The sequence below is a fragment of the Gopherus flavomarginatus genome, chromosome 3, assembly GCF_025201925.1.
Source record: "Gopherus flavomarginatus isolate rGopFla2 chromosome 3, rGopFla2.mat.asm, whole genome shotgun sequence".
NCBI lineage: Eukaryota > Metazoa > Chordata > Testudines > Testudinidae > Gopherus > Gopherus flavomarginatus.
In genome coordinates this window covers 70,894,266-71,003,930 of record NC_066619.1, presented here as the reverse complement: position 1 = coordinate 71,003,930, position 109,665 = coordinate 70,894,266, and the positions used below count along the sequence as shown (strand labels likewise).

The following is a 109,665-nucleotide window of genomic DNA, read 5'->3' as shown; positions in this document are numbered from 1 at the left end:
TGCCCAGCTTCAGACGTTGAAGAGATTCTCAAAAGGAAAGTGCTTAGCACTTTTGGGAAATCAGGCCTTTTAAGATATCAAATTTGGCACTCAAATGCCTTCACTGACTTCAGTGAGACTATTCTTGTGAGTAAAATTAAGCATGTGTGTGTCTGAAACATTGGGGTCTGATGGATAGGTGTCAAATCACAAAGCACCCTTTCATGGCATCCTGCTTTCAGTTCCCTGTAATGACTCAGTCTCAGGCCAGAATGCTAAAACAAGATTCCTCTTTTGTGGGGCTTATTTTATTTCCATAACAAGGACTTTTTCAGGCCCCACCCTTCTCCTTCATTCAGGAGCACTCTACCCTACTTCTTGCAGTCTGGGTTGATTCAGTCTTGCTACAGCCTTAAACTGGCTTCTCTCCAAACTGTCCCCTTACGTAGTTTAGTCCCTTTCCTCTCTGGGCTGAGAGAGGTGAGCACTACTTTCCCTGGTGGCCTCTCCCCTGTCATGAGAGAGGAGACTCCCTCCTTCCCAGGGCTTTTCTCCATTGGCTGGAAGAGAGGGGAGCCTTGCCCTCCACCCTCTCGTACAAGGCTCCTCATCCCACTCCTTAAAAAAACAGTACATTGAGTTGTAACTATTTCCTCAGGACCATCTTCCTCCCCCACCCCTGAGAAACTTGCCTCTGTCCTTCGCTAGGTCTTGTCTCCTCCGTAAATCCGAGCAACCTTAGAGGAATTCACCATGGTACAGAGGTTGACTGACCCCTAGCCCCTCCTACCTATAAAAAGGGGGGATAGTCACACTTTTACTGACCTTACTAATGATTTTACCATAATATTTTAGCTTTTAGATTTCTTTACTTTTCTTTTTAAAATAAAGATTTAAAGTTGACATAGCTGACTAATTAAGATGCACTGCATTGCTGATTATATATAACATAAAGCTTGCTCTCTAGACTGATATGTGCTTACAGTTTTAAGTAAGCTGTATTTTTCACTTTCTTTGTAGTTATTTAAAGATGGATATTTTCCTGTAGTATGACCTGCTGCTCATGGTTTCCAGCCAAAATTTAGTTTATATGCTCTGAAGAGTGCTAAGTACACTGAGTCATGGTGTATGTATCTGTTAAATCATAAAATCATAGCACTTCTGGCTAGCACAGCTAATGTAACCCCAGAAAATCCTTTATTGAAATCAAAGTTTAACTGGTGCTTAATACATGCAGTGTGTCTATTGTGTACAGACACTTAAAACCTGAAAAATAAGCAAACAAAACATTCTCCCTGCGAGTTTGTCTTTTCTTATTTGCAGACACTGACTGGGTTTCTTTCTTATGTAAAACTATTCATTATTTAGTCTTTATTATATTATTTAGAGCACAAGCAAAGAATACTGTTTTATTTATTTGACTCAGGGGGATCACTGTGTAAAAACTCCTCTGAGAAGAGGCTGTGTTATTTAACATGGGCTCCCTCTGCTGGTCCTGCAGCAAAATGTCACAGAGCATCATGGGCCATCTTTTTAAAACGTGGAGGTAACACAAAAGCCCATACTTACCTGTGCAAACAGGTATTTCCACAGACAGTCAATATTCATGCATTTTTTTCAACTGCACCCATTGGATCCAACTCTAGAAAACAGGCATTATAGTTTTCATACAAAGGCTTGCTTGTTTGACATTACTGCAGTGACGAAGTGGTGGATTTAAAAATTACAACAGTGTACTTACAATCTGGTGGGAAATCTCTGGATTCTATCCATTTTAAGGTAGGATTCCTACAGCCCAGTCACTCTTCCAAAACAACCCCAATGAGGATGGGGGACAATATGGCCCACCTCTGACAATGACATGCTGTCACTAGTTTAACAAGGGCTTCCACAAACAATATACCCCCCTAGCCTGAGAGTCCAGTAGGGAAGGGAGTGCTATACAGAGAAGGGATGATGGATGAGTAAAGCTGTTCATTTGTTTTCTCATTTAAACAAAAACATTTTCTTCTCCCTGTAACCAAGGAGGGAGGCACATCACTTTGATGCCAACAAGTTCCTTCTAGAAGACTGCAATTGCTCTTCAGAGAATTTATGAGCTCTAGGGATAAATCCTTTCCAGTAGCGATAATTTAGCCAGATTCACAGAAAGAGGGAACTGCACCAGAGGCAGAACCATCATTGCAGCAGCCCTCCTCTGTGGGAGCTCCCTGCTGGGTAGTCCATGCATGGTGAGGCTGAGGACCAAGCAGGGTGGGTTGAAGATGAGGATGAGGAAGGACTGGAGGATCCGTTCTATGCTGATCTTCCTGTAGTCCCACACCCTGCCCCCCAATACTATGGTGGAGGCCACATTTGGAGCCACAGAAGCTACTCCTGGTTCAGGCTGTGATAGCTCTGCAGAGTCGCCCCACAGAGGCTGCTATATGGCCTATGGGGAAAATTCCTCCTGCCACATCTATCTAGTGCCTGGCTGGCTACTAGGCTCAGGATTAGGCCCTAAGGACCCAGGTCGTGATTCAACATAACAGTTAAGCACATGCTTAAAAAATTCCATTGATGTTCCGTTGACTTCAGTGGGACCTATGCACATTTGTGTTCTGCTAAGAAGAGATGCACTTAAGCAGGTGCTGAATGCTTTGGTGAATCAGAACCTGAGCCTTGATTCCAATAAAGTCAATAGGAAAACTCATTGCCTTCAACAGAAACAGGCTGCAGCTCTAAGCCTAGCTGCCTATATTAAGATACAAAAAACAAATTGCAGTCTACACATTTTTAGTCTGAGACAAAGCAATTTTGATTTATAGTGGGAGGGAAAAAACCTCTTCTAAAGCCAGCAGTACCATCACCTTATGTGCTTTGAATATAAAAACAGCTAAATATACATTTTCTTGAAAAACTTGGAAGCCAAGTATAACAGAAAGCCCTCCAAGGCTCTATTTGTATGTTCTAATTTTCAGCCTTTGTTTGCTAAATTCTAGAGAAGTGGATCTTAAAATGGAAATGTTGTAAGACCCCTAAATCAGACAGACTTCACAGGAACTGTCATAAATAAGGCAGCGAGCAAAGACTCACAGAGACTGGCTCTGCAATCTCCTAGATTGTTTGCTAGATAGTCCCCATGACCAAATATTATTCAGTGCAGAACAGAACTAATAAATGAAATACATTTTAAATAATTGAATATAGAAGCAAGAATAGTTCAAATATTTGAAGAACAGGCAGGTTGGATTTTTCCATGTAAAAAAATCCCTTTGCAAATGGAAAGCATGCTCTGGAGTGGTCACTTCTATTTATTATTGGAAATGGAGTCCTGTGGGATGATGAGGAATTTGTTGCAATATGTTCAAAACATAAGTGGGGAGGGGGAATCACTTTTCTACTGTTCTGATCACAAACAACGGTGATGTGATATATTGTTCTGGAAATAGTGGCTACCCTTTAATATAAAGGTCATTGTTCTAGGGAGGAAGTGGATACAAACAGAAGGAAATTGAAAAGGCTGGAGGAATGGCCCACTATAAGCTATGAAAAGCTATTTCAGGGCCCTGCCCAGTTACCAGCCCACTGGATCTCCTCAGGCTACAAAGCAGATCAAAGAATGGGACCTCAAAGAATGGGACCTCAAAGACTGAGGAGCACCCCAAAGATTCCAAGGGAGGAGGCGTCACTGGGCAAATGGATATGCATTGGTGGCCATTAGGCACCAGGCGAAGAGCCCCTGTCCTGACAGTGGGACTGATGCTAATCTCAGTATTGACGGTGATCCAAGGATGGTCTCTGGTGCCTATAGGGTGATGACGAAGGGGAGAACAACCCCAACTTGGATCTTGAGGAGTCCTAAAGAGTCTCCAGTGAGAATGAGGGAGCCAGCCCCGATGAGGCGAACAATCAGACTCATTGGAGGCCCAACACGGGGATGTCATGAGTGCCAAAGAGGAACAGGGAATTGGCACTAGCAGTATCAAATGAGATACACTCCCACCTGGTACTAGGGAAGGCACCAATGCCAAGGACAATACCAAACTCAACAACAGGTCCTGTTGCCAGGGCATTGACTGTGCCAATGGGCACACCTTCACTGAGGGGTGTTTGGTACTGAGCATGGTGTTTTCTGCCTCAGTTCCACAACCTGGGACATGGGCAATGTGAGCTGTGGTGCCAATGGACCCGGAAGCTCTGCGACACAGCCAGAAGGTGAGAGGGGCATAACGAAAGATGAGGTGGTAGAAACTACAGAACCAGAAAACTCATGAGCTAGTGCAGAGTCAGGCACTGAGAGGCAAAGCAGGTCTGAAACTGCCTGATATGCCACCAGCATGGAGACAGTCGGCGCTGGTGCTAAGGTCATCAGTTCTGAACTCACGGCCAGAACCGGAGGCAATAGTACAGACTCTTGCTGATCTCTGTGTAGTAGTTGGGAGTGTTTAGACAGACCGATGGCATCCCACATACCAAGAGTTCAGTGCCAGTTAACACTCCTCATAGAAGATGCAGAAGAGTCTTCCCAAGCCCTAGGGTGGCCCTGATTAGTCTTATGGGACCTCTTCCTCACCACACCAGAGGCAGGAGAATGACTCCTCTTCCTCTTGGAGGAAACAGTAGGATCTGAACATGGAGTGGCATCAGTTGCTGATTCCAAAGATGACTACCAATCAGGTGAGGGCCTCAGTGCTCATGGTTTTCCCTAGAAGGTACTGCTTCAGCCGTAAAAGTCTCTCACTGCAAGCTTTGCTGACAGCTATTGGACTTGGTTTCTTCGCTGGCATCTGTTTAGCCTAGTGTGTCACATTATGGCATTTGGAACCTACTTGGATAGTGTTGCCATGAGGCCATGTGATCAACAGCTGCCAACACAAGTGACAAAAACACATATGCTAGACTGGTGTCAATCAACTCTACTTATGTTTCCATCAATTCCTGGAACAGAAATGCCTGGCAACTGTAGTTGATATGGGTCTTGAGGATAAGCTCAGTCTGAAACCATCTAGTTCATTGGAATAGGAATTGTTTCAGAAAGGATTATGAGTCAATTATTTGGACTGTCTTGGGAGGCTAAGTGCTAGAATTGTTTCATGAAAGCTACTTGAAACTGTTCTATTCCAGCAAGAGATTCAGGGGCACTACATAACAGGCTGCCATAGAGCAGAACGTAACTCTTTGGTGCCAATGCAATGAATATGTGCTGAGTGTAATGCTTTTTCATAATTTGCTGCTTTGTTTTACTCACTCCTTGAACACCACCTTGGATAACAACAATGCTTTGCACCCATATAGCGCTTTTCATCCAAACACTGAAAAACACTTTAGAAAAGGTAGGTATTGGTATTCCTGCTGTACTGATGAGGAAACTGAAACCCAGATTAATGATTTGTCCATGGTAGAGATGGAAACAAAATCTATGTCTCCTGGTTTCCAGTCTGCAAACACCACCAGCAAATGTGCAGAAAGCTCTAACAAATAGTAAGCTCACCACCCACATCCTCCCATATCATTGCCTTTCACCATTGAGGAGGTAAATAAGGCCTTCTTACTCATGAAAGTCAGGAAATCTGCAAGACCTGATGGTATATTATTTCCTAAACACCTTGGAGCCCAGGTATAGTAATAGCTGGTCACACAATTCTCCACTATCCATTCCTCCTGGCTTGTCCCAAGGACCTGGCACAAGGCTTTGGTCATTGCCATTGCCAAGTGTGGGAAGCCAACCAGTAATGCTTCATCATACTGGCCCACATGACTTACGTGCACACTGTACAAGCTCGTGGAGAGAATATTATTGGAAAGGATTATGCCATTTATAGAAGCAATGTTACCGAATGAACAAGCAGGTTTCTGACCAGGCCACAGCTGTACCAACCATATAAGCCTTAACAACAGACACTGAAGCAGAATTCCAGTGAAAAGTCAAGACTGGAGAAGGTTTCTAAGGCTTATCTTCTGCCTATGACATCATATGGAGGAATGGCCTCCTGAAAGACAGTAAAATTACCTCATGCAATGCAACAGTAAAATTCTTCTGAAAAATCCTGACCAATTGTAGGTTTAATGTTTTCCTGGGTGGCCAGGTCAACAGACCACACACTCTCAAAGATGGCTTACCGCAAGGATCTCTCTTAGCCCTGATCCTGTTTAATATTTGTACCAGTGACCTTCCTCAAACATCATCACAGAAATTTTCTATGCTGCTGACATTGCTCTGACTACATAGGCATAGGATCTACTGACTATAGAACAAATTCTAGCCAAGGACTTTAGAACCATGGAAGAGCATTTCTTATATTGGCAGCTAAAACCAAACCCCAGTAAGATTGTTGTCTCAGCATTTCATTGAAACAATGAAAAGGCTAGGGCAGAACTGCTTGTGAATTTTTGTGGCTAGCAGACATGATCCTACCCCAAATAATCTTGTTGTGACATTAGACTGAAGCCTCACATACCACAACCGCCCACCACCCAAAAATATCCATGATAAAATAAGTGTGTGTAAATCTCATCCAGAAACTGCCAAGAATGACCTGGGGAGCCAATGCAAAAAACTTTATGGACCTCATTTCTGGCCCATGTCTTCTATTCTACTGCAGAATACTGCTCATCAATCTGGACACAGCTCCCATACAACACATATTGATTTTCAATTTAACACAGTCATGCGGATCATTGCAGGCACAATAAATCATCTTCACGGCCATGGCTTCCCATACTGGTACACATCTATCCATCCCAAATTCAACATGACATGAGAATCCTTTGGGAATTTGTTTGTATTCTAGAGAACAAGGATCTTTCAGTATATGAAGACCTAAATAATATACCAAGATTCCAACTCAAATCCAGAAAACCTTTTTGGCTTGTAGTATAAAGACCACAGAGACTGAGGGTTCTCCCTTTGAGATCAATTGTGAGTAAGATGGAAGGATCAAGGACCAAGGACCTTATCAAGGATCCAACTGAAGAATACAGTGGCTTTTCACTCTCTTGGAAAATATGGTTCACTTTGGACTGCATCCACACATAGGCAGATGGACCTACGTCCTGCATAAATGGTGACTGAGACATAATCCTATTTGACTGCAGAAATGGACTTCAGACTCTGGAGCTCCTTGCCAACCAATGTCCAAATGATCATATCCTGGTTGTATTTCTTCCATCCACTCCATGTCACCTGAAGCAATAAATTGGATCGCCAACCTAGATGTGGACATCTAACGTTGCTGTTTTTAAGTTGGAAGAAGAAAGATAAAGATGGTAACTAGAAAATATTGCTTTCCAGATAAAGTTTGCTGTGGCATGTAATAAAATTCCATAGTCATAACTACCATTTAGTATGAATGTATGATTTATACCCCAATTCTGGCCTTGGACTCCTTCCCTTTGAAACATTCTGTGAATCCCTGGCTAGTGCAGAGATCCTTAACAAAACTGTTCCCGATGGCTTAACTGAGAGCTGTCCTTAGGCTACTGTGATGGGATCTATCAGGCCGTGTCCCCTGCCAGAGGCATTAGCACCCTGATAGCCCAGTCTGAGTGTGCTACCAACAAGACAGGCCTGGAAGGACCAGGAGGCTAGTCAAGAAGGCTTGTCCGCTGCTTCTCAGAGGTGGGGGAAGACTACAGCAGAGAAGGAGCACTTCTGTGCTAGCCCAGAAACCCAAGGCTGGGTCAGGGCCAGATCTTCAAGTGCTGCAACTAAGTGCTTGCATTGGAGTTTTTGTTTCTCTTCTTAAAGGGTCAGACAGCTAAGTTTCTGCATTTTTAATCTGTAACTTAACTGTTAAGAGGCTGAAACTGAATTTATGGCACAAGCAATCCTGCTCCAAGCAGGTGGCCTAAAGCTTGCTGACTAAAATAAGGAATGCTTGAGGTACCATGCTTGGTTCTACAGTGGAACTACAGAGCAGCACGACCTGCCACAGCTACTCTAAGTAACTCTGGAAATTGATTCAGCCCCCAATCATGCTGAGGATTAGGGGAGAGCAGCTCAGTTGGACCCAGAGATCTGGCTCCAGGTTTGGAGAAAGTGACACACAGAGCTATCTTCCCTATCACAAACAAAAACACCTTCCCCTTTAGAAAACATCTCAAATAGTGACCATAGCTAGTAGATTCCAATTTAAGGTCCTTAAAATGACAATTTTTTTTTTCTGAGAAGCGGAGAAACTTAAAAATTTGCATAGTTGTCTACCATTTTCACATGCACGTGGAGCAGAGAGCTTGATCCAAAGGTATTTTTCACTAGTTTTTCTAATGACAGCTTCCAAATACCATTTCTCTAGTTAAAACTTCACAGCATGGGTGTACAAAGGGCAGAGATTCACAGGACTCATCTTTAGCAATCATATAGAGAACTGAAATGCAGCATGAATGAAGAAACTGCAAGTCCATTACATGCTGTAGATCAGAGTTAGATCAGGGACTTGAATCTCAGAGCTGGAGCTAAAATTGGGGAAGGCAGATGGGGGTCCTTTCATTCACTAAATATTAATATTTATTGATTTTTGACCAAATGTTATTTGCCAATCTAAAATAAATAAATAAATAAATAAATAAATAAAAAGTAATATATCTTATTTAGATTCAAAAGAAATAAATAGTAAAGATTATCAATTGGACTGTCAGTTAGTCAAATTAAAAAAAAAGCCTAATATTAATCAGGAACCTTAAATTCTGACCAGTCAAATCATATCTGGTCAGTGTAAAATATGAATATTTGTGTGGTTAAATAACCAGCCACCCTTAAAAGAACAAATTATAAAAGTGAAATAGAGCACATGTAATTTCAGCATCTTTGGGTTTGCATAGTTTCTGCAATGACAAGAATCCTATCTAATTTATATATATGCTGCATTAGGTCTATAGTGCTTGGATTTTAACAACTGATATGCATTGTTTTCATATCTATGTTGGTGAGAACACCATTATTAAAAGATACCAACTCACTAGACATTTTCTAGTTCATTGGTAACGAAATTCAGAGGTAATAGGCAGACCCTTGTAAATTCTCAGATACTCACTTTTTATCTGCGGACACAGACATCTGCAGACCAGTTTTGCAGATCATGGATCGGATGTGGATACAAATTTTGTGTCTAGACCCCTGCAAATCTGTGGATATCTGCGGATATCTGTATCCGTGGATGTGGATATCTGAGGATCACGGATTGGATGCGGATACAAATTTTGTATCTGTGCAGGTCTCTAGTAATATGATACTAGCTTTAAAACTGAGTGACAGACAAATTACTGATTCTCATAAGGTGTAAAATATCCTATTAAAAACAACAAAACATTCATACTGTATTTAAAATAGAAGATATAATAAATATTGTAACCTCTCAGCAGTTATATTTAACAAAGTAGCAAAACAAAAGGTCAGACTATGTGCTTCTTGCAAAGCACAACATAGGGGCAGGGAGGGCAAAGGTGACTGTGTTAACTTTGAACATCTGAAGTTATGGGCTGATCCAGGACCAACAAAGCCTCCTGGTGCTCTCCAATGTACCACAGCTGTGGGCAGTTGCCAGTGGGATGCTCTGCAGCCCAGTAGAGGCAGAGCACTCAGTCAATCTCCACCCAGGCCTATGACACAACCACTCCTAGCTTAGCCACTCTCTCAACATGCTCTCAGCCCCATTCTGATGGGGGAAATTCCCTTACACAGAAGATTACCCAGTGGTGCCCTCTGTCTCTTCTAGACTGTTGGAGCAACATGAAGTGACTGGGACAGAATCTTGTCCAAAATATTTGCATTACTGCTCACTGAAGGGAGCCAAGTACTGTGAGACACTAACATATTCCCTTCAATATGGCAAACCAGAGCCTTTTGGGCTTGATCCCGTAAGGTGCTGAACAATTGTCAGTGAGTGGTTTATTAAGCAAATGTGGCCTCCTTTTCTGTTTGCTAATTATCTTCAAACAGCAGTTTTTATGAATTAGTTGTCCTTTTGCAACTGTTTAATAAATGGTTTGTCTGCAAACTAATTGTTGTTTGTTCACAGTTTGCAGCTTGTGCTGTGTAACTGGACATATTTTCCACTGCCTAACTGGGTTAATTCTCAAACCCACATATGGTTTCCAAGGGGTTTGTCTAGAGTTTGGGGTCCTGTTTTAACTCAAGTTAATTGACTGCCAGTTAACTGGAGTTAACTAACATGAATAAACATTTGTTCCAGGACACAAATGTTTGTGGTTTACCCTAGCACAACTCTGAAAAATCATGGCCCCCCTTAATATACCTCAAGGTGGGCACCCAGAATATGGTGTCACCCCAAAATCACTAGTCACTTCCTAAAGAGTGGCCGTCTATATTTCGGTTAAAGCAGTAACTTTCCATGACAACCCCAATCACATTATGCTGCCCTCTAAAATGTCACCAGAACTAGAGTAATCAGGCTGAAATTTCATGTGCCTTTTCTCAGCTCAAGGTAACATTTTATAGCAGTGTTGAAGGAAATAAGGGAAAGGAAACTATTTGTGAGATATATTATCTCAGAAGCAGAGATTGCTTTCACTTCTAAACTATTATATATTTGGCTCATCACAGCACAAAACTGGCCAAACTTAGAAATTGCTCTGTTGATGTGTGGGGGCATTTATGAAGACTGGTACTTTTGATTTACTGTGAGGGATTGGGGTGCTTAATTAGTTATTAGTGGCTGATATATACATCCTGTAGTCCACTGAGTTTAGAACCCATATGATGGCTTATCAGGTCCTAAAGAAATGCACAGCAGTCTGATGTGGGATTCCTGATGTCACGCATATGTATCTTGGAATGCCTGCACAGGAGCTGACATGTCAACACCAGATCATAAACCCATCTTGCCACCCCAGAAATGAATTTTAAAAAGATCTAGTCTTGTCCATAAGGATACCTTTGCTTCCTCAAACTGTATTTTCCTCTCTCTCTCTCTCACATACACACACACAGGGAACATTAAGTTTGCAAAGTCAAGCACTCAAAAGTTAATAGATGCTGGAATTTAGCCCGTTGGTGTATGATGCACTTTTCAATTATATGATCGTATACTAGTCAAGAATCTTGGGTTCCAGTTGAGGCTCTAGAGGGGAGTTTGTTCTTGGAAACTGCTGAAATGCTTTGGCTGAAACTTTAAGAATCCTGCCAGAGGCAGACACACAGCATGGAAAATTTCAGTCCAAATGATTAAAGTTTCACAGATGTAAACAACTGAAAACCATGATGTTATAATGGAAAGTGTCTGACAGCCTTAAAAAGAGGTGGTAGAATAATAGAATATCAGGGTTGGAAGGGACCTCAGGAGATCATCTAGTCCAATCCCCTGCTCAAAACAGGACCGATTCCCAGATTTTTGCCCCAGATCCCAAAATGGGCCCCTCAAGGACTGAGTTCATAACGCTGGGTTTAGCAGGCTAATGCTCAAGTCACTGAGCTATCCCTGTGTATAATAAACATTCTGAAAAAGCCAGACCATTAGCAAAAGCACATCTTGTAATGTTTACTCCTCTTCTCTCCCCACAACTATTCATTATCCCTTCTTGTGTGATGTTAATATAAGGTTAATCCTACATCCAACTGAAGTCAAAGAGAGTTTTGCCATTAACTTCTATAGGGGCAGAATTAAGACCTTGGATTGTAAATTTTCCGGGGCAGGGACTTTTTCTTGTTATTTATGCATAATCCTGTGAGCTGCTGAAAGCCTCTTAGAAGTGCTGAGACTGTCCTCAATTCCTATTGCAGCACAGTAAGGGGCCCTTTGCCTGTAGTAGAAATAACAGAACGCAATCTCACTTGAGTCAAAACAGGCCCTAAATGTTTGACTGGTCATGCAATTAAGACCGTGAGTAATGCCAACATGGTACTATTTATGTTTTCCCTGAATAAATACAGTAACACTGCTTGTGTGGGTGAAGGGAGAAGGCTTTTCTGAAGATTGCTTAGTATGTCAGATGGACAGCAGGAGAAGATTTGGGGAATTATTGGAAACTCATGGATAAAATGACTGAATGGCTTTCATTACAAAAGTACTAGCATTCCAATTCTGGAATCAGACTAATTTGGAAGCAGAATGAAAAGGTAAGTAGGTGCCCAGTTAAACAATGGAGAAAACATCCACACCACCTGATCATGAAGGTAGTGTTAGCTAGATGTTAGAGCAAGGAACTTAGAGTTAGGATTCCATAGTTCTATTCCTGACCCCACCCCTGAATTACTGAAACTCACACAAGTCATTTAACCCCTCTGTGTAATCTAATAACGCTTTAGTCCACCTGTGTGAGGCTAAAATTTAGTCGGTTTGTAAAGTGCTTTGAAATCTTCGGGTGAAAGGTACTATATACAGTAAGTGGCAATTACTACTAATACTATTGAGTGGGCACTGCTAAGATTTAGAATTAGCTCATCACAACTTGGTCACTAACTGAATAACAACAGGAAGAGTGTGCATCTGTTTCTTGGGTCAGTCCCAAAGCAGGCAGATTAGAGGTAGACAGTCCCTCAGCATAATCGTTACAGTTTGAATTCTGGAGTCACCATCATAGTTTGTCACTCCAAAAACCACAGCCAAGACCTGTGTTGTCACTTGTCCCAAATATTTCCTCGGAGTACAGGATATCAATGGCTCTCCACATCCACATTTGAGATCAGTTTTGAACTTCCACTTAGTCACATTGTCACCTGTCTTTGCTACCTCCCCTCTCGCTCAATTTAGGGTACACCAGTGTATTCATTCGAGGTCAGGATCTGGGAGGAGTTGTTCTGAAGGAACCAAGCTCCCCAAGACCAGCAGCATTTCCTGTAAATTTTATCCCTCTGTAGCCTTTTACAGCAGTATTTTGGGGTAAGAGATTTTCAGAGGCAAAGCTCTTTCTGAACTTCAGACTCATAGGTGGTGTCTGAAATAGCTTGTTAGTTGAGCTGAGTAAGGATATTGGGCAGTAACTCTTTTCAGAGTTAAGGTCTTTATGTGGTCTGCGTAGTGCAACTACTTTGGCCAGTCTCCACAGCCTGGGTATCTGCATTGTCTCTGTGCAAGAGTTAAAGTCATCAAAAAGCCATTTCTGCATGCTCATCAAGTGTAGTAATAGTTCGTCAGCTATACTATTGAGTCCAGCTGTCTTTCCATATTACAGGGTTTTCATGGCTACTGTCAGCTCCTTAATGTTGAGCTGCTCATTGAGGGACTTTGATGTCTCTGAGGAGTGAGCAAAGTTCCTTCTTGACTTGTTTCATTCTATGCTTTGTGGGCTGTTTTGCCATTTCGGATGAATAGGCATGCAACTAGGTTGGGAGAAACTGCAATGATGTGCTTTGCTTGTTGTTCTTCAGGGTTCAGCTTGCAAATGACGGTCCACACTTTTTTGCCCTTCTGGCATAGATTTGTTGTTTCAATCAACTCCCTCCCATGGCAGCACCACTCGTATTCCCCCTCTCTCTAGCATTTCCTCAAGAATAGTGATTTCTTCACTGAAGGGATCCAGGTCAAAGATTTCTGATTGTTATCTCTTCTATTGTTGGTTTGTCTGCTCTGAAAGCCAAAGTACATAGAAGGTATGTCTACATTGCAATTAGACATCTGTGGCTGGCCCATGCCAGCTGACATGGGCTCACATTGTGGTTTAATGGAGATATAGACTTCCAGGCTCAGGCTGCAGCCTGAGCTCTGGGATCATCCCACCTCGCAGGTCTTAGAACCCAGGCTCCAGCCTGAGCCTGAATGTCTACACCTGCAATTAAACAGCCCTTTAGCCTAAGTTCTGCAAGCCTGAGTTAGCTGGCACAGGCCAGACTCAGGTTTTTAATTACAGTGTAGACATGTGTCATAAACAGATAGCTAAGGGTTAATGTCTCTTTTACCTGAAGCACCTGACCAGAGGACCAATCAGGAAACCAGATTTTTTCAACTTTGGGTGGAGGGAATTTTGTGTCTGAGTCTTTGTCTGTCTGCCTGCTTTCTCTGAGCTTTGGAGAAGTAGTTTCTGCTTTCTAATCTTCTGTTTCTAAGTGTAAGGACAAAGAGATCAGATAGTAAGTTATATGGTTTCTTTTCTTTGGTATTTGCATGAATATAAGTGCTGGAGTGCTTTGATTTGTATTCTTTTTGAATAAGGCTGTTTATTCATATTTCTTTTAAGCAATTAACCCTGTATTTTGTCACCTTAATACAGAGAGACCATTTGTATGTATTTTTCTTTCTTTTTTATATAAAGTTTTCTTTACTGGGAAATTTCTGGGAAATTGAGTCTGTACTCACCAGGGAATTGGTGGGAGGAAGAAATCAGGGGGAGATCTGTGTGTGTTGGATTTGCTAGCCTGATTTTGCATTCCCTCTGGGTGAAGAGGAAAGTGCTTTTGTTTCCAGGACTGGGAACGGAGAGGGGGAGTCACTCTGTTTGGATTCACAGAGCTTGTGTCTGTGTATCTCTCCAGGAGCACCTGGAGGGGGGAAGGGAAAAAGGATTATTTCCCTTTGTTGTGAGACTCAAGGGATTTGGGTCTTGGGGTCCCCAGGGAAGGTTTTTCAGGGGGACCAGAGTGCCCCAAAACACTCTAATTTTTTGGGTGGTGGCAGCAAGTACCAGGTCCAAGCTGGTAACTAAGCTTGGAGGTTTTCATGCTAACCCCCATATTTTGGACGCTAAGGTCCAAATCTGGGACTAAAGTTATGACAACATGCCCATAGTGTCTGCAGCAGTTGCTGTTTGGCTACAGGGCTGTACCACATCCCAGTTTAGGGTTTTCACCATTTCAACTTGTGTATGGTCACGAGGTTAAGGGGCCATTACAGTTGGTGAAGCAGCAATGGGAGGGGTTTACGCCTTCTCCAGGAACTAACATTCTGGACTTTGTAAGCAACCTACAAAGCACCCTCCAACACTCTTTAGCCCTTGCTAGAGAGAACCTAAAGGATGCTCAGGAAGAGCAAAAGGCCTGGTATGACAGACATGCCAGAGAACGTTCCTTCAAGGTAGGAGACCAGGTTATGGTCTTGAAGGCGCAACAGGCCCATAAGATGGAAGCATCATGGGAAGGGCCATTCATGGTCCAAGAGCGCCTGGGAACTGTAAACTACCTCATAGCATTTCCCAATTCCTCACTAAAGCCTAAAGTGTACCATGTTAATTCTCTCAAGCCTTTCTATTCCAGAGACTTACAGGTTTGTCAGTTTACAGTCCAGGGAGATGAGGCTGAGTGGCCTGACGGTGTCTACTACAACGGGAAAAGAGACGGTGGCGTGGAAGAGGTGAACCTCTCAACCACCCTGGAACGTCTGCAGCGGCTACAAATCAAGGAGCTGTGCACTAGCTTCGCCCCATTGTTCTCAGCCACCCCAGAACGGACTGAACGGGCATACCACTCCATTGATACAGGTAATGCTCACCCAATCAGAACCCCACCCTACCGGGTGTCTCCTCATGCCCAAGCTGCTATAGAACGGGAGATCCAGAACATGCTACAGATGGGTATAATCCGCTCATCTACCAGTGCATGGGCATCTCCAGTGGTTCTGGTACCCAAACCAGATGGGGAAATACGCTTTTGCGTGGACTACCGTAAGCTAAATGCGGTAACTCGTCCGGACAACTATCCAATGCCACACACCGATGAGCTATTGGAGAAGTTGGGACGTGCCCAGTTCATCTCTACAATAGACTTAACCAAGGGGTACTGGCAAGTACCGCTAGATGAACCTGCCAAGAGGTCAGCATTCGTCACCCATGCGGGAGTGTATGAATTCAATGTCCTTCCTTTCGGGCTTCGAAATGCACCCGCCACCTTCCAGAGGCTGGTAGATGGTCTACTAGCTAGACTGGGAAAATTTGCAGTTGCCTACCTCAATGATGTGGCCATTTTTTCAGACTCCTGGCCCGAACACCTACTACACCTGGAAAAGGTCTTTGAGCGCATCAGGCAGGCTGGACTAACTGTTAAGGCCAAAAAGTGTCAAATAGGCCAAAACAGAGTGACTTACCTGGGGCACCAGGTGGGTTGAGGAACCATAAACCCCCTACAGGCCAAGGTGGATGCTATCCAAAAGTGGCCTGTCCCAAGGTCAAAGAAACAGGTCCAATCCTTCTTAGGCTTGGCCGGATACTACAGGCGATTTGTACCACACTACAGCCAAATCGCTGCCCCACTGACCGACCTGACCAAAAAGACCCAGCCAAATGCAGTTAAGTGGACTGATGAGTGTCAAGAGGCCTTTACCCAACTTAAGGCAACGCTCACGTCTGACCCTGTACTCAGGGCCCCGGACTTTGACAAGCCATTCCTAGTAACCACGGATGCATCTGAGCGTGGTATAGGAGCAGTGCTCATGCAGGAAGCAACAGATCACAACTTCCATCCTGTCGTGTTTCTCAGCAAAAAACTGTCTGAGAGGGAAAGTCACTGATCAGTCAGTGAAAAGGAATGCTATGCCATTGTGTACGCCCTGGAAAAGCTACGCCCATATGTTTGGGGACGGCGGTTCCAACTACAAACTGACCATGCTGCACTAAAGTGGCTTCATACTGCCAAGGGGAACAACAAGATACTTCTTCGTTGGAGTTTAGCTCTCCAAGATTTTGATTTTGAAATTCAACACATCACAGGAGCTTCTAACAAAGTTGCTGATGCACTCTCCTGTGAGAGTTTCCCAGAATTCAGTAGTTAAAAAGTGTCCTTAAAATGTAGAAGTCTGTTAGTTATATACTTAGTAGTATATGTAAAGGTGCATGTGTTGTAGTAATCTGTTTATTTTAAAGTTCTAGAAGGAAATCGCCGCCAGTGAGCTTCCCCACTGTCTGCAATTTGGGGGGCGTGTCATAAACAGATAGCTAAGGGTTAATGTCTCTTTCACCTGAAGCACCTGACCAGAGGATCAATCAGGAAACCAGATTTTTTCAACTTTGGGTGGAGGGAATTTTGTGTCTGAGTCTTTGTCTGTCTGCCTGCTTTCTCTGAGCTTTGGAGAAGTAGTTTCTGCTTTCTAATCTTCTGTTTCTAAGTGTAAGGACAAAGAGATCAGATAGTAAGTTATATGGTTTCTTTTCTTTGGTATTTGCATGAATATAAGTGCTGGAGTGCTTTGATTTGTATTCTTTTTGAATAAGGCTGTTTATTCATATTTCTTTTAAGCAATTAACCCTGTATTTTGTCACCTTAATACAGAGAGACCATTTGTATGTATTTTTCTTTCTTTTTTATATAAAGTTTTCTTTACTGGGAAATTTCTGGGAAATTGAGTCTGTACTCACCAGGGAATTGGTGGGAGGAAGAAATCAGGGGGAGATCTGTGTGTGTTGGATTTGCTAGCCTGATTTTGCATTCCCTCTGGGTGAAGAGGAAAGTGCTTTTGTTTCCAGGACTGGGAACGGAGAGGGGGAGTCACTCTGTTTGGATTCACAGAGCTTGTGTCTGTGTCTCTCTCCAGGAGCACCTGGAGGGGGGAAGGGAAAAAGGATTATTTCCCTTTGTTGTGAGACTCAAGGGATTTGGGTCTTGGGGTCCCCAGGGAAGGTTTTCAGGGGGACCAGAGTGCCCCAAAACACTCTAATTTTTTGGGTGGTGGCAGCAAGTACCAGGTCCAAGCTGGTAACTAAGCTTGGAGGTTTTCATGCTAACCCCCATATTTTGGACGCTAAGGTCCAAATCTGGGACTAAAGTTATGACAACATGCCCATAGTGTCTGATATCCTCTACGGCAATGGTTCTCAATCAGGGATCCGGGGCCCATAAGCAGGTTTTAGAGGGTCCACCAAAAGAAAAAAGCAAGCAGGGTCAGCGTTAGGCTCACTGGGGCCCAGGGCAGAAAGCCGAATCCCGAGCTGCACTCCTTGGGGCTGAAGCTGAAGCCCTTCCTTCTTGGGCTGAAGCCAAAGCCTGAGCAACTAAGCTTTGCGGGAGCCCTCTGTGGCACGAGGCCCTGGATAACTGCTCCGCTTGGTACCCCAGCTTTTAATCTACTGAAAAACAGTTGTTGTGGCACAGGTGGACCGTGGAATTTTTAATAGCATGTTGCGGTAGGGCCACAGAAAGAAAAAGGTTGAGAACCCCTGCTCTAAGGATGCACTTTTCGGCAGTCTTTCCTACCAAGGAGACAAATTCTCCACCGTGCTTGTGTGTTGGAGTAATATTACCTTTGGATTAGATGAATCCATATGTAATCCTAGGAAGGCCTTTCTGAAATTGAATCTTGGCAGACACAGTGCTTTCCTGAGTGGTACTGCAGCCTCTTTTGTCACTTGCACTGGTCTATGCTGCGATTACTGTCATGACCTCCCTTTTGGAGTTGCCTGCATTATCAGGGTCACAACAGCTAGGTTGGGATTATACCTCTTATTCCATCATGAGTTTTGGAAGATACATTAATCCCTGAAGTCATAAAACAAGATCAAGTTGTTTGTTGTGGCCTACTTCTCAGCTTCTTCCCCCTTGTTGTCATTGTTGGGGTATCCCCAAATGGTGTTGTGACTGAAGTTGCCTATGCTAAGACATGGATTTTTGGCAGAGGAAAGTTGGTGGCTATGGAAACTGGTCACCTTGTGTTTTGCAAACAGAAACTACTCCAATTTTATTGAGTTCAACCATGGTAAGAGACTGCATTTCTAGGGTAATTAAAGGGCTAATTGAACAAATAAAATTTTCTTTATTCCCCAATATTACTCATAGCAAGCACTTTCTCTTTTGTTTAAAGGAAGAAACATACCTAAACAATGTAAGAATAAAGTTCTGCTTAAAAGAAGGAACATAGATTAGAAAGTGCTGAGATGACCAGATGTGACTATAATGTTTTATTCATCCTTTGTGATTACTGGCAACAATAAATGGAAGCAGAGATGGGAATACAGTGAAAGAAATGTTCTTATTGAAAGAGTAATGGAAGGAATAATTGGAACCTCATTAATTAATACTAACAAACCTTATGCTCTTTTGATGTTAGGAAGATCATGATTATAACTCGGAGGAAGATCTGAAGATAAGTACTTGTTTTTCCAAAAGGGATTTAAGATCTTAGTAATGGGGTTCACAGTGATGAGGAAAGGAGAGAAACTCAATAGTTCTAGCAACTGTCAGAACATAAAAGGTTTATAATTTACCGTATTGAGAATAGCTTTTCAGTTACAGATTTATGGAAAACTTTATCTGTGATCACCTTCTCTTTATTTTGATAAATAGATTAGAAAAAGGTCTATGAAAGAATATGATTACCCCTCCCTTCACTCTTCATTCATTCTGATTTTTGTAAAACCTATCATTGCATGCATCAATCATATAGGGTTATTTTAATAGAATCATAGGACTGGAAAGGACCTTGAGAGCTCATCTAGTCCAATTCCCCGCACTCATGGCAGAACTAAATATTATCTAGAACAGGGGTCGGCAACCTTTCAGAAGCGGTGTGCCGAGTCTTCATTTATTCACTCTAATTTAAGGTTTTGCGTGCAGGTAATACATTTTAACGTTTTTAGAAGGTCTTTTTCTATAAGTCTATAATATATAACTAAACTATTGTTGTATATAAAGTAAATAAGCTTTTTAAAATGTTTAAGAAGCTTCATTTAAAATTAAATTAAAATGCAGAGGCCCCAGGTCCGGCGGCCAGGACGTAGGCAACGTGCCACTGAAAATCAGCTTGTGTGCCACCTTCGGCAAGTGTGCCATAGGTTGCCTATGCCTGTTCTAGAAGATCAATAAAGATGGTAATGTTGCTAAGAATACTATCAGTCTCCCCATCTCTTTAATCTAATTGAGGTTGATTAACTCACTTCCCCCCCCATTGCACGTAAGTGAAACAGCTGTTCTTTCTGAATTTAATTCTGAATTATTAGTTAAGATTCTAGGGGCTTCATACAGCAGTCTTGTCTTCATCAGATTACCAAGTTGCTTTTGTTTAAAATGATAGGGAGTTTCCAAATCACTTTAAAAGTAGCATATTAGTATATTAAGCAAAGCAGTAGAGAATTCCCACACATTATAAGAAAAACACATTCTTCTAATCCCTATTAGTAGGGTATCTTGGAATACAGAAAAGATCTTCTCTCTTCAGTGGTTAGAGATCCTGTTCAGATCTTTCTTAGCAACAGAATTTTATCATTTTAATTTACTGTTCATACAGACTGTCAGTTATTAAAAGCAAAGTCATTCAAAACTGTAGTAATTGTGAAATGTTCCCCAATACAATTAGAGGTTAACTCAATCCTTTTTGAATTCCTATGCCATAGAAGTCTCCATGTTGAGGACACATCTGACCCCTCAGATGCACTTTTATTCACCCTCATTTCTTTGTTTGACCTACAGCCCTGATATAACTCCCACTCACTAAAAGGGCTGTTCACCTGACTTAGTCTTTGCCAAGTATTGCTTTTCCTCTGATTCCTATGTTGTTGAGATCCCGCTCTTCTACTACCACCTGGTGACTTTCGACATAGTTCACTAGCCACCCCACTCCCCCGACATGCCATGTCATTCAGTCCATCAATGCAAATGACTTTTCAACTGCACTGAGCCCTGTCCTTCCCCTTCTTCCATTAGTATGTTGTGATTCTCTCCAAGCTTCATTCTCCTCCATCCTTGACTACTTTATCCCTCCCCTTCATCACAAGGTTTGCCTGCCAAACCCATGTTCTGGCTTACACCCAACACCCACTTCTCCACCCTGCTCTTGCACTGCGGAGCATCTTTGATGCAACTCCTGTGATCAGGCTGATTTCCTCCACTACAATTTGTTTGCTTTTCCTTCAATTCTGCTATCTTCCAAGCTAAACAATAACATTTCTCTAACTTAACTGAATCCCATGTCCTCAGTCCCAGCACCTTTGTCTCACTACTCAAACACGCCCCTCCTCTGTCTCCACTTCTCTCTGTGCCTAGGATCTTGCTGATTTCTTCCAAGAGAAAAAATTGAGAAAATGTGACATGATCTTCCCTCTCCCCTTAGCCTGCCTTCCCATTCCCCTTCCCCTCCTACAATGCTTATCTCCTTCTGTCACAGGTAAAGGTTTCTCAGTTGCTCTCCTCCTTTAACCCCTTCATTTGCCTCATGACTCCATCCCATCTCCTGTTCACCCTCATGCCCCCTTACTTTTCCCCTTAACCTCTCTCCTCACAATACAAGCATTGTCTCGTCTCTTCTGTCCTAAAACAACCTTTGACTTCACTTGCCACTCTACCTATCACCTTCTCCCTTTCATCTTTAAGCTCACTGAACATGCTGTTTACAATCACTGCCTGCAGTTCCTCTCCAGTTCCATCCTGGATCCTTTCCAATATGATTTCTGTCTCTCACTCTCCACTGAAACTACTTTTGCCAAAGTTTCTAATGACCTCTTCCTAGCTAAAGCTCAGAACCAGTACTCCATCCTCATCCTCCTTGACCTGTCAGTCACTTTGGACTATGCTGTTTTCTTGAAATCTTGTTCTCTCTTGGCTTTCATGAATCTGTGCTCTTCTGATTTTCCTCCTACCTCCCTATTCACTATTTCAGCATGTCCTTTGGAGGATCCTCCTCATCACTCTCTCCAACTTTCTGTAGGAGTTCCATAAAGCTCCATTTTTGTTCTTCTCTTTCCCTCTACACCTTAGTCTCATTCACAAACACAAAATCAATTACACGAACTCACAGATCTACCTCTACTGCAAGTTTGTCTCCTGCTGTCCACACAAAAATTTCAATTTGTCTCTGACATGCCTTTGCAGATATTTAGCCATCACCTCAAACTCAACATGGCTAAAACAGAGCTCTTAGGCTTTTCCCACAAGCTCTTTGCCTCCACCTTTCTCTGTCCACCATCCTGCCTTATTAAGGCCTATTACCTGGGCATCATTTTTGATGTGGACTTTTCTCAATACGAAATTAATATGGCACACATTAAATAGATTTAAAGCTTTCCGACAGGCCTCACAATGTACTTGTAAAGGGGAAGTCATCATTTAGCAAGTGTGTTTCTGTGATACTTACATTTTTAATCAATAACCGGGAAGGAAACAAAATCATTAATGATAGTTTACCTACCAATTTCTGTGTCATCTGTAATCAGCTGAACACGGTGTCCCAATGCGAACAGGGGCTGCTAACAGGGAGTTTCACAAGGGAGTTCTCCAGGTGAAGGAGCAGCAAATACAGCATCTGTGGGGTAAGTGACTTTCTGTAGTGTGTTTGTTTGTGTTTGGGGGTTACTTGCTGTGTGCTGAGCTTATGTTTGTCAGTCTGTTTGTTTGAAGGACCGAGTGCTGTGGCTGGCAGTTGGAGACTGTGAGCTTCAAAGGAAGGTTTGAAAGCTAGAAGCCTCTGGTAATTGGCTGAGACTTAATCAGTGGGCGGGGCATTCACTCAGGCCAGGGCTTTATAAAGCCGTGCACAAGTGACCAGGGAGCTCTGTGACCAGGGGCTGCTAACAGGGAGTTTCGCAAGGGAGTTTGGCAGGGGAGTGGGAAGGGAGCAGGGGTCCCTTGTCATTCCTATCCATGCCCCTTTAAAACCTATAAAACAAACTACATTCAAAACCTTTATCTTTAAACCACCCTTTCAGTAACTAGGAGACAATGCAGGCAGAAGCCTAGCAGCAGAGTGGGGGCTATCCAGTTTATTGCACTGAGTGTAGCATGTATGATTACCAGCCCTGTGGGCAGGTGGCGTATGTGTGCAGTCAGTGCAAGGAGCTCCTGGCCCTCAGAGACCACGTACAGGCTTTGGAGGCCAGGGTGGCGGAACTGGAGGAGCTAAGAGAGGCAGAAAGGTATGTTGATGAGGCTTTCCGGGATACTCTAGAAGTGTCCCACCTCTGATCAGACAGCCCCTGCATTGCTGAGGAGGAAGAAAGGCCCAGGGAAGTAGAGCAGTCAATGGGAGCAGAGGGAAACCTTCCCATAGTTGGGACCCTCCTTCCAGATGGTGCTGGAGTTGCCTCTCACACTGAGGTTACCTCCCCGGGGGAGGAAACTCCAGTTTCTAGGAAAAGGCAGGTCTTAGTAATGGGAGATTCGACCATTAGAAACGTAGATAGCTGGGTTTGTGATGACCGGGAGAACGGTATGGTGACTTGCCTGCTTGGTGTGAAGGCTGCGGATCTCTCGAGGCATCCGACAGACTTATGTGTAGTGCTGGGGAGGAGCCGGTGGTCGTGGTACATGTAGTTACCAATGACATAGGGAAGGGTAGGAGAGATGTCCTGGAAGCCAAACTTAGGTGCTAGGGAAGAGACTGAAATCCAGGACCTCTATGGTGGCATTTTCAGAAATGCTCCCAGTTCTACGTGCAGGACCAGGTAGGCAGGCAGAGCTTCAGAGTCTCAATGCGTGGATGAGACGATGCTGTAGAGAGGAGGGGTTTACGTTCATTAGGAACTGGGGAAACTTTTGGGATGGGCTCCACCTAAACCAAAGTGGAACCAGACTGCTGGCACTAAACATTAAAAAGGTTGTAGAGTAGTTTTTAACTAGGAGATGGGGGAAAGCCAACTGCTGCAGAGGAGCATGTGGATCGGACACAGACTTCTCTTAGTGGAGCGTCTGATGATAGAGAATATCTAGGTTATAATCAGGAGCAGAGGATGGAAGAGGACAATGTAAGGGCCAGATCAGATGATAAACAGTCACATAAAAAAGAATCTGGCACATCAGAAAAGGGCAGACAAATAAACAGGGACAAGTTTTTAAAGTGCCTGTACATAAATGCTAGAAGTCTAAATAATAAGATGGATGAACTAGAGTGCCTTGTGATAAAGGAAGATATTGATATAATAGGCATCACAGAAACCTGGTGGACTGAGAGCAATTAGTGGGACACTATCATTCCGGGGTACAAAATATATCGGAAGGACAGAACAGGTCATGCAGTGGGAGGAGTGGCACTATACGTGAAAGAAAATGTAGATTCAAATGAAGTAAAAATCTTAAGCGAATCCACATGTTCCATAGAATCGCTATGGATAGAAATGTCATGCTCTAATAAAAATATAACATTAGGGATCTATTATCGACCACCTGACCAGGACAGTAATAGTGATGATGAAATGCTAAGGGAAATTAGAGAAGCTATCAAAATTAAGAACCCAATAATAGTGGGGGATTTCAATTATCCCCATATTGACTCGGAACATTTCACTTCAGGACAAAATGCAAAGATAAAATTTCTTGATACTTTAAATGACTGCTTCATGGAGCAGCTGGTACAGGAACCCACAAGGGGAGAGGCAACTCTAGATTTAATTCTGAGTGGAGCGCAGGAGCTGGTCCAAGAGGTAACTATAGCAGGACCGCTTGCAAATAGTGACCATAATATAACAACATTTAACATCCCTGTGGTGGGAAGAACACCTCAACAGCCCAACACTGTGGCATTTAATTTCAAAAGGGGGAACTATACAAAAATGAGGAGGTTAGTTAAACAAAAGTTAAAAAGTACAGCGACTAAAGTATCAGAGGGGTAGTCGTGTTATTCTGGATCTGTAAAAGCAGCAACGAATCCTGTGGCATCTGACGAAGTGGGTATTCACCCACGAAAGCTCATGCTCCAAAACGTCTGTTAGTCTATAAGGTGCCACAGGATTCAGTGACTAAAGTGAAATCCCTGCAAGCTGCATGGGTGCTTTTTAAAGACACCATAATAGAGGCCCAACTTCAATGTATACCCCAAATTAAGAAACATTGTAAAAGAACTAAAAAAGAGCCACCATGGCTTAACAACCATGTAAAAAGCAGTGAGAGATAAAAAGACTTCCTTTAAAAACTGGAAGTCAAATCCTAGTGAGGCAAATAGAAAGGAGCATAAACACTGCCAAATTAAGTGCAAGAGCGTAATAAGAAAAGCCAGAGGAGTTTGAAGAACGGTTAGCCAAATACTCCAAAAGTAATAACAAAATGCTTTTTAAGCACATCAGAAGCAAGAAGCCTGCTAAACAACCAGTGGGGCCCCTTGACGATCGAGATACAAAAGGAGCGCTTAAAGACGATAAAGTCATTGCAGAGAAACTAAATGGATTCTTTGCTTCAGTCTTCACAGCTGAGGATGTTAGGGAGATTCCCAAACCTGAGCTGGCTTTTGTAGGTGACAAATCTGAGGAACTGTCCCAGACTGAAGTGTCACTAGAGGAGGTTTTGGAATTAATTGATAAACTCAACATTAACAAGTCACCGGGACCAGATGGCATTCACCCAAGAGTGCTGAAAGAACTCAAATGTCAAGTTGCGGAACTATTAACTAAGGTTTGTAACCTGTCCTTTAAATCGGCTTTGGTACCCAATGACTGGAAGTTAGCTAATGTAACACCAATATTTAAAAAGGGCTCTAGAGGTGATCCCGGCAATTACAGACCGGTAAGTCTAACGTCGGTACCGGGCAAATTAGTCGAAACAATAGTTAAGAATAAAATTGTCAGATACATAGAAAAACAAACTGTTGAGCAATAGTCAACATGGTTTCTGTAAAGGAAAATCGTGTCTTACTAATCTATTAGAGTTCTTTGAAGGGGTCAACAAACATGCGGACAAGGGGGATCCAGTGGATATAGTGTACTTAGATTTCCAGAAAGCCTTTGACAAGGTCCCTCACCAAAGGCTCTTATGTAAATTAAGCTGTCATGGGATAAAAGGGAAGGTCCTTTCATGGATTGAGAACTGGTTAAAAGACAGGGAACAAAGGGTAGGAATTAATGGTAAATTCTCAGAATGGAGAGGGGTAACTAGTGGTGTTCCCCAAGGGTCAGTCCTAGGACCAATCCTATTCAATTTATTCATAAATGATCTGGAGAAAGGGGTAAACAGTGAGGTGGAAAAGTTTGCAGATGATACTAAACTGCTCAAGATAGTTAAGACCAAAGCAAACTGTGAAGAACTTCAAAAAGATCTCACAAAATTAAGTGATTGGGCAACAAAATGGCAAATTAAATTTAATGTGGATTAATGTAAAGTAATGCACATTGGAAAAAATAACTGCAACTATACACACAATATGATGAGGGCTAATTCAGCTACAAGTCAGGAAAAAGATCTTGGAGTCATCGTGGATAGTTCTCTGAAGATGTCCGTGCAGTGTGCAGAGGCGGTCAAAAAAGCAAACAGGATGTTAGGAATCATTAAAAAGGGGATAGAGAATAAGACTGAGTATATTATTGCTCTTATACAAATCCATGGTATGCCCACATCTTGAATACTGTGTACAGATGTGGTCTCCTCAGCTCAAAAAAGATATTCAAGCACTAGAAAAGGTTCAGAAAAGGGCAACTAAAATGATTAGGGGTTTGGAGAGGGTCCCATATGAGGAAAGAGGCTAGGTCTCTTCAGCTTGGAAAAGGAGACTAAGGGGGGATATAATAGAGGTATATAAAATCATGAGTGATGTGGAGAAAGTGGATAAGGAAAAGTTATTTACGTACTCCCATAATACAAGAACTAGGGGTCACCAAATGAAATTAATAGGCAGCAGGTTTAAAACAAATAAAAGGAAGTTCTTCTTCACACAGCGCACAGTCGACTTGTGGAACTCCTTGCCTGAGGAGGTTGTGAAGGCTAGGACTGTAACAGCGTTTAAAAGGGAACTGCATAAATTCATGGTGGTGAAGTCCATAAATGGCTATTAGCCAAGATGGGTAAAGAATGGTGTCCCTAGCCTCTGTTCGTCAGAGGATGGAGATGGACGGCAGGAGAGAGATCACTTGATCATTGCCCGTTAGGTTCACTCCCTCTGGGGCACCTGGCATTGGCCACTGTTGGTAGACAGATACTGGGTTAGATGGACCTTTGGTCTGACCCAGTACGGCCATTATTACGTTAATGTGATGCTGTGGTCAAAAGGGCTAATGTGATTTGAGGAATAAGGCACTTCTAGGGTCGTTGTAGGATGGAAGGTCTCTTTCCAAAAAGACAAAACAGAAGATCAGCAGTTCATAGAGTTGAAATGCTAATCAGGAAGGGGAAGGAGACCGAATGAGGAGCAATTGGGCCAAACATACTTTTCTTCATTGCTATTTAAAGATTAATTGTTTCAATCAGATTCAGTTAGAAAAGGATTGCACATAATAAGGTTTCTATACCAAGCCCACAAATGTGTCCACAATTAAGTCTCCTCACGCTTAGTAACAAGAAAGGCCTTTGGTTTCTAGCTTACGTTTCTAGCTAACTTTGAAGTACTGAAATTTTTGCTAGATCATCATAAATAAAGTTCCCTCTACTGTTAGTTATTTGACATATAACCTTACACTGCTGCAACATTACTAGGCTTAGATATGAGTTGGGTGACTTAACTGAATTGTGTTAAGTACGCAAAAGCCTAACTATGGAGTTCAAGTGTAATTCTACTTAATCTTTTTTGAAGTACAGTTTAAGTTCCTGCTGTATAATCTTATTTATCTCTAGACATATCCTACCAACTATTTCTAGACATTTCAAAGTAACCAAGCACATATTTTAAGATGAAAAACAGAACTAGCATAACTAAAAACTGGGGCTAATCTTGCCACTTGCTGAACTCCTATTTGCCAACAACATTAAAGCAAGCTGAGGACGTTCATTGTATTTCAGGAGGTACTCCACACCTTGCAGGATTACTTACACCAAGAGCCCATGTCTATATCAGAATATATGGCCAGATTTCAATTATAAATACGAAATTTAAAAGAATACTTGAAAAAAAAATCAGTTCCTCTTTCAGGCAAGATTTTATGTTTCTTTAACAGTTGGGCAGAACAAAATGCAGTGCATGGAATTCAGCTCCCGTGCTGCTTTTCACATTTAGAGTTCATTACCTGTCGCACAGGAAATACCAAAATCTGGTCATGGCCCATAAAAAGCCTCTTTCACCATGGGTTTTTAGTAAAAGTTGGCAATTACTGTTACACGTGTACATTTTTAAGTGAAATTCACCCGGATACCAGTGCAGAGGTCAGACAATTTTTTTTTAAAAATCTCAAATAAGAGCAGCCATATTCCTTCAAATATCTCCTGACAGCCAGTTTATTTTGCAGAGGGTATACCTTCTGAAGTATGAACACTACACCCTCTGCTGGCTGAAGGAAGGGATGCTTTGACATTTGGCAGCATTTTAGGTCACTGCCTCCAGTATAATAAGAACATAGAGGAGAAAAATATCAGTTGAATTTTGTAAAATATTCACATTTGTTTTTCAACTCATTTTTGCAAGCTTGCTATAGCTACACACACACGCACATACAACTTCCCGCCGCCCACATATACACACACTCTGAAAATTTAATGCAGAGCTTGCATAAGGTAGCATAGCGCACTTTGATAAATAAGCATGAGTTTTTCTAGAACAGGTTACTTAAAAAGAAAACAATGAAACTGAGGTCTGTGATATACTGGAATGAAAAGTTATGCACTTATGGCAATTAACCAGTTTAGTTCTGTTTCATTCTTATGGTGTCATATGGTATATACCCAAGATTAGAATTTTGGCACAGAAATTTTGCGTAAACTTCACAGCAGAGAGGTGAGGAAAAAATTCATGGTAAGGTCAGGGGGTACTGAAAGGTGAGGCCTGGTATTGGGGACTGGAGGGGTGTTGGAGAGTGAGCTCACACTCACCCGAAAGCAGTGGCTCCTGTCCTGCACGGCTGGTCCCAGCTCCGGGCATTGCGACCTGGTGCATGGGATTGCAATGCCACTCAGGTTTAGCTCATGTGTCCCTCCACACATGGAGATAGAGGGATGGATGGGCCAAATCTGAGTGGTGCTGCACCCTCACACTCAGGTCACAACACTATTCTGTTTCATGGATTTTATTCAAATTCACAATTTCTTGACCTCCATGACAAAATCATAGCCCTAGGTGGGCACCAGCCCCTTCTAATCAGAATTTTTTCTAAACTACATATACACACCAGCTACTTAGTGAGACAATGTTTCTACCTATAGTGCATGAAACAGAATGAATTAACTAACTTGTCCAACAGCAAAGCATTCTTCGGCTTCTAGAAGTATTCTGAACCAGCAGCAGTTGAAAAGACCCTTATAAAATTCAAGATCCTCTTGGAAAGAAAAACCAAGATATCTTTTTTTACTGAGAGTAATATTCATTTGCACAGGAACATTCAGTGCTGCTAAGAATGAACATCAATCTGAATGCTTTTATCCCCCATTATCACTAATGGAGTCTCACAAAATTTCAAGATAATAAACTTGATACACGCAAATGATCAATTTTTTTTACATTCTATGTTTGATATTACAGCTGGCAATCTTTGCTTAAGTAAAAAGGATTTAAATAAAAAGAACAATTTACAAGAGTGTGAAAACAAACTAGTTTCTTCAAATTGGATTTAGCAAGTCACGACAATGACAATTGGGCTTCAAAGAGCTGTGCAGTTTCTGTATCACTATTTTACCTCTCTGTTAACAAAGCAATAGCTTTTTTTAAGCTCCAGCATAAGTCTCTCTCTCACACACACACACACACACACACACACACACACACAGTATTTTCTATACAGAGACTGGCAGGTTTATTGCTTTCTCAGTCAATTTGTTGCCCCATCATATGTTTTTGGTCACGATAATATAGCTTTGCTACGCTATATTTGTCCTTAATGTTTATTCATTTTTAAAAAGAATTTACACTGCCTCCAGTAGTCATTCAATGGGGCACTTTACATTTTAAAATTCTGTACGTTTAAATTTTGACAATGAAATTTAAATGAGCTAAAAAAAAGTTAAATATTTAATTCTGTATTATTTAACCAAGACATACAAAGGTGTATTGTTGGAATCAGAAACTTATCTGCAATGTTAAAAGTACCATCAATGTGAGAGGATTTTTATCCAACATTAGCATTCTTAAATAGGAACAAAGGCACATTATAACAAAGCACTTTTCATATAATTTAACACACACAGACTTTGATTGAAGAGAGTCTGTAAATGGGTCCAGGTTTCCTCTAGTTGGGTTGACACGTTGGCTATTTCTTCCAGCAAGACTGGCTCTGAAGAAAGGATTTTAAGGTGCAACTGAAATGAAGACAAGTAGTTAATTATTTAAATTCAAATGATCACACCTTTTTGGGGTGGGGGGGCGGGAATCAACTTTTCTATTCACCCCACATCTTCCCTTGAGTGATGCCCCAAGTAAAGCAAGTAATATTATTTTCTTTTAAGAAAGACAACATTACATTGAATTTATTTTGTCAGATCCCTTTTACCATCAGTTATTCTACTACTACTATATATGTATTAACTAGGAGAAGGCAGCAAATTTTCTCAAACAATGCCAAACCAGATATACGAATGAAAAGATATGCCCATTGCAAACTCCCATCTTTTTCCCAGGGAGTAGTTCTGCTTTTCCTCAAAATCCTGCATCACAGCCAGTCTCCCTCTGGCACAGACAGGCTGGATGCAAGACTCTGAAGCCAACCAGCATTGTTTATTGAAATGACCCTTTACTGACTAATGCAAGAAGAATGATGCCAGGCTCCTCTTATCTGGGGCGGAGCATAGTGATTTCACACAGTTAGCACATGTTGACCTGGAGCAAGGGACAGAGCTCAGAAACACTTTAATCCCATGCAGGGAAGCATACTGCACCGCTACTATATTATAGCCCAATGGTCCCCAACGTGGTGCCTGTGGGTGCCATGGCACCCGCCAGGGCATTTGCGTGTGCCCGCATAGTATCCAGCAGGGGAAAGAAGCCACGGCCCTGCGCCTGCTGGGGACAGAGAACTAATGCTGCAAACACAGTGTTCTCTGTTCCCGGCAGGTGCGGGGCCTGCCTAGTGCCCAGGAGGGGAGAGAAGCTGCGGCCCCATGCCTGCAAGGGACAGAGAACTCTGGGGCTGCAGGCGCCGGTGTTCTCGGTCCCCGGCAGGTGCGGGACCCGCCTAGTGTCCAGCAGAGGAGACAATCTGTGGCCCCGCGCCTGCTGGGGACAGAGTACTCCGGGGCTGCAGGCACCAGTGTTCTCTTTCCTCACGGCTTTTCTCCGGCTTCTCTCTTAAATCATATTTAATATTACATAATGTATGAATTTTTTTGTATTATTTAATGTACAAATACAAAATAAGTCTTGAAAAATTGTTGGTGCCCGCCACACTTCTGAAAACATGAATGTGCTACAGGCCACAAAAAGGTTGGGGACCACTGCTATAGCCCATGCAGTAGTCATAGTTATATAGTAAGTAAACAAAGGAGTAAGGAATGGATAGCAGAAACACAAGAGACTGATCGCCTAGCCCTTTAAGGGTAGTTTAAGCAGTTAGCGTAAGTATAAGGCCTTATAGCCTGAGGAGGAGGAGTTGCTCAATAAGTTAACATACATAAGTAAATTAACAGTGACCTTACATCACAAGATGGCCCAAGGCTTTGTTTATTGTTTTGTAATAATCACAACTGTTGCAAACGACTGAAGATGCTGGTTTACACCAGCTGGTGATATTTTTATTTAGGGACATCAACAGATATCTGACCACAAGAACAGCATATATGTCAATTCATTTACCCTGGTAATAAACTTGAGGTAAGAGAATTAATTAGCTATGGGAGAATGGCACCACAGTATTAGTAGGGCAAGAAATTACAAATGAGGAAGAGGGGGCTGAAATCCCTACTGAATATGCATTAGGGATAGTGGTTTCAGTATAACAACATTAGAAAAGCTGTATCCCAGCCTATATGCCTGTGGTGATATGCCAGGATGATCACCACTAGTGATAGTTGTCATCTTCCTGCTCACCACGATCACCAACACTTCAGATTGTTTTGCAAGAGATGGTATAAGTATATGGATGCTTAGCTCATTCTGTGTTGTCTTTGCCATGCTGGTTTACAATATTTGTGACTTTGCTAACTATTATAAATACAGTGTGATTTCCTAAGTCTGAGTGTTGCAACTGTACACACTGGGGCTCCCAACTGAACAGTAATTCTGCTAATACGGGGCCTGATCTTGGGACAAGAACCTACCAAATTTCAGAGTGCTAACTGGAGAAACTAAATCAGTAATGTAATCAATATACAATCAACACACCAAGCAACAGTACCACTGGCCCAGCTGTTCACTTTTCTTTACATAGTTAAATTTATCAGTCATACTGAGCTTGGAATTTCTGTTCTGCCTAAATTCTACAATATATTAGTCTATCTCCCCCCCGGACTCTAAATAAAGTACATGTTTATATTTCTCTTTCCTAACTAATTTTAAATAGCTCCATCTCCCTTAAATTTTATTCTCTGCAAGATTACTAAACAGCCTCACTTAAATGGACACTCTCACAGGTGTGTGAATCTAAAGACAAAATTTTAAAAAGTTGCAACTGTAATTCCTTTCCTACACTATAGTACAATAAAAAGTCTCTCAACTAGCAGAATCTACACATTCTATCATTATTAGAAAACAACTTTAAGAACCATTTTACTAAAAAGCCACTCCTGTTTAAAGAGTGCCTGTTGCCATGATAAAGTACGACAACTTGGTTATCTTCACACCTCCTGGAGTACATTCATTGTTAGTTCACTGGTGCTTAAATCACAGTTTCTCAAAATCAGCAGGCTAAGATGCAAGCTGAAAACTATAACTCCAGGGTGAAAAGAACAAATGCAATCAAATGTTTATCCTCACAAAAATATAGGTAACAGTTACTTAACTACATTTTAAGTAACTGTTGGTTAAGAAAAGCACTAAGTCATATTCGAATGGCAAACTGGAAAAAAACCACAATGATCATAGGCAATGAATCACGTTCAAATGATTTTTTTTTTTAAACTGCTAGCATTGTCTTTGCCATCATCTCTACTTTTTCATTTAAGTTGTTAAGACTACGGTCATATAGGGTTATCATATTAGTCAATAGATACAGTAAATCATTTTGGTAAACCTGAATCCATCACCATAGAAGATAAATTCTTCAAAGCAGGTCTGTTTTTTGTTGGGCAGATTTTATCTATTTTACAGAGCCATGTACCATTATGGTATAAGAAGTAGCAGCAGTAGTAACAATAATTGTATCAAAACATATACAGTTACCTTTAAAAACAATGCAAGATATGCCTGGGCCAGCTCAAAGTCACGTTTTGTGTTCAACATTGTCCCAATCAGTCTCAAAAAGCTTTTCATCACCTCTACAGAGCCGCCAGCATCTGGAGCCAAGCCTCTTAGCTCTATCTCAATACTAGATGGTCCCATTTCCTTTAGAATATTAAGTGGAGATTTATCTGCATTAAAGCATTAAAAAAGAAACAGTTAAACATTTGCAATGAAGTGATATAGAAACGCTCAATATGAAAAAAAATAATTTCAAAATCTTTGAACAACTATTTGGTGGCATTCTGGATGAGTCTCTTAGCTTGCTGGGTTTTCTTCTTTTTGGTTTCTTCGGAATGCCATCTCTGTCTGCAATTACTATTCCATCACATATTGAGAGGAAGTAGTATCTGAATCTCATCACCAGTAGTATGGGTTTGGCTCGCCCTAAGAACTACTTATACTATCTTCATGAACATTTTTTATGCCTTCTGACTTTGGTGCCTTCAAAGTGTTGTACAGCTTATCATTAACAACTTAGTCTTACCATTAACCACCAGCTTATCATTAACCACTGATTAACCATTAATTCTTGGCATAAGAAAAAAGGCAAACTGCCACTTTCAAGCTGTTAATATAATATATACCAAGACACGTGAGTTGAATAGCACTTTGGTTGAGGTAAGCCTTTATTTAAGTAAGTAAAACATGCAAGTTATAATGCTTTTTCAACAGTTATTACTTTTGCTAGTGATAAAATTACAAAGTGGCCATCTTTCTGTCACCATGCTGGGGGAAATTAAAGTGTTTTTTCTCTTCATTACTCTTCTTACCCACTATTGCCAAATACTACAATCCTACTTGATTTTTGCTACCTCTATTTATGCTTCTTTTGAAACTCGGAAGTAAAAGCTGATGACAAGATCAACTTCTAATGCAGCTGTTCATAAATTAGTGATCTTAAATTCTCTTTGTATTCTGTTAGAGTTTGAGTTTCTGAAGTTACTGAGAAGAGACCACAACTTTCACTATATTGTTTGTTAAAACACTTTACAATCTAGAGTATTATAGTAGCTACATATGAAGCAAGAACCACAAAGCTAATTTTTATTTGTAAAAAAAAAAAAAATCACATTAATATAGTGCTGGTAAAATGCAGCATCTAATTTCTAGAGATATTCTTAAACAAAAAAAGCATACAAATATGCAACGTATTTATAGAGTTAATATTCAGAGAATACTTGTAATTGTTCAAAAAGTCTTTACATTTATCTATACAGCAGCTTTGAAAAGATCCAATAAAGGGCTGTGTATTGAGCTACTAAATGCACTGCATAAAAATGTATATCAGTTTGTAACAGCTGATTATAGCAGTTCTTGTATACAAAATAGGATATAAAAAGTACCTCATTTTATCAATCTCTCTCATGTTCTATCACCAACTAGCACTATGGCAGGGAACGTTAAACCAAAAAGTGTCAGTCACCAAATGATAGAATATGCTACATAAAATGTACCTACCAACACCAGAGGAAGGAAAAAAAAGATGGATACATGTTGAGTCTACTAATTCTGATAGTTCCTTTAAACTAAAATCCTCAAATTTTCTTAAAGCAGTAAGAAATAACCAGGCTGGGTGATAATGACCTTGGTAGAGGGGTGTGAGGAAATAGCCCTCTCCAAACCATTCCCATCCCCACCACCCAGTTGCACTGGGCCTGATTCCTTAGTCACTCCATATACAAAATTCTCTTTGAAATCTATGGAAATTCCACAAGCAAAGTGGCTGGAGGATGAAGCTCAGTACTTGGCTGGAGACAGTTTTCTGTAGAAACTGACTGACAGGACAGCAGCACCTCTGTTTTCATACTGACAGCTTTATCATTGCAACAGAAAAATACAAACGTGTTAAGTGAAAAATCAAGTTTGCAAACTATTTTAGAATGCAGTAAAATGGCATGGACTAAAAACGTGACAATTTCTTCATGCTTGAGATTTACTCCAGAACTTGATGTTGAGTTCTTTTTGCTGAACTTGGTCTTAAAAGGTGCATAGTTTATTTAAAAATGCAAAGGGATTTCTTTTGTTTCACTCTTCCACAATTCAAAACTACTGAAAATTTTTCACTCAAAACTTAAAAAAATAGCTTAGGACAGACAAAGCACAAAAAATAATCCAAAATGTGGAAGCTGAGAACGTGTAAAAACAGGAGAAAGTGTTACAATGGAAACCGCTCTGCAACCCTATCAGGAACAGCTTTACTTTAAATTGCCAGTCTATGTTGTCTGCAAATTTCATTTATACCCAGAGTCAAATCTGAGATTCACACTCAAACAAAGGAGAATGTCAGAATAAGCTGGTTCACCTCAGAAACCTTATTTGAAGGGTTTAAGAAGCAACAGAAGAAATCTTAGCAAAGCTGGCTTGCAAACAAGTCTCTAATGACAATCTACTGATGTTCCAGTTCTGTGCTTTTTAATTAACGGTTGCTTCTAAAATCCTATTTTAAAGTGGCTCTGCAGAGGCACCATTTAAACAAACGAATCCACCAAGTACATGAATCTCTACGGGTGATTCAAAGCATTTACATTTCAAACTGCACCACGTGTTAAGTTACCCAAAGGATTATTTTTTTTACAAACAATTATTTCTGTTTAAGCCTTATGTTTAAATCATCAGGAAGATCACAAGTCTTAAATTGTCTGAAATATGGTGAGCAGGCCATTCACAATAAAAGTTAATAAAAAGGTATTGCTAAGATAGTTCTAAAGAATCACCAGCTTAAAAGCATCAGATGTGCAGACATTACATTAAGCATTTACTGCCTGCCTCGTAGACCAGTGTTAGATCATCATAAGTTTCACGGTATCGCAGCATATTATCTTTAAGAAGTCAATCTCATTCTCACATGTAGTGGTTATATTTTATTTAAATTTTTAACTTAACACTGTTTGCCTAGTGCCGCTGTCTTTGCAAATATATGCTAGACCTCTTTTCCATGACTACTAATTCGTCATCAGAACTCAAACATTCATTCCCAATATTAATAGTGCGTTACACTTGATTGAAATTTCACACATTGACTTACACTCATTACTGCTCAAGGCTTCTTCAAGTTGAATGTAGAAATCAGATTTTTGTGCCAATACTCCAAGGTTTACTACCTTTGACTAAACAAAACAAAAAAGGTCACACACATCACTTGGAGCATATACCAATATACAATGTGTACTTTCACATCCTACGAAGATATTTTTCATGAATAGGACAAAACATTTGAGGAATCTGGATATGAATGCATTAAACATAAACAGTTGGCGCTGGACTTTTAAAGTATGCCTGGGATATGCAGGGGGAAAAAAAACATACAAAAATATTTAAAACAACACTATTCAGTTTTTATCTTTACCTGCTGTTCATCATTTTCTTCCTTAGCAGCAGCATATCGTGGTATGAGGCCAGGAACTGTTGGGATGAAGAATGGAGCTGATTTGGGAACTTTCGGTGGCTCTCTTGGTTTATTCCTTTTCTGTTTAAATATTTGAATTAAAATCATCAGGTTTATCATTTAAGTTTTTGATTTTACAGATTTAAAAAAAGAAATCCTTATTGGGAAGATAATCAGGACTGTTAGAAAAACCCAAACTCTTCTATATTTTGCAAATGTTTTATTGATTAACATTAGGAAGACTTGAGAGTACATCTACAAAACTGTCCCAGGCATTATGAAATGCATTACATATTTTCCAGATGAAAAATCCTAAAGTAATATTGAAGACAGAGGGAGGGTCTTTTGGACAAGCTCTTCTATGCCTGACGCAGCACATGGGGGGCATGTAAAGCTGTCTTTTTGCCACTTTCCATTCCCCTCCCTTCCAGATACTGGTCTGGTGACACAACGTAGAGCAGATTCATAGGGGGGTTTAAGCTGGTCTGACAGGAAAGTGACCTCAAAGAGGCCAGTGTAGTGCCCATAGTGGCTGAGGTGGTGATGCAAGAGTCATTATGCAATTCCTATACAACCCAAGGAGTCCCACCACTTCAGAGGAGTCCTAAGGCAACTGGTTAAGTCAGATGTCTGTCTTGCGCTACCAGAACTGTCCAAAGGAGGTGGGATAGGACCACAAGATCTGACCCAGAAGCCACAATAATAAAGCTTTTCAGTATGAGGTGTGCATGTAATATTACCTTGATAACATCAAGATTGAGGAGGTTTTTCCATCTTGATTCAGATAGTGATGACAAGGTCACTAGCTGCCCTTCCAATTGCTCTGGTGAACTATAGTCAATCATTTCATCACTTGTTTCTTCATCTCCTGTGATGTCCACATCTTTCAGAGGCAAATTTCATTTATAAACACATGTAAACCAAAACAAGTGGTATCAGCACTGACGTAGGATGTTAACATGGAAATATATTTGAGTTATAGAGATCATTTTAAATGCTTTATATTAAATAAAATTTAATATTTCAACAATGACAAAACATTATTGGTAACCTAGAATCAGGGAAACTTGAAAAGATTAAAAAAATTGTTCAGTTACCAGTTTGACCAAATTGAATTTGAGATCAACTTTATTTTGATCTAATGCAGCTAATTTGACAGTTTTTTCTAGTTTCATGACTACTATTAAAATTTTGACAGGATGAACAAAAGTATTTGATGTTACTGCCTGCATAATATATTAAAATAACAAAAGTGACTGGTTAGCACAGTTACATGGGTCTTTCAGAGTAGCTGTTGATAATCCAAATATATATTATGGCAGCAAACTAATTTATAATCTCTGTGTGTGGAAAAGCAGACGGGGCAACCGAGAGAAGGGAAAGGGAAATGTTTACTAGTTATGGGACTCTACTAATAATCTTTAGACTCTAGTCACCTACTGAAGTGTGTACAATATTTATAGAATTGCTCATAGACAAATATGCATACAGTTACATACATGAAAGGAAAGATGGTCTTATGATTAATGCACTCTAAGGAGATCTGGGTTCTGTCCCTATGTCTGTCTCAGTCTCCCTGTGTGACTGAGCAAGTCATGTGTTCCAGAAGCAGGAACTAATTTTAGTGACTAACAGTGTGTTAAATTTAAAAAACAGTAATTTCCCCAGAGATGGTAGAAAAAGAGTCCTTATTTTAATTATAAGCAAATTTTTCCTGTTACATGAATTTCTTCGTGGTTGAAAATACTGAATTGTACACTGAGAAAATTAAACATCTGCTATTTGAGGTTCATTACACAACTAGGAATAAGCCTCTTTCATCCCATAATTACCTTGGGTAGGGCAAGTTCCAGGAAGCATTATTACAGAAGGCTCATAATCTGCTGGAAGTGGCCGTAAAGAGACAAGCGAATACAAGGAACAGTTAGACCTGAATAATGGGGACAGATGACATATTAGAATTTTTTTCAGACAAACATGGACAATTATTTTTAACAGTGTTTTTTAAATTTCTGATACTACTGTGGTATGACACATCACTGACTCCCTTTCTCAAAGTTAGATTCACTCATCTCTACAAAAACTAACCCAAAAAGTTTTCTGTAAAATATTGGCACAGGTGAAAAATAACTTCCATGCTTTTAAACAATCATGCTGCAAAAGCACATTTCAAGAATAACAAGCCATTACTACAAATGGCATTATTTCTACCATGTAAATTGCAGCATATTTTAAATTTCTCATTCCCTAGAATGTGTGTTTATTACGTTGAGTGGAGGACAAGAGCTGGGATTTCTGGCTCTGACTTAAGTGTCACTTCACTTAATCTTTGCAGTTTATCTCTAAAAAGTTAGACTTACCCACCTGAAGAGACTGTTTTTAGGCTTAATGTTTGTAAAGTGCTTTACATTTACACTGCTTGCACAAGGATTTCCCATATTATGGTTAATTATTATTAGCATCATCATCATCAAATAGCAATTATTCCCCCAATTTCTATGACCAGCAGAAATATGTTTGAGGGAAGCTTGTGACAAATAAAGCCTAATCTATACTTAAGATGTTTTACTGGCATAGTCATGATGATTAAAATACAGTTTTTTGCTAACCTAGCTATACTGGCAAAAGCCCTAGTGTACACACAGCTACACCTACAAAATTAAGTCCATTTGAATGGTTTAGCTTAATTCACTCTAGGACATGGTATAAGCTATAATTATCAAAAGGACCTTTTTGCTGGTATATACTGAATCTGCACCAGGAGAGTTTGCCAGTACTGTTATATTGGCAGTTTTTAAAGCAATCTAAAAACACTGAGGAAGTCTATCACCACCCCTATTTCTGCCCATATTGCTCCAAACAACCCAATCAATGCTGTCTCCCTAGTCCCTCCGTCAAGTCTTGTCCCCAGTCAATCCTGTCACTCCCAGATCTCCCATCAATTCTGCTCTCACATCTGTTCTGCCCTCTTCAGCCTCTCTCATCTGGTCCTCCTACAACTCCTCCATTTCCACACTCTCCTCCTCCCAGGTGTGGTGGGGGACGGGTTGCATCAGGGCCCCCTCACTCCCTTCCTGGGGTGCTGCAAGGAAGGGAGAAAGGAAGGAAGGAAGAAGCAAAGAAGCCTTCCATTGGAGGGGACAGGGAAGGAGGGACTGGTACCATCCTGAGCTGCTAGGCTTTCTGCTCCTCTTTCTCCTCCTGAGATTAAGCAGTACTGAGGAGAAATTTTTAAAAAGGAAAATATCAGCTGACTGTTAGGAAAGTGTCTAGAACATGAGATATTTAATGGTAGAACTGTCCCCCTAAGAATGGAAGCCTTTTGAGACTTTTGAACTGGAGAAGACAAAACAATGAAGAATATACTGAAAGGAACAATTCTTAATTTGCAGTAGAAGGATAGACTTTAAGAGGCCTTTTTCCATCTCCAATTTCCATAATTCTATGCCCAAATAGGTATATTTCTGAATACTTTTTAAAATGTATTATATACTCACCATAGATAAATTCCAAGATCATCTACATGTGATGAAGCTAGAAAGTCTCCAGTAGGAGACATAGAAATGCTGATAGCTGCTGAGTCTAACAAAAAACAATCTATGAGGCTATGAAAACAAACAAAACAAAAAGGATTATATAAAGGGCAATGAATTCATTTTCTTAACTTTATGTTGTGAAACAGATGTGATTTTCACATTTGCACTTAGATTATGGAAGCATACATACAAACCAGATTTTTTCAAATAATCCAATAAATGATGTATTTTAGCAGGTGGATGACTAATCTTTATTGCTTTAAGTCATCTCTTTTTTGAGGCAGTATAATAAAGTTTTAAGTGCCCCCTACACACAGTTTTACATATTTTGTGGAAGTCAAGAAACCATTTCTCCACAGCCAATTCCACAGATTTACTACTAAATTGGTTTTTAGGGGCAAGAAAGTACATTTTATATTTTCAGTTAGATCTATATAGATACACTATGTTTTTGGGCTCTCATCTTGTTTTCACTTCCCCATGCTCCCACCAATGGACTGCCACTGATTGTTAGCTTGTGCCATCTTACACGGCATAAAAAAAACAAAAAACCTGTTAGCATCTCCCAACTGAATATTAAAATCAGCACAGCATCCTCAATTGTACTTGAATTCTCTCATTTTTCTCCTATTATAACTTAGAGGAAAATTAAATGTTTAGGGTTTTTTGTAATAGATTTTTTAAAAACCTCAACTACAACTGTTATTTTGACAATAATGAAGAGGAAAATAGAAATAAACTAAATAGGCAATATCAGTTTAATTTAATAGCACATCAGCCTATAATAAACTCATTATACAGTTTTAATTGGTCATACTAACACGTGTCTCCCAGGACTAATATTTTTGATCCTACATAAGTTACACATGATCAGGCCCTAACATTGTACACACCACTTTCCACAACCTTTCCTGAAATTCAAAATCTGCACAGTATGGCAAGAAACTCCCTGCTAAGCAAGTAATTTGAAGTTATTATTTTAATGAGCATTTCTTCATATGCAAAGACACTTTGAAATAAAGAATTGTTTACTCTATATGTGTAGGAGAGACAGTGCTTAGTAAATGAATCAGCGTAGTAGTGAACAAAACCATTTACTGTAGAATTCCTGGTTCATTTACTGCAGTAATTGGAAGATGTGAAGTGAATGAAACGGGTCTGCAGGAAGAGAAAGGATGATTTTGGTTAAGGCTTAATTATACTTGGAGAAAAAGGTTCATTCCCTGGCTCTGCAACACATGTCCTCTATGATGCTATGCAAGTCACTTAAACCAAAGTTTTTACATGTGGCCACTGTTTCTCTATTTTCTAAATGTCCAACTTGAGTCACCTACTGTAAGATTTTCACAAGTGTAGGTGGTCACACCTGGACCAAGATATCAGTGGGAGCTACAGATGCTTAGGATGGGGGGAAGAAGAGAGAGATGAAGGTGGGAGAGATACCAGAGGACTGGCAGAATGCAAATATATTGCCACTGTATAAAAAGGGCAATAAGAGCAATCCGAGGAATTACAAAACCAGTCATCTTAACTTCAGTACCGAGAAAGATAGTGCAGCAAATAATCAAGCAGTCAATTTGTAGACACTTAGAAGATGCTATGGTGACAAGTAAACAGTCAATATGGATTTGTCAGGAACAAATCATGTCAAACCATTCCTTTAACAGGGTAACAAGGCTTGTGGATCTGGAGAAGCGGTAGATGTGGTATATCTTGACTTTATTAAGGCTTTTGGTACGGTCTCACATTACCTTCTCATAAACTAGGGAAATACAGCCTAGATGGAGTTATTATAAAGGTGGGTGCATAACTGGTTGGAAAAAACTGTTCCCACAGAGTAGTTATCAGGGCTCACAGCCAAGCTGGAAGGGCATATCGAGTGGAACCCGGCAGTGATTGGTCCTGGGACTGGTTCTGTTCAATATCTTCATAAATGATTTAGATAATGGCACAGAGTATACACTTAAAATTTGTGGAAGATACCACACTGAGAGGGGTTTTAAGTGCTTTGTAGGATAAGATTAAAATTCAAAATGATCTTGACAAACTGGAGAAATGGCCTGAAGTAAATAGGATGAAATTCAATAAGGACAAATGCAAAGTACTCCACTTAGGAAAGAACAATCAATTGCACACATACCAAATAGGAAATGATTACTCAGGTAGGAGTACTGCAGAAGGGGGCCAGAGGGTTATAGTGAATCATATGCTAAATATAAGTCAACAGTGTAACACTGTTGGAAAAAAAGCAAACATCATTCTGGGATGTATTAGCAGGAATGTTGTAAGCAAGACATGAGAAGTCATTCTTCTACTCTATTCTGCACTGATAAGGCCTCAAATAGAGTAGTGTCTCCGGTTCTGGGTGCCACATTTCATGACAGATCTGGACAAATAAGAGAAAGTCCAGAAGAGAGCAAAAAAAAAAAAAAAGGAAAAAAGAAAGTGATTAAATGTCTAGACTGGAAAAAAAATGGGTTTGTTTAGTCTGGAAAAGGGAAGACTGAGAGGACAGTATAATAGTTTTCAAGTGCATAAAAGGCTGTTACAAAGGAGGAGGGTGAAAAATTGTTCTCCTTAATGTTTGAGGACAGGACAAAAAGCAATGGGCTTAAAGAGCAAGGGAGGTTTAAGTTGGACACTAAGAAAAAAAACTTTCTGTCAGAATAGATAAGCACCAAAAAAACATTGCCTAGGGAGGTTGTGGAATATCGGTCATTGGAGGTTTTTAAGAATATGTTAGACCCGTGATTCTCAACTAGGGTTATGCATACCCCTGGGGGTATGCAGAAGTTTTCCAGGGGATACATCAACTCATTTAGATATTTGCCTAGTTTTACAACAGGCTACATAAAAAGCACTAGCCAAAGTCAGTACAAACTAAAATTTCATACAATGACTTGTTTATACTAATCTACATAATATACACTGAAATGTACATACAACATTTATATTCCAATTGATTTATTTTATAATTATATGGTAGAAATGAGAAAGTCAGCAATTTTTCAGTAATAGTGTGCTGTGACACTTTTGTCTTTTTATGTCTGATTTTGTAAGCAAGTAGTTTTTAAGTGAGGTGAAACTTGGGGCATGCAAGACAAAAATCATACTCCTGAAAGGGGTACAATAGTCTGGAAAGGTTGAGAGCCACTGAGTTAGACAAACACCTGTCAGGAACGGTCTGGTTATTACTCAGTGCTGCCTTGAGTGCAGAAGACTGAACTAGGTGACTTATTAAAGTCCCTTACAGTCCTACACTTCTGAGAGTCTAGAACATGCTTGTATTGTGAGGGGAAGAGCCAAAAAAGGGAAGCGATCAGAGTGGGTATGAGGGAGATCAGGAGATGTAACAGGGCCACTGGGGCAAGTGGAGGGAAACTTCTCCATCTGTGACAGAGGAGAAAGATGAGAGGAGTTGTAGGAAGGGGAAGTCACCTCGTGTTGTATTTTGTCAAATTTTCTCTTGGAAGAAACCAGAGCAATCCTGGGTGGAGAGAGAGAAGTGGGCATATGGGGAGCAGAGGGTTTGAGCAGTGAGCCAAAAGTAACAAAAAGGCATGAGAGATTGTGGGTGTGAGATTTAATTAAGTTGTGGTAGTAGAGTTGTTTAGCAAAGAAGATGGCAGAACTGAAAGAGGAGAGAAATCTGTAATGTAGGAAGTCAGCCAGGTCATGGGATTTCCAACAGAGCTGCTCAGCAGCACAAGAGCAGAAGCATAGCAGTGAATGTGGGCAGTGAGCAAAAGAAGCCATAAAACCACTGTCTCTTACCAGGAGAGAATCCATAAGCACTCAAAAAGGAAATGTAAGTATGATGAGTTAGGCTGGGAGGGGCAGAAGGATGTGTTAGTGCATACTGAGATCACCAGGAAAAAGTTCAATGCTAGAAAGAGTTAAAAAAAGATAACCCATATTATGAGTACAGGGCATGTAAATTAACATTAATTTGTCTGTCCAAACTACACTGAGTATGAAGAGAAATTTGCATACAGTTACAACAATTAAATTACATACAATCAAGCACAGATGGATCATCTATTTCTGTGAAATTTAAGGAGACCATTTAATCATCATTCAGATTTCAGCAGTATTTATACACAACATGCTCAATGAGTGGATAGCAGAGTGCACACTAAAAACAGATGCATCATAACTTGTAAAAGATTGATGTTTTTGAATCAAACAACATCTACGATTTTCCTTAAATAAAGCTTCAAAATTAGCAGTTGTTTTTGTATGTGTACAATAGCTCATATTCCTAACCATACTAAGGGAAAGCAAGACTTGCAGTTGAATTTTTAATGAGCATCACTGCTCTATTTCAGTATTTCCTTCTGCCTGTATAAGAGCAAAACCATCGCTCTAAATTCCAAGCAAGTTAAATTACCTTAATTTTTTTCAGACAGAATGTCATGTCATTTCGATTCCATATCAACAAGAATTTTGCTAGAGTTATTTTGTTGTCTTCCTATCTCCATTATAAAATATAATAGCATCTATGTACCACAGTGACAGATGCAAATGTTAAACAAGCTAAACACTCAAGGCAAGTGCAGTGACTGTCTTAGATTGCCTTTAAAAACTTTATCATATGCTTTTCCAAGTCATTTCTTTAACAAGAAATGAAATCAACATTAAGAATCTGTAATAGTTTTGAGAGAAGTTCTAAATTTAATTCATCCATTAATCTTTTCGTCTCTAACTTGAGGCATGACTTTTAACAATCTATTGACCAATCTTTCTGCGATACAACTCACATCATGTATTTTAAATGAAAGTAAATAATTTTCAGTTTTAATACTGTCATAGCAACAAAACAATGCAAATCTTCAGCTGGTTCCCAATTGTTCACAGGCTTCTCTAACTTACACTAAAGGTATGTCTACACAGCAAAGAAAAACCTGTAGCTGGCCCGACTTGGGCTCAAGGAGCTTGGGACATGGGGCTGTTTCACTGCTGTCTACACTTTGGACTCAGGTTGCAGCCGGCAGTCTAGGACCTTGCGGGGTGACACCGTTCCAGAACTTGGACTGCAGCCCAAGCCCAGAAGTCTACACAGCAATGAAACAGCTCCATAGTCTGAGCCCTGTGAGCACAAGTCAGGCCAGCCACGGGTTTTTCTTTGCTATGTAGACATGCCCTAAGGTATCAGCCCAGATCAGGAAAGCACGAAGGGGGTCTGAAGTCCCCTCTGTGTACATCTTTCCCACCTCCTGAATTATTCTGTGTACTTCTCAGCCAAAACTGAACATTCAGGGCAGAATATTCATTTTTGAGCAGAGCAGAAATTTTCGGGAAGTTTATAAGCAAGTAGAAATGGAAAACTAAAGATGATTTGCAATCTTAACGTAGTGTTTGATACTACAGACATGGTAACAGACAGTCATTTTATGCTTTTGAATTTACGAAGTGTTTTGAATTGACATGAAGAAACCTTATGTTCTGCTTTCCTGAATGGTATGTGGTTTTATCATCAAAGTAAAATTGACCTTCTAACCTTTTAAATTGTACATGTGCTTGAAAGTAAAAAACCAAGAAGTCTTATTGTTCACAATTTCAATGTCAGGCTTCAAACACTGCCTATACTATAATTATATAATTTTCTACTATAAATTCCCATTTACAAGAGCTTCATAAAATGGCTATAAAAATTACAAATGCTAGACAAAACAAGTCAGTTTTAAATACTAATGTTCAACAAATATCAACTTTTTAAATTAGTGTATGTTTATGGGACATCGTCAATGCATCAAGCCTTTTTTGTGGTTTAATGCATGGAATTCATATGCAAATAAGAGCTCTCTGCTACAGTACTTATATTGACTTACCATCCAGACGGGAGGTCCCAAGTCTTAATGGTGCAATCCATTGATGCAGTTATTAGCCAACGGCCATCGGGACTGAAAGTCTAATAATAATAAATCTAAATGAGTATTTTAGAGCACACATCCTTCTTTAGTTCATAAGAGAAGATTGCATTGATAGTTTCATCCCAGTCCTAGGCAAACATTTCTCCACACAACAAAACTGATAGTCTCTGATCACAGGTTACCTAAGGCTAGAAAAGCAAGGGTGTAGCAGGATACCGTATAAGTGCAGTGACCCATATTATATTTGTAGGCCCTCGCTTTTGTGCGCACAGACATTCACCACAAAATGTAAAAGAAAAAAAAATATAAAAACAAAGACGTCAACATCAGAGATGTACTCATCTCTTGGTATTTGGAATAAATTAGTAAAAGAATATAAATCCTGACAGCATTTTGAAAACAAATATCTAATTCACATCAGCATGTCACTTTTTAGTGCTGTATAATAAACAAATATAACTATGTTACGATAGATGCTTAAAACTACTGTTTATACTTCTGGTTTGTAGGGAATCTCTTCTGCCATTATAGACTCTGAAGAGATAGGACAGTTACCTGTTCCGTAACTGGCGTTCGAGATGTGTTGCTCATGTCTATTCCACAGTAGGTGTGCATGCTCGCCACATGCACCGGTGCCAGAAGTTTTTCCCTTAGCAGTACCTGTACTGAGGGAGCACCACGGTGATCCCTGGAGAGGCGCCTATATATCGTGCTATAAAGGGGACCGCGTGCTCCCTCCACCCTGGTTTCCTTCTTGCCGGACAATTCCGACAGTGGGGAAGGAGGGCGGGGTGTGGAATAGACATGAGCAACATCTTGAAGAATGCCAGTTACGGAACAGGTAACTGTCTTTTCTTCTTTGAGTGATTGCTCATGTGTATTCCACAATAGATGATTCCAAGCTATACCTGTTGGAGGTGAGTAGGAGTTCACAACAGCCTGGGAAGGAGTACTGCCCTACCAAACCCGGCGTCATCCCCAGTTTGAGAGACGATCGCATAATGTGAAGTGAATGTGTGAATTGAGGCCCAAGGGGCCGCCCTACAAATGTCTTGGATAGGGACATGGGCCACGTAGGCAGCTGATGAGGCCTGAACCCTGGTAGAGTGTACCCTAATGACTGGTGGTGGGGGAACCCCTGCCAGATCATAGCACGTGCAAATACATGAGGTAATCCAGGGGGAAAGATGTTGGGTGGAGATAGGTTGCCCCTTCACCCGCTCAGCTGAGGCAACAAAAAGCTGTGAGGATTTCCGGAATGGTTTGGTCCGATCCAGGTAAAAGGCCAGCACTCTACGTATATCGAGCGTGTGGAGGCGGCGTTCCTCATTGAAGGAATGGGGCTTAGGACAGAGCAGAGGGAGAAACATGCTCTGATTCATATGGAAGGCGGAGACCACCTTCGGGAGGAATACCAGCTGTGGGCGAAGCTGGACTTTATCCCTGTGGAAGACTGTATAGAGGGGATTCCTAAGTCAAGGCCCTGAGTTCCGAGACACGGCGGGCTGACATGATTGCCACAAAAAAGGCTACCTTCCATGAGATGTGAGACCGGGAACATGTGGCCAGAGGTTCAAAGGGAGGACCTGTGAGGTGGGACAAAACCAGGTTCAGATCTCACTGTGGCACAGGAGGTCTCGCGTATGGGAATGAGCAGTCAAGGCCCCTAAGGAAACAGGAGGTCAGAGTGGGAGAAGCCCTTGCACTGGCGGGTTGAAGGCCGATATAGCCACCAGGTGTACCCTGACAGAGGAGGGTGCCAGTCCTTGGGTCCTAAGGGACAGGAGGTAGTCCAGGATAAGCTTAAGAGGCATGGAGGAAGGGGAAACTCTCCGCTCACTCACCCACTTGGAGAACCTGGACCACGTGTGGCGTGTGGACTGTTTCCTACATTCCAGGAGGACCTGCCTTACCTGCTCCGAACATCTGCCTTCCTCATCTAGCCACGGAGCAACCACGCTGTCAGGTGGAGCGTGGCTAGGTTGGGATAGAGGAGGCAGCCCCTATCCTGGAAGAATAGGTCCAGGTGAAGCGGCAATGTCCTCTGGGGGAGGGGGTGTCTGGCGAGTTGCAAAGAAGTCGATCTGGGGAACTCTCCACTCTCGGAAAGGCTGGTGAGCGACCTCCAAGTGGAGCAACCACTTGTACCAGGGGAGAAAACCCTGCTGGGGCGATCCGCTGAGGCCCCCTTTGGCCTTCGGGATCAGGAAGTACTGGGAGTAGAACCCCTTACCCTGGAATTCTACTGGTACTCTTCCCACTGCCCCCAGGTGTAGTAGACGGTCCACCTCCTGCCCTAGGAGGTGGGTATGCTCCAAGTCCCCGGGGCCTACAGGGGAGGGCGGGTGGTTTGGAGGGGGTGAGGTGAACTGCAACCTGTAGCCCTGGGAAATGGCGCTGAGGACCCACTGGTCCAATGTGATACGGGACCACGCCATACAGAAGGCAAACAGTTATAGAACACAAACTTTATTAATTGGGGGGGAGGGGGTCTCCCTGGCAACTGGCCTGGTGCCTCCCTGTAAATAGTCAAAACCACTCTCTTTCCCTGCCTCTTGCCTTTAGAAGGCCCAGGCTGCAGGGCAGAGTGGGACTACAGCTGAGACCGGCATTTCTGGTCTCTCAGTCTCTTATATAGGGGCTAGTATCTGCTCCTCGCAGGCTAAGCTGCTGGTTGTGGTTTGGCCTTGTCCTTAACTGGAGGGACATAGAGGCCCAATGTCTGCAGGGTGGTGTGGGAATCCTTCATCCTACATAGCCTGACATCCATCTGGTCCAGGAAGAGCGCCTTCCCATCAAACGGGAGGTCCTGCACAAGGGACTGGGCCTCCGTCGACAGGCCAGAGAGGAGGAGCCACGACGCCCTGCGCATGGAGATTGCCGAAGCCATCGAGCAGGTTGCCGTGTCGGCTGCATCCGACGCCGCTTGCAGGGCTGGTTTTGCCGCTGCCACCCCCTCTTCTACTAGCACCTTAAAGTCCTTCCTGTCACGGTCTGGGAGAAGAGGCTCAAACTTAGACAGGGAGTCCCATAGGTTAAAGTCATACCTGCTCATTAAGGCCTGGTGGTTGGCTACCCTGAGCTGGAAACTTGCCAAAGAATAAATCTTTCTACCAAAAGGAGTCCAGTCGTCTGGCATCCTTACTCTTGGGGGTAGGTGTGGGTTGGCCCTGAGGCTCTCTGTGGTTTATCGACTCTACCACAAGTGAGTTAGGTGTCGGGTGAGAATAGAGGTACTCATGGTCCTTGGTGGGCACAAAGTACTTCCTTTCAGCCTTCTTGGAGACTGGGGCCAAGGAGGTGGGAGTTTGCCACAGGGTGTTGGAAAAGTTGGGTACACCCTGGTGCAGGGGCACAGCCATGTGGCCCGGTGTCAAGCGGGACAACATGTTAAAGAGGGAATTGGAGGGTCCCTCCATTTCCTTGGCCTGCAGCTGAAGGCTGGAAGCCACTCGCTTTAGCAGGTCTTGGTGTGCCTTAAAATCCTCCTGAGGGATTGGTGGTGGAGGCGCCGTTATGGTGTCATCCAGTACCACGGAAAGAGCCAGCACGGAGCCGTGGACCTCGGGGAATCTCGAGCACAAAGTCTAGTTGAGCGGGAACTGGAATAAGAACGACGTCTATCCCATCGAGACCGGCTGCGGTAGTTCCATCGTGAAGAGAAATGTTCCTGGTGTCTCTCTTGAGGCTGATGCTCCCTGGCAGGCAGCACAGCGGGTCCCCGAGACTCCCGTCCAGGTGGTGATCGGGATGGTCTGGTCAGCGTCGAGAGAGGGCATGAGCTGCCGGACAACTGATCGCTGCGTGCTGAACGGTGTAGGGAGCAGTCCTCGGAGTGGGAACTGCGACCCGCAAGAGAGGTTCGATGGACTCCTATTGGGGGTTTGCCCTGGGACTGGGGATCTGCCACTGATTGCGCGCCTGGAACCAGGAGACTCAATGTCTTTTGCGGCCTGCATTGCCTCTGTCATCGACAGCATCCGTACTGGTGGAGATGTGTGCGCGGACGGCGCCGGGCTGCTCCGCTCAACATGAGCCGGAGGCCTTGAATCCGGGGGGGGACTGTGGGTTGCCCGATGCGGAACCAGCCTCCCCTCTTTCCTTGTCTTGGCACTGCTGTGAGGTAGGGCCCTTTTCCAACTTATTGAAGGGAGAACAGTACTGGCTAGTAAAGGGTGCCTCACTATGTACCCAGTGGCGGGAGCCAAGTCCACCCGGTGCACCGGGCTTGGGGCCAACACTGATTACATGAGGAGAGCAAGGAGTCTAACGTCTCTCTCCTTCTTGGTCCGCGGCTTGAATAACCTGCAGATGTTACGACGTTTGCTGAGTGAGTCTCACCCAAGCAGCGGAGACACTCAGTGTGCGGGTCACTCCCAGGCAGAGAACAGCGACAGAAGTCGCACGACTTGAAGTCTGGGGCACAGGGCATGCCCTGAGCCCACTCTAACAACTGAAATAACAATTCCACAAATGGTACCACTAAGGATGAGTAGAAAGGCTGCAGCAGGGCTGGAGCACAAAGTTTGACTACCTTCACTGGCGGCAAGAAGGAACTGAGGGTGGAGGGAGCACATGGTCCCCCTTATAGCGCAGTACAGAGGTGTCACTCTAGAGGTCGCAGTGACACCCCCCCAGTATGGGTACTGCTAAGGGAAAAACTTCCGGCACCTGTGCACGTGGCGAGCAAGCACACCTACTGTGGAATACACATGAGCAATCACTCAAAGGATAGTTTCCCAATTGCTGCCCTCAGTAACACTCGTGTGGCCTCAAATATCTGTTATGTTACTTCTAACTTTTCATTTGATTAAGAACAAAAAATAAGGTTTCAGACACATTCATTTTTTAAACTATCTGTCCTTTGGTAATAAAATTACAATAAAACTCCAAGTCTGTACTGGTGAGCTAAAATTTCTATATTTACTATTTGAACATTAAAATGCTCAATCAGCAAACTATATTAATTCTTAAGAGGACATATACACATGTATGGTTGCAGTTTCCAAAGGGGCACCCTGAATTTTTTGACTTATGCAGCTGAACACAAGAAGGGATCCAACTTAAAATGCACATTTGTATTTTATTATCTGTTATATACAGACAACAAATCTATCACCCTCAAATTGAATTTACTTTTGTTGCAGATCATGAGCACACAAATATGTACAGTATATACATTTACCATGTCATTAATCTGGCTGTGGTGTCCTGAGAACTTCCTGACGATCCTTCTTGTTTCTGTATCCAGAACGCTAATCCCAAAGTCATCTGAGGCAATTCCCAGAATACCACTGGAAAGAATTATAGTACATATTGGCAGTTAATATTCAGAGATAAAACAGACAAGCATATCTCAATATTACCTGACAAAACTTTATGTTCTACTGAAATTTCCTAAGCAAGACAAATTTCCAGGCCTTCTGCAATATAAAAAGCTCCTTGAAGGACTAATAGTCATTTCTGTCTTAAAATGTTAGGAAATTAAAGACATTTTTGTCGTGGTCTTTTATTAGAGGCTTAGACTTTAAGATTACAACAAAACAATCAAAGCTGTAATTGAAATAGTTTTAGATTCTCACCTGTCTCTGTGAAGCAGCATTGCACTTGGAGAAGAAGAGAGATTTGCAGAGTAAACTAGGCCCATGGTCTTGAACTTCCAGAATTTAATTAATCCTTCACTTCCAGCTGTGATAGTCAACTGGTTTAATCCATCCACTGCTACCCCTCTAATGGCACCTTCATGTGCTTTAATCCAAAAGAAAAAAATAAATTACATTTCAGGGCTTTACACCTGTCTTAGGTACCAACATAGTGCCAATTACTGAGGCACCTAGGTTCCTTCAGAGCTAAAGACAGATTTAAACAAGAGGAAGGTATCGGACAAACAATAGTAAAGCCCCTTGATACTATTACTTGAATATTTTCAGTTTATATACTTAATCAGTGCTTTCCATCAGTGGACAGGCCACTTCTGTTTAACTGATTAAGGCACAGATAACTAAGCATTAGTGTGACAGTGACATATTATATAGATACACAAACGCACACACACAGAGAACAAGATTAAGATGGCAATTCAAAAGGTTTTAACTGAACAATTTTTCATGTTGACACAAAGTAGAATACTAGCCTTCATTATTTGTTTGAAAATCCTGATTCTGAATTTGCAGTTTAGGGTTTCTGAATTGCTTTCAATTACTTTACCTTCCTATTCTGCCACTAAGAAGACACTGAAATTTTGAGACATTGAATTACATATATTCCTGAAGTAGGTTTTCCTGTTCTGAAAATTGGTAAATCCATATGTAAATATAGAATATATGGCAATAATCAGCAACAAACAATATAAGCAGGAAGGCACTAAGACGTCATTAACTTTTAGAGAGGAAAAGCCTTAAAAGGCTAGCAGCTTTTCTATCCCCAGCCTGGAACTTCAAGTATTACCAAAAACATGTTAACTGTCTTATGCCTCTCTTGGGGGACAGAGAAACCACTGGTTAGCTCATTCCCCAGCCTCCACTAACATCTTAGTTAAAACCCAGATGCCAAAGTTGAGGGCCCCAAATCTAACCTAAAAGTAACTTGCTCCCACCACCACATCTCACTGAAACATGTCTGTTCTGTATTTGGATCAGAAGTCAGTTGTCTGAAACAAAGGTGCAACACAGCTGAAGTCACAACTTTTCGAGAAAGCAATTCAACAGCAAACCCAAAGAACTAGGCTGGGTTACAAATCTGCAGGCATGCATGCTATCCCTACATTCTTTGAAGCAGGGAGCATACTGACATGTACAAGAATTTGGTGTTCTGCTACAGAAGAAGAACAGAGCTGGTCATGGGGGATATGATGTGCATGGCCACAAGCCTAATCAAAGCCAGAGTTTTATACTCAACACCCTTGAAAACCAACAAGTTTATATTACTTAAAATTAAATAGATGCCAAGTCCACAACTATCCACAGTAGCAGGAGTGCCGTTGTCCTTCACCCAGAAAGAAGACAACTGTAGAGTAATCACAACCACCTGTTGCTTCAATAGCAAGATTCCTGCATTCCACCCAGAAACTACAATAAAAATGTCTTTCGATTTGCAGCTATTCTTAGGGTGTAATTAAAAAAAGTTCACCTTTTTCTTTTCCATAATGTCCTCGGTGAATGCCAGACTGCATGTTGTATAAATCCACATGTCCTGTTGAAAGCCCAATTACAGCGAAGTTTCCACATGTACTAATGTCAACTACCTTTGAAGGGAGAAAAAAAAAAAAAAAAAGAGACATGAACGTAAGCACATAGCTCATTGGCAAAGAAAAAATGTTTAATTGTAGATATGCTTGTCTATCTACAGCAGTTACAAAGCATCTCCTATTGAGAAAGGAAAATCTTCAAAATCTCTGTATTGCAATTCTCTTGTGGTTTTAAACATTAACAACATAAATGATGGTTTACCTTCTCCCGCACAGAAAGGAAAGCTATATTTGCTTTCTTTAGAGAAGTTATGATAAAAATAAGAACATGGCAGAAAGAATATGCAATGAAGATGAGAGTACACAAACAAACAAGTCAGTGAAATTCTCATAGCCACCTAACTAATTGTAAAACAACATTTATCATCAGTCACATGCATCTTAATGCCGGATATGATATGATCAGTGTAACCTAAAATACCAAATCTATATGATTAGCCCTTCATTGCACAAAAGGACATGTGAGGGAAGTTAACTTCAAAGTCTGCTGCCACCGTACTTTGGTGCTAGAAATGGAGTAACAGTATCTGAAAACAATCAACTATGATGCATGGAGAAAAGAGATGAGAGTTTACATTTTAGATCTTTCAACTCAGAGCTTAAGAAGGAAGAGACATCACAAAGAAGGGTCTGGATACATGTGTGTGAACAGAAACAATCCAAGACCCACAATTCAGTCTAATAGTTATACCCACTGTACCACCACCAAATTCCATATAGTCAGCTAGTTATTTTCCTATATTGGATAACTTGTAAACTTCCTGATGTACCACTGATTACCCCCTTCAATATATACAAAGAATTCTCTTGTCTAAATTATCCATGTCTAAAGAAGCCTAATATAGCCGCTTAGCAATATATTTACTTACTCAGTTGGAAAAGATTTCACACTCATTTGTACTAAGCACTCTGTATTTTGGTTGCTATTCTTGATGATAGAACTATTATATGCATTTACCTCAAACTACCATCAATTCCTGTTACCAAATGGAAAAGAACTAACTGTGGGCAGAGATCAGTGATATTGCGTAAGAGAAAACAAAACAGAAAATAAAAAATGTATTCTGAACTAAGTTTAGGGAAGTCATTATAGAAGGAGTAGCAGCAAAGTCTATGTTTAGATTGCCTTTTTCCATTATAAAGGATTAAGACCTTTTCTTTGACACCCCCTCACACTTCCATAGTTTGCAGTAGACCTTTGAAATTCAGCAGGGAGAATGCCCTTAACTAGAGAAGGGCCTTTTCTTTGTCCCCTGAAATTCCACTCAGATGTAGCGATGATATAAATTGTTTTAAGAAAGTCACCATTTTCCTTCTTTCACTTGGGTTCCTCAGGCAATGGTTTTGGCAGGAAGCCAACATTTATTGTGCAGTTTCTAAGGCTGGTTTATGCTTCTCCCCAACACCCACCACACTGGAACATCTGGGAGCTACCAAAGTAGCGGAGGCAAGAGGAGTAAGGACGGGGGCCCCACTTCTACTCCCCAACCACACTTTTCTCTGGACCAGGCACACAACAGGAGCCTCACTTTCCCTCCTCTGGGGGCACCACATAGTGAAGAAGCTTCCCCAACTCCTATCGGTTCAGACTAGACTAGAGAGCACTGAGAAGTGCTCCCTCCAACCAGACTTAGTACATGTACTTATTCAGTGCATAGGTTGAATACCAAGGAGGCAGAATTAAGGTTACATGTGCAATCCCAAATATGGCATTTCCCAACTTTTGAGTGATAGACTTTGCGCCCTTAACATTCTTTTAATGTACTTTTTTTGCATGCAACTTAGAAATATACAGTAACTCCTCACTTAAAGTCATCCCGGTTAATGTTGTTTCATTGTTAGGTTGCTGAACAATTAGGGAACACGCTCATTTAAAGTTGTACGATGCTCCCTTCTAACGTCGTTTGGCATCCGCCTGCTTTGTCCACTGCTTGCAGGAAGAGCAGCCCGTTGCAGCTAGCTGGGGGGGGGGGGGGGAGGAAAGAGGGGGTTGGAACCAGGGTGGACCGGCAGCCCCCTTATCAGCTCCCTGCTTCCCTAAGTTCCCTGTGCTGCAGCTGCCCAGCAGGCTAGCTATCGGCAGTTCAGCTGTCCCTGTCCCCCACTGCCATGTGCTGCTCCTGCCCTCCGCCTTGGAGCTGCTCCCAGAGACTCCTGCTTGCTCTGCAGGGGGGGAAGGGGGAGGGGGCTAATGTCAGGGTGTTCCCCTCCCCCCTGCTCCTGCACCCCACTTACCCCTCCTCTATTTCGAGCAGGGAGGGGACACAGACAGAGAGAGAGAGAGAGAGAGAGAGAGAGAGCACGAGCGAGCTTCGGGCAGCATCTGTTGTCTCAACTTCCTGATCCACTTAAAAAGACAATGCACTTAAGAGTGGGTCAGTTTACTTAAAAGGGGCAGTGTGCATCTCTCTCTCCCACACAAAAGTGCATGTCTGTCTCTGTCTGCTATGCTGTCTCCCCACCCTCGTGTTCGTGTTGCCTTGTGTGAGAGGTCACATTAACAACGTGTTAACTCTTGAAGGCTCAGCCCACTGCTAATTCATCATTTAGCAGCAAGGCATTCCCTGGGAAATATCCCTCCCTCTTCCACCCTCTCACTTCACCACCTCAACCAAGCTTCACAATCATCATAGCTGTGAACAGTATTAAATTGTTTGTTTGTTTAAAACATATACTGTGTGTATATATCTATAGAATATATAGTTTTTTGTCTGGTGAAAAAATTTCCCTGGAACCTAACCCCCCTCCCATTTACATTAATTTTTATGGGGAAATTGGATTCACTTAACATTGTTTCGCTTAAAAGTCCCATTTTTCAGGAACAACGACATTAAGTGAGGAGATACTGTACCTATCATTTTCAAAAGGTGTTAATCTTGAGAAAATATTGCTTAAAATACCCTTACAAAACTGTCATGACAGTTTACCAGCCCAGGCACAAAATCTTCTCTCCCACCATAAACAAAGATGAAAGTGAGAGGAACAAAGGTACACCCTGACTATTCAAATGTCTATGGAGTAGCTACAAATCTTCAAATAATTGGAGCTCATAAAAAAAAATTGTTTTCTTCCCCCACATATTTCTGATTCAGGAGACTATTTTAGATGACTTGGAGTTGCAAGATAAGTAAGACTGAAATAGTCAGCATTTACTTTATTATTTTATTCACTTATAAAAAAAATATTAACCCCAATGTAGTTGATAAGCCTTGCAAAATTCTACTTATTTAGATCTTTACCAAATGCTTCTAGGTTTTAAGTATTCAGTTTCTGTACAACTGGATAGCAAATTAGCAGCTATGCCACAATACTGAAGAAATATTATTACCCCAAAACCAAACTTACTGTTGCATATACATCAAGAGGCTTGTTTTTGCTGAATGCTTTTGGTTTCAGTTTATGGGCTCCCATGGAAGTTTTCTGATAGTTCCAGGTTGTACAAGTTATATAACCTTGATGGCAAGCAATGATCCCATCCCAGTCATTCTGACGTGCTATCTCTGTAATACAATCCAAATTGTTACTCTAGAAACTGACATTCTGAAGTAAGAGTAATTCTTACATTACAATTTATAAAATTAGTTCCAAAAGCCATTATGTAACAAAGCCATTGCAATTTTATGTTTTCGTTAACTAGTCAAAAGGCCATAGTGTTAAAAAAAAAAAAAAAAAAAAAGCTAAACATTGCTAAAAAAAATTTAAAAAATATTTTTGGAGATTTTAATAAACCAGAACCACATAGGGAAGCTACAATCTAGATTTGTGAGCATTCTGTACACCAACGGGCATACATTTTAAAAGTTATCAAAACATATTTTGCATTTAAAACAGATTTATTAAACAAAAGGAAGTATCTGTTGTATTTAAGTAATTGAACTGACTGTTTCTGATCACTACATCCTTCAAGATTTTAGAAAAGACGGTTACTCACCTTTGTAACTGTTGTTCTTCGAGATGTGTTGCTCATATCCATTCCAGTTAGGTGTGCGCACCGCGCGTGCACATTCGTCGGAAGACTTTTTACCCTAGCAACTCCAGTGGGCCGGCAGGTCGCCCCCTAGAGTGGCGCCGCCATGGCGCTCGATATATACCCCTGCCGGCCCACTCGCTCCTCAGTTCCTTCTTGCCGGCTACTCCGACAGTGGGGAAGGAGGGCAGGTGTGGAATGGATATGAGCAACACATCTCGAAGAACAACAGTTACAAAGGTGAGTAACCGTCTTTTCTTCTTCGAGTGATTGCTCATATCCATTCCAGTTAGGTGAATCCCAAGCCTTACCTAGGCGGTGGGGTCGGAGTGAGAAGCCGCGGCATGAAGCACTGCAGAGCCGAAGGCTGCGTCATCTCTGGACTGCTGGACCAGGGCGTAATGGGAAGCGAAGGTGTGGACGGAGGACCAGGTCACCGCCCTACAGATCTCCTGGATGGGCATGCGGGCAAGGAAAGCCATCGATGATGCTTGTGCCTGGTGGAGTGTGCAGTCACATGGCCCGTAGGGGTGTGAGCCAAGTCATAAAAGGTCCTGATACAGGATGTTACCCAGGAGGATATCCTCTGTGAGGAAATGGGAAGCCCTTTGATTCGGTCCGCTACTGCCACGAAGAGCTGGGGGGATTTGCGGAACGGTTTGGTCCTTTCCACATAAAATGCGAGTGCCCGATGGACATCAAGCAAGTGGAGTTGTTGCTCCCTGTGGGACGAATGGGGCTTTGGGAAAAAGACGGGGAGAAAGCTCTCCTGGTTGATATGAAAGGCTGAGACCACCTTGGGGAGAAAGGCAGGGTGTGGCCTCAGCTGCACCTTGTCTTTATGGAAGACCGTATACGGGGGATCTACCGTGAGGGCTCGGAGTTCTGACACCTGTCTGGCTGAGGTGATGGCCACCAGGAAAGCAGTCTTCCAGGAGAGATAGAGCAGGGAGCAAGTCGCTAACGGCTCAAATGGAGGGCCCATGAGCCGAGTCAGAACCAGGTTGAGATCCCAGGTAGGGGCAGGGGGTCGAACCTGGGGGTAGAGACGTTCTAGACCTTTCAGAAATCTAGTCACCGTAGGGTGAGAGAAAACCGAACGGCCGTCTCCTCCCGGATGAAAGGTGGAGATAGCCGCCAGATGAACTCGAAGGGATGATATCGCCAGGCCCTGCTGCTTGAGGGACCAGATGTAATCGAGAATACTGGAGATAGAAACCTCCACAGGGAGGGAACCCCTCTCCGTGCACCAACAGGAGAAACGCTTCCACTTGGCCGAGTATGTCGCTCTAGTGGAAGGTTTCCTGCTGCCCAGTAGTACCTGATGTACAGGGGTAGAGCACCGTAGTTCCGACCTGGTCAGCCACTCAGGAGCCACGCAGTGAGGTGTAGAGACTGGAGGTCCGGGTGACAGAGGTTGCCGTGGTCCTGGGTGATCAGGTCCAGATAAAGGGGCAGGGGGACTGGGTCGGCCAGAGACAGGTCCAGCAACATCGGATACCAATGCTGTCTGGGCCACGCTGGAGCTATCATAATCAAGCGGGCCCTGTCCCTGCACACCTTCAGAAGGACCTTGTGGACAAGCGGAAACGGAGCGAACGCATAGAGCAGGTATGTCGTCCACGGGATAAGGAAGGCATCCACTACCGACCCTGGTTCCCGCCCTTGAAAAGAGCGGAACATCTGGCATTTCCTGTTCCCCCTGGATGCGAAGAGGTCCAGCCGGGGACAACCCCACCTCTGGAAGAGTAAGAGGGCGACGCCCGGGCGAAGGGACCATTCGTGCAAAAGGAAGGATCTGCTCAGTCGGTCTGCCAGTGTGTTCCATACTCCGGGGAGAAAGGAAGCCATGAGGTGAATGGAGTGGGCTATACAAAAGTCCCAGAGCCGCATCGCCTCCTGGCATAGGGGAGAGGCTCTCGTGCCGCCCTGCTTGTTGATATAGTACATGGTCGTCGTGTTGTCGGTGAATACCAAGAGACAGTGATCTTGAAGCTCATGGGAGAACGCTTGGCAAGCAAGACGGACCGCTCTCAACTCCCGTATGTTGATGTGGAGGGCCACTTCCTGAGAGGACCACTGGCCCTGCGTCCTCAGGGTTCCGAGGTGGTCCCCCCAGCCCAGGTCGGAGGCATCCGTTGTTAGAGATACTGAGGGTTGGGGCGGATGAAATGGGAGCGCCGCACACACTACGGATTGGTCTAGCCACCACCGGAGGGATTCCAATACCTCCTGGGGGATGGTGATAACCGCGTCCAGCAGATGCCTGGCCGGACAGTATTGTGTGATAAGCCAAGACTGGAGGGGCCTCATGCGAAGCAGCACATAACCCGTAACAAAGGTGCAGGCCACCATGTGGCCTAAGAGGGTTAGGCACATCCTTATAGAGGTCAAGGGGGCCGTCTGTAGGCGCCGAATGATGGCCGACAGCGACTGGAACCTGGGCAGTGGCAGAACGGCCCTGGCCAAGGTGGAGTCCAGAATGGCCCCGATGAACTCTATCCTCTGCGTGGGGAGCAGAGTGGACTTGTCCACGTTGATAACGAGGCCCAAAGCTCCAAAGAGTCTGCTGATCTTGCAAACGTGGTTGCGGACCTGCGACTCTGACGTGCCTCGAATCAGCCAGTCATTGAGGTAGGGGAATACGTGTATGCGACTGCATCAAAGATATACGACGACAACTGCCATGCATTTCGTGAATACCCTCGGGGCCGTGGAGAGGCCAAACGGGAGGACCGCAAATTGATAATGGTGGCGGTCGACCACGAACCGAAGGAAGCGTCCGTGCTGTGGAAAAATGGCTATATGAAAATAAGCGTTCTGCATGTCGAGGGCGATGTACCAGTCTCCAGGATCCAGAGATGGGATAATGGTCCCCAGGGATACCATGCGGAATTTCAACTTCACCATATGTATGTTGAGTTCCCGCAGGTCGAGGATAGGTCTGAGACCTCCCTTGGCCTTGGGGATCAGAAAGTAGTGGGAATAAAACCCCTTGCCCTTCTCGTTCTCTGGAACCGCCTCTATGGCTCCTTTGTCGAGGAGCGTCCGCACCTCCTGAAGGAGGAATTGCTCGTGAGAGGGGTCCCTGAAGAGGGACAAGGGTGGGGGGCAGGAGGGAGGGTGTGAAATAAATTGCAGACGGTATCCCGTTTGCACAGTGCGTAAGACCCAACGGTCGGAAGTTATTTGGGTCCACGCCGGGAGGAAGAACGAAAGGCAGTTGGAAAACGGGGGGACGGATCCGTAGGGGAAACTGGTACAGTGTCCTCGGGCGCACCTTCAAAATGAAGGCTTTGGGCCAGGTGGGGCTTTAGAGGAGCCCTGATTCTGCCTCCCTTGGTTGCCCGATTGTCTGCGCCGGCCATTCCTGCTTCGGCGTCTACTAAAGTCCTGCCGCTGGCGGTACTGGGGATAGGGCCGGCACTGTTGTTGCTGTTGCGGCCGGAAGGGTCTACGCTGCGTCCCGGGCGTGTGCATCCCTAGAGAGCGCATGATGACCCTATTGTCTTTCAGGCTTTTCAGCCTGGGGTCCGTCTTCTCTGAAAACAGGCCCTGACCTTCGAACGGGAGGTCCTGGATGGTGTGTTGAAGCTCCGGCGGAAGGCTAGAAACCTGTAGCCAGGAGATGCGGAGCATTGTAACCCCTGAAGCCAGAGTTCTGGCGGCCGAATCTGCCGCGTCCAAGGATACCTGCAATGAAGTTCTTGTGACCTTCTTGCCTTCATCAAGAATTGCCGCGAATTCTTGACGTGCATCCTGAGGCAACAACTCCTTGAACTTATCCACTGCCACCCAGGAATTATAGGCATAGCGGCTAAGGAGGGCCTGTTGGTTAGAAACCCTGAGTTGGAGGGCGCCCGCTGAGTAGACCTTCTAGCCTAGCAGGTCCATACGCCTCGCCTCCTTGGACTTCGGTGCTGGGGCCTGCTGCCTGTGGCGCTCCCTCTCGTTCACAGACTGCATGACGAGGGAGCACGGGGTTGGGTGTACATGCAGGTACTCATATCCTTTGGAGGGTGCCATATACTTGCGCTCCACCCCGCGTGCAGCAGGAGGGATGGAGGCTGGTGATTGCCAGATGGTATTAGCATTGGCTTGGATAGTCCTGATAAAGGGAAGGGCGACTCTGGTGGGAGCATCTGCTGAGAGAATGCTCACCACAGGATCTTCGATTTCCGAAACCTCCTCAGCCTGCAAGTTCAAGTTTTGCGCTAAACGCCTGAGGAGGTCTTGGTGCGCCCTGAGGTTGAGTGGGGGAGGACTGGAGGATGACGTTCCCGCCACTGCCTCATCGGGGGAGGACGCCGAGGAGACCCCCGGTCCACGGGGGGCTCCGTCTGTACCAGCGCCTCTGATTCCGGAGGGAGCTCAGGGTCCTGTTGGTTGGATCGGTCTTCCTCCGCCGGAGAGTGGGGAGTGAGAGACAACGAGGCCTCCGGAGCCCTGCGCTCAGACGCCACAGGTTAAGGTGGAATGTGTTGAGGGCCCTGGGCTTGATGGTATGCCCAAGGCGTCCAGAAACCCCACTGCTGCGGTCCCTGATCCTGCGGAGGAGGGTCATGGAAGAGGGTCGTGGGTCTGTCTGCGTCTAGGGCGTACATGCTGTCTGTCTGCGATGAGACAGATGGCTGCCGGGAGGGCCATGGTGGGGCCGAACGTGGCTGGTAGGGCTCCCTTGGTCTCGACGTCGACGATCTTCTTGGTGCCGGGGACCGGTACTGGGAATCGTACCGGTGCCGGGATCGGGACCTGCCACCAGCGCGGTGCCGGGAGGTCAACCGGGGTGCTGACCGCCGACGGGAACGGCTCCTGGAGTCTCAGTGCCGGTAGCGGCGACTCGATCCAGACCGGTGCAGAGAGTAGCGAGACTGTCTGGAAGATGACCGGTGCCGTGAGTGCGACCGGTACCGCCAAGGGGAGCGGTGCCAGGACTGCGAGTGGCGCCTGGAGCGAGAACGTCCACGGTGCCGGGACCTCGAAGGGGATCGGTGCCGGCTGGGCGAGTCCGGAGACGGCGCTCGCATTGTCGCAGGCTTGCCTCTAGGTATGACCCGCACCGGGGGTTGAGGCTGGGTAGGCTCCGTGAGAGCAATTAGGTCCCGCGCCGAAGTGAATGTCTCTGGCGTCGAAGGGACCAATAGCTCAACCCCAGATCTTATAGGGGAGCTAGGAGGGACCGGACTCGACGGACCTCCAGGGCCGAGAGTTGACGGAATCCCTGCTGGTGGTGCCGCGGCAGAGGTAGGTGCCGGGCACTCCGCTCGAGCCTGCAAGGATGGAGTCGCAGACTTCGAGGGTCTTGCGTCGGGTCCCGGTGCCGGGGAAGGTCAGTGCCGGGGCATCTTTCCGGTGCCGGCACGGTCCGGTGCCAGCGCGGAGCCGGCGCTCTGCGTCGAGGCCACAGGATTAAGTGCCGCTTCCATTAGGAGAGTCCTTAACCTCTGGTCCCTCTCCTTTTTTGTCCGAGGCTTAAAGGCCTTACAGATGCGGCACTTGTCTGAAATGTGAGATTCCCCCAGGCACTTCAGACAGGCATCGTGGGGATCGCTGGTCGGCATCGGCTTTTTACAGGCCGAGCATTGTTTGAACCCCGGCGAACCAGGCATGGGCCCGGCGCAGGGAAGGGCTACAGCCCAAACCCGCTAATAAGTATATACAACTATACTACAATTAACAATAACTAACTACAATTTACAACTATCTACAACTATGAGAACAGTGAAACGAAGGAGAGCTAGGGACGTGGAGGACAGCTATGCCGCACTCCACACAGTTCCAACGACCGACACGGCGGTAAGAAGGAACTGAGGAGCGGGTGGGCCGGCAGGGGTACATATCGAGCGCCATGGCGGCGCCACTCTAGGGGGCGACCTGCCAGCCCACTGGAGTTGCTAGGGTAAAAAGTCTTCCGACAAACGTGCACGCACGGCGCGCACACCTAACTGGAATGGATATGAGCAATCACTCGAAGAAGAACTAGTAGATTTCAACCTCTCACAGCAAGTTTTTATTCAGACCTTTGAAGAGAAAAAAACAAACAAAAAACAATCCAAGCTTTCCTGCTTTTTGAACTCCCAACTGGTTTCTTAAACTTTGAATGAATCATTGAACTGAACTAGTTAAATAAACCGAAATGAAGAAAATATTCTCCTTTCACCTTCAGACAAGGTTACTGCTGTCAAAAACTGGTTAGTACTTGAACAAACTCTGGTTCCAGACACTTAACAAGTGACTTCCACCAGTTCAGTAGTTTCAATTTCTTTAAAACTTGGCAGTAAATATGTACTGCTTTATACTGTTTTTTGTATTTCAATCTAAATAATATATAAGAAGTTAGGTCTTAATATAGGTTGTCAATTTCAATTTAATTTTAAATGGGTCTATTTTTTAAAAGACAACAAACCTATATTTAATTTAAATAAAAAATTGAATTTTAATTTCTTAAATAGATTTTTATTCACATTGCTGTACCCTTTTACTAGGTTTAACTGAACAGTAAGTCTGCACAACTTTGGACACTGAAATAAGAGAAAAGCCAAGTGAAATTCATGCTTCTGAAAACTGCTAGATAAAAGCCCTGGAGACTGAAACCTACTGCAGAGCACTCTCCAGTAGACTCCGGTACTCAAGGGAACAAGAGGACTAAGGTAAGTCGACCCAGCGCGGTGTAGACACCACCATAAGTCGACCTAAGCTACATCAACGCCAGCTATGTTATTCACGTATGTCTACGCTACGGCGGTTAGTCGACCTAAGTTACACTACTGTAGCTGGAGTAGTGTAACTCAGGTCGACTTACCACGGTAGTGTAGACACAGCCTTAGACTACCAAAGAATCCAATTAATGCCAGCTGTCGCGATCATTTGTGCGTCATGGATATTTGTTCACCAGGAAATGGAACAAGACTACCACCTTATTTCCATGTAGGTGGAGTCAGACAGTAACTTTCTGTCTCTACCTAACTGGACTGGACATGAACAGGAAAATTACAGAAGTTTGTACCTCCAATACATCCCCCCAAAATGTTTAATACGATAGTGGTTTGCACTTTTAAATTTAACCAGCAATATTTAAAAAAAAAAATCTATAACTCACTGGAGGATAAGATTTTCATTTAACAAGGTATGGGTGCATTGTCTGTAGGCATCGCATCCCTGTATTCTCTCAGAAACAAAACATGAAAGTTCAACAATTTGATTTTATTATTAATTTTCTCTATTGCAGTAACACCTAGAGGCCCTAACGGAGATCAAAGCCCTAATGCGAAAGATGCTGTACAAACACATAGTATGATGCCACCACTGCCCCAAAGAGCTTATAGTGGTTATCCAATACATACATGTTGGGCATATACACCACATTAATTGGTATTATGTGCATGCTATTAATATAATATGTATTGGTGCTAGGAAGTTATGTTAGCTGAATGTATTATGCTCTTCCCACAATTCTGCTGACCCATGTCAAGCACTCCACAACACTTTACAAAGCTGAAGTCAGCTTTGGCATTAGAAAAATAGGAAATCTGGCAAACCAAACATGCATAAATTCTTTATACCAAGTTCAGTTAGGAAGTAGGTACAGCGGTGTGGATAAAAATATATTTAAAAAATTCAAATTCCAATTTATTTAAATTAAATACAAGTTCTTTTTTTAAAAAAATAGACCTACTTAAAATTGAAATTGACAACCTATATTAAAGGCCTAAACTTAACACTTGGAATGTAGTATTCAAAATAAAATAAGGGCAATTGTAAGAGGAACTAAGGACAAAGCTAGCACAAACTAATAGGTTAAACTTAGAGTTTAAGTGATGTGTAAAAAGTTTTGTAACTTGTCAAGTCATACTATAAATACTACTATCTTTGAAGCACCCCTGCCGTCGAAGGTGAACATGCTGTAAAAACCTGCTTCTGAAAGGAGGGTACGTATGTCTCCTTTCTGCATTGTACTGCTTTGTCTCTTGACAATAGATTTGGCTAAGTTTGGTTATTTAGTCTCAAACATTTTTTAAAAAATGAACAGCAAGTATAGTCAAACAATACAACCTAAATAGACAAAAAAAATGCACAGGAAGGGAAACAGAAGTATCAAGATGTGGAGTGATTTGCCCAAGGTCACACAGTAGGGGGGACACATAGCTCAGTGGTTTGAGCATTGGCCTGCTAAACCCAGGGTTGTGAGTTCAATCCCTGAGGGGGCCACTTAGGGATCTGGGGCAAAAACTGGTCCTGCTAGTGAAGCCGGGGGCTGGACTCAATGACCCTTCAAGATCCCTTCCAGTTCTAGGAGATTGGTATATCTCCAATTATTAATTATAGGTCAATAGCAATGCTAGGAATAGATCTCAGGTCTCCTGGCTCCCACTCCAGTAACTTTATCCACTAGAGCACATTCTACATCAGAGGAATTCTAAATATTTTAACACTCTTGAAAGACCTGCACCAATGACCAACTAGGTCAACAAGATTATGGAACTTAAGGTCATTGACTATAGCCCTATGATAGCAACAATGAGTAACATTTACTACTGAAAGAGCCAAACCAGGAGTGTGTGTTATGCAATATATGCAATGATTTTTAGTGGCACTCTGCTGCCAGCTGGGGTCCCTGCCTGCCTGGATGAACGGAACTCCCCCTGCTGCTGGCCCCTGTAAATGTAAAATGTATTACTGGCACGCGAAACCTTAAATTAATGAAGACTTGGCACACCACTTCTCAAAAGGTTGCCGACCCCTGCAATATATGAACAACCAAAATGTAAGCTTTAAAATCACACAAATTATAACTGAACATTTGTTTTTACAATATGCAGGCTATTAATGTGTTGACATTATTAAAATGAAATTGCAACCACAATTGCTTTTGCTTCTGGTGCAAGAGGATGAGTTTTTGGGACCTTACTCTTAAGGAGAAAATCCTTCCAATGTATTAACATGGCAAACAAAAAAAATCCAGTCTGAGAATCATCATATTGTAGGCACTATCAAAAAATAATGAAATATTTCTCTGCATACATTCATCTACATAAAATTTTAAATGACAATGCAGGATACACACATTAGTAACAGTAAGATAATTTAACTATGCCATGAATACGTGTTAATCACGAATAGTGAAAATATAAAGTAAGTTAAGGTGTTTCTGACTTGTGTATCACCAACAATAAAGATCCTGCAATCAAAATTTAGTTAACATCTCCGATGAGCCATGAGCCAGAGTAAAATCCAGTTCACTCTTAGACACCCGTATTGAGTCTGAAGCTCTAATGAGAGTTCTCAGAGGGAACAGTTTATATAAAAATGCCACCTTTTTACCCAACTAGTCACAGTTCAGTGTATAAAAAGCTGTAGCATTCTAATATATCTCCTCAAAAACATTAATTAAGATTTCTGACATATTCAGAAGTTTCTAATGTTACAAAAAAGGAAAAATTAAGAAGCAGGTTACTGTGAGCAGAAGGACGACTCTCTCCTACATATGACATAAAATATTACCTACCTGTTGCAAATGCAGTAATAGGTGGAAGGGCCATTGTATCATACTGAAGACCTTTCTTTTTTGATTTCTTTTTGTTTATAGAACCTTTAAAATACCAGAAAAAAGTCAGTAACTCTCAGTCAGTTAAAAATATATGCAGCCACAAACTTTCCTTAAGGTATAGGCAATCTGTAAAAGCAGCAAAGAATCCTGTGGCACCTTATAGACTAACAGACGTTTTGGAGCATGAGCTTTCGTGGGTGAATACCCACTTTGTCAGATGCATTTAGTGGAAATTTCCAGGGGCAGGTATATATATATATATGCAGGCAAGCTAGAGATAATGAGGTAGTTCAATCAGGGAGGATGAGGCCCTGTTCTAGCAGTTGAGGTGTGAAAACCAAGGGAGGAGAAACTGGTTTTGTAATTGGCAAGCCATTCACAGTCTTTGTTTAATCCTGAGCTGATGGTGTCAAATTTGCAGATGAACTGAAGCTCAGCAGTTTCTCTTTAAAGTCTGGTCCTGAAGTTTTTTTGCTGCAGGATGGCCACCTTAAGGTCTGCTATAGTGCGGCCAGGGAAGTTGAAGTGTTCTCCCACAGGTTTTTGTATATTGCCATTCCTAATATCTGATTTGTGTCCATTTATCCTTTTCCGTAGCAACTGTCCAGTTTGGCCGATGTACATAGCAGAGGGGCATTGCTGGCATATGATGGCGTATATTACATTGGTGGAGGTGCAGGTGAATGAACCGGTGATGGTGTGGCTGATCTGGTTAGGTCCTGTGATGGTGTCGCTGGTGTAGATATGTGGGCAGAGTTGGCATCGAGGTTTGTTGCATGGATTGGTTCCTGAGCTAGAGTTACTATGGTGCTGTGTGCAGTTACTCCCTACTCAGACCCTATACCACGAGCACTCCCAGCTATCTCCGTGACACCACTGATTTCCTGAGGAAACTACAATGCATTGGTGACCTTCCAGAAAACACCATCCTAGCCACCATGGATGAGGCTCTCTACACTAACATCTCACACACAGATGGAATACAAGCTGTCAGGAACAGTATCCCTGATGATGCCATAGCACAACTGGCTGCTGAGCTCTGTGCCTTTATCCTCACACACAACTATTTCAAATTTGATGACAATATATATCTCCAGATCAGTGGCACCGCTATGGGCACCTGCATGGCCCCACAATATGCCAATATTTTTATGGCCGACCTGGAACAACGCTTCCTCAGCTCTCGTCCACTCACGCCCCTTCTCTACCTATGCTATATTGATGACATCTTCATCATCTGGACCCATGGGAAGGAGACTCTGGAAAAATTCCACCACAATTTCAACAGCTTCCACCCCACCATCAACCTCAGCCTGGACCAATCTACACAGGAGTCCACTTCCTAGACACCACGGTGCAAATAAGTGATGGTCACAGTAACACCACCCTATACCGAAAACCTACCGACCGCTATGCCTACCTTCATGCCTCCAGCTTCCATCCCGAGCACATCACACGATCCATTGTCTACAGCCAGGCACTGAGGTACAACCGTATCTGCTCTAACCCCTCAGACAGAGACCAACACCTACAAAATCTCCACCAAGCATTCTCAAAACTACAATACCCGCACGAGGAAATAAGGAAACAGATCAACAGAGCCAGACATGTACCCAGAAGCCTCCTACTGCAAGACAAACCCAAGAAAGAAATCAACAGGACTCCATTGGCCATCACATACAGTCCCTAGCTAAAACCTCTCCAATGCATCATCAGGGATCTACACCCCATCCTGGACAATGATCCCACACTTTCACAGACCTTGGGTGGCAGGCCAGTCCTCGCTCACAGGCAACCTGCCAACCTGAAACATATTCTAACCAGTAACTGCACACCGCATCATAGTAACTCTAGCTCAGGAACCAATCCATGCAACAAACCTCGATGCCAACTCTGCCCACATATCTACACCAGCGACACCATCACAGGACCTAACCAGATCAGCCACACCATCACCGGTTCATTCACCTGCACATCCAGCAATGTAATATACGCCATCATATGCCAGCAATGCCCCTCTGCTATGTACATCGGCCAAACTGGACAGTCGCTACGGAAAAGGATAAATGGACACAAATCAGATATTAGGAATGGCAATATACAAAAACCTGTAGGAGAACACTTCAGCCTCCCTGGCCGCACTATAGCAGACCTTAAGGTGGCCATCCTGCAGCAAAAAAACTTCAGGACCAGACTTTAAAGAGAAACTGCTGAGCTTCAGTTCATTTGCAAATTTGACACCATCAGCTCAGGATTAAACAAAGACTGTGAATGGCTTGCCAATTACAAAACCAGTTTCTCCTCCCTTGGTTTTCACACCTCAACTGCTAGAACAGGGCCTCATCCTCCCTGACTGAACTACCTCATTATCTCTAGCTTGCCTGCATATATATATACCTGCCCCTGGTAATTTCCACTACATGCATCTGACAAAGTGGGTATTCACCCATGAAAGCTCATGCTCCAAAACGTCTGTTAGTCTATAAGGTGCCACAGGATTCTTTGCTGCTTTTACAGATCCAGACTAACACGGCTACCCCTCTGATACTTGACAATCTGTAAAGTTCACAGTAAAAATATAGAAGACATTAACCTTTTGTTTAAAAAAAATTTCTAAAATGTATAAATTGAAACTTTTAACATTAAAGTCATAATAGACAAAATTCATAGCACTACTTATAAAGTTGTCCAGCACTTCCTACTATAAAGACCTTGTTTTCAGTTGCTTAAATTCTGCCACACTAACTGCTCAGGGTATGATTTTTAATACTGGACACCTACCTCTGGTGGAACAGTTTGGGAAAGTTTCAGCACAAACCATTCAGCCATTTCTGAGAGATTGAGATTAGGAGAAAAAATTGTTTTGCTCATGTTAAAAAATTCCTCCAATCATTTTGCTGAGAAGCTCCAGTTCCTCCATGCTTTGGAGTCAGGACTTGAAATTTAGCATGCAGGAGGGCTGTTGCACTGGTGTCAAGGACACAATCCCATGCTCTGGATGTCCTTAAACCTCTGGTTGCTAGAAGCTGGGACTGGATGACAGGGGATGGATCACTCAAGAAATTGCCCTGTTCTGTTCATTCTCACTGAAACATCTGGCACCAGCCATGGTTGGAAGACAGGATATTGGGCTAGATGGACCATTGGCCATACTGGGTCAGATCATTCTTGTGTTTGGGATGTGCCTTTTGCTGTTCCTGGTAAAATCTCAAATTTGGCCAAGTTATAAGCCTTTGAAAAAACAAAAAACAATTCACACATGCTCAGAAGCAACTTCTAAGAGTTTGGCACCTAAACTCTCAGAAGAGAGAGTCTGTATTGGGCTCGCTCCAGCCCATGGCAAAAGGGCTGAATCAGGACTTTCCTTCCAATTGCTCCTTTCAGCAGCCAGAAGCTGCTGTGGCAGCAGGCACTGGAACCAAGAGCAGAGAGCTTCTCTCTCCTGTGCTCTTGATGATCTCCCTGCTGGAGAGCACAAACAGCATGAAGTAGCAGTTCGACTCCAATGCAGAGGGAACAAGAGCTGGACTAGGGGTGAGGACAGACGAAGTATACTAGGAGAAGAAGCTGGCAGCAGGGAAGACGAGAGAAAGCAAAAGCAACTGGAACTGGGAGCCATGGAGAGGGGTGTATGGTCAGGCTTCCCGGGGGACCGGGGACAAAAGGCTCTCTACTACTGCACCCTCCACTTCAGAACCTGGAATTGAACGCAAGAGTCACAAGCCTCAATATTCCTCTCTGTCAGTAAATCTCTGAAACCCACCGGCAAAGTGTGCGCCAAACCCCTTAGTAATGGTAGACCAGCCAATATAATCAATTACTCCATTCACTCAAGTGGCAGAGATCTGTGCTGTTGATCTAAAGGTCCAAATCCTGTTGTTGGATGAGTATGATTCCATGTGTTAGTATTTTTACATTTTTTCTAGTTTGCTTTTTAAAAAGCCAGAAGATTACATGCAAAAAAACCTACATTAAAACAATATGAAAGGTTGCAGAGTCAAATACTGGAAAATTATGAAATAATTCAACGTGTGTGCATATGCATTAGAATACAGTCTTTAATGACATATTATTGTCATTCATTGTACCAGATGGATAGTGCTCTGGCAATGAATCAGGTTTGTGTAGTGAGTGAAGATGTGTTCTTCAGCATTCCTGTACTCTTTGTTGCAGTGGCTGTAGTTGGAAGGTGTGCAGTAAAGGAGGCAGGAAACTTCAGGAAAAGAAAGGACAGTCTCATAATTAAGACAGTTGAATGCTTCCCTGGAAAACTGATTCTATCCCTGCCTCTGTCACAGAGTCTGTATCATACTGGACAAGCCTCATAAATCAAACTTTTCACAAGTGGTCACTGTGTGTTCCTGGGAGTCTGACTTGAGACCCCGGAGCTCAACACACACAGTTGTAGCTGAAGTCAATGGGAACTGAGCTTTAAATATATATGTGCTGAAATATCACGCCTAGGAATCTCAAACTTAGTAGATGCTTTTGATCTCACTCTCTCTGTGCCTCAGTTCCTCATCTGTAAGGGAATAATGTCACCCCCTAACCTCCCAGGGGAGCTATGAAAATTGATTCAGGTTGTGAAACACTCAGATACTACAGGGATGAGCAACACAGAAAAGTCTGGGAAAATTAACACTTCTGTCTTCAGAGCAGGGTTTGAATAGTCTGCAGTAAATAAGGCCGAAGGCCACAAATTCAATGAGGAGGAATCAAAATATGGAACAGAAGCTCATCCAGTAAGCACCATCCATTCTCTGTGTATTTAATGAGGCAGAGGGACTGTGGAGAAATATAGCATGCGATCGTGTATCATAATACATATACGAAAGGAGACCAAACAAACATTACACAGGCAAGCTTAATTCTTGCATTTCCTAACTTTTGAGTGCTTGACTCTGCAACTAACTTTTTTTAAATGCCGTTTCTGTGTGATAGGTATTTTAGATCTTTTCAAAAATGTTATATACTGTTTTTATATTGGAGTAGGAAATACAATCTAGTGATTAACACAAAAGAGTTGGAGTCAAGAAAGCTGAATTTCCTGCGAGAGTTTAGCAAAGTCTTAATCTTCGAACTTCAGTTCCTCTTAGGTAAAATTTGGATACTACTTCACATTTCTCAGGATGTCGTAAGGCTGAGCTTATTAATATACTTAGATATCACAAGTATTACAAATTCCCCAGAAAACAAATTTATGACACCACCAGATGACCACTTTTACAATTATTTTTATCTATGCACACTTGTAATCCCATTATATAATTTCAATTAGTAGAAAAGCAAGTTCCTCAGATGCAGTAGAAATTACTTTCAAGATTATTTTTGTTAACAGGCTAAATAAGGAACACAACATACTCCCAAAATGTAGTTCCACCAGGGGGAAAAAAAAAAAAAAAAATGCTTGAAAGCCACTCAACCAGCTGCGAGGTGCTGTTGGAAAGTGAGAAGAGGAAGTGGACAGCCAGATTTAAGAGATACAGTCTAAAGGGTGAGGCAAAGAAAAAGTTTAATATTAAATATGTAAAAAAAATTTAAATAGTAAAAATGTCTACTGTTCTATACTCCACTAATACAAGATAATTTATATTAAAAAAACTGGAAATTATTTCCCATAGTAGAATACATAGTTCTAAAAAGTCAGTCTTTAGCAAATTAATTCTAATTAATTTAAAGTGTTCAACTATACTACCACATAAAGACACTTCAGTCACATGTGCTGTATGTAAAATGTGCTCTGAAGTTCACTGTGCCCTACAAGATATGCTTTGGTACTTGTACAAATAGGAAAAACAAAGTTATGTCATTTTTAATACTATATTATGTAAAAATAGCATTTGTACATTTGTTGTACTACTTACCGCGTCCTAAACTTTTATTGAACCTTTCATGCACTGTGGAAAAAGACTGCAAGGTTCCATCCTGACCTGATGGAACATTAAGAAAAAGAAAACTAAATACCTATCCATAACAATATCAGCTTACGCCCAAGTCACAAAAATCAAAAACAGACATTTGAACAATGATAAACCAGAATGCCACAGGAATAGTCAAGCAGTTTATGTCCAAAGCTTGATATACAATAAAGCCAGACAAAAACAACCTGGAGTTAGGGTTAAAAACACAAATTTATGTGTACAAAAACCAAAAAAAATCCACAAGTTTACAGTTATCCCAAAACAAGTGTAGCAAACCCAGGAAATGAATAAAAGCTAACCTTTAAAGAAACTAAAAAAGACTAAGGCATCAAAACACAGTTAAAGTACACAAATCAACCAAACCAACTCTGCCAGCTGCAGAGGGAAAAGATAAAAAGGAGCAGAGATTAACGAAAGCAAGGCTGCATGGGGTGGGGACCATACAAGGCAGCGGATGGGCATTACATGAGAAGGTTATTTCGGGAACAGTGGAGCTGCTGGGGCAATCTTGGGCCACCCCGCTGTCAGCAGAAGCAGAGTTTGGGTGTGGGAGGGGGTAGGGGGCTGGGGCACAGGACGGGGTGAGGCGGGCTCTGGGTGGTGCTTACCTGGGGGGCTCCCCAGAAGCAGTGACATTCTCCTCACTCAGCTGCTAGGTGGAGGCATGGCCAGGCAGCTCTGCACAATGTCTCTGCCCAGAGCACTGGCTTCGCAGCTCCCATTCGCCAGGAACTGCGGACAATGGTACCTGCGGGGGATGCTGGCACTTCCGGGGAGCCCCCCAGGTAAGTACCGCCTAAAACCCACCTCATGCTGTCCCGTGCCTCCGCTCAGAGCGCTGGCTTTGCAACTCCCATTTGCCAGGAACCACGACCAATGGGAGTTGTGGGAGCGGTGCCTGCAGCTGAGCAAGAGGGATGTCGCTGCTTCCGGGGAACCTTGGAGGAAGGCCCAGGTAGGGAGCCTGCCAGCCCTGCTGCCTCTCCCCTCCCCCGCCCCTGCCCAGCACCGGTGGGGATCCCGGGCCATGTGCCGCCCCCCCCAAGTTTTAGTCAGGGGTATAAAGTAAAAGTCATGGACGGGCATTAAACAAAACTTAACAGCCTGTGACCTAACAGCCCATGACCTGTCCATGACTTTTATTAAAAATACCTGTGACTAAAACGTAGCCTTAAACTACAAAAAGAGCTAGGGGACACAGCTGAGCTAAAACTCAACATGGACAACTACAAAGGCTCAGTCTCAGGCTGAGGTGATTGAGAATGAACCGAGGGCCGTTTGACCACGCAGTGCTGTGTAACAATGGCATAAAAAACAAGGCTCAAGGGGAGGGGAGCAGGGAAATCAGGGTCTCTCTTGATGTCGAGATTTTCCCCAGTCAGAAAGCATTATGTACAAACCCAAGGACTTTAAGGTGGCTCTAGAAGCCTTAAGCCATGGAACACTCTATCCGTCTGGTCTGAGAACAGAGAAGTATCCTCAAATGGCAAGTCCTGAATAATATTCTGGACTTCATGGGTGAGATCAGAAGACTAACCAGAATTTTTACTTAGCAACTGCAAAATCCGTGGTCCTAGCTACTGAGTCTGCGGTGATGTTCTTGCGACTAGTTTGCCCTCATTGACTAGAGAAAAGAACTCCTGCCTAGCCATCTCCAGAAGTAGGTTGCTGAACTTCTACATGGAGCCCCATAAATTAAAACTGTACCACCCCAGCAGAGCTTGTTGGTTAGCAATACACAGCTGCAAACCCTCCATGGAATAAATCTTTCTGCCAAATAAGTCCACTCTTTGTGTCCTTTGATTTAGAGGCAGCAGTCTGATGTCCTTGTCACTCACTCTCATTAGCTGCCATGACTAATGAGCCCAGAGGTGGGTGGGTATAAAGGTACTCGAAACATTGGGTGCGCACATAGTATTTTCTCTTTGACCTCTTTGGAGGGACAGAGAGTTAATAACATGTCAATCAAATTATATGAGGACTCCCTGACCTGCATGGCCAAATCTGCAGCCACTCTCTTTCACAACTCCTCAGACTTTAAATTCATCCAGAGAAACCACATTATCTGGATAGGACAAAGAGAAAGCCAAGAGTGAGGAGACTGAAGCTCTCCTACATCTTCCTGATGTTTGGTTCTGGTCCTGGAACCGGATCTTGCAGACAGAGCAGACAAGTGTGTAGGCTGTCCCCAGATGTTGCGCAGCCCTGTCCCCAGGGCACTGAATAGGCACAGTGAGGGGGGAGATCTGGAAACTAGGAAAACAAAGCGTCCCAAAATGGCTACTGGTACAAGGCTAGACCCCAGTGACCTAGCCACATTTTCTTGGCAACTCCCATTGTGGGGTCTCAAGGGTAGGCAGGGAGAGAGGATCCCTGAGGGGACCGACAGGTCCTGCTTCAGGCTTGTGAGACATAAGATCCCATTTCTAAGTGGTTCATCCAGTCAATATCAGGGACCAATACTGAGAACCTGGTGATAGACGGAGCGTCATCATCACTGCAAGGTTCCCCTTGGAGGGTACGAATGGACTGACTAGGAAGTAGGCAACTTCGGTATCACAGGTTGGCCTGCTGGAGATGGTAAGGGATGGGACAATGGTGCTGAGGGAGACCAATACCAATGGAGACACCAGTACCAAGAGGCAGAGGCAGCAAGAAATTTGCTCAAGCACCTCCAGTGTAGTTGGCACTGAGGTGGTATCTTCTTATGGTGACAATGAAGCTGACGGTGCTGCTTCTGGGAGCAGGCTCAATGGTGCCCTTTGCAGCACTGAAACCAACTGTGCTGACTAGAGCACTGATTTGGGAGAGGAGTGCTTAGGTTTCAGATGCACTCAATTCAACATGTTCTCACCCCTCTTACCAGACTTTAAGGATAGAGATCTTCCCCTGCTCTGAGCCTCTTTGGAAGCCTTATATTTCTTCTTAGCACAGGCAAGAGACATTGGTGATCAGATTCCAGTAATGCTGAAGGTGCACTTCTCACTGAAGCTGCAGTACTCAGCATCAAGTCAGACCGGGCCGGCTTCGATGGAGGCCTGATTGCCAACTCCAACAGCAGGAATTTCACCCTAGCCTCCCTATGATTCTTCATTCTGAACTCCCTGCAAATCTGGCACCAGTCTTAACTCTGCTTTAGCCAGGCACCTCAGGCAACTATAGTGAGAGTTGCTCACCAGCACAGGCCTTGAGCAAGAAGCACAGTGCTTGAAGCCCAGTGACTAGGGCATACCTTGGTGCCATCAGCAGAACCCTGAAACGGGAGGCGGAGGGAAAAAACAGGGTTTTTTTTAAACATCAAAATCCTACAGCTATACTAACTACCAGACTACCTCTATTATATACATTATACACAAAGCTGAGAAAGAACTGTTCTGGTAATGAACAAGGGTTCTGATGACTGTCACGGGTGATCAGAAGGAACTAAGTAGGACAAGGAGCTGCTCTGCCCTTTACACAATGGTGCATGGCAGCAGAGGGAGCACAAGCCACCCAACAGGTACAGCTGAAGGAAAGTTTACAAACAACTAAGTGCTAGGTGCAGACACCAAGCGAGGTATTCACATGTGCAATCACCCAAGGAATTACTCAGTACGCTGAATGTACCTAAATGATTAAATACAGTAATTTGCAATGCACTGTCAAAATGAAATTAAAGACATTGCTAGTCATATCTCTTATCACTAGCCAATAAGCTGAAAAGTGTATTTAAACAACAGAGTAGCACAAAATGGGTACATTTGAGAAGTTCAGAGGATTTCTACCTGCACTAAGAATTTGCTGTCCATTTTGCCCATGGTATCTGATTTTTGTTGGAGGAGCACTATGTCCCATACGGCACCTCAACAAACGGCCATTACCTCCAGGGCCATCAAAGATCCATATCTGCTCAAGAAATGCAAAGAAATGGGACATCAGTAAACATAACACTAACTCCTATTGAAAAAATAGATTGGAATAACAGTTAGAAACAACAACCTGTCATGTTCAGTAACTTTGGTTTTACTGTACATGCTGATGCAACTGAAAAGAGCTCTCTCAGTCACACAAGTATTCATACTTTGGAGGACCACTGGAAAAAAATAAATTTACCACAATGGTAGTAGCAGGAAAAAAAGCTTACCTTTATAGCATTATCAGCACCATTAGTAACAAGAAGTGACTCTCCCTGGACAAATGACAAACCAGCTATTGCTGTGGAATGAGCATTTCGCATTTGACTAATTAGTTTCTTCTCTTCCAGATCCCACAGTGCAATGTGTCCAATAGGACTTCCAGCTGCCATGACTGGATGACCATCTGATCACAAAATGAAAGGGGGGGAGGCAGGGATTTATTTATTTATTTACTATACATTGCTTATAGCTTTCAATCAATCATTTTAACTTTTCAAAATTCATGTAAGCAAATCTCTCTCACAAAGATTACCATCAGAGGAAAAAATTCATTCCTAAACAGAACATAAAATTAAAGCAATCATTTATCATAGTGATTTAATTTTTAATAGAGAGAATGGAGCAGCACCATCAGTAATAGGACCAGAGGATATGCAGTATCATATCAGACCAGGTATATCTAGTTTAGTATCAAGATCTGACAATGGCCAGTTCCAGATGCTTCAGAGGAAGATTCACGAAACCCCACAGTGGATATTTAACTGGCTATCTTTAGATTTCAGAGTTAGATGAACGACAAGAATGGGTGCTGCTCACACATCTTAGAGCACAATTCTGCAGGAAGAGCCAAATCTGCTGTACTGGAGAATACTCTAACCTCTACTACTAGGCTGATCTGTTTTCAGTGAATGTTATTTCCTATTTATGAAATAGCAAAATGTTGCCATATACAGATTTTAAACATTCCCCTGCAAGATTTGCAATTTTCCCCAACTATATAAGAAAATATCACAAGTTTATTACTATCAGCCGTTGTAAACTTTAAAAAACCCCAAGACACAAAACCCCAAGTTTTGTGCCTACAATACATTAAAAATGTTTAATTTTTCTACTTTTCAATTAATATTATTGTTTTAATTTGATCTGCATATATGACTAATCAAACTGCTAGAATTTACCTGTACGGAAAGATATTGCTGTGATGGGACCCCAGTCTTGCTGAAATTTCATCAGTGTTTCATCAAACTTAATGTTGTGCACAATGATATGACCAGACACAAGACCTATTGCAACTACATCTACTGCTGGTGCCTGTAAAAGACGGTTAAATGATGAGAGAGAAATTAAACATATTCCTCTCCATCCGTCTGTATTTTTCCTATTAAAAAATAAGTTCTGCTAAATGCATTAATATATTCTTTAACTACATGACATATTATTACAACAACACTGCTTCATTCAGTGAACTGGCTGAATTTGCAAAGCACATGAGATAATTCTTCTTAGCAAATTAGGCAGGGATTCTGCTCCATTCTAGCCAAAAATTTACGCTTGAAATTACACAACATAAATTAAGAATAAAACTACTGAGTCTTTGGAATTGACCTGATTTCAGTATAACTCTGAGCAATTCAGCCTTCAGTGCACAGGAGCAACAATGTGCAGTGAAGTAGGAGGAAGTCTATGGATGTGCAACCAATGGGAGGGAATGCATTAATTTAGCATAAAAATAATTTAAGAAATACATTTAAGCAATTAAAAACTTTCCTATAAAAATATTTTTGGTAGATAACTGTAATGGATAAATGTTTCCCTTTAAATATGTTCAAATAAGTCTAGTAAATTTCACATCTGTTCCTTGTTCACCGTCCAACTTGTGCACTATGTAAGGGAGGCAGTCTTACACAATGTGTGTGTTTGTGATACGCAACTAAAATCTGTCCAGTATAAAATATGCACATGGATCTCATTTCCTGACTTGAGTGCTTAATTTTGCAAACTTAGTTTCTGTATGGAATACGCTATATCAAGTTCTATGTAACCTACTTCATGGTCCATAAGCTCTTTCTATACCAGTACGTTACAGTATAGCAAGTTAACACCTGATATGTATGACATTCAAGTAAATTTAGGTCTAAAATAAATGGGTTAACCTTATAGTCAGGTACTTAATAAATCTTGCACTTCGTTTCCTACTACATAGTATCAGTTCGCTTATTTTAATCTATAATTGATCATTTGACCACTCTAAAGCATCAAAGAGATTGAACATGTTGCACTAAAAATACATTTATATGAAATTAAAATTGTTCGCAGAAGCTTGAGCAGCCGATGTTATAAGATACCCTCTGGTATCATACTTTTAGTTTGTTTTTATTTTGTTTGTAATAGCCCCGATTTTTCTTATTTTTGGAGTTGTTCTTTTCATTTTGGCAAAAGTTTGATCCCCCTGCCCTGAGTTAAATAAAAATTTAAAAAAAAACAATTCAGAAGCAAGAAACTGGCAACATAATTAAGCTGACCTACAGTACACCAATACCCTAAAAACTTAAGTCATTTAAGTAGTCCTTACTCAGTGGAGTAACCAAAATGAAGTTACAAAAGTTATGTGAGTTAGTAAGGGTCTTACAGAGCTTGTCCTCTATATTGTATGCTTCTCCGAGCAGGGACATTATCTATACTCTCTGTATGCAATATGCACCTATAGCACTGTACAAGAATGTTAAACAACACTGACTGCTGTTCCATATCTACCTTTTATTAACCAATGAACTATCAAAACTACTAACCTGTTCGAGGGTTGTCACACCCCCTAAGCCCCATCCTGGAAATGAGTATAAAAGTTTGCTGTGAAAAGAAAGTGTTTCAAAAATTATATTTAGAAAAAGTTTACGTCAAAACGAATGTCTAACAAGTACATCTAGAAAGAAGTATGACAGGGAATGAAGGCTAGCAGCATACATTTAAAAAAAAACCTATGGAATTTAAAAATTAAGGTAATATGATCATTTATATTGAAAAAGTTGAAAACTATATTGGTGCATTCTGTCTTCAGGATACGACTATTTTCAGGCAGAGCAGTGGTAAAACTGAGTACAAAGGAAATTGTACACAAGGCCCTGATTATAGAATGCCTGAAGCATGAGAGGTGCATGATGTAACATTAGGGACTAAATGACATGATTGAGGATATGTACTGTCACTGTAAGCACCAATAAAAATATTTTGGTAAACATAACTAATAAAATTAAGTTTGGCTATCAAATAACGAAACTAAATGTTTAGTTTTGCATGCTATACAAAAATCATTCAATTTTTTTTTCTTTTTTAAATTTGGGTTACAAGGCAGATTCACTTAAATCAAATTTAGAGCTCAATCTTGCACCCACTAACTGGTGCAGATTACCACAAATGCTCCCATTTATGCCATGGGGTTATCTAAATCAGTAAACATTGAACTAGGCACCTGGCTCAAGATCAGGCCTTTAAAACATAATCGAGGATTATGTTTACATACCAGTGTGAGATGCTGAAACAAGCCCAAGCAATGCATTCGTTTCAATCTGCAATAACCTACTCTATCTTTTTAAACACAGAAACTTATGAAAAAAATTCTATTTTAATCCTATTTTAGTAGTTTTTGTACAGCACTGATCGCACCATATAGCTACCTTGAATAAAAATAAAATAGCAATGATATTATTGAAAATGTGTAATTGCTATGAGACTAAAACCTTGAGCCACATGACAAGTGTAAATTTTCATCAATTGTAGTCATATATATTTTCACATTTACAAAGTGTGTGCTCATCCAGAAGGTCTCCCACTCTAGCATTGGAAATAGCCAGCTCATGGAAAGATAGAGTACCAACATTTAAGTCAAACTTATTAATAGTGACTCAGCCACAGGCCATTGCGCCAAAACCAAATTACCATATTAAAATAAAACTTAACTAAATGCAGATTTTTAAAGTATATATTTTAAAATACATATAAAAACAAATTAAAAAGAACAAACTCATTAAAACTATATATAATTGAAGGGGTTAAAATCCATGTACATTTTATATAACAACCTGATATATGGATTGTGACAGCTCTTTTCCAGACCCAAAGTCCAGAGTTTGGTCAAGAGACCAGAGGCCTAGCAAATAGTGATTAGCTAAGGGTATGGCTACACTTGCAAGTGCATAGAGCTGCTGCGGCAGCGCTCTGAAGTGCGAGTGTGGTCGCAGCACCAGCGCTGGGAGAGCTCTCCCAGCGCTGCACGTACTCCACCTCCCCGTGGGGATTAGCTTACAGCGCTGGGAGCCGCACTCCCAACGCTGCAGCACTGTTTACACTGGTGCTTTACAGCACTGTATCTCGCTGCGCTCAGGGAGGTGTTTTTTCACATCCCTGAGCGAGAAAATTGCAGCGCTGTAAAGAGCCAGTGTAGCCAAGGCCTTAGAGAACGCAGAATAAACAAGATAACATTGCCTTTGCCAAGATATACAGTAATGCCAGATGTTGAAGCAATAACTGAAAATCATGTTTCAATTTGAACAAAGAATCCCTGTTCCTATTGTGTTAGTCTCCCTACAGAAGAAACTTTCTTCCCACAGATCCAACCCTGAGTTTATGAAAGGCTGGCACATAAGATGTGGCATCCTCTCACCTCCCTTTCTCAGGGACCAATGCCTGCCTTAAAACACAAAAGGAGACAATCTTTATTGCCATATACTCTCACTGTTTCTTTAACGCCTAGGAACGTACTTGTTGGACAATCAAAGGAGTTGCTTCATTCCTATGGATCCTAAATCAGAATTCATTTTATACTAATAACATTTTATCAAATTATTAATTAAACGTTAACTTGCTAAGTTGAGACCCTGGGTGGAGACATTATGTAACCTGTTAACCATTGGCTAATGTGCTATCTTGTCTTGCTGCAAAACCTATTCGGGGAAGTAGAACTGCCTACCCTGTCACTTTCCCCTGCCCAGGGAAAAATCTATATATTCTATTGTAATCAATCGATTGACAGGGTCTCCGAGCCTAATAAGCAAGGTGACACTCCGCCAGCACTGTGCGTAATAAATTCCTATGCTTGACCTCTACATGGTTTGAATTTATGTTCCTTCAATAAATCACTGATTAACACTTATTTGGCCTGCACAGTCTTTAAAGAATTTAAGTTATTTTTAAAAATAATTAAGTTCCTAGCTCTGGCTGCGAAGATATTCTAAACATGTCCCAATGCAGTGGCAAGTCTGCAAGCAAATACAGATATTGTTTCAGTCAAAGGGTCAAATACCGCTTCCCCTCACACAGAAATGGAAGGCCCCAAAATACAGCAGAGCTTCCATTCTGCAAGGATGAGAGGAAGGAGGGAAGAAAACATAGTAGTCTGCACAAGAGGACTCTACACAGTGGAGTTTTGTGGTTTGGAAGTAAGAGTGCAGATGAATAGCCTGGAGATTTGCCACCATATGAATTCAAACACCTAATCAGCCCACCATGCAAGAGAGATACAGGCCTGCCAGCTACTACAAAAGCCATGAGTCGTAATTATGGCCTTTTGTATTAACATGATTACTGAAAGTCAATGGGACTTGGTGTCCTCAGTGCAGAAATCATTTTTGAAAACTGCATTTTGGAGAACTGGAATGTACAACTCCCTTCATCCCAACAACTTCTACAATGCAGTTACATGTTTTTAATTTCAGATGCCTGTACTGGCAAATTGCGGCGACGTAAAAAAAGTTGAATCAACCACCGGGCAGGGCCCCCAGTCAGCAAGTCTCTTTCCCATCTTGAATTACTGTAGTGGAGCGTGAGGAGGCAGAAGCCTGGCCTACACTACACATTTAAACCGAATTTAGCAGCGTTAAACCGATTTAACCCTGCACCCGTCCACACAAGGAGGCCCTTTATATCGATATAAAGGGCTCTTTAAACCGGTTTCTGTACTCCTCCCCGATGAGAGGAGTAGCACTGAAATTGGTATTGCCATGTTCGATTAGGGTTAGTGTGGCCGCAAATCAATGATATTGGCCTCTGGGCGGTATCCCACAGTGCACCATTGTGACCGCTCTGGAAAGCCATCTGAACTCGGATGCACTGGCCAGGTAGACAGGAAAAGCCGCGTGAACTTTTGAATTTCATTTCCTGTTTGCCCAGAGCGGAGCTCTGATCAGCACGGGTGGCGATGCAGTCCCAAATCCAAAAAGAGCTCCAGCATGGACCGTATTGGAGATACTGGATCTGATCGCTGTATGGGGAGACAAATCTGTTCTATCAGAGCTCCGTTACAGAAGACGAAATGCCAAAGCATTTGAAAAAATCTCCAGGCTATGATACACAGAGGCGCTGTGTCACAAGCGTAACAGAAAGCCAAAGAATCAAATGGACGCTCATGGAAGGAGAGAGGGAGGGAGTACTGAGGACTCCAGCTATCTCACAGTCCCCACAGTCTCCGAAAAGCATTTGCATTCTTGGCTGAGCTCCCAGTGCCTGTAGGGTCAAACACAATGTCCGGAGTGGTTCAGGGTACATCTCGCCTATTTACACCCCCCCCACCCCGTGAAAGAAAAGGGAAAAAAATCGTTTCTTGACTTTTTTCAAGGTCACCGTATGTCTACTGCATGCTGCTGTTAGAGGCAGTGCTGGGGCACTGAACAGCAGCATCCTCTCCTCTCCCCTCCCCCATGGCAGACGGTACAGTACAAAACGACTGATAGCCGTCCTCATCATTCTGTGAGTGCTCCTGGCTGGCCTCGGTGAGGTCGGCCGGGGGCGCCTGAGTAAAAATAGGAATGACTCCTGGTCATTTCCCGCAGATGCTACAGAATGGCTGGTAACCATCTTCATCATAGCAACTGAGGGCTGAGCTCCATCAACCCCTCCTCCTCCCCCCTTTCATGTCTAAGGAAAAGATTCTGTACTGCCTGGACTATCATAGCAGCGGGAGGCTGCCTCCCCCTCATTTTATCTCACTAAAAAGTCAGTGTTTCTTATTCCTGCATTCTTTATTACTTCATCACACAAATGGGGGGACACTGCAATGGTAGCCCAGAAGGGTTGGGGGAGGAGGGAAGCAACAGGTGGGATTGTTGCAGGGGCACCCCCTAGAATGGCATGCAGCTCATCATTTCTGCGGGATCTGACACGGAGCGGCTGTGCTCTCTGGTGCTCTGGTACACTGGTTCTCTAGTACACTTGCCCCATATTCTAGGCAGGACTGACTATTTTTAGATAAAACATAAAGGAGGGAATGATCTGTGGAATCACTCCCATTTTTGTCTTTGCACCCCCGGCCGACCTCAGTGAAGGCCAGCCAGGAGCACCCATGAGAGCAGCAGATGGTACAGAACGACCGATAACCGTCATTTCATCGCCAATTTACAGTGGCATGGCAGACAGTACAATAGGGTTGGTAACTGTCTCTGCTACCTTACAAAGGCAAATGAATGCTGCTGTGTAGCGCTGTAGTACCGCCTCTGTCAGCGGCATCCAGTACACATATGGTGACAGTGACAAAAGGCAAAACGGGCTCCATGGTTGTCATGCTATGGCGTTTGCCAGGGCAATCCAGGGAAAAAAGGGCGCAAAACGATTGTCTGCCGTTGCTTTCATGGAGGAAGGAATGAGTGACAACATTTACCCAGAATCACCCACGACACTGTTTTTGCACCATCGTGCATTGGGATCTCAACCCAGAATTCCAGTGGGCGGGGGAGACTGTGGGAACTATGGGATAGTTATGGGATAGCTACCCACAGTGCAACGCTCCAGAAATCGACACTAGCCTTGGTACATGGACGCACACCACCGAATTATTGCGCTTTGTGTGGCCACATGCACTCGACTTTATACAATCTGTTTTACAAAACCAGTTTATGTAAAATTGGAATAATTCAGTAGTGTAGACGTACCCATAATCTCAGTAGTGATCTCAGTCCCAAATCCTGCAGCAGGTACAAAACCTTGCTCCCCACACTCAGCTAAGCATATCTCCCTCCTCCTCATGGGCCCACTCAGTGGTTGGACAACAATTTTAAGGGGGAGGAGTTCTACAACTACTTCCTCTGCCATACTTCATCAGGCAGACAACTAGCTAAAATGTTGAGTGGGGTTGGGGTCAGGAAATGAAAGCAAGGAAGATTACTGAAGAAACCTGCACAATCCCTGTTACTTCACAGCAAAAAAATTCTGGCTTGAAAAATAGCATTTTCAGTCACATGAGAGAGGCAACTGTATTGCCCATATTTCTGAAAACAACACTGAGGGGCTCTTCTGCTGAAGGACTTAGAAAAAATAGACCTGTATTAAGAGATCATTTTATTTAGAAAATGTTAAAATGCTGAGTATAGCTCCACCTAGAGAGTGAAATGTACTTAAAGAATAAAGAATCTTACTTGGATTTTACATTCCATAACTGCAGGCTTCCTTGTTCACTGCCAAGAAGAATTTTATTTAAGTAGGTACTTGGATGCATAATAGCAGAAACTGCAAAAACAGCCTTTTCAAAATTCAGTTGTAGGTATTCTTCTGCAGACATAAGAAATTGCGTTAGTCATGCTGCCATTACAAACATTCCAAGTTAGCCATTCTTAGCAAATTTTTAAGAAATAATAATTTTATCTTTTACATGCACAAATAGGAAGAAGTCCTCACACCTGGGATTTCTTCCCTGAAAGCACCAGAAACCTCATATGAACCTGAGCCATCTCATAGCAAGTTATGTAGCTTACTTTATATTGCCTCGCAGAACAGATTTATATCATTATAAGGATTCTTATTGTGCTTTCTGAGCAGAACATCTCACTTGATTAGTATGTCTTCTGTTTACATTATAACAGTCTTGTTAATACATGAACTCCACCCTAGAAGCGTAGTAGTTATTTTAAAAATTGTTAAATGCCACAGACCACCGTAAGAGAATCTGTCAGGCTAATGAGTCATTGGCCCAATACCAAAATTGGAGAATTCTTTGAAAAGAAAGAATTAAGCCACCGAAGTGTGATCCCACCTAACAGCGAGCCATCAAAATCTTATTTAAACTTGGCACAATTAGACTTTATAATTTTTACAGATAATATTTTTAAGTAATTTTTTTCTATCATCATCTATTTAAATGCTCAAAAAGTTAAAAGCTTTATAACTTAAACATGTCAAAATACACAAAGTAAATGCCTTAAATCAAAACTCTAAGGAGTTCTCAAGCAGGACTTTTCTTACTCTGCATATCTGTAAGTTTTCAATCATCATTGATGGAAATATTTTTTCCACTGGTTGAGCACACATGGTGAAATCAACATTTATCGATAAAAATCAAATCCTGTCAAACCTATCCATTCAATAGCATAAAAGGCTACTGAAAACTAAAAAAAACTCAGCACTTGATCTTTTTCTGCTGCCAAGACAGCAAGCTATTTCCATGCCATATCCAGTGTCATAGATAAAGGGACTGAAGAAATTTTAGGATTCCACGTGACACCAAACTTCATTCACCAGAACTCTCATGAACAAAATGAATGTTAAGAGATACCAGTTATCCATAAGTAGACCTCTGCACCCACATGCCCCCTCCAACCCTTTTTCCTCCCCAAGTCAACGGAGCTTTGAATGGGTGCAGGGCTACACCAATGAAGCTCACTGTAGGATCAAGACTTCAAACATTAATGCAATCACCATTTTATTTTGCCTTAAGGACATTAAGAACTCTGACATAAGCATTAAACAAATTGTCTTACATTATCAAATGCTTTGACTTTTATCATATACTACAGTTTGGACACTTACAGAATGAGGAAATAGTGACTCACCTTCTGACTGTACATCCCAAACAATAAGAACATTATCAATATCCACAGAGATGACATGATCACCAAATGGCAGCAAAAGGCGAATTTCTCCTTTGTGACCATCATATATATGAACCACCTATGATTTCAAAAGTACACATAACTTCAGTAAAACCTTTTCACATATTGTAACATTTTAGTATATTACTTGAACGATAGCAACTACCTGTAACAGAAACCCGTTAATATATATATTTTATCTAGTAAATATGCGCTTTTATTAAGCTTCATTTATGATAGCTTCCTTGGTACTGAGAAAGTGTACTTGGCATATCCTTTTTGTCATCATTTTAATTGTATTTTAACTTTTGTGTCCTGAAGATTATTTCTTTATCAGACTGCTGTCATTTTATAAGTGTCACAGCCCAACCACAGTAGAATTTGTCCTTAGAGCTTTTTTATTTTAACTTATCCATTATTATTGCTGAGCATTGTGAGGCTATTGTCCCCAAAACTCATGAAATTAAATTACAGTTGATATGAATAAGTGACTTAAATAAGAAAACATATCAATATTGGCTTACTGTCTGGTTATTACACAATAAATAAGTTATATAAACCTCTTTGTTCCGGGCAAAAGCGTGGAGAAGATTGCCATATGATGCAAAGACCAACATTCTGTCTGCTGCCAAACAAGTAATGTCTTGTAATAAAGCATTACCTATGAATAAAGAGGGGAATAAGTTTGATAATTTTCATTTTCATAACAAAAACTAATGCCTTACAATGTATCAACGCATTCATGGTTGCAAACTACCAATAACAAATTAAGGTACATCAGGAAGAGATGATTATCGAACATTGTCTTTGGGCAACAAGTGGCTAAATTATGAGAAATGTTTTCCTAGGAGTGAATACAATGAGAAAATATGTAGGAAACACTGTGCGTTAGGGCATGAAATTTTTTTTTTAAATGAAGATATACTTATCTCTTAGAACTTAATGACCCTTCAGGATTCCTTCGAGTCCAGCCCCCTGCCTTCACTACCAGGGCCAAGTACTGATCTTGCCCCAGATCCCTAAGTAGCCCCCTGAAGGGCTGAACTCACAACCCTGGGTTTAGCAGGCCAATGCTCAAACCACTGAGCTATCTCTCATATCTGCATTATACATGACAGAAGCTACCCAAAAATAATATTTTCAAGACTACTACAGCCCAAGAACAGCCTTTTAAAAGAAAACTGAATGCACCTTAAGACTGGAGCATATAATACAAGTGACACAAAAAAGTGTCAACTATTTTTGTATTTGTCATCAAGTCTTAAGAGAGCTACTAGCGCTGCCTATACTTAAGGTTGCTTGACACATCCCATTATAAACCCCCACTTTCACTGGCTAATACCTTTGCCAGCCTTAAATCATTTGGACTGAAACTTCCCATGATGAGCATCTGCTTCAGGTTAACTACTTCTTAACAAGTTTTAGTTAACACAGTTTAAATGTTTCCAAAAATGAGATTACTAGAACACACATTGTTTTGAATATATTAATTTCCCCCCCACAACGGTTTCATTTGGAAGCTCTAATGCATCCATGCTTTGGAGTAGGGACTCAAAATCTGGAAGGGCGGGTAGGGTTAGCAGATTCTATCTGTACTGAACATGCTTTAAAGTGGAGCTGCAAGTTGAGTAGGACTTTCCCTGTATTTATTCTGCTCACCATCCATCAGGCTTCTGGGGCACTGGGCACAGGAAGAGAGGAGAGAGACTGAGTTCACAAGAGAGACAATGCTCCTGCTGCTTGTGCCCAGGCAGTAAGGAGGAGGAAGCAGCCACACTGAAATGCGGAGGAATGAGGCTTGAAAACACTTAAAAACAGAGGCTGGCATACCTATGGTGCTGAGAGATATGAAAAATCCACACCTCGACTGTCATAGCTAAGCTGACACAACCTCAAGTGTAGATGCAAGTAGGTCGATGGAAGACTGCTTTCCTTGACATAGCTACTATCATTTGGGGAAGTTGTGCTCCTACACTGACCAAAAAACCCTTGCCATCACTGTAGGCCTGCCTCTACAATATGGGGTTATGACGACATAGCTACAACAGCATAGCTATGTCACAACAGTCCCTGTAGAAATGGCCTGAGAAATGGGGTGGGAGTGGGTGTTGCAGGAGACAGAGGAGAGGTGAAGCTGACAGGGGAGTGAATAAGGCTGATCCAAGTAGGTGGAGCAGGAACCTATTGTGTGGGGGACGGCTTGCATAGGATCGTGGGCAGCAGGAGTCTGGAGGAGTGGATAGGTGCAGAAAGTACTCTTGAGGGAATTCTGCACCTAAAAATTATGCACACAATATTTTAAAATTCTGCAAAATTCAGCAGATTTTATTTGTCAACAAATAAATGTGGTTCCAGCATGCCAGTGGGGAACACAGGCCACTGGCTGCACTGAGGTGGGAGGGCTCTCTCAGTGGTTTGAACATTGGCCTGCTAAACCCAGGGTTGTGAGCTCAATCCTTGAGGGGGCCATTTAAGGAAACTGGGGTAAAAATCTGTCTGAGGATTGGTCCTGCTTTGAGCAGGAGGTTGGACTAGATGATCTCCTGAGGTCCCTTTCAACCCAGATAGTCTGTGATTTTGTCATCACCCTAAACCTCCCCCCTCCCCCAGTACAGGGAACCGCCAGTGAGGCTGCAACTGATCCTGACACAGTGAAAGGGCTGGGCCTGCCCCAGAAACACTCCAGGACCCTGCCCCTCTGCACCAGATGAACCAGGTGTGAGCGAGCAGGCTCAGCCCAGCAGGATCCAAGTGTGGAGGGGCTTAGTGTGGGTGGATCCAGGTTTGGTGTGAGAGGTTTCTTTATGGGGCAATCTGGGAACAGGCAGCTCAGTGGGAGATCTGGATGCATGGGGGCTCGTTGGGAGGGTTCCAGGTGATGGAAGAATGGAACTCTGCAGCAGATCCAGATGAAGGTGGTTGGGGCTTAGCGGGGTGTAGGGGTGTGTCTGGGTGTGGGGGGCCCAGGTGCAGGGGGAGTGGAGCTTGATGGGGTGGGGGCCCAGGTGCAGCTGGTTGGGGATCAGTGGGGTGGGGGTCTGGGGGGCAGGGCTTGTCAGAGTGAGGGTTTGATGGACCTGCTTCACAGGAGAGCTCCAGCTGCTGCCAAGCAGATGCTGCATGCCAGGCTTCCACTTCTCCCATGATTCCTCATCCTTCTCCCCACACTCCCCTCCCCTTGCCCTATTCCACCTTCTCTTCCTTCCCCCAACCCCCTCTCACATATGCACCAACTTCCCCTCTTTCCCATGGATGCTCAACCCGTTCCTAGCCCCACCCCACTCCATCCCTTGAGGCCCTGCCCTGCCCCCACTCCAACCCCTTCCCCAAAGTCTCCACCTCCTCCCTGCCCCTATTCCAACTCCTTCCCCAAATCCCCTCCCGGGCCCTGCCTCTTCCCTCAAGTGCGCCACGCTCCTCCCGGAGCATGCTAATGCTGCCAAACAGCTGTTTGGCAGCGCTCAGGTGGAAAGCACTGGGAGGTAGGTGGAGGAGAGGGGACATGGTGTGCTCAGGGGAGGAGGAGGAGGGATGGGGCAAGGTGAGCTTCGCTGCTGGTGAGTGCAGAGAGGGACGGTAATGGTCCAGGGCACAGGAATAGAAGGAATTACTAGAGAACATTCCCCTCCAAAATCCAGAGTGGAATCCAGGAGTCTTGAGTTTTTACATACCTTTACTGGCAGCAAATAGCTCTGATACCCAATGGCAAAGTATTTATCATCCCCCGTTCTAATGACTAGCTCAGAAAGAAGACAGCCTTCTGCTGTTATCAGTTATTATGGTAGCTCAAGTGATAGAAAGCTGAACCCTGAAACCTGCTGATGACCCAATCTGGGGGGTCAATAGGTTCCACATGACTGAATTTCTGGATTTTTTTCTTTTCAATTCTACGAAATATACACTCCCCAAAAAACAACATTAAAAGAATGTTAAGGTTGCAAAATCAAGCACTCAGGAGTTAGGAAATGCTACGGTTGCCTGTGTACCCTGAATTGGGATTTCAGGTGCACATACGCATTACAGTACAGTCTAAGTATATGATCACATACTAGTTTTCCTCCACAGGACCTCTGCCTCATTCAGTAAACAGGATGGATGAGATTCAAGGAAGTAATCAAGGCTGTGTAATTTGTTGTCTAACGGACCCCTGCTTTCATTTGCTACAAATGCTGCAAGATGTGTAATGAATGGGTCAGGAGATTGCAGGAAGAGAAAGGATGGTTCACTGTTAAGGTAGATGAATGCCACCCTGGGTAACTAGATTCTACCCCTGCCTTTGATACAGAGTTCATATGGGATAGTGGGCAAGTCACTTAAACCAAACTTATCATGGTTGGCCTCTAATTGTATGTTCTTCATTTTCTGAGTGCCTAAAGTGAGACACCTGCACTTAGATTTACGGAAGAGCTGAGCACTCAAGTGCAAATGAAATCAACTGCAACTGTGCTTTGAAAATACGAAGTACTTTAAAAATGCTAAGTTCACTTAAAAACAAATAAATCACACGTTAAGTGTCTCAAGTTGGACACTCAAATTTATTAGGCACTTTTGGCCTCAATTCTCTGTGCCTCAGTATCCCAATTGTACAACTACCTATAAGAGCGTTGTGAAGATAAACACATTAATGTGTCGAAGCACTGAGATACTATGGGTGAGAGCTCCACAGAAATGGCCATGAGGGAATGAGTAAATCTGTTTTCAGTTCGAGGTTTGAATAGTTTGTTATATAAGACCTGGGGCTACATGTAGGTTAAGGAATCTTGAATATCTACCCATTCACTGAACGAGGGTGGTGTACTGTGGAAAGATGTGATAATCTAATTAAAGACTTTATCATAGCAGATACCAAGGGCGCAAAATTAAGGTTGCATGGGCAATCTTAATTCTGACATTTTCTGACATTTAAGTGCTTGAGTCTACAACCTTAATATTATTGTAATATACTTTGCCATAGCTAGTTATAGATGAGATTTGCTTCCTATTACACAATTCATGTCTATACAGATGTGTTAGCTGTTTGGAAAAAAAGTAATTTGCATGATGTTGAACAAACTGTATACTTACTAACAGCAACTATACCAAGTTTCTTTACCTGTAAAAAAACAAAAAGATAGATCTTTAGTAGTTTTCTGCTCTGAATTTCCTACAAATACTAATCCAGCATTCTAGAAATATTAGCATTTGCAAATTGAGAACTATGCATGAAAAAGGTGCTCCTGCACTTTAGAGCCATGATCTGACTAGCAACCAGTGTGTAAAACCCCAGCAGACACAGAGACAAATACTCTCAATCACTGAACTTCTTCATAATCATCTCATCTGGGAGACAAGATTTGCCTTCCCCAGCATGGAGCAGGTCCTTAACCTTAAGGCACACCAAGATCTGAAGAAGATTCTATGGATATCAAAACATCTGCCTCATTCAGTAAACAGGATGGATGAGATTCAAGGAAGTAATCAAGGCTGTGTAATTTGTTGTCTAACGGACCCCTGCTTTCATTTGCTGTAAGTGTTGCAAGATGTGTAATGAATGGGTCAGGAGATTGCAGGAAGAGAAAGGATGGTTCACTGTTAAGGTAGATGAATGCCACCCTGGGTAACTAGATTCTACCCCTGCCTTTGATACAGAGTTCATATGGGATAGTGGGCAAGTCATATATATACAAAAGTAGTGGGTGGCTAGATCCACAAATGTCTTAGGCACCTAACTACCACTTTAGACACTCCTCAAATCCAACATTTAGGTGCCACTGAGATCTTCAAAACACATGCTCAGCTGTCATCTAATTCTTTAGGCACCCAAGTCCCCATATGCCTTCCCATCATTAAAGTTCCCCAGGAATTTAAGTTTCTGCCAGCAAGCACATGGACAGCTGCCTCAGTCTATGTGCCCAAACGCCTATCTCATGCCTAAGACACACTGGGATCCTCAAAGTGGCTCTCCACACCCACAGTGCCCCATCTAGTAGGCAGGCATTCTCTGACCATACCAAAGCCAACACAAACAACTGGAGGAGAAAGTATAAGAGGGGGCATCACTCCTAACTTTTAGGCCAGCAGTGAGAGCACTAACCTGGGATGTGGAAAATATAAATTAGATTTTCCCCTCCACAACCTTCATGTGGAGAAAGAATTTGAACATAGGTCTCCAACATCCCACATAAATGTTCTATTGGATTTTTTTTTGGGGGGGGGGGGGCATGCACACACTAGGAATGGCTTAGGTGCCTCACTCCAGGAGAGAGCTCAAGACTATCAATCCTAAGTGGAGATAGGCATCTCCCTCCAGCCCAGACTTACACACTTGAGTCTTTTGAGGGGCATCCACAGCATTTCCTATTAACTAGCTTTCAGGCTTTTCTTCGGCACTTGTTTCTGCCCATGCACTGTACAGGGAGCCTAGGTGCCTTACGAGGCTCTGGATTGCCCTGGGTGGTACTACAATCCTGAGTGTTGCAAATCTAAGTCCTATTGTGGATCTAGCCCTGGACTCAAATACTGTTCTGTGTCATGTATCCTCTTCTCATATGACACTACAATTCATCAGAAAGCCATGTCCCCATTGACCCTGTGTTCACGCCACATATATATTGGCCTCTACTGAGCAAAGCCCTAACCATGTGCTTAAACTTATAGGACTACTCAAATGCTAAATTTAACAAGACTACTCATGTGCTCAAAATTAAGTATACACCCATTTTGCTGGGTTGAGGCCTCTTCTTTCCATATCATTCACTGTTCCTGCTTCATTCTAAGATGCCCCCTGCAAATCAGTACCTGTGAAATTTGATTATAATACAAGTCCTGGAACACGTTATATTTTTAGATTTAAGTAGTAATTTGAAAAGTAAGATTTATGATATTCTGAAAGGTTTTAGTTTTCTGTGTAAATTCAAGAATAAAAACTAGTACTGAAGTATAATTGAATTTGTGAAGACTGACTTGGGTTTTTATATAGTCACTTTCGATTTAGTCTTTACTCATTATTGCTTTTCTACATATTTGAGGAAAATGTGGAGACTTTAGTGCTCAGAAAAAATAAGAAATTGATAACATAGTCCTCATCCTGCAAACACATGCATACCTTCACTCATATGAGTAGCCCTATTAAAGTTTATGGGACTAACCATCAAATTAAAATTACAGATTCGCTTAAATTTTTGCAGAATTCAGGCTGTAAATTGGAGTCAGTCATTCATATAGCAGGTCATCTTTGCAAATTTTCGCCACACTAATGTGTCTATAAACCAGAGTTCTGATCTGAAACACATGTCTACTACCCTCTATATCTGGGCTTCTCAACTCTGTGTGATGGTTTGGGGTAGGGTGGGTTGATTAAAATCAACCATTTAAATCATGTTTAAATCAACAAGTGAAAAGTTACAATTTAAATGGATTTTAATCAATTTTCATTAGTACTTCAGTTATTTTCAAAAGAAAGTTGCGTTCTCATTGGTTAATATAACTATTAAAGCATGTTGATTTACAATTAAATAGAATCTTTATATAACATTTTGCTACCTAGTATGGTACACTATAATTATAAATACTTACAGTAACTCCTCACTTAAGCAAGAGGGCGTTAACGTTATTTCGATGTTACGTCCCTGCTGTATTACAGAACATGCTCGTTTAAAGTTGTGCAATGTTCCCCTATAACATCGTTTGGCTGCCTGCTTTGTCCACAGCTGACAGACCCTGTATCAGTTCCTCTACAGCCCCCAGCCCCAGCACCTCCTCCCCGCTGGCGGACCCCATGGATCAGCACCTCCCCCTGCTCCCTCCACCTCCTATCAGCTGTCTTGCGGTGTTCAGGAGGCTGGGGGGAGGAGCGAGGATGCAGCACACAGCCTTCTCCTCCCCTGTCGGCAGCAATCAGCTGCGTTGCGGCATTCCGGAGGCTAGGGGGAGGAGGGAAGAGCAAGGACATGTCATGCAGAGTAAAGGGGGAGGAGGTGGAGCGGGGGAGGGGAGAAGAAGCGGGTTAAGGGTGGGGGCTTGGGAGAATGGTGGAGCGGGTGGACCGAGGGTTGAGCCTCCAGCAAAGTCGGTGCCTGTGCTTGGGAAGCTGCTGCTGCGAAAGGTGCTTCTCCTAGCCTACTGCATCTTCAGCCTCCTTGCCTGCCTCGTCCGCAGTGCCAGTGGGCTGTGCCTGTGTGGGGGCACCTCCCAAACTATAGTACAGTACCTGTATTAAATTGTTTGTTTAAAATGTATATAATGCTTTTTTTCTGGCAAAAAAATTTTTTCCCTGGTACCTAACATGCCCACTCCCTTTACATTAATTATTATGGGGAAATTGGATTTGTTTAACATCGTTTTGCTTAGAGTCGCATTTTTCAGGAACATAATTACAATGTTAAGTGAAGAGTTACTGTATTTAAGCAATTAAATAGCTTAATATTTTCAGATTATTAATTGTATATTTTATGTTAGAAAATGGTGAATGCTATATTGCTTATTTACTATAATTAACGTTTGCTCATGATTTGTGTGAAGCTGCATTAGGATGGTAACTGGAATTTAATTAAACACAAAACAGCACATAAAATATATTTTTATTAAACAAAACTACTTTAAATGTTTTGTAGACAAGCTTATCTTACCAACATGTGTTTCACATTTACAACTAAATTATTTATTAAACAGTGAGATTAAGGATTGTCAGGGAATTAAACTGATTCCAGGTCAGCCTGGGAAAATTTTTAGATATGCGTAGATGAAAGTGACCAGAGCTTAAGGTCCTACTTGCCTAAATTTCTTGAAAATTGGGCAGTCTCCTAAATTCCTTTGCCAGTTTCTTGCATCCAGTATCACAACCCCTGACTCCCCACATAAGATCAAGCCCTTAATACAGTACATGACCTATTGTGTCATTTACAAAGCTTGACTTTAAAGGAAAAAGTTTTCCCTAATATCTTCCTTATACAGAAAAGCAGCTTTTAATTCAAAGTTTTTGACAGAAGCACATTACAATAAGTTTGTCTTAATATTTTGTATTAAATTCATTTAATTTTAAAACAGATTTTTTCAAAATAACAACAACATAAAAAATACAATTAATAAAATCAGACTTAAAAAACTCCTACCCAAAATAAATAAACAAAAAAAAAAATACATTTTTATCCACCCTGGTTTGGACCAGTGGGTGGAACATGTGAATGGAAACTTGTACCAAGATCTTTAGGGATGAAAGTTCAGTGAGCACATTAAATCAAGCATCCCTCTCCCAGTGGCACATTCTATACCAAGGAAACAATGATTTAATGAAAATTAAGGATATACCACACCATGTGAGGGACTGGTTCTGGGGCTGTAGAGATAGGTAAGCGATAGTATGAACTCATTTTGACTATGTGGGAAGGACAGATCCCTGATGCTGTCAGTGTTTCAGCACAGAGCAGGAGTATGGAGAAAAAAACATCATGCGGGAACAGACTGCATTCATGCATTTCAGCCTCAGAATTGTTCACAAACTTTTCACTTTGATTATTTGCTCCTTCTGGTGCATGACTGATTATACGTTATTGCTCCTGCTCCTTAATTACATGGCACGCTTTTAAAACATGAGGACAACAGATTCCCAAACAGGTTCATGAATAAATAAGTAGTCAACTGAATACAGGTGATGAACTAATAACATGATTCCATGAATACCAGTGAACTCAACTCATACAATCAACCGGAAGAGACCTCAAAGAGGTCATCTAATCCAGTCCCCTGCACTCAAAGCAGGATTAAGTACACCATCCCTGATAGCGGTTTGTCTAGCCTGTTCTTAAAAACCTCCAATGATGGAGATTCACAACCTGCCAAGGCAATTTGTTCCAGTGTTTAACCACTGTGACAGTTGGGAAGTTTTCCCCAATGTCCAACCTAAACCTCCCTTGTTGCAATTTAAGCACATTGCTTCTTGTCCCATCCTTAGAGGTTAAAGAGAATATTTTTTCACCCTCCTCCCTGTAACAACCTTTTATGTACTTGAGAAGACTGCGGGAGGTGGGGGAAACAGTTTTCTTCTCCAAACCAAAAATACATTTTTTTCAGTCTTCCCTCAGAGGTCATGTTTTCTAGACATTTAATCAGTTTTGTTGCTCTCCTCTGGACCTTCTCCAATTTGTCCACATTTTTCCCCAAAATGTAGTGTCCAGAACTGGGCACAATACTCCAGTTGAGGCCTTATCAGCACAGAGTAGAGCAGAAGACTTACTTCTTGTGCCTTGCTTACAACACTCCTGCTAATGACTGGTTTCAGAGTAGCAGCTGTGTTAGTCTGTATCCGCAAAAAGAACAGGAGTACTTGTGGCACCTTAGAGACTAACAAATTTATCTGAGCATAAGCTTTCATGGGCTACAGTCCACTTTAGCAGATGCACAGAATGGAACAAATAGTAAGGAGATGTATATACACATACAGAGAACATGAAAAGGTGGGAGTTGCCCTACCAACTCTAACAGGCTAAATTAATTAAGATGAGCAATTATCAGGAGAAAAAAAAAAACTTTTGTAGTGATAATCAAGATAGCCCGTTTCAGACAGTTTGACAAGAAGATGAGAGGATACTTAACATGGGAAAATAGATTCAATGTGCGTAATGGCTCAGCCATTCTCAGTCTCTATTCAAGCCTAAATTGATGGTCTCTAGTTTGCATATTAATTCAAGTTCAGCAGTTTCTCACTGAAGTCTGTTTTTAAAGCTTTTCTGTTGCAAGTTTGCCACCTTTAAGTCTGTTACTGAGTGACCCGCAAGACTGAAGTGTTCTCCTACTTTTGCATAGAGACTGTCCGGACAGTCTGTACGCAAAAAAGAATAAATAGACACAAATCTGACATCAGGAATTATAACATTCAAAAACCAGTAGGAGAACACTTCAACACCAACATCCTCACCCCTCCGCAAGCCTTGTTACCCTGTTAAATCATGTCAAACCATTCCTTTGTTCTTGACAAAGTCACATTGACTGTTACTTATCACTTTAGTATCTTCTAGATTTTTGCAAATTGATTGCTTATTTCAGCGGCCCCCAACCTTTTCGTCTGGTGGGCAACAGATGAAGGAAAATGGCGGCGTTCGAGCATCCGCTGAAATGCTGCAGAAATTCAGCAGCATTTCGGCGGCGATGACTCTCGATGACGTCACTTGTCGGTGGCAAGCGGCGTCATCACCGAAATTTGGCAGCATTTCGGTGGATGCTCGACCGCTGGCCAGGACACGGGCGCATTTAGATGCACTGCGTTGGGGACCGCTGGCTTATTTGCTCCATTATCTTTCTGGGTACTGAAGTTAAACTGACCCGTTTATAATTTCCTGGATAATCCTTATCGCCCTTTTTATAGATTGACACTATATTTGTCCTCTTCCAGTCCTCTGGAATCTCTCCCATCTTCCATGAGTTTTTCAAATATAATGGCTAATGATTCAAATATCAACTCAGACATCTCCTAGAGTAGTCTAGGATGTATTTCATCAGGCCCTGCCAACTTGAAGACATCTAATTGTTCAGGTAATTTTTTCCCCTATTTTAGCCTGCAATCCTTCCTCATTTTCACTGCCATTCACTATGTTAGATGCCCAATCGCAACTAATCTTTTTGGTGAAAACCGAAACAAAAAAGTAATTTAGCACTTCTGCCATTTGCACATTTTCTGTTACTGGCTTTCCCCCTCTCTTTGAGTAATGGGCCTATCCTATTCTTCCTCTCAGTTTGAATATATTTGTAAAATGTTTTCTTGCTACCCTTTAAATCTCTAGCTAGTTTAATCTCATTCTGTGACTTAGCCTGTGTAGTTTAGCCCCTACATGTTTTGCTCATATTGTTTTTTATACTCATTCCTCACAATTTGTCCTCATTCCCACTTTTTGTGGGACTCTTTTTCTCAGTGTCAGATCACTAAAGATCTCCTGGTTAAACCAGAATGGTCTCTTGCCATACTTCCCATCTTCCCTACACAGTGGGACAGTTTACTCTTGAACTGTTATTAATCTCTCTCTGAAAAACTGTCAACTCTTTTGAACTGTTTTTCTCCTTAGACTTCCTTTCCATGGAATCTTACCGACCAACCCCCTGAGTTTGCTAAAGTCCATCTTCTTGAAATCCATTGTTTTCACTCTACTCTCTTCCATACCATTCCTTAGAACAGGAGTGGACAAACTATGGCCCATGGGCCAGATCCAGCCCGTGAGCCGTTTTAAGAAGTCCCCTGAGCTGCACCATGCAGCTCGCCTCCACTCCGGTTGGGGCGCTGGGTCAGATGCCGCACCACTGAGCCTCTCCCAACACCCCAACCTCCTGCCCTGATCCCCCTCTCATTTTCTAAAATCCTCGATCCCAGCCCAGAGTACCCTCCAGCACCCCAAACCTCTCATCCTCAGCCCCACCCCAGAGCCCACACCCACCACCCCAATTTTGTAAGCATTCATGGCCCGCCATACAATTTCTATTCCCTGATCTGGCCCTCGGGCCAAAAAGTTTGCCCACTCCTGCCTTAGAATCATGAACTCTATCATTTCATGATCAATTTCACCCAAGTTGCCTTCCATTTTAAAATTCTCCACCAGTTCCTTCCAGTTTATCAAAAATCAAACCCAGAACAGCCTCTCCCCCAGTAGCTTTTTGCCTTCAAAGCATTCCAAGAACGCTCATTTACTGACAAGTCACTTTTTGTGTGATTAGCTTAACTCTCTGTATGATGTGGCCCTAGTGGTTTTGATTAAAGTCAGCATTACAGCACAGAGGAAAATCTGCACCGAGCTAGAGGAAGGTGCTGTAGCGTCCATACTGATCGTGGAAAACAAGAGAAGCGGTGGGCTTCCGGGCAGGAGGCTGCACAGTGTGAGTGTCATAGACTTACGCTCTGTTTTCACTTTTCCCTATTTAAAAAGTGGGTGAGGGGATGGGGGGAGTTACTGCAACAGCCGTATAAAACCCTAAACAGAAACAAGGCACCTTGTAGGTCTAGGAAGCTGGGCCGGGAGAGGGGGGACTGGGGCGATCACCATACTGCAGGACAGGAGGGGGCATGGGAGCCCACGGCGGAGGGGGGGGTCACTCACGCTGCGGGGGAGAGGGGAGCCACATGATGGGGGGGTCACTCACGTTGTAGGTGTGGAAGCTCCTCCCCACGGCGGTGACCAGGTAGAACTCTCGGTGGCGCTGGTGGTAGCGCAGCACGTGGGGCAGGTGGTTGGAGTAAAGGCCGAGAGCGCGGAAGCCCGAGAAGAGCGCGCTGCCGCCACTGCCGCTGCCCCCGCCGGGGGCCGCCCGCACGGCGCTGCCCGCACGCGACATCCCCCAAGCTGAGCCGCCGGCGCCTGCACCCACAAAAGCTCGTGTCCGTCCAAGTGCGCTGCGGAAACAGCCCCGCCCCTTCCGGCGCCGCCGGCCGCCGGCCCCCTCCGGCTCTTAGCAACGGCCCAGTGGCTCCGAAGCGTCCGCGAAAGGCGTCCCCCTGCGCCTGCGTCCGCGCGCTCCGAGTTCCGCCTTCCGCGATTGAACGGAGAAAGACCCCCCCAGCCGATCGCGTCTGCGCAGGCACTGCCCCCTGGCCGGCGACTGGTTTCCTGTCGAGCTTCCCATGTCGTAGCCAGTGTCTACGTCACTGCGTTCTCTGAGCCGTACTCCAGCGTGCCCATCCTCGTGGTTCCCGACACCCTGTCCCTACGTGCGGTCCCGTGCCAGCCCCACCTGCTTCCAGATCGGGCCGCCCGAGATCCGGACTAACGAAATGGGGGCTCCCGTCCCAGGTGACGGGGCTCAGACTTTGCTCCCCAGCCACCAGGGCTCGGATCTTGTTTATTTAAAGGTGCAAACTGACAGTCTCATCACCTGGCTCCAAGAGCTGAGGCTTTGAGAAAAACAACAAATATCACCGGACTTGAAAGAAAGCAGGAGAGTGAGCCCCAACGCCCTCATGGGGAAAAGCATCTGTCAGTTTTGTATGAGTATAGTCTATTTGTTAATCATTGACATTGCGCCCCCTCTTGCATGAGATGCAGATAACAGCCCAGTCCTGTAAACTTGCATAGTGTTTGATGGTAACATGAGCCATCCCCATTGATTGTAGTGGGACCCTTCACAGAAGTAAGAACTCAATGATGCTCAGTAGGATTGAGTTTTTAGACACTCTCTGGTCCCAAGGAGTTTATGATCTAGATCGGATTGATGGTTTTTCCCCCTTAGTTTCACACAAATCTGGCATTCTCTAGGGTTGCCACTGAGGTATGAAAAAGCCAAAAGAAAACACAGGATGTCCAGGTTGAGCCTGAACCCAAAAATCTGAACAGATGGTGGTGTTTACTAAGCACCCTTAAAGATGTCTCAGGACAGCTACTACCTCCAAAAAGGGACAAATATGGGAAAACATGGTTAGGTGGCTACCCTAGTTCTCAGCATGTTGTTGTGTTATTCAGAAATATTTGCTCCAGAATATCTTCTATGGACAAATCTTTGTGACAGAGAAAAGAAAAGCTGAAAACTAAAGAAATAATGGTTGTCAAAACCTGCCTAACCTCAGGCTTTTGATCTGAGACTCATGCTTTTGGGAGATTTTTCTAGGCCCATGGAACTGTTCCCAGCACCTCAAGCCTTTTGTGGGTGCCATAGCTGTGGTTGCTGCAAAAGCTGTTGGTACAGATACAACAGCCATAAATGTGGTTACAGAGGGTCTAGATTGATTTCCAACAGGCTGCAAAGAATAGATGCATTCTTAGGCTTCAGTATTGTCTTAATTCACCTAAAATAGGTGAGAGCTAGTGTTTTCCTGATTTTTCTTTATAATCTATTTTGTACCAATGTATTTTGAGACAACAGATAGAAGAACAGGGAGAAGAACAAGCCACCCAGAAGGAAGATCTCGATTTCCCATTGTAGAGATGTATGCTGACACCCTAAGAGGAAGGGTTAGTAGTGGGAAGAGAAGAGATCCACTGAGAAAAAGCTTCATTAATGCAGAATTAAGGTTGCCTGGTGGTGTCTTGTACCCTTCCAGAACATTTTTTGGCTATACTTGGCTTCTGAAGTTCTAATAGTTTAAAGGGAAGGGGAGATTAAGATGGAAATGGTGGAGGGGATGCTATTTTGGGTACGTGGTTTGGGAGAAGAGAGGCACACCACTCCTCTCTCACATGCTTAAAGTTATTGTAATTGCCAGACTAGTTTGAGTATCTTTTTCAATAGTGCTCCTCCATTGGTTTAGTGGGTGCTATGGAGTAAATGTTGAGTGACTGAGATGATTTGACCTACAGTGCTGCACAAAAGAATTAGTTAAATCTGCCAGCGTTAAGAAATGCTATGGGGGAGGGCAGGTTGTAGGGGACGGGAAGTTATATCTCTGGGATTCCTTTTGCGAATGCCCCCAAATTTGGATCAATAACCATACTATAAACCCACCTGAGGCATACCACATTTCAAAGCATTACAAGAAGCATGTGGATTTTAGAGCAACTTTAAGAGTCAATCTTTAAACAGAAAGTTGTTCTCAATCTTTATTATAGCACAGCTGGTATTCTGTTATAATGAGAAGGGCTATGTCTACACTATGCAGACTATAATGACATAGTTATTGCACTGTAGCTATGCTGGCATAATCCTGTAGCACAGATGCAGCCTACAGTAACGGAAGGGGTTCTTCAATCAATGTAGGAACACCACTTCTCCAGGCAATGGTACTTATGTCTCCAAATACATTCTTCTGTTGGCCTAGCTGTGTCTACAGCAAGGATTAGGTTGGCATAACTGTGGTGCTCAGAGGTCTGGATTTTTGAGACCTCTGAGCTCCATAACCTAAATTTTGAGTGTAGACCGGGCCAAAGTAAAGTAGCTTTTAGGATCACCCTTCCCTTCATTCCAGTAGAAAGGTAGAGGTGAAAACAAGGAATTCCACCCCCTTGCTCTGCACAGTCAGGTTGGATAAGGAGAGAGAGGCGATTATGTTATTTGATAATATTACGTTGTATATAGCTGCCCACATGCTTTAAAACAAATGAAACCATTTTCTGATTAAACCAGGTATCTGGGAATCACTAGATGATTGTGTGCACATTTGTATGTTTTAGGTCAAATTTTATGAGGGCTTCAAAGCTGAGACAGTTTGGTTATTAAAGTTCCACTCCTACCAGATCAATAGGACAAAAATCAAAACCTCCACTAAATCCTATATTCTTTACCTCAGATGTTGCACTGTTCAAATACCGATATAATATATGTGACTTCATAATGATGAAACACTGGAGAGGCGGGAAAAACAATTGCACAAAACCCCAGTGACTAATACTTTCACTCTTACAGACACATGCGTGGGTATGCACAAAACACAGCAACAACACTGCCAGAAATACGTGCATGGACTCATGCAAAACCTACCACTAGCACTGCCAAGCATACAGATAAGGACATGCACAATACTCACTACCAAAACTGATAAAACGTGTCTAAAACCACACAGCAACAACACCAAACTATAGTTTGGAAATACAACTGACACGCACAACCTACCATCAGCATTCATAAGAATGAACATTGAAGGTACATTTGGATTAACCACCTCCAACACAGCCAGACACTTCTAAAACTTTTTAAAAAATGTTCAAAGCCTCTCTCCTGGCTGATCTTTCTCCATGCCCCCATATATCCCATTATTTCCCATTCCTGTGGACCTTTTCTAATCTGTTCCAAGCTGCCCCCTTTGATCCATTTTACATACATACGAAGTATGGCAAACAATTTCATGAAAATTGTTTTAATTAATCCTTACATTATGGCTGTAAGCTATTTGTTTAGCAAATTGTATATTAAAGGGTTTTACAAAATAAATTAAAAACATTTAAAATGTGAATTTAAAAAATCATTTGTAAAATAAACCACTTTACAAATTTGCATCATTGGTCATAAATATTTCTAAAATTAAGAGGGAAACCTATTTTTTGGTATTAATATAACTCCTCAGTACTGCCCGTAGTTCTTGAAGTCTGTGCTTCTCACATGGTCGTGCTCTCTGAGATCTCTTTTTCCTTCGATGGATATTGGATCTAGGTTCTTGACATTCAACATGCTGCTGACCATGAGAGCAGAGATCAGTGAATTATACTTTAAACTGTAATCACATTTTACAGGGTTGATCAAAGACATTGGCTAACCGTTTTCCCACCAAAGCCAGTGGGAGTTCTGGCTGTACAAAGAATGCTAGATCAAGCCCCAAGAGTGTTTTTCATACTGATGCTGTTTCTTCTACATCTAAAAAACTATCAGTCTGCTATGCATTTCTGATTGTAAAGGATTTGTGCAAGGACGATATTCATCTCGAGTTATAATTCAGATTAAATTGTTAGTTTCTTCCAATAGTGTGGCCAATAATATTCATTCTGAAATGCTAACTTCCTTTTGTGATACATAAGAACTTAATACATTCAGAGGAAGCACAAGAAAAATAGCATAATTATTATGAACACTGGAACATAGCTGAAAAATAATGACTTTAACAATATTAAAACCCACCACATCACAATTCACAGCGGGTGAAATTCACCCCATGCATAGAGGTAAATAGGACCTAAATGGCACATGGGTCTTGTGTTAGCTGAACTGCATTTGGGACTCTGAACAATAACATATATTGAGCAGATTACCCTAGGAGTGTAATTCTGCTTGTTGAAATTGGTGAGATTTTGCCAGTCACTTAACAGGAGAAGTATTGAGTTTCCTAGTACAGAAAGGATTGTGTTGTTACCACAAAAACTGAATACATGAGGCAGTGGGGGAAAGCTGCATTTCAAGAGAGTCCTTTTGGTTTTTACTTGCAAAAGGCCAAATCCTGTTTTCTTTAGTGAGGTAAGCAGCCTCTTTGACTACTTGCATGAGTACAGCAGGCAAGAGGTTAGTCCAAATACAGTAAAACTTCTACAGAACCCAGCCCCTATCTTGAGCATCAACATTAAAGTATCCCCAAGATTTCCATCAGCTTTCATTACATTGCTCTCAACCTTTAATTAAAAGCCACTTCTGCCAGGCAGTGACTTAAGGTGTGGTTATGTTCTAAAACATGACACTGCAAAAAGACAGCGTTGAACAAATTGCTCGGTTTACATGAAGGTTTTTACCCTCTCACTAACTTGCAGCATTGGAAACTCAACCTGGGCTCAGAAAGTCAAGCTGCTCTTTCTGGCTCACACATCACCAGTTGTAATCAGTTCTGCTGCTGAAGTTTAGAGGCAAATTCTGTCTGAGACCATGGAGGTGCTCTTGGCAGTGAACAAGAGTGCTTCAACTGCACAAACCAGACAGGATTAGAGGGAGGCAATGCAGGGGATACACACTACCTTCACAGCACAGCATCATCATCCTCATCAGCAATGGACTACCAACACATGGCACAGCCCTCTCACAATGTGGGGACCCCTGAACGGCCATAAGCATTGAGCTGATGAGAGTGAGACCTGGGCAGGCCAGTATATGGTTGGGGTTAAAGGATCTTGTCACTGCTTAGATCCATCCTCCTTTTGCATGTAAAGACCAGGAATCTTTACCCTCATGCATCCTCTGAAACAATAGCCAGACTATTTTTCCTTTAGTTAATTCTGTCTGCTATGTGTGAGCCATAATAGAACATGGTTCACTCTCCCGTAGTTGTAGTGGTTTTGTGTGCTAATAAGAATAAAAAGTTGTAAACAAGTTATATTTGTCAGTAAAAGGAAGCAATTGTGATTCGGTATGTGGAGGGGGAGTAGCTCTGAGCGAGAAGGCACTATTATTACATGGTCACTTTACTGAACTTAGCTACTTACTAACCTTATGTCTACACTAGAATTTTTACTTCCCATTAATTGATAGCTAACATGTGTGCACAGGCTAATCTGGACACCCCTACATGTTTGTTTTGTGCTAAAAATCGTTGTTGGTTTACGCGAAAGATCAAACCAGTGTTAACCATGTCCAGCTAGTGGGTAATTAACTAGGTCCAATTAAAATATACATAGTAAAGGCAAGGGATAAACATAGAATATTATCAAAGAGGGATAATCATAGAATATTAGGGTTGGAAGAGACTGCAGGAGTTCATCTAGTCCTGCTCAAATCAGGACCAACACCAACTATCATCCAAGCCACGGCTTTGTCAAGCTGGGCCTTACAAATCTCTAAGGATGGAGATTCCACCACCTCCCTAGGTAACCCATTCCAGTGCTTCACCACCCTCCTAGTGAAATGGTGTTTCCTAGGATAGGTTTGACTATCTTGGAAATCAGACATAATATGCGTGGAAAAGCAGGAGGGAAATAATAGCCATAGGATATACTACAGATTAATTTTGGGGGGAAATAGCAGGATGTCAAACATATTTAACCGTTAAGCTAAACAGGAGAAAGATTTCCTCAGAGACTCCTCTACACAGGCAAAATAAGACCCGTAATTCATTACCAGTGTTACTCCATAAACAATAGAAACTGTAGTACTGACAGGACTCAGATGGGTTTCGATATTTTTACAATTTTTTTATGGTGATAAAATCACCTGGACCAGGACTGCTATAGTTTCGCTGTTGATATCATCAGCTGCTCCCGTAGGGAATTAAGAGTCTGATTTGAGTAAACAAGACCGGAGAGGTATGGTGCTGCAGAACAGTGCTCTGGGACGACCAGGTGTCTGCATCTGAATAAAATCTCTGGGAAAGAATCAATTATCTATGGGCCTGTCTTTTTCACTTTGCTCCACAAATCTTTGACATACTCCTTTTAGTGGAAAGTATTTTCCTTTGCCTTATTTGATTGCCTTCAAGTCCAGCGTTAGGAGCGAATACAGAACCTCTGGTTTTAGAAGCAGCCTCAAATAGTAAGTGATTTGCATATTTCCCAAGCTGACTTCCGAAAGTGAAAATAAGCGCTCTCCACCTCACTCAAAACATTCAAGAAGAAAATAAAGATGTGCTATAGGTTCTGTCCTGTTCTTACCTTGCCTGGGAAATAGTCAGCGCAAGTTGCAGTCAGAATGGCACGAGTTAAGGTCCAGACATCCTCATTCTGTGAACGCGCTAGGCAGCATCTGATAGTGTTTTGTATACATTGCAGCAGTTCGCCTTCCTGATATGTGCGAAAAGAAGCAATATTGTGACTAGCGGCGGTAATGGTGTGTAGTAGCCGATAGATGGCACCCATTATAGCTGTCCTAGCAGTACTAAACCAGCTGTTCCTTTTTTTTTCCTCAACCGTATTCCTTCTAAACCCGCTGTCTGAAATCCCTGTTTTAGAAGAAATAATCATGAATTTCTGCCATCTTCCCACTTCCAATTACATCTTTTAACACAGTGAGGGAGGCGAGAGACACTAGGGTATCCACCCTTACATCTTCTAGTCTTTTTGTTTTGTTGTTGTCATTCAAAATAGCTTACCCACCCCCATACATATAATATACATATATGTCAATAATAATAATAATAATAATTAATAATAAAAGGTCGCTTACTAACATGTTGGGATTTGTTCACCTAGTTCAAACTTCTGGCTGCTCTGGCACCTCTCCATGGTACTATCATTGCACGGCATCAGAAAGCAATGACCTACTACAACAACACATATACACACACAACACTCACTTGTTCCCCGCATCCGTGAGAATCCTGATCATTTAGCTAGAAAGAAGATCATAATCTTATGTATTAATTAACCAAGAGTCAGTTATAGAACTAGAGGGTCATGCAAAACAATTTATAACAGAGAACTTTCTAAAGTATTGTTAGATTTTGTATCTATTTTATACATCAATTATAGTGATCTCGACAGCTGTATATACGGTTGTGTTTTCTTCCCTAACCTGATGCCCTCAAAGATTACCACTTGTCTTAGCTTATTTAGGTTATCTGCCAAAGTCCTAGCTAGAGGCGTTCAGACCTGTTTAGTTCAAAATTATATCGTGTTTTTGGCTTTATATCTATTTTGCAAATCGGCTTGTCCTTATTTTACACTTTTTTATTATTCTCTTGTATTTTCTTCCTACAGCTTGTGCTCTTAGAAACATGTCACTTACCTCCAATTACTCAAGTTATGTGCCAAGGTCCTAGCCAGAGGAAGTCTTAGCTTCAGAAAATTATGCTCTGTTTTTTTTACTAAAACTTAACTGTAGAGCCATATGTACACTCCCTTCATGCACTACTTACACCCAATCATAAACATTTATCACATTGATAATAAGCAGTTTTCGTCAGCACTTGCGAAATGCTGTGCATTTTATTTCCCCCTCCTCTCCTCCCCTCTTACAGCACTGAAGTGTGGAATAAACCGCAGGGTTTGGAAGGAACGTATCTGCTTTGTTTTCTCCTCTTTTAATCTACTACAATTTACAAGGTAGCTGGAGAGAAATGTTACTATCATACTTTCCACCGTTTAACCGTCTTGCCCAACACAGCTTCATGTCACCCTGGGAAATTAGGGGAAGATTTCCCCCTTCTCTCCAAATGTATTGGAATTGTCTGGAGAAAACCATCTTCTAAGTCTTTCAGGTCCCAGATTTACCAGTCAGCGTTTTCTAAAAGTATCTTTCCACTAACATTAAAGACAACTGTAGAAGCAGGTACTGTGCCACCAGTTTCCATCTGATGCTGTAAGACGAACAACCTCGCCTTATAAACTCACTTTCTACGGTACCTTTTCCAGATGTACCGAGATAACGTTAAGAAATGCATCTTTTATGACTTCATGGTTACAGTTCCTGAAATTGTAAGTAGACATCAGCACTAAGTCAGCAAGCTGAAGAAAGAAGATCAACCTAAGGAGGACTGTTGAAGAAGAACAAGAAGGAAAAAAACAAAACAAAAAAACAAAACAAAACAAAACACCCAGCATTAGTAATCAGGAACTATATTACCAGCAACGAAACTAAAAATTTAAGAGCTATAGTTCTGTAGAATAAATAAATCAAGTGATACTTGTAGTTCTGAGTACTAGAGAAACATGATGATTACCCATTATGTTCTTTGAAGTTGGATTTTCAGTGCTGGGGTTCAGTGCTTTGCTGGCTTCACATATATATGGTATGTATCTGAACGCCTACGGTCAATGGCATTTTCAAATGCCATAGCTGGGGCTCATTTTGATGTCTCACGCACCTCTTTTCCTGGGCTGTAAAATAGTTATTCATAGTATTGTAATGAAGTTGTGTAATTAGTAATTTAAAAAGAAATAGAGAAATCTTGTAGTACAAACAAAGTTTGTAATCCAAGGATACCTCCATAAAAAATAAGACAACTCTTGCAGTAAGTGCACAAAGTTCAACAACTGCAGCTTGTTCCATATACCTTTGAAGCAGAATATCCATATGTATGTCTGAATAGACAGACAGACAGATGCACACTCAATATTTGGGTGCAATATAAGTCGGTTTTAAAGAATAGAGAGAGAGAGAGAGGACGCTATAATGAATGTGCTGACACTAGCCTTTTCACGACCTCGATCAATGTTAGGGTTATATACTTTGTCCGGAAGGAAATGTTATGTGTTCGGCTTGATGCTGTTAGAAGCAGATCAGCCGGACACCTGGCAGTCCCCAGAGAAGGGTTTGTAGCCAGTACAGATTGGGACACGACCGGAGCAGGAAAGTCCATGGCTAATGTGTGCTTTTCCCACTAAACCTGCAAGCCACCCTGTTCAAAAGCGAAGACGCAAAGAAAAATCCTATTTTAACGATTTTCAACTAACCTAGTAACAACTAAGAAGCCGACGGGGCGGATGATGTCTATTTGCATCCGGTTATCACACTGTGTGCAGCCCTGGAATGAACACAGAGCCAAGCACATTCATTGATTGTTCCCCTTTTTTATTGTGTGCCAGCAGAGACGCGTCTTGCTTAGATGTGTTTAGTGAGGAGTATGTTGCCTATGCAATACTGCATTATGCACACTGCTGTCCAGTGCAGAGCTATTTAGCTATGTCCGGGACTAGGGTGACCAGATGTCCCGATTTTATGGGGACAGTCCTGATTTTGGGGTCTTTTTTCTTATATAGGCTCCTATTACTCCCCCACCCCGTCCCGATTTTTCACACTTGCTGTCTGGTCACCCTACCCGGGACTCCCCCAGAGTGAGGAGAAATTGGCTGTATATAGCGCCTGGTCGGAAAGGAAGAGTGTAGCATCAGCAGAGTGTGTATTGGATGAGCTCTAGTTCAGGGCTTCTGAATTCCTGCGGTTGAGAATAGGCTGTTTGGGAACAGTTTCCAATCCGGGGCCATTAATTTACCGACAAGTTTGACCGATTTTACGCTCCCCGCACACACACGCCCCGTCTGATGATCCAGACAGCCTTTTCCTGTCCAAAATAAGTTCTCAGTAAAAAAATCAAAATGTTAACTGTAGAGAGAAGGTAACGTGCAACAAGTTGTAAACACACTAGCGTCTCTGCATAAACAAGCGAGCAATGGAATGGCATCCACAAGGTTGCGAGTGGCCAGAACAGCAGCTGTGTGTGTTTCGAGAGAGATCCTACAACTTGGCCT

At 42.5% G+C, this 109,665-nt stretch overlaps 1 protein-coding gene across 2 annotated transcripts; it reads right to left on the bottom strand.

Annotated features, from left to right (window-relative positions):
- Positions 1 to 29,469: 29,469 nt before the first annotated feature.
- WDR36 (WD repeat domain 36) lies at positions 29,470 to 99,677 on the bottom strand. 2 transcript variants are annotated; one of them, XM_050945669.1, is made up of 23 exons: positions 99,290 to 99,676; positions 91,256 to 91,283; positions 86,752 to 86,852; positions 86,153 to 86,270; positions 84,743 to 84,875; positions 79,133 to 79,190; positions 77,522 to 77,654; positions 76,571 to 76,746; positions 76,212 to 76,332; positions 72,391 to 72,456; positions 66,485 to 66,568; positions 56,358 to 56,512; positions 52,895 to 53,009; positions 51,349 to 51,514; positions 50,952 to 51,060; positions 45,725 to 45,804; positions 39,855 to 39,962; positions 38,190 to 38,287; positions 37,098 to 37,240; positions 36,319 to 36,438; positions 35,998 to 36,079; positions 32,913 to 33,100; positions 29,470 to 29,899 (listed from the first exon to the last, which is right to left on the bottom strand). In XM_050945669.1, the coding sequence occupies exons 1-23, from the start codon at positions 99,479 to 99,481 to the stop codon at positions 29,750 to 29,752; spliced, it is 2,724 nt and encodes a 907-aa protein (XP_050801626.1). In that variant the 5' UTR covers positions 99,482 to 99,676; the 3' UTR covers positions 29,470 to 29,749. The 2 variants fall into 2 exon arrangements, with proteins under 2 accessions (XP_050801626.1, XP_050801627.1); XM_050945670.1 differs by lacking the exon at positions 72,391 to 72,456 and having other exon boundaries at positions 99,290 to 99,677.
- Positions 99,678 to 109,665: the final 9,988 nt, after the last annotated feature.

What these genes read in the sequence shown, in the direction of transcription:
- WDR36 (XM_050945669.1), bottom strand. Translation starts at nt 99,481, where the DNA reads ATGTCGCGTGCGGGCAGCGCCGTGCGGGCGGCCCCCGGCGGGGGCAGC. An exon ending in AGCAATATCTTTCCGTACAG is followed by an intron (nt 76,747 to 77,521) that starts GTAAATTCTAGC and finishes TTTTGTGATCAG; the next exon opens with ATGGTCATCCAGTCATGGCA. An exon ending in ACAGCCAGATTAATGACATG is followed by an intron (nt 45,805 to 50,951) that starts GTAAATGTATAT and finishes TATTATTATTAG; the next exon opens with ACTTTCAGTCCCGATGGCCG.